Source organism: Pongo pygmaeus, chromosome 20 (genome assembly GCF_028885625.2).
Source record: "Pongo pygmaeus isolate AG05252 chromosome 20, NHGRI_mPonPyg2-v2.0_pri, whole genome shotgun sequence".
NCBI classification, from domain to species: domain Eukaryota; kingdom Metazoa; phylum Chordata; class Mammalia; order Primates; family Hominidae; genus Pongo; species Pongo pygmaeus.
In genome coordinates, this window is record NC_072393.2 from 1,204,283 (window position 1) to 1,335,570 (window position 131,288).

At 58.9% G+C, this 131,288-nt stretch overlaps 7 protein-coding genes across 35 annotated transcripts; 3 read left to right on the top strand and 4 right to left on the bottom strand.

Moving 5' to 3' along the window:
* The first annotated feature begins 231 nt into the window (after positions 1 to 231).
* Positions 232 to 28,007, top strand: APC2 (APC regulator of WNT signaling pathway 2). 6 transcript variants are annotated; one of them, XM_054465373.2, is made up of 15 exons: positions 232 to 324; positions 6,938 to 7,096; positions 7,200 to 7,290; positions 7,384 to 7,564; positions 9,727 to 9,835; positions 9,964 to 10,077; positions 10,750 to 10,827; positions 10,992 to 11,090; positions 11,571 to 11,961; positions 12,686 to 12,781; positions 14,880 to 15,019; positions 15,490 to 15,567; positions 15,747 to 15,863; positions 16,661 to 16,875; positions 19,890 to 28,007. In XM_054465373.2, exons 1-15 carry the CDS (start codon positions 271 to 273, stop codon positions 24,958 to 24,960), a joined length of 6,993 nt encoding a protein of 2,330 aa, XP_054321348.2. In that variant the 5' UTR covers positions 232 to 270; the 3' UTR covers positions 24,961 to 28,007. The 6 variants fall into 6 exon arrangements, with proteins under 6 accessions (XP_054321348.2, XP_054321346.2, XP_054321345.2 ...); XM_054465371.2 differs by having other exon boundaries at positions 234 to 324; positions 9,961 to 10,077; XM_054465370.2 differs by lacking the exon at positions 232 to 324 and adding an exon at positions 4,002 to 4,287 and having other exon boundaries at positions 9,961 to 10,077.
* C20H19orf25 (chromosome 20 C19orf25 homolog) lies at positions 27,962 to 34,080 on the bottom strand. 3 transcript variants are annotated; one of them, XM_054465377.2, is made up of 3 exons: positions 33,903 to 34,080; positions 33,514 to 33,645; positions 27,962 to 30,001 (listed from the first exon to the last, which is right to left on the bottom strand). In XM_054465377.2, exons 1-3 carry the CDS (start codon positions 34,027 to 34,029, stop codon positions 29,775 to 29,777), a joined length of 486 nt encoding a protein of 161 aa, XP_054321352.2. In that variant the 5' UTR covers positions 34,030 to 34,080; the 3' UTR covers positions 27,962 to 29,774. The 3 variants fall into 3 exon arrangements, with proteins under 3 accessions (XP_054321352.2, XP_054321349.1, XP_054321350.1); XM_054465374.2 differs by having other exon boundaries at positions 33,880 to 34,032; XM_054465375.2 differs by having other exon boundaries at positions 33,854 to 33,949.
* Positions 34,081 to 36,252: 2,172 nt separating this feature from the next.
* PCSK4 (proprotein convertase subtilisin/kexin type 4) lies at positions 36,253 to 46,699 on the bottom strand. Of its 15 annotated transcripts, none has more exons than XM_054465384.2 (15): positions 46,126 to 46,522; positions 45,761 to 45,865; positions 44,213 to 44,305; positions 43,989 to 44,117; positions 43,802 to 43,878; positions 43,620 to 43,708; positions 43,144 to 43,316; positions 42,856 to 43,068; positions 39,224 to 39,324; positions 39,041 to 39,144; positions 38,853 to 38,970; positions 38,487 to 38,666; positions 38,099 to 38,223; positions 37,229 to 37,302; positions 36,253 to 37,030 (listed from the first exon to the last, which is right to left on the bottom strand). In XM_054465384.2, the coding sequence occupies exons 1-15, from the start codon at positions 46,312 to 46,314 to the stop codon at positions 36,947 to 36,949; spliced, it is 1,854 nt and encodes a 617-aa protein (XP_054321359.2). In that variant the 5' UTR covers positions 46,315 to 46,522; the 3' UTR covers positions 36,253 to 36,946. The 15 variants fall into 15 exon arrangements, with proteins under 15 accessions (XP_054321359.2, XP_054321357.2, XP_054321355.2 ...); XM_054465382.2 differs by having other exon boundaries at positions 37,180 to 37,302; positions 38,487 to 38,639; positions 43,989 to 44,081; positions 46,126 to 46,521; XM_054465380.2 differs by having other exon boundaries at positions 37,180 to 37,302; positions 43,989 to 44,081; positions 46,126 to 46,520.
* Positions 46,700 to 46,987: 288 nt separating this feature from the next.
* REEP6 (receptor accessory protein 6) lies at positions 46,988 to 54,260 on the top strand. Of its 2 annotated transcripts, none has more exons than XM_054465388.2 (5): positions 46,988 to 47,371; positions 51,601 to 51,694; positions 51,784 to 51,922; positions 52,593 to 52,761; positions 53,507 to 54,260. In XM_054465388.2, exons 1-5 carry the CDS (start codon positions 47,257 to 47,259, stop codon positions 53,542 to 53,544), a joined length of 555 nt encoding a protein of 184 aa, XP_054321363.1. In that variant the 5' UTR covers positions 46,988 to 47,256; the 3' UTR covers positions 53,545 to 54,260. The 2 variants fall into 2 exon arrangements, with proteins under 2 accessions (XP_054321363.1, XP_054321364.1); XM_054465389.2 differs by lacking the exon at positions 53,507 to 54,260 and adding an exon at positions 52,922 to 53,494 and having other exon boundaries at positions 47,013 to 47,371.
* A 5,869-nt stretch (positions 54,261 to 60,129) lies between these two features.
* Positions 60,130 to 69,185, bottom strand: ADAMTSL5 (ADAMTS like 5). 7 transcript variants are annotated; one of them, XM_063658292.1, is made up of 14 exons: positions 68,302 to 69,185; positions 67,199 to 67,405; positions 66,953 to 67,045; positions 66,170 to 66,242; positions 65,964 to 66,055; positions 65,688 to 65,748; positions 65,471 to 65,579; positions 63,799 to 63,871; positions 63,353 to 63,464; positions 62,911 to 62,997; positions 62,596 to 62,759; positions 61,879 to 62,095; positions 61,730 to 61,801; positions 60,130 to 61,458 (listed from the first exon to the last, which is right to left on the bottom strand). In XM_063658292.1, exons 2-14 carry the CDS (start codon positions 67,379 to 67,381, stop codon positions 61,157 to 61,159), a joined length of 1,638 nt encoding a protein of 545 aa, XP_063514362.1. In that variant the 5' UTR covers positions 67,382 to 67,405; positions 68,302 to 69,185; the 3' UTR covers positions 60,130 to 61,156. The 7 variants fall into 7 exon arrangements, with proteins under 7 accessions (XP_063514362.1, XP_063514361.1, XP_063514363.1 ...); XM_063658291.1 differs by having other exon boundaries at positions 65,964 to 66,058; XM_063658293.1 differs by having other exon boundaries at positions 61,879 to 62,068; positions 65,964 to 66,058; positions 68,302 to 68,819.
* An 11,626-nt stretch (positions 69,186 to 80,811) lies between these two features.
* On the top strand, positions 80,812 to 92,540 carry PLK5 (polo like kinase 5 (inactive)). Its single transcript, XM_054465394.2, is given in 15 exon segments — positions 80,812 to 80,975; positions 82,033 to 82,146; positions 82,316 to 82,432; positions 83,264 to 83,393; positions 83,495 to 83,582; positions 83,691 to 83,786; positions 84,642 to 84,840; positions 84,992 to 85,118; positions 85,643 to 85,719; positions 86,145 to 86,229; positions 86,483 to 86,560; positions 88,767 to 88,870; positions 88,873 to 88,923; positions 91,014 to 91,124; positions 92,156 to 92,540. Coding segments are annotated over 15 exon segments (1,671 nt in total). The 5' UTR covers positions 80,812 to 80,867; the 3' UTR covers positions 92,342 to 92,540.
* A 21,693-nt stretch (positions 92,541 to 114,233) lies between these two features.
* Positions 114,234 to 126,966, bottom strand: MEX3D (mex-3 RNA binding family member D). Its single transcript, XM_054465397.2, has 2 exons — positions 126,108 to 126,966; positions 114,234 to 115,868 (listed from the first exon to the last, which is right to left on the bottom strand). Exons 1-2 carry the CDS (start codon positions 126,706 to 126,708, stop codon positions 114,514 to 114,516), a joined length of 1,956 nt encoding a protein of 651 aa, XP_054321372.1. The 5' UTR covers positions 126,709 to 126,966; the 3' UTR covers positions 114,234 to 114,513.
* Positions 126,967 to 131,288: the final 4,322 nt, after the last annotated feature.

Below are 131,288 nucleotides of genomic sequence, written 5' to 3' on the forward strand. Positions count from 1 at the left end.
CCCACGCGAGTCCCCTCCCCTCTCTCCCATCCCCGGATCTCCCGCCGCCCCTCCGCAGTCTCGGTCCCGCGAGACTCCCCAGCCCCCGCGAGCACCTCCAGACCCCACGGGACGCCCTCGCCCCTTTCGGGAGGAGCCCCGCCCCAGGCCCGCGGACTGACCCCTCCCGCCCCTCTCCGCGCAGGCGCAGGGCGGCTCCGTTCGCGTCCCGCACCCCCACCCTGGCGGCCGAGGGGCGGGGCGCGGCGGGTCCGGGGCGGCCGCGGCTCCATGGGGCTCCTGGGGCTCCTGAGCCTGCTGCACTCGGCCTTCTTCGGGGACCAGGTAGGGCGCGGGGGTCGGGCCGCTGGGGAGGGCTCCGGGCCGCGCAGGAACGGGGCGGGGTCCACACCGCGGGAACAGCGGGCGCGGCGGCGGGGGGCGCACGGGGCGAGCGCGCGGAGGCTGCAGAGTCGGGGGTCTAGTGCCGTCGCCGTAGAGACCGTTGCTGGGGAAACCGCCTCGGGAGGCTGGCGGGGATGGAAGCCCCTCTCGTGCGCCGCTGCGACCCCCATCCCCGGGTCTGCGCAAGCGCAGGGCTAGCCCAGCCCAGCCCTCGGCCTCTGCAGGAGACCCTCGGACCCCTCCTCACTGCGCCGACGCCGAGGCTGCGCCAGCTGGGGCAGCGGGGGCGGCTGCGGGGGCGGCTGCGGGGGCATCCTGCGGAGGCTCGGCCCTGCGCAGGGTGGGGGCCTGGGCCACGCCCTGCGCTTCTTTGAGCCTCAGTTTCCCCTTTTGGGCGCGAGCGTATGGCCTGCTTTGACGTTCGCCCCCGCTGCTGTTCGTATCCGTCCGCTCCCGACCCCAGCGCTTCTCCAGCCTCCGGAATCGTCTGAATTTCGCGGCTGTGACATCCCTCATTGGAGGGGAAACTGAGGCTGGGGGGTGCAGCGGGGAGCCCAAGGTCACGCTTCGAGGCCGGAGCCTCGTTGCGGAGCGAAGGCGCCCGCAAGAGAACGCGGGGCGGGGGCCGGGGAGCTGTCCGCGGTGCTGACGGAGGCGCAAGTCTGCCGACTCGCCGCCGGGGAAACTGAGGCCCATAGCGGCGGTCAGTCTTCAGGGCGCGGCCTGGACCGGCTTACCCCACCCTACTCCACCTCCAGTGGCCTCCTCACCGGTCAGGGCCCTGCCCGGCCACCCAAACGGCGGCGGGCCCGTCTCTATCCTCCCGCGATGACCTGGTGCCTTCTCTGTCCCCACCCAGCTCCCGATGGGGGCCGCCCCTGTTTCTGCCTCTAGCCCCTGGCACAGAGGAGGCATCAAGGGGGCGGGGACAGCTCGAGGTCAGATTCAGAAGGCTCAAAGACGCTCCAAGAGTGAGCCCTGTGCCAGGCTGCGGACTTGCGGGGAGGTGTCACAGGACAGGGGTGAGGGAGTGAGCATTTCATGGAACTTCCCCTTTAGTCCAGCAGCAATAGGAGGCGTGGAGGACCCCAGGGAGGAGCCTGGGTCGGGGTCTTGGGCTAGGCCCTGCGTTCTGCAATGGGAGAAGGGGGAGACCTCTCTCAGCCTCCTGAAGTCCTAGGGCGCTGTGGGGGGTTCTTGTGGCTCTAAAATGTCTAGTGATGTCTGAGTGTGGCTGTGGTTCAAGGATTTACAGGGTCAAGGATTTTAGTGTGTGTGTGGGGATTGTTCAGGGACATATGTTTTGGAGATTTGGGGCCAAGGGCATCTTGTCTTGGGGTCTCAGCCCCCATGTACCCTCAGCCCTCCAGGCCCTGGCCACCCCCAGAGGGATAAGGAGGGAGGCTCAGTGTCACTCCGGAGGCCTGGCTGGCACAGGTGAAATCAGGCAACGTGTTCCCTGGCCTAGGCCTCAGTTTCCCCATGTATACAAGGACAGGACTGACCTTGGATCCCCCAAACCCCTGCCTGATGGGCCTGGGGAGCTGAGACATCTGAAACTAAACAGGGAGGTGGGACCTAGTTATTCTTTGAGGAGAGGCAGGGATTATCCAACCCACCCTTCAGTAAACAAAACTGGAAACAGACCAGAGAGAGACATGCCCAGGGGGACACAGGGACAGCAAGGCTGAGCTGAAGCCAGGGCCCTGGGCTCTGCATCCCCCACCCCATTTCAGCCTCGCCCAGCTCTGCCCCGGCTTGACCTGTCAAACCCCACCACGCACCCTACCCCATGGCTCCACCAGATACCCCCTGTGTCCCAAGCATGCATTGATCTTCCCTCAGCCTGGAACACCTCTCCTCCTGATCACTGCTGTTGACTTCTCAGGGCAGCCTTCCAGCCTCCAGAAAAAAATGCCCTTCGAGGCGGGCGGATCATGAGGTCAGGAGTTTGAGACCAGCCCGACCAACACGGTGAAACTGCATCTCTATTAAAAATACAAAAATTAGCTGGCATGGTGGCACGTGCCTGTAATCCCAGTTACTGAGGAGGCTGAGGCAGGAGAATCACTTGAACCCAGGAGGCGGAGGTTGCAGTGAGCCGAGATCACACCACTGCACTCCAGCCTGGGGGACAGAGCAAGACTCCATCTAAAAAAAAAAAAAAAAGGCCAGGCGCGGTGGCTCACACCTGTAATCCCAGCACTTTGGGAGGCCGAGGCGGGCGGATCATGAAGTCAGCAGATCGAGACCATCCTGGCTAACACGGTGAAACCCCGTCTCTACTAAAAATCCAAAAAATTAGCCGGGCGAGGTGGCGGGCGCCTGTAGTCCCAGCTGCTGGGGAGGCTGAGGCAGGAGAATGGCGTGAACCCGGGAGGCGGAGCTTGCAGTGAGCCGAGATGGCGCCGCTGCACTCCGGCCTGGGCAACAGAGCAAGACTCCGTCTCAAAAAAAAAAAAAAGAAAAGAAAAGATCCCCTGTGTCTACCCGCTGCATTGCCTCCCCAGACCCAACCAGTGGGGACAGCTGCGTCCAGCTCTGGGGACTCCCAGACAGCCAGGCCTAAGTGCTCTCAGGCCCTGGCAGTGCTGGCCCAGGACAAGGCCTTCGGGTCTTCAGCTCAAGACCCAACAGGAAACAGCACGGGTCCTCCCTTGCCTTTGTCTGCGGGGCCTTGAATACTCGGACCTTCCCACCCTCTCCTGTCATTCCCTGCACCAGCCCTTGCAGAATCTTCCGCCTCCTCCCCATTTTACAGAGGAGGAAACTGAGGGTTGAGCGGCGAATGATTTGCCCTGCCTGCCCAGCACGGAAAAAAATCACTCTTCTGGCCCCAGTCGCCTCCCTTTCTGTGCTGTGAGTCTGTGTCCAGAGCAGGAAGGGCTGCTCCGAGCTGCAGGTACGGGCTCTGTGTGTTAAACCTTCAAATGGCTTCCAGGGACCCACGGAGGATCCAGGACACCTGGAGATGGCGACTCCTGGGGCCCCTGGCCCTTCCCTTCTCTGGCCTTCGGTCCATGAGGGTGAATTAAATGTGCGACCGACCGGGGCAGAGACCCATGGAGACAGAGACTGAGAGACAGAGAACAGAGGGGGAGTCAGAAAGAGAGAGGGACATGAAGAGCAACGGAGTTACAGGAGGACCTGATGCTCCGTTGGGGAGACAGGGAGAACTGTGGGGAGATGCAGCGTCCCAGGTGCTCCCCAGTGGCCCTGCCCCTCTCCCCTCTCCCCTCCCCACCAGGCAGGACCCTCAGGGAGCTCCAGCCTGGATCCGAACCCTGTCCCACCCTGATGCCAGGCTGGACCTGTGGGGTGGGGCAAGCCTGGCCCCATCCCGGCCACTGCCCTGGAAACCCCTCCCCCGCCAAGATGCTGATGTAACATCCAGGATTTGATGTTTTACTCTCCAATCTGCAAATCCAGACGCAGGAGGTTTTAAGAGGCTGTTGCACCCTGCAATAAAGTGGGGGGACAGAGGAATCTTGGTCCTCGGGGCACCCCCTTCCCTCGGGGGGTTTCGCCCCCCGCACTCACAGCCCCTGAGCTCGCGCGGAGGCCCGACGCCCCGCGGCCGCCGCCGGTCCCCGCCCCGGGCCGCCATTGGCTGTTGCCATGGCACCAGCCCGTCTTCCCGCACTTTCATTGGCTGTCTCACCCGCATCCCTCATCCCGCATCCTCCCCCGCTCTTGGTCGTCTCGCCCAGCGCTAGGAGCGGCGGCGCCGCCTGCCCAGGCCCGGACCGGGCTTTGTCCGCCCCGGAGCCCCTGCCCGTGCCGTGGAGACCCCGCAGCCCGCGCGCTCCGAGGCCATCCCGGGCCGGGATTTCCAGGGGGGCCCGCGGAGCTGCGCAGAGGGAGGAGGCCCCAGACCCGGGCGCCCCACCAGCCCAGCTGCAAGTAAGCGGGTGTGTGTCCTCGGGGAGGAGGGCAGGGGGCGCGACCTCCGCCTCGCGTCGAGGTTTCCATCCCCGTCTCTCAGCATTGTCCGTCAGCACAGACTCTGGACCCTCCATTTCCCTAGGGTGGGAGCTGGAGGGAAAACTGAGTCCCGGTGAGCTGGGCGTCAGCGTCTCTGCAGCCGGTCCTGCGCACACACCCACTCACGGGCTTCATCATCCGGACCTCCTTGAGGTGATCGGAGGGAGGGATGGGCAGGCCTGCGGTGTGTCTTCGGGGGTGTTGCTGCACCTCTCTGGGCATCAGTTTCCCTCTCTGGAAAGAGGGGGTTTGGATTAAAGGAAGGAGAAAGGCCCCTTTGGGCCTGGCTTCCCACACCTGTGCCTCCCTCCCCTGAAGTGCAGCCCACTCAATAAGACCAGACCCCAGTCATGGTGCCTTCAGGGAGTGATCTCTCAGGAAGGCCCCCAGGAGGCTACACGATGCAACCTGGGGGTGAAATGTAGGCAGAAGAGCTTTGTGGAAGAAGCTGCACTGTGTGGGATGGCAGGACTTAGAAAAGGTGCTCTAGGCAGGGCAACTGCACGTGCAAAGGCCTGAGAGAAGAGAGCCTCCAGCTTCTAAGTGAGTCTCGGTGTACATGGAGGAATCAGAGCTTATCCTGAGGGCACTGGGGAGCCGTGGAAGGTGTTTGAGCATGGGAGAAACGGGATCTGACTTGCGACATTTAAAGCTCCCTGTGGCTGTGCACGGGGGACTGTGGGGGGCCAGGAAGAGGCTGATCAGAATGTCCTGACAGAGGGGGGTCAGGAGCTGGGGGAGGCACGATCCCGCTGGGCAGAGCTTGGAGGGACTAGCTCAGTCTGATGAGGATGCAGAAGTGACCACCGAGTGTGGGGAGAGGGAAGGTGTCTGAGGCTTGGCTTGGGTCAGCTGAGAAGAGCCATGTGGGGGAGGCCTGGGTTTGGGGAGCAGGAGGCAGATGTGTGTTGCTTTGCACGTCATCTGGTTCTTCCACCTGGCTGGGCATGGGATGGTAACCTCAGCTGGAACATGGGGCTCGAGCCAGACCCCAGGGTCTCTCTGCATGTAGCCCCCAACCCCGAGACCTGAACGGCCTTGGACATCATCGGATCAGGGTGGGAGGTGATGGCTGCCAGCCTCTGCCACCTGACTTCCAGTCCCTGTGCCCCTCCCACCCTGCCCTTGGGCACTCCTGCCCTGCAGGTTCCTCAGAGGGGCAACCCGAGGCCAGAGAGGGGCGGGTCTTGTCGGGCTGCCAGCCTGGACTTCCCAGCCCCTCTGGGGCAGCATCTGGGTGCCAGACCTCGGTTCCTAGGGTCTCGTTTCTCCCGCTGGGAACAGCCAAATGGTGGTCCCTGAGACTCAGGACAGACCAAGAAGGAGCCAGATGACATGGCAAGCCACACACTGGGTCCCCTGAGCAGGACGGGACAGCCTGACCCCATCCTCCCATCTGGGACTGAGCCCCCACCCCTACTCCTGTCCCAGCTGTGCCCCTGGTGACAATTGGGTGGGAGGGGAGGGGATGAGGGGGCACCTGGGGGTCAGAGAACGAATGACGGGTGAATACATGTGTGTGGCCAGGTGGAGGAGGGAGGGGAGGAGCAGGTGGGCTGGACAGGGCCAGTGTGAGGAGGGGCTCAGGCTGGCAGGGGGAGGTGGCAGAGGGATGGGCTGCCATTGGTGCGTCTGAGACAAAGGCGGAGGGAGGAGGCGAGCACTGATGGGAAAGGAACAAAGAGGGAAGGGGGGCATGAGGGGGGGCTCCGGCGGGAGGGCCGAGCCGAGGGAGGAGGCACCAGCCAGCTGGACAGAGGGAGGAGGCCAGGCCAGAGCCAGAAGATGACCAGAGGCACAAAGAAGCTAGCGGCGCTGGCAGAGCCAAGGGATGGGGCAGGGGCTGCCGGGGCCAGCAGGGACCAGCTGAAGGCTGCGCAGGGGGTGCGGGCCACACAGGTAGCCACCCTGAGCCCAGCCACCGATGGAGGGGCGTGGGGCTGCTGCGGTGATGGCGGTGGGCTTGGGTCCATCTGTCCTGCCGTTTCTGCACATCTTAGGTGTCACCCACTGGCCTTCGTGGTGTTTTCATTGTCCATCGGCAGGGACAGCTGGTGGTCTGTCCGCCCCGCGTGTCTGGCTGTCAGCCTCTGGGCAGGCTTGCTTTTGTGGGGGAGGGTCCTGTCTGTCTGTCTGTCTGTCTCCCTCCCTCTCTGGCTGTGAGCCTGGGGGTGCTGGGCTGGCCAGTCAGCTTGCTGGGTTAGGCTGTCCCAGCTGTCTGTGTGTTTGTCCGGCTGTCAGGATGTGTCCTGGGGGCTGGGAAGGAGAGGCCGACCCATCGTCTGTGGGTCCACTGGTCAGTTGGACGTTCAGCTGTCTGTACGTCTGTCTGCTGGCCCCTCTGTCTCCCGTTGGGGCCACCTCTCACTCCACCTGCCCCTCTGCACCCTGGATTCCCTGGCCAGCACCACGTGGGCCTGTACTTGTCCACACCAGTGACTCCTGCCTGAGACCCCCAACCCAGGATCAGACAGGAGGGCTGGGACTTAGGTCGGGGGCCGTCCGTCCGGAAGGCATCACCGCACCATCCCCAGACCATCAGCTGAACCCTCTGACCCTGTGATCCCAGACGCTGCAGGAGCTGAAGATGGCGAGCTCCGTGGCGCCCTACGAGCAGCTGGTGCGGCAGGTGGAGGCCTTGAAGGCTGAGAACAGCCACCTGAGGCAGGAGCTAAGGGACAACTCCAGCCACCTGTCCAAGCTGGAGACAGAGACGTCGGGCATGAAGGTGGGGGCCTACATGGAGGAGGTGGGCTAGGGTCCCAGGGGATGGCACCCAGCAGCCCGGTGCAGTGGCCGATGCCTTCCCGCCCTCTTTCCCGCCCCTGCAGGAGGTCCTGAAGCACCTACAGGGAAAACTGGAGCAGGAGGCCCGAGTGCTGGTGTCCTCGGGGCAGACGGAGGTGCTGGAGCAGCTGAAGGGTGAGCGATGGGGCCACCCGCAGAGGGAGCGGGGGAGGCCGGGGGGAAAGGCAGGCAGGGCCGCTGACCTCCGCCCTCTCCCCGCCCATCCAGCCCTACAGATGGAAATTACCAGCCTGTACAACCTCAAGTTCCAGCCGCCCACCCTGGGCCCGGAGCCTGCCGCCCGGACCCCGGAGGGCAGCCCAGTACATGGCTCCGGGCCCTCCAAGGACAGCTTTGGGGAGCTGAGCCGGGCCACCATCCGGCTGCTGGAAGAACTGGACCGGGAACGGTGAGTGGGCGTGGGAACCCAGCCTCGGGCAGCTGGCGCATGACTCCGTCCCCAGCGGGCTCTGCCCTCTAATTCGCCCACCCGCATATGTCTCCGCCCACACCTCACACGCCCCACCCACTTGCCTATGGCACCGCCCACCGAACAACCCCGCCCACCTCGGAGCTTCTTCCCCACGTGGCCTCCCTCCCCCTCTCCAGCCCGGCTGACTTCTGCTGGAGTGCAGAGAGGATGGGGGACGTTCCTGGCTGAGGGAAAGGCTCCTTGGAGACATCCCCAGGGGTCCGCGACACGCAGGCGTCGCCAGGGACTGGGCTGTGTCCGGTGCCAGGGCTCAGCCAGGCCTGGAGCCAGAGGGGCTCAAAGCAGTCTTTGTAGAGGGAGAGCTGTGGTCCAAGAAACGTGGGCTCAGGGCCAGCAGAGGGAGGCAGGGTCTGGGCACCCTGTGCAGCTGGGAGGAGTCATGTGGGGTCAGATGGGACCATTGAAGAGCAGCATGGAGTTGTCTGTGCTCTGCTGTGGGACCTCACTCGGCTCCCCTAAACCCTCCCAGCCTAAGACTCCTGCCTTGTAAAATGGGAATGGCCGTGTCTCCCATGGTGGTTAAGGGAAACCTCTGTTGCACCTGGAGCACTTTGAGCCTGAAGCTACCTTGTAAGCTGGAGGGAGGTTAGCAAGTATGGGAGAAGTGTTAGAGGCAGAACAGCCTCCCTCAGTCTTCAAGGAGGAGAATTTCCAAAAGAATTGCTTTCTCTCTCTCTCTCTCTTTTTTTTTTTTTTTTTTTGTTTAATACGTACAGTTTGAGACAGGGTCTCACTCTGTCACCCCGGCTGGAGTGCAGTGGTATGATCATGGCTCACTGCAGCCTCGAACTCCTGGGTTCAGGTGATTCTCCCACCTCAGCCTCCCATGTCAGGGAGTAGCTGGGACCACAGGTGTGCACCATCATGCCTGGCTAATTTTTTGTACTTTTTTTTTTTTGAGACGGAGTCTCGCTCTGTCGCCTGGGCTGGAGTGCAGTGGCGCGATCTCGGCTCACTGCAAGCTCTGCCTCCCGGGTTCACGCCATTCTCCAGCCTCAGCCTCCAGAGTAGCTGGGACTACAGGTGCCCGCCACCACACCCGGCTAATTTTGTTTTTGTATTGTTAATAGAGACGGGGTTTCACCATGTTAGCCAGGATGGTCTCGATCTCCTGACCTCGTGATCCGCCCGCCTCGGCCTCCCAAAGTGCTGGGATTACAGGTGTGAGCCACCGCGCCCGGCCAATTTTTTGTACTTTTTGTAGAGATGGGAGTTTTACTATATTGCCCAGGCTGGTCTCGAGCTCCTAGGCTTAAGCAAGCAATTTGCCCGCATCCACCTCCCAAAGTGTTGGGATTACAGGCATGACCCCTGAGCCACCACTCCTGGCCTTTATTTATTTATTTGTTTGTGTGTTCATTGAGATACGGTCTCGCTGTCACCCAGGCTGACGTGTGGTGGTGCAATCACGGCTCACTACAGTCTCAAGTGATCCTCCCACCTCAGCCTCCTGAGTAGCTGGGACTAAAGGCACCCGTCACCACGACCGGCTATTTTTTTTTTTTTTTTTTTTTGAGACAAAGTTTCCCTCTTGTTGCCCAGGGTGGAGTACAATGGTGTGATCTCAGCTCACCGAAACCTCTGCCTCCCCGGTTAAAGCGATTCTCCTGCCTCATACTCCCAAGTAGCTGAGATTACAGGCATGTGCCACCATGCCCGGCTAATTTTGTATTTTTAGTAGAGACGGGGTTTCTCCATGTTGGTCAGGCTGGTCTCGAACTCCCGACCTCAGGTGATCCTCCCGCCTCAGCCTCTCAAAGTGCTGGGATTACAGGCGTGAGCCTCCGCGCCCGGCCGACCGGCTATTTTTATATTTTATATTTGTATTTCTTCCTTTTCAGAGAGGGGGTCTCGCTATGTTGCCCAGACTGTTTCCTCGCCTTTAATTTTTTTGCATCCCCCAATTAATTTCAGTACCCACCCCCCCTTACCCTAGCGCGCGGAGCGCCACGGGAGAGACGTTGCCATGTTGCCTGTTAAACTTGGCATACAGTAAGCGCCAACAAGTGATTACAAATATCAAAATAAACACACACGGCGCCGCCCTCTGAGCCCCCCCCGCTGACTTGCTCCCCTAGGTGTTTCCTGCTGAATGAGATTGAGAAGGAGGAGAAGGAGAAGCTCTGGTACTACTCTCAGCTGCAGGGCCTGTCCAAGCGCCTTGACGAGCTGCCGCACGTGGAGACGGTGAGCGGGCCGGGGAGCCAGGGGGCAGCGCGCCCGCCCCACCCAGGGTGCGGGAAGCGGCGTGGGGAGGAACGGGGCCTGGCCCGGGCGCCCCTCACCGTGGCCCGCCCGCCTGCCTTTCCCAGCAGTTCTCGATGCAGATGGACCTGATCCGGCAGCAGCTTGAGTTCGAGGCCCAGCACATCCGCTCTCTGATGGAGGAGCGCTTCGGCACCTCGGACGAGATGGTGCAGCGGGCCCAGGTGCGGCGGTTGGCGGGGCCCTGCGCCTCTGGGGAAATCAGAGTGCAGAGATTATGGGCGGGGTCTGGGGTAATGGGAGGAGTCTTATGCCTCCTGGGTTGGGGGGGGGTTCTGGTTCAGGAGGCGGGGCCAGAAGCTGGAGGTGTTGGTGGGTGGAGTCAGAGGAGGCTGAGAGCCTGAGCACAAGCGTGGTGGGGTGGGACAGTGGAAGGTGGCATGGCCTGTGGGCAGGGCCAGATCAGCAGGTGGGTGGGGCCTAGAAGGACGAGGTCTAGGTTCTGGGTGGAGCCCAAAGGGGAAGTGGGAGGAGTCAGAGCCTGGGGTGGGCTAGGTAAGGGCGGGGTTTAGACAGTGGGTGGGGTCGTATCTTACGAGGCAGGGCTTAGGGAGCAGGCAGGGCTGGATCAGGGAGAAGGCAGAGTCAGAGCCCAGGGCGAAGTCATCCCAGGAAGAGGCAGGGTCAGGGCCTGGGGCGGGGTCATCTCAGGAAGAGGCAGGGTCAGGGCCTGGGGCGGGGTCATCTCAGGAAGAAGCAGGGTCAGAGCCCAGGGCGGGGTCACCGCAGGTAGAAGGCGGGGTCGGAGCCGGGAGTGGGGTCATCCCAGGGAGAGGCGGGGTCAGAGCCGGGGACGGGGTCAGCCCCAGCACTTGTCCTCGTGTTGTCCTGAGCAGATCCGCGCTTCGCGCCTGGAGCAGATTGACAAGGAGCTGCTGGAGGCGCAGGACCGAGTGCAGCAGACGGAGCCCCAGGTACTGGGTGGGGCAGAGCCAGGGCCCAGGGGTGGTGTCGGCCCAGGCAGAACGGGGCTCCTCCAGTCCTGCCCGCCCCCGCCCACATCATCACGGGCGAGCAGGCTGGGTGCTCTTTGGGGTGCTCTGGGACTGTACCCCCGACCCTGGTGCTCTCCCTGCAGGCCTTGCTGGCGGTGAAGTCGGTGCCGGTGGACGAGGACCCCGAGACAGAGGTCCCCACACACCCTGAGGATGGCACCCCTCAGCCGGGCAACAGCAAGGTGAGAGGGAGGGTGGAACAGGGGCAGGCGCAGCTGTCTGGGCTGGAAGGGGGATCAGGTCTGCATCTGTCTGGGCTGGAAGGGGGATCAGGTCTGCATCCTCGCCAGTTGTGGTACCCTCCCATGCCTCCATCCAGCACCCCCTCGGGTGTAGGAAGGCCCCCCTGGCGTGCGGCTCATGGAGAAGCTGGGGGCCTGGCGAGGTGGATGGGGAAATACGTCCCGTAGCGGGGGCTGAGCGGGGCACCATAGACGTCCCCGTGGAGCCCCTTGGCTGTGCGCTGCCACCCTAGGAATGCCAGGTGAGGGGGGCCAGCCTCCCCGAAGCACGTGTACAGCCTCTTGGCATCCCCCCATCCGTCCCCAGGTGGGCGTGGGGCTGCCCTCGGGGACGGGGCAGGGGTCACAGGGCTCCAACCGGGTTTCCAGGTGTGCTGGGGGCAGGTGAGGGACCCCACCCTGACCCTGCCCTCCCCCCAGGTGGAGGTGGTCTTCTGGCTGTTGTCGATGTTGGCTACGCGTGACCAGGAGGATACAGCGCGCACGCTGCTGGCCATGTCCAGCTCGCCCGAGAGCTGCGTGGCCATGCGCCGCTCGGGCTGTCTGCCTCTGCTGCTGCAAATCCTCCACGGCACCGAGGCTGTGGCCGGGGGTCGCGCCGGGGCCCCAGGAGCACCGGGCGCCAAGGACGCACGCATGCGCGCCAACGCGGCGCTGCACAACATCGTCTTCTCGCAGCCGGACCAGGGCCTGGCGCGCAAGGAGATGCGCGTCCTGCACGTGCTGGAGCAGATCCGGGCCTACTGCGAGACCTGCTGGGACTGGTTGCAGGCCCGAGACGGCGGGCCCGAGGGAGGCGGCGCCGGCGGCGGTGAGTGCCTGGCCTGGTGGGCCCCCTCCGCTCAATTAACGTGCAGCTAGGGCTCCCCGGGGGATGGGCGACTAGGACCTCCAGCCTTTGCTGCCTGCCTTCTGGAGTTGGAGGCTGCAGTACCAGGCTCTGGCCGAGGCCTGTGGGGGCCTCTGACATTGGGAAAAGACCTGCCCGTGATTGTACCTGGCGCAGAGTAAACGCTCGGGAAGTCGCTGAATGCATGGATGGATCGTGGGTAACTCCGGAAAGTTGGGTGCAGACTTTGAGATTCTTTTTTTGCAGTTGATCACAAAGTTAATATGGGGGCCGGGCGCTGTGACTCACACCTGTGATCCCAGCACTTTGGGAGGTGGAAGCGGGAGAATTGCTTGAGCCCAGGAATTTGGGGCTGCAGTGAGCTGAGATCATGCTACTGCACTCCAGTCTGAGCAACAGAGCGAGACCATGTCTCGTCAGTTTTATTTTTAAAAACGACAGAAGCACAGCTAAAAGGTGTGGTGCTCCAGGAACTACCTCACCTCCCTTCCCAAGGCTGAGTGAGGGAGGCCACCCCATCATCCCATCTTAGAGAGGCTGGGAAAGGAAGTCCCAGCTTTGCAGCCATTTGCAAAGCTCCCGGGGTCCTTCAGGCCTGGGGCGGGCGGGTTGGGGGGGGACCTTCGGGAGTCACCTGGGACATTTCCTGGGAATGGGGGCTCTGATCTGGTCCCTGTGCCCACAGCCCCGATCCCCATCGAGCCGCAGATCTGCCAGGCCACCTGTGCTGTTATGAAGCTGTCCTTTGACGAGGAGTACCGCCGTGCCATGAACGAGCTAGGTAAGTGTCCCAGCTCCTCTGGGGAGCCATCCTCCAGCCCCCGAACAGGTGGTGGCTCCTCAGCCGCTAAAGGGACAGAGGCTGGGTCATCTGAGCTTGTGTGGTCAGGGCTGGGGATTGGAGCCCAGAGAGGGACAGACTCCCTGGAGTCACATAGCACCTCTCATGAGTGGACCATCACCCTGGGCCCTCTGTCCCCATGAGCTGCTTGTGGCCTCCCGATCTGGTCTGAGGCCTCGGGGGTGACTTTCCCTGGGGCTCAGAACAGGGAGCGGACCAGAAGGGCAAAGATAGAAGACAGGCCCAGAATTGGAACTGTAGGGGGTGTTTTACGTTTGAGGTTATCGCAACATCTTCTCTTTGTCAATATAAAAGTAATTGAGGCTGGGTGAAGATGCTCATACCTGTAATCCCAGCAGTTTGGGGAGGCCAAGGCAGGAGGATCACTTTAGCTCAGGAGTTCGAGACCAGGCTGGGCAAAAATAGTGAGGCCCCATTGCTACAAAAAAAAAAATTAGTCCCAGCTACTGGGGAGGCTGAGGTGGGAGGATCTCTTGAGCCCAGGAGGTTAAAGGTGCAATGAGCTATGATCATGCCACCACACTCCAGCCTGGGCAACAGAGCCAGACCCTGCGTCAAAAAGAAAAATCTTGCTATAACTTTTTCTGAGACAGAGTCTCACTCTGTTGCCCAGGCTGGAGTGCAGTGGTACAATCTCAGCTCACTGCAACCTCCACCTCCCGAGTAGCTGGGATTACAGGTGCCCGCCACCATACCTGACTAATTTTTGTATTTTTAGTAGAGACGGGGTTTCACCGTGTTGGTAAGGCTGGTCTCAAACTCCTGGCCCCTCAGGAGATCTGCCCACCTTGGCCTCCCAAAGTGCTGGGATTACAGGCGCGAGCCACCACACCCGGCCACTTTATATCTTCACAAATTTAAACTCTGTCCCGGTGAAACATTTCCGGCCCATCCCGTCCCCACCCCATCCTACTTTCTGTCTCTGTGAATCTGATGGCGCCAGGGACCTCCTAGGAGTGGAATCACACAGGATTTGTCATTTTATGCCTGGCTTCTCCTACTGAGCGTGACATCCTCAAGGTGCACCCACACCATAGTCTGTTCCTTTTGAGACGGAGTCTTGCTCTGTTGCCCATGCTGGAGTGCAATGGCGCGATCTCGGCTCACTGCAACCTCTGCCTCTTGGGTTTAAGCGATTCTCCTGCCTCAGTGTCCCAAAGTGCTAGAATTGCAGGTGGAAGGAGCCACCGCACCCGGCCAAAGCCTGGCTCCCTTCTGAGGCTGCGTGACATCCCATCGTGTGCACGGGCCACGCTGGGCTGACCCACTTGTCCTCCTGTGGATGCCCTGGCTGCTCCCCACTCCTGGCTGTGTATCGTGCTGTGGTGAACCTGGATGTATGCGTTTCAGTCTGGAAGTTTTCTGAGATATGTCCCTAACTCACTTCCCCAAAGGGCGTCTCCACTGACCCACCCCTGCCCTGAGAACGGTCACATTTGCCTGTTGTCTTTGAAGAGGGAGCAAAGTGTTTTGGTGACAAGTCAAGTCCTCTCCCTCTGTCTCACAGGCGCCATCTCCCTGTCGATTCCCCCTTTTGTAACGGGGAAGCCGGGCGAGTGAAGAGGGTGGGTGTGACCGTCCCGCATCCCCACAGCCCTGTCTGCGCTGGGGACGCTGCTCTCCATCTGATGGTCTTGGGGTGGATTATTAGAGGACTCGGGGCCTTCCCTGAGGCAGCTATCAAACAGGGCAGGGAAGACCATTCCAGGCTGAAGGCACAGCAGGTGCAGAGGCCCAGCGGCTGGAGGAAGCGTGAACCAGGGCCGAGGGCTGACAGGAGGCGGGGGTGGCAGTCACAGGGCACTGGGGGTACCCCTGTGGGTCTGGCAGCAGGGTGAGGCCATACCGGCTCCCGGAGGAGGTCTCAGACTTGGGCCTGGAAGGGGGACTTGAAGGGGGACTTGAGGAGGGCAGGTCTGGTGGGTAGGGAGGGTGTCTGGGCAAGGGAGTGAGGTGGGGTGCTGAGCAGCAGGCAGGGCCGTCCCCGCCATCCACCAACCTTGTCGGGTCCTCACAGGTGGGCTGCAGGCCGTGGCAGAGCTGCTGCAGGTTGACTACGAGATGCACAAGATGACCCGGGACCCGCTGAACCTGGCGCTGCGCCGCTATGCGGGCATGACCCTCACCAACCTCACCTTTGGGGACGTTGCCAACAAGGTGCCCGGGGGCAGTGGGTGGGCGGGGCTGGCAACTTTCCTCATCCAGTCTTCCAGGGACTGAGCCTCCTTCCAACTCATCCCAGCCTCAAAACAGCCCTGAGAGCTGGGGCCACTTGTCGCTAACTTACAGACGGGTAGACTGAGGCCCAGAGAGTGCGGTGTGGGGGGACGGGAGCCCGTGCTGAACTTCCCCACCTGGCGGTGTCCTCACGCCCACCCTGCTGCTGCCTCTGCAGAAAATGGCCCTCATTGTAGAGGGGGCCTCAGGGCCCCGAGGCTGGGTGTCTGCCCCTGTCTGGGCCTCAATTTCCCGACCTGAGCATGGGGTAACCGTCCCCTGTAGTCGTCAGGATCAGCAGGGGTCTGAGTTTGCAGCTGCAGCACACAGACGGGGCTGGGAGGTGAGGAGCACAGTCTCCGTCCTGCCCCTGCCCCGCCCCGTGACCCTGGCTTCATCACCCCCAACAGGCCACCTTGTGTGCGCGCCGCGGCTGCATGGAGGCCATCGTGGCCCAGCTGGCCTCCGACAGTGAGGAGCTCCACCAGGTACGGGGCGGGGTGCTGGGAAAGCCTTCCGGGGTGTCCCTGACAGGCAGAGGCCCCTCCCCAGGGGTGTGGTGGGCTGGAGGGGGTGTCCCGTCCGACTCTCTGCAGCCTCACATTTGCGGGGGGTTTTGGGGGGCCTGGACCCTAGTCCCACCACACTTGCCCCTCACCCCGCCCAGGTGGTGTCCAGCATCCTTCGGAACTTGTCCTGGAGGGCCGACATCAACAGCAAGAAGGTGCTGAGGGAGGCGGGCAGCGTGACTGCCCTGGTGCAGTGTGTCCTGCGGGCCACCAAGGTGGGCACCCGGTGGGCGGCAGGGATGGTTCTTCAGTCACTGGAAGGAGATTGCTGGCGGCAGCGGGCGAGCTCTCCGACTTGGGAGGAAATCAAGTTGAACAGCTCACTGCTTAGCAGGTGGTCCAGCCTCAGACCGGCTGGGGCTCACTCCTCATGTCACTGCTCTTTGAAAGCAAATGTGGGCTGGGTGCGGTGGCTCGCTTGAGGTCAGGAGTTTGAGACCAGTCTGGCCAACATGGTCAAATCCCATCTCTACTAAAAAAAATAGCCGGGTGTGGTGGCGTGCGCCTGTTAATCCAGCTACTCAGGAGGCTGACGCAGGAGAATTGCTTGAACCCAGGAGGTGGAGGTTGTGCCACTGCACTCCAGCCTGGGCCACAGAGCAAGATTGCGTCTCAAAAAAACAACCTCACTGGGCTGGGCGCGGTGGCTCACGCCTGTAATCCCAGCACTTTGGGAGGCCGAGGCAGGCAGATCACGAGGTCAGGAGATCGAGACCATCCTGGCTAACACGGTGAAACCCCATCTCTACTAAAAATACAAAAAATTAGCCAGGTGTGGTGGCGGGCGCCTGTAGTCCCAGCTACTCAGGAGACTGGGGCAGGAGAATCACTTGAACCGGGGAGTCGGAGCTTGCAGTGAGCAGAGATCGCGCCACTGCACTCCAGCCTAGGAGACAGAGTGAGACTCCATCTCAAAAAACAACAAAAAAACTACTTCACGGAATGTGAGTGTGGGAGCCTTTCCTCCAGGCCACTCAGGCCCTGACCCGCCACTCTCCCACCCCTCATCCAGGAGTCCACCCTGAAGAGCGTGCTGAGCGCCCTGTGGAATCTGTCTGCACACAGCACAGAGAACAAGGCGGCCATCTGCCAGGTGGATGGCGCCCTGGGCTTCCTGGTGAGCACCCTGACCTACAAGTGCCAGAGCAACTCGCTGGCCATCATCGAGAGTGGCGGCGGCATCCTCCGCAACGTGTCCAGCCTCATCGCCACCCGTGAGGACTACAGGTCGGCCCCCACCCGCACACAGGCAGCTGCGCTTGGGATGGGCACAGGGCTGGGCTGGGCACTGTCCTCCCGTGAATGGATGCTCCCCAAGGCTTCCCCAGGGGCTGCTATTTGCAGCATAAATACATCCCCAATACTGCGTGAGATATACTAAAATGCAGACCTATTTATTACATTAAAATTACTTCAGGCCGGGCACGGTGGCTCATGCCTGTAATCCCAGCACTTTGAGAGGCCGAGGCAGGTAGATCACCTGAGGTTGGGAATTCAAGACCAGCCTGACCAACATGGAGAAAGCCCGTCCCTACTACAAATATAAAATTAGCCGGGTGTGGTGGCGGGCGCCTGTAATCCCAGCTACTCGGGAGGCTGAGGCAGGAGAATCGTTTGAACCCAGGAGGCGGAGGTTGCGGTGAGCTGAGATTGTGCCACTGCACTCCAGTCTGGGCAACAAGAGAAATACTCCATCTCAAAAAAAAAAAAAAAAAAAATTCAGGCAGCCAGACACAGTGGCTCATGCCTGTAATCCCAGCACTTTGGGAGGCCGAGGCAGGTGGATCACGAGGTCAGGAGATCGAGACCATCCTGGCTAACACAGTGAAACCCCGTCTCTACTAAAAATGCAAAAAATTAGCTGGGAGTGGTGGCGGGTGCCTGTAGTCCCAGCTACTCGGGAGGCTGAGGCAGGAGAATGGCGTGAACCCGGGAGATGGAGCTTGCAGTGAGCTGAGATTGTGCCACTGTACTCCAGCCTGGGCGACAGAGAAAGATTCCGTCTAAAAAAAAAAAAAAAAAAAAAAATTACTTCAGGCTGGGCTTGGTCCCTCGTACCTGGAATACCAGCACTTTGGGAGGCCGAGGTGGGCGGATCACCTGAGGTTGGGAGTTCAAGACCAGCCTGACCAACATGGAGAAACCCTGTCTCTACTAAAAAATATAAAATTAGCCAGGTGTTGGCCGGGTGCGGTGGCTCACACCTGTAATCCCACTTTGGGAGGCCGAGATGGGCAGATCACAAAGTCAGGAGATCCAGACCATCCTGGCTAACACGGTGAACCCCGTCTCTACTACAAATACAAAAAAATTAGCCAGGCATGGTGGCGGGCACCTGTGGTCCCAGCTACTAGGGAGGCTAAGGCAGGAAAATGGCGTGAACCCGGGAGGCGGAGGCTGCAGTGTGGCGAGATCACACCACTGCATTCCAGCCTGGGCAACAGAGGGGACTCCGTCTCAAAAAAAAAAAAAAAAAAAAAATTAACCAGGTATGGTGGCTCATGCCTGTAATTCCAGCTACTTGGGAGGCTGAGGCAGGAGAATTGCTTGAGTCTGGGAGGCGGAGGTTGCAGTGTGCCAGGATCATGCCATTGCACACCAGCCTGGCAACGAGCAAAACTGTCTCAAAAAAAAAAAAAAAAAGAAAAGAAAAGAAAAATTAGCCTGGCTTGGCGTCCACACGTAGTTCCAGCTACTTAGGAGGCTGAGGTGGAAGGATCACTTGAGCATAGGAGGTTGAGGCTGCAGTGAGCTGTGATCGCGCTACTGACTCCAGCCTGGGTGATGGGAGTGAGACCCTGTCTCAATTTTATTTTAAATCATATTAATATAACTGTCTTCATTAAAATATTTAGTAAACAATAGAGAATACTTATTTATAAAAATAAATATTTTTAATTGAAGTACATCTCAAATACCCATGGGATATACTAAAAATTAACTTATTGGCTGGGCGCAGTGGCTCATGCCTGTAATCCCAGCACTTTGGGAGGCAGAGGTGGGCAGATCACCTGAGGTCAGGAGTTTGAGACCAGCCTGGCCAACATGGTGAAACTCCGTCTCTACTGAAAATACAAAAATTAGCCAGGCGGGGTGGTGGACGCCTGTAATCCCAGCACTTTGGGAGGCCGAGGCAGGTGGATCACCTGAGGTCAGGAGTTTGAGACCAGCCTAGCCAACATGGTGAAACTCCGTCTCTACTAAAAATATAAAAATTAGCCAGGCAGGGTGGTGGGTGCCTGTAATCCCACCTACTTGGGAGGCTGAGGCAGGAGAATTGCTTGAACCCCGGAGATGGAGGTTTCAGTGAGCCGAGATCACGCCACTGCACTCCAGCTTGGGCAACAAGAGTGAAACTCCATCTCAGAAAAAAAAAAAATTATTAAAATAAAAATGTTGTTAAATAAGAAATATTTATTAAAATAAAAATATTTACATGTTATTTATGAAAACACAAAATATTATTTTTACCTGGTCATCGTGGCTCACACCTGTAATCCCAGCACTTTGGGAGGCTGAGGCGGGAAGATTGCTTGAGCCCAGGAGTTGGAGGCTGCAGTGAGCCATGATTGTACCACTACAGTCCAGGCTGTATGACAGAGTGAGACTCTCTCTCAAAAAATATAGATAGATAGATAGATAGATAGATAGATAGATTTTATGTATATCTATCTAAGTGTATCCCAGATACCACATAGGATATATGCATGCTGTTTTTTACTTTTTTTTTTTTTTTTTGAGACAGATTATTGGTCTCTTGCCAGGCTGGAGTGCAGTGGCGTGATCTCGGCTCACTGCAACCTCTACCTCTCGTCTTCAAGCAGTGCTCGTGCCTCAGCCTCCCGGGTGGCTAGGATTACAGGTGCTCGCCACCACACCCAGCTAATTTTTGTATTTTTAAGAGAGAGAGGGTTTTACCATGTTGGCCAGGATGGTCTCGATCTCCTGACCTCAGGTGATCCGCCCCACTTGGCCTCCCAAAGTACTGGGATTACAGGTGTGATCCACTTTGCCTGGACTACTTTTTTTTTTTTTTCACTCCATCTCAAAAAAATAAAAATAATTTATTTTTAGTCTCTCTCATGCAATCTTTGGGATATACTTATACCAAAAATTAGTCTTTCCAAGATCCAAACCTAACCAGATGCGTTTACTTTTACCTGCCACATCTGGCTTCCCCATCCTTGTGTGGGCAGGGGAGGGTGGGGGGTGGCCCAGGCTAACCCGCCCTGTGCCTGCAGGCAGGTGCTCCGGGATCACAACTGTCTGCAGACGCTGCTGCAGCATCTGACTTCGCACAGCCTGACCATAGTGAGCAACGCGTGCGGCACGCTCTGGAACCTGTCGGCCCGCAGTGCCCGTGACCAGGAGCTGCTGTGGGACCTGGGCGCCGTGGGCATGCTGCGTAATCTGGTGCACTCCAAGCACAAGATGATCGCCATGGGCAGCGCCGCCGCCCTGCGCAACCTGCTGGCCCATCGGCCCGCCAAGCACCAGGCGGCCGCCACCGCCGTGTCCCCAGGCAGCTGCGTGCCCAGCCTGTACGTGCGCAAGCAGCGGGCTCTGGAGGCCGAGCTGGACGCACGGCACCTCGCGCAGGCGCTGGAGCACCTGGAGAAGCAGGGCCCGCCGGCAGCCGAGGCCGCCACTAAGAAGCCGCTGCCGCCCCTGCGACACCTGGACGGCCTGGCCCAAGACTATGCTTCCGATTCGGGCTGCTTTGACGACGACGATGCACCGTCATCCCTGGCTGCGGCCGCGGCCACCGGGGAGCCAGCCAGCCCTGCCGCGCTGTCCCTCTTCCTGGGCAGCCCCTTCCTGCAGGGGCAAGCTCTGGCTCGCACCCTGCCCACCCGCCGAGGCGGCAAGGAGGCGGAGAAGGACACCAGTGGGGAGGCAGCCGTGGCGGCCAAGGCCAAGGCCAAGCTGGCGCTTGCAGTGGCGCGCATCGACCAGCTGGTGGAGGACATCTCCGCCCTGCACACCTCGTCCGACGATAGCTTCAGCCTCAGCTCTGGAGACCCGGGGCAGGAGGCGCCACGGGAGGGCCGCGCCCAGTCTTGCTCGCCATGCCGCGGCCCAGAGGGCGGGCGGCGAGAGGCAGGAAGCCGGGCGCACCCGCTGCTGCGGCTCAAGGCGGCCAACGCCAGCCTCTCCAACGACAGCCTCAACAGCGGCAGTGCCAGCGACGGGTACTGCCCACGCGAACATATGCTGCCCTGCCCGCTGGCCGCACTGGCTTCGCGCCGCGAGGACCCCAGGTGTGGGCAGCCTCGGCCCAGCCGGCTTGACCTTGACCTGCCGGGCGGCCAGGCCGAGCCCCCGGCCCGCGAGGCCACATCCGCCGACGCCCGCGTGCGCACCATCAAGCTGTCGCCTACCTATCAGCACGTGCCACTGCTCGAGGGTGCCTCAAGGGCGGGTGCAGAGCTCCTCGCGGGGCCTGGAACCTCTCCAGGGGCCCGGAAGCAGGCCTGGCTGCCGGCCGACCACCTGAGCAAGGTTCCCGAGAAGCTGGCGGCCGCCCCGCTGTCCGTGGCCAGCAAGGCACTGCAGAAACTGGTGGCGCAAGAGGGGCCGCTCTCGCTGTCCCGATGCAGCTCCCTTTCCTCGCTGTCCTCGGCCGGCCGCCCAGGCCCCAGCGAGGGCGGTGACCTGGATGACAGTGACTCCTCCCTGGAGGGGCTGGAGGAGGCCGGCCCAGGCGAGGCTGAGCTGGACAGCGCGTGGCGGGCGCCCGGGGCCACCTCGCTGCCCGTAGCCATTCCGGCTCCCCGGCGTAACCGAGGCCGGGGCCTCGGGGTGGAAGACGCCACGCCGTCCAGCTCGTCGGAGAACTACGTGCAGGAGACACCGCTTGTGCTGAGCCGCTGCAGCTCTGTGAGCTCGCTGGGCAGCTTCGAGAGCCCGTCCATCGCCAGCTCCATCCCCAGTGACCCTTGCAGCGGGCAGGGCAGCGGCACCATCAGCCCTAGTGAACTGCCTGACAGCCCCGGGCAGACCATGCCTCCCAGCCGGAGCAAGACGCCGCCGCTGGCCCCCGCGCCACAGGGTCCCCCCGAGGCCAGCCAGTTCAGCCTGCAGTGGGAGAGCTACGTGAAGCGCTTCCTGGACATCGCCGACTGCCGGGAGCGCTGCCGGCTGCCATCTGAGTTGGACGCAGGCAGCGTGCGCTTTACGGTGGAGAAGCCAGACGAGAACTTCTCGTGCGCCTCCAGCCTCAGCGCGCTGGCCTTACACGAGCACTACGTGCAGCAGGACGTGGAGCTGCGGCTGCTGCCCTCGGCCTGCCCGGAGCGCGGCGGGGGCGCTGGGGGCGCCGGCCTCCACTTTGCAGGGCACCGGCGGCGGGAGGAGGGGCCGGCGCCCACGGGTTCTCGCCCCCGCGGCGCCGCGGACCAGGAGCTGGAACTGCTGCGGGAGTGCCTGGGAGCCGCCGTGCCTGCCCGGCTGCGCAAGGTGGCCTCCGCGCTGGTGCCAGGTCGCCGCGCACTCCCCGTGCCCGTCTACATGTTGGTGCCGGCCCCGGCCCCGGCCCCGGCCCAGGAGGACGACTCCTGCACTGACTCCGCGGAGGGCACGCCGGTCAACTTCTCCAGCGCCGCCTCGCTCAGCGACGAGACGCTGCAGGGACCCCCCAGGGACCAGCCCGGGGGACCAGCGGGTAGGCAAAGATCCACCGGCCGCCCCACCTCTGCCAGGCAGGCCATGGGGCACCGGCACAAGGCGGGAGGCGCCGGCCGCAGCACAGAGCAGTCTCGGGGCGCGGGCAAGAACCCAGCAGGGCTGGAGCTGCCCCTGGGCCGGTCTCCGAGCGCCCCCGCAGACAAGGACGGCTCAAAGCCCGGCCGGACTCGCGGGGACGGGGCGCTCCAGTCGCTGTGCCTCACGACGCCCACCGAGGAGGCCGTGTACTGCTTCTACGGCAACGACTCGGACGAGGAGCCCCCGGCGGCCGCGCCCACGCCCACCCACCGGCGCACATCGGCCATCCCCCGCGCTTTTACGCGGGAGCGCCCGCAGGGCCGGAAGGAGGCCCCTGCCCCATCCAAGGCCGCACCAGCCGCCCCGCCGCCCGCCTGGACCCAGCCCAGCCTCATTGCTGACGAGACCCCGCCCTGCTACTCCCTGAGCTCCTCCGCCAGCTCCCTCAGCGAGCCCGAGCCCTCAGAGCCGCCGGCCGTCCATCCACGAGGCCGGGAGCCCGCGGTCACCAAGGACCCAGGCCCAGGAGGCGGACGCGACAGCTCACCCAGTCCGCGGGCCGCGGAGGAGCTTCTGCAGCGGTGCATCAGCTCGGCCCTGCCCAGGCGCCGGCCCCCCGTGTCTGGCCTGCGGCGCCGCAAGCCCCGAGCCACCCGGCTGGATGAGCGGCCCGCGGAGGGGTCCCGGGAACGCGGCGAGGAGGCAGCGGGCTCGGACCGGGCCTCCGACCTGGATAGCGTGGAGTGGCGCGCCATCCAGGAGGGCGCCAATTCAATCGTCACGTGGCTGCACCAGGCAGCAGCTGCCACGCGGGAGGCCTCCTCCGAGTCCGACTCCATCCTGTCCTTCGTATCCGGGCTGTCGGTGGGGTCCACCCTACAGCCCCCCAAGCACAGGAAGGGACGACAGGCGGAGGGAGAAATGGGCAGTGCTCGGCGGCCAGAGAAAAGGGGCGCAACCTCAGCCAAGACCAGCGGGAGCCCCCGTTCCCCTGCAGGCCCCCAGAAGCCACGTGGCACACAGAAGACCACGCCCGGGGTGCCAGCTGTGCTTCGGGGACGAACAGTGATCTACGTGCCCAGCCCGGCACCCCGTGCCCAGCCCAAAGGGACCCCCGGCCCCCGCGCCACACCGCGGAAGGTGGCGCCCCCTTGCCTGGCACAGCCCGCGGCTCCAGCCAAAGTCCCCAGCCCCGGACAGCAGCGGTCGCGGAGCCTACACCGGCCTGGCAAGACCTCGGAGCTGGCGACGCTGAGCCAGCCCCCCAGAAGCGCCACACCGCCCGCCCGCCTCGCCAAGACCCCCTCCTCCAGCTCCTCCCAGACCTCGCCCGCCTCCCAGCCCCTGCCCAGAAAGCGCCCCCCGGTCACCCAGGCTGCAGGGCCCCTGCCCGGCCCCGGGGCCTCCCCGGTGCCCAAGACGCCGGCGCGCACCCTTCTGGCGAAGCAGCACAAGACGCAGAGATCGCCCGTGCGGATCCCGTTCATGCAGAGGCCGGCCCGGCGTGGGCCGCCACCGCTGGCTCGGGCAGTCCCGGAGTCGGGCCCCAGGGGCCGGGCGGGGACCGAGGCGGGCCCGGGGGCGCGCGGGGGCCGCCTGGGCCTGGTGCGTGTGGCCTCAGCCCTCTCCAGCGGCAGCGAGTCCTCCGACCGCTCGGGCTTCCGGCGACAGCTGACCTTCATCAAGGAGTCGCCGGGCTTGCGGCGCCGCCGCTCCGAGCTGTCCTCGGCCGAGTCCGCGGCCTCTGCGCCCCAGGGCGCCCCGCCCCGCCGCGGCCGGCCCGCGCTGCCCGCCGTCTTCCTCTGCTCCTCACGCTGCGAAGAGCTCCGAGCGGCACCCCGGCAGGCCCCGGCCCCGGCCCCGGCCCGGCAGCGGCCCCCCGCGGCCCGACCCGGCCCTGGCGAGCGCCCTGCCCGGCGCACCAGCTCCGAGAGCCCGTCCCGCCTGCCCGTGCGCGCGCCCGCCGCCCGGCCGGAGACTGTCAAGCGCTACGCGTCGCTGCCGCACATCAGCGTGGCCCGCAGGCCCGACGGCGCCGTCCCCGCGGCCCCTGCCCCAGCCGACGCCGCGCGCCGCAGCAGCGACGGGGAGCCCCGGCCGCTCCCCAGGGTGGCCGCGCCGGGCACGACGTGGCGGCGCATCCGAGATGAGGACGTGCCCCATATCCTGCGCAGCACGCTGCCCGCCACGGCCCTGCCACTGCGGGGCTCCATGCCCGAGGACGCCCTGGCCGGGCCCGCGCCGCGCAAGACCAGCGACGCCGTGGTCCAGACCGAGGAGGTCGCCGCCCCCAAGACCAACTCCAGCACGTCCCCGAGCCTGGAGATCAGGGAGCCCCCCGGGGCCCCCGTCGGCGGCCAGCTCTCCCTTCTCGGCAGCGACGTGGACGGTCCCAGCCTCGCCAAGGCTCCCATCTCCGCACCCTTCGTGCACGAGGGCCTGGGGGTCGCCGTGGGGGGCTTCCCCGCCAGCCGGCACGGCTCCCCCAGCCGCTCGGCCCGAGTACCCCCCTTCAACTATGTGCCCAGCCCCATGGTGGTCGCAGCCACCACCGACTCGGCCGCGGAGAAAGCCCCGGCCACTGCCTCCGCCACCCTCCTGGAATAGTGGCCTAGGCCGGCCTTCTGGAACGTTCTCTCCCGGCCTTGCGGCCCGGTCTGGCTGCCCCATGGGCCTGCGCTGTAGATGTCCCCCGTAGGTCGCCCCAGGGCCTCTGCCCACCCGAGCCCCACCCCAGGGCCTCTGCCCACCCGAGCCCCTCAGAACCCCCACCCAGCGCACGGCGACCTCGCGCCTCACCGGAAGACCTTGCCTCTGTGCCGCGGGGGTCCAGGAGGAAACGGGGTGGCCGCTGGGCCTCAAGTCCCGACCTTGGAGCCCTGGCAAGGGCGCCCTGGCCCAGCCCTGAGCCGTTGTCGGAAGCCGTTGCTTGACCCCGGGCGAGGGAGGCGGTAGCCTTCGGGTCCGGGTCTGGGTCCGCTGCTTCGCAGGGGCAGCGCTGGGGAGGTGACGGCGCCCGCTGCAGGTGGGGCGAGGCTGGGGGAGGGCGGCGCCGCGGCGGGCCTGCCAGCTGGGGGCCTCCGCGGCGCGCAGGGGCGAAGCCTGTAATCACTGCAGCCGCTGGTAATTCGCTAATGAGGGCTTTGCAGGGTTTGTTTTCATTCTCAGCCCCAGCTGTGGGAGTGCGGGTGGGGGTGTGACCGAGCCCCGGCAGGAAGCCCCGCCCAGACGGTGTTCGGGGAACCCGGAGCCCAGGCGCTCCGGCGGAGCCCAAAAGGGTGGGCGTGGGAGGGGCAGAGGCCAACGGATCCCCCTGCCTGCTGCACCCCTTGGCGGAAGACTGGAAGGCAGAGGGCTGCGTACGATGGGACCCTGGTGCAGACGCCGGGCCGGCTGACATTTGGACCCTATCCCAGAGGAGACGCTGTGTACCAGCTGGGGCGACCCCAAGGGTCGCAGGAGTCAGTATCGGCCCGGCCCAGCGGCGGCGGGCGAGGCCAATGGAAAGGAGACTGAGGGGAGTCCCGGCAGTGAGCCCGAGGCCCTGGGACCTGGAGCCCGCGCTGGCCTCTCCCCAGCGGAGCCTGCACCTTACGGAGACCATCACATGTGGGCGTGGTCAGTGCCCAGGACTGCACCGCTGCTCATCTTGTCCCATTTCAATTCCCTTCTGGTTTATGATGCATAAAGCGCTAGGCCCTAGAACTCCAGAAACAGCACAGCTGGGGCGGGGACCCAGACTTGCCCTCCACCCGAGGCTCTGGGACAAGGCGGGAGGTCCGGGGTCCTTCCGGCAGGTGAACGCAGGGCTGCAGAGTATTTGGTGCCAGATGAGGTGAAAGCTGATAGAAGGGCCTGAGGGGCTCGGCTGCCTCATCCCCTGGCAGGGGAGGCTGGGAGCTGGGCCTCCTGCGTGGGGTGGGACTCGCAGGGGCCGGGTCTCTGTGACTGGGGCAACGCCTCATCCTGCAGAGGGAGCTGACGACCTCTTTTCTGCAGAATCCTAGCTCGAGCAGGCGCTGCCTTCACCCACGGATCTGCCCAGGCCGAAGGCACACGCTCAATGCCCCACGTGCCTTCTCCAGGAGGAACAAAGCAGGGTTTGAGGGTTGGGTGGATGGAGCTCAGAAGGAAACCCCAGCCCCACCACGGATGACACCATCCCTCCCGTGCCGTCCCCAGCATGGGCAAGGCAAGCCGTTCTGGCAGAAGGAGCTGTCCTCAACTCAGGGCCGTTGTGAGCAAAGCTGACTCCAGCCCCCACCCCAGTTAACACTGCTGCTTCTCTGAATGCATGTCACGCTGCACCCCATGCTCTGGGCCCACACCCTGCAGGATGAGGAGCTCCAGGCAGGACGTCCGTAAGTCACCGAGGTGCACCACCCGACAGGTGCTGGAGGCGCCCAACGCTCCCTCCTAGGACCTCGTAGCCAGGCAAGGCTGTCAGGTTATTTTGGGGGAAGAGGGGGTCATGGATGGCTGAGCAGAGAGCGGGGAGAATGCAGGCTGAGTGGGGCGACCTCCTGCCTGCCAGGAGCCCCCTTTCAGGACACAGCGGGGGTCTCACACTTGCTGTCCCCATCCACGGCCCGAGGGGGAACCTGGTGGTCTCTTCTGAGCTTTTGGACTTGGGGATGCCAAACACGTGCTCACCCTCACACTCACCCCGGCCCACTGCGCCCCTAATCGCCAAAGGGTAGGGAAACGGCGAAGCCAGCCACCAGGTTGCTGGTGACAGGGCCAGGGTTGTGCAGGTAGGAGGTGCGGCACTGCCTTCCACGCATGTAAGTCTCTGGGCGGCGCCCTCCCAGCTCCCTGCCTCTGTTTCCCCATGTGGGCCGTGGGGAACTCCCAGAGCTACCTCTTGGAGGAGCGTGGTGGCAGCGATGATGGGGAGACGCCTGGTGCTGCTCACAGAACTTGGGTCTGGCCGGCTCCTGCCTGTGCCACCTTGCCCAGCAGCAGGGAGTGCAACATGGCTGCCAGCCCCGCCTCCCACCCCCACCCCCACCCTGAGTCCTGAGCTCACTTTCGCCTTCTCCATCCCCTGCCTCGGGGGCCACAGCCACACCTCACCGCCCAGTCCAGCTGTCTCCAGAAGGGGACAGGCAGTCCGCGGTCTCTGGACAATCAACTCAAGGTACGCCCGCTGCAAGGCCTCCCTCCCACTGCAGCCCCTGCCTGGCCACCTGGCCTCTCTGCACCAGGGCGACAAGGGGTCCTCGTCTGCCCCCCGATGCTCCAGGGCCAGTCCTAAAGAACTGAGGGTCTGAAGACGCAGGGAGGGTGGAGGTGTCTTGAGGCTGATGGACAGTGACCGCCACTGGCCCCCAACATGACCACACGTGGGTGCTGAACTCGGGGTGCCATGCCCACCGGCGTGGTCCTCCCGAGCTCTGACAGCATTACCTCACCCCGCCCCATCTGTTGCCCCGGTCCAGCCCCGACGGCACGCGCCTGGTCTGTCTGATTACCCTAGCCGCCACCCCACGTTTCTGTACCGGGTCTCTGCAGTGTTAAACGGACGTGTAAATAGTGGTAAATAGTGACAGCCTGTCCTTCCCTAAATGTAAAGCCATCTGTCCGGCATAAGGACGACACCGTCAGCTGTCCGACTCTCGCGCACATTTAATAAACCGAGCTGTTGAATTGCCTGCCGCCATCACCCGTTCCTCAAATGGGCTGTGGGCGGGCAGGTTCATCGGTCTACGTGCTGCCGCAGAATTTGAGACCCCCCAGGTTAGGTCCCTGGAAGCAGAGCCAGAAAGCAGAAACTGGGGGCACAGGGTTTACTTGCAGGCACCCCACCCAGATGGGGAGGGGAGGCGCTGGGTGAGGCCAGGAGTCTCCCCCTGGTCCCAAGGGAGGGCAGGCTCCAGTGGGTGCACAGCACCCCAGACAAGGGGTCCAACCTGGGCGTCGGTACCTGGGCCAGTTATTATGGCAGGCCCCAGTGTGGGGCAGGGGGCACCCATGAGCCACTAGGAGCTGCGGCCGGTGCAACAGCAGGGATGGGGCAGCCACAGCACCCACTACCGGGGAGAGTCAATGGCGGACAGGGGCTGTGGGAGCTGGGACGGCCCCACGTCAAAGCCACTTCAGGGAGCACAGCCCTGGCCCAGCGGGGGGACAAGGAAAGCTTCGACTGCAAGCAGCACAGAAGTGCAGGGCGGGAAGGGATGGCAGGAGCTGGCCCCTCCCCATCTTCCACCCTGGGGCCCTCCCGGGACCTCCCTCGGCCAGGTAAGCAGCTTCAGAAGTGTGACCAGTGAGAAGTCCCTAGGGCCCAGGCGGGGCTAGCCAAGTCCCAGTTTCTGGATGAGGCGCCTCCCAGGCTGTGTGTGGCAGCCCCCCTTTCTTCAGGGAATAAGAAACATCTTCCACATTCAAGAAACAAAGCTGGCTGTGGGTGTGGAGAGAGGGCGAGGCAGCCCCAGGTCTCTAGGTCAGACGGACGGCCCCTGCGTGCGGTGCCCAGCAGGACTGAGCAGGGTTCCCGGGGTCACCGGTACCCATCCCTTCCCAGCTTCCCAGGCCCCGGGACGGAGCCGCTCACAGAGGCACCATTCAGACGGCCAGACACACACAAAAGCGCACACACAAAAGTGTTTATGTGCAGGGCCCGGCCTCTGGGCCGCCTTGCCCAGGTTTCCACTCAAGTTGCTACTTAGGATGAAAAGCCTTTGGCAAGACCCTCCGCTGCACTAACGCCCCTTCCCCCAGGGCCAGAACCCGCAGGGAAGCAGGCCCAGGACCTGCTCCAGCCGGCAGGGTGGTTATGAGACCCAGGACACCCTGGACTCCTGGCCAGTGACTCACAGCAGTCCTCCAGCAAGGGCAGTGGCTGGGAGACACCCGTGCCGTGGAGCTGGGCCCAGCCTGGCCGCGTCTCAGGGCTGCTTCTCTTGGGTGACCCCAGCGGCCCCGGGTCGTTGTGAAGATCAACATGGCTCGTGGGAGGAGCCCGGAGCCCAGAAGGAAGTGGGGTCACGGGCTCATGCTGGCCCTCGGGCTGCTCTGACATTGGGTGGGTACCCGCTGGATGGAATCACAGTTAACACCTCGATCCCCACACTCCGGGGGAGGAAGGAGGTGGCGCCTGCTCCCAGGGGCCCCACTGCAGAGCACGGCCACTGTGTGCCGAGGACAGAATCACAGTACAGCAGTTATGTCCCTATCCTCTTCCAGAACCCCAGTGGGCCCTCAGGTCACGCAGGACGGAGCCAGCTGGGTGGGTCCCGCCAACTTGGCATGAATGGGACGATGGATGAACCGCAGCCCCAGCATCAGGAGGGGCGCCTGTGTCAGACACCCACGTGGTCTGGGATCCCGTGAATGCCAGACTGGGGCTGACGGACCCCCAGGGAAAGCTCGGGCGCAGGCCACCTTGTGCGCTGCCCAGGCCTGCGGGCCCCGAGAGGTCAGCCTGAGGAGGCAGCCTCGGCCGCTGGTAGCGCTGCTTGCTTCATCTGGGCCACCTCCTGCTCCAGGTCCTCTCCGGCTCGCCGCAGGAGCTCACACCTCTGCCTCAGCGTGTCGCCCGCCTGCCGCAGCCGCTGGTTGGCAGCCACGTAGGCCCGGCTTTGCTGGTAGAGCTGCTCTCCCGGGGCCTCCGCATCCTCCATCATCCTGAAGGGAACTGGGGGGTCTGAGATAGGACACAGCAGCATCACTGCCTGCTGACCACCCCATCCTCCTGGGCACCTTTCACTACTGCCCCCAAAGGGCAGGGTTCCCTGCAGTCCCCGAGTGAGCTGCTGGCCGGGGTCTTCTTAACATGACGAAAGCGGGCTGGTGTGGTGGCTCACACCTGTAATCCTGCACTTTGGGAGGCCGAGGCGGGAGGAACACTTGAGCCCAAGAGTTAGAGACCAGCCTGGACAACATAGTGACACCCCCATCTCTACCAAAAAATACAAATACAAAAATTACCTGGGTGTGGTAGCACGTACCTGTGGTCCCTACTTCTCTGGAGGCAGAGGTGGGAGGATTGCTTGAGCCTGGGAGGCCGAGGCCGCAATAAGCTATGATCGTGCCACGGCACTCCAGCCTGGGTGACAGAATGAGACCCTGTCTCAAAAATAAATAAATAAATAAATAAACAAATATCAAATAATGGAGGCATCCTCGTCCATCAGCTGGGAGAGGCACAGCGGCTGGGTGGCAGGAGGGGCTTCCAGCTCTAGGCTACCCGCCTTAGCAAAGCGTGTGACCAGGGGGATCGGGTCACAGAAAGATCTCGAGCCTGGCCAGCAGTGGCCCTCCTAGGGGCGGGGCTTCCATTCCTGCAAAAGCCGTGCACCCACCCGGATGGGCTCCACGGAGCCGGCCTGGCTCTCATTCCTGCTGTCTCTGGAAGCCAGAGACGCAACAAGCCCACCACCGAAAACCTCTCCAGGGGCCGCGAAACCTCCTGGAGCCCACACTGAGGGAGGCAGGGGTGGCGAAGGTGAGAGGTGGGCACTGATGTCCTGGTGACTCCTACATACAGCAGAAACTACATATGGCTCCCTGCTCCCCCAGGTGTGCAAGCCCAGTGCAGCAGGGCTGAAGCAGCACCGACTTCAGGGTCACTCAGAGAAGCCTCAGAGGCCCATCGGTTCTGGCCTGCCCCTCGGCAGTGTGGTCTCCCACGGACGAAGGCTCCACGTGCCGCACAAGCCTGGGCTGATCAAATCACCTCTGTCACCACCTGCTTTAGTAACAGGGTAGGAAAGGCCAGGCAGTGCCTGGATGAAGGCACAGGAGGCCCCCTACCTTCTGTGAGCACCCCCCCTCCCTCGCACAGCGTGCCTCAGTTTCGCCACACTCAACGGCCATGGACCTGAGCCCGTGATGCTCAAACCACGGCCCCAGCACCCTCAGATGACCGAACTGCATGCTGGGAATAAACCCAACTCATGCACCGTGACCGGTACCGGCCCACAGAGCCTTCCAGATGATGCGCACACCTCCCACCGATGCTGGTCCACACCAGCCACCACCCATGTGCGGCTCCTGGGCACTTAAAATATGTCTAAATGGAAAAAGCAACTCAATTTTTCTTTCCCTTCTTCTTTTTCAGAGACAGGGTCTCACTCTGTCACTCAGGCTGGAACCTCCAAATCCTGGGCGCAAGCAACCCTCCTGCCTCAGCCTCCTGAGTAGCTAAGACCACAGGTGCATGCCACCACACCCAGCTAGTTTGTGTATTTTTGGTAGAGATGGGTTTCACTATGTTGCCCAGGCTGGTCTTGAACTCCTGGCCTCAAGTCATCCTCCTGCCTCAGCCTCCCAAAGTGCTGGGATTACAGGCATGAGCCACTGCACCTGGACCCAGAATTTTCTAATATTACTTTTTAAAAATGTTCCCATAGAAATTCGCAGTTTCTATCATTCCACGACTCATTTTCTTTTTTCTTTTTTTTTGGTTTGAGATGGAGTCTCGCTCTGTCGCCCAGGCTGGAGTGCAGTAGTGTGATCTCAGCTCACTGCAACCTCCGCCTCCTGGGTTCAAGCAATTCTCCTGCCTCAGCCTCCCAAGTAGCAGGGATTACAGGCATGTGCCACCGTGCCCGGCTAATTTTTTTGTATTTTCAGTAGAGACGGGGTTTCACCATGTTGGCCAGGGTGGCCTTGAACTCCTGACCTCAAATGATCCGCCCACCTCAGCCACCCAAAGTGCTGGGATTATAGGTGAGGCACCTCGCCTGGCCTATTCATCTTCATTTAATGTTTCCCACCACTCCCAGAACAGCCTGGGGCGGGCATTCTTGTTTCTTTTGTTCACTTGTCCATTAACAGTGCTCTAACCGCAGAGCCCAGTACAAATGAAGTGCTCAAGAAAAGGCTTGTTGATTGAACGAATGAGCCTCATCCAGAACACAAAATTCACCCAACTGCACTGCCGAACGCTTTGGTCTCTGACTAGCTTCCACCTCGTAAATCAGGAGTGGACAAGCTTTCCTGCCAAAGGCTGGAGTCTCTACTCCCACTATTCACCTCTGCCCTTCTGGCGTGAGAGCAGCCACGAACCATATGTGAAATCACTTGGCTGTGTGTCGTAAACCTGTACTTACCAACACTGAAATCTGAATTTCATACCTCTTTCAGGTGTCAGAAATGTTCTTTTTCACCCACCCCCATTTAAAAATGTGAAGCCCATTCACAGCTCCCAGACCTTACAAAAACAGCCAGGGGCAGGGTTTGGCAGGCCCTAGCTTACCACCTCTGTTTTACTTTATTTATTTATATTAATTAATTATTATTATATTATTGAGACAGAGTCTCACTGTGGTCCAGGCTGGAGTGCAGTGGCGTGATCTCAGCTCACTGCAACCTCCGCCTCCCAGGTTCAAGTGATTCTCCTGCTTCAGTCTCCTGAGTGGCTGGGATTACAGGCCCACGCCACCACACCCGGCTAATTTTTGTATTTTTAGTAGAGACAAGGTTCCACCATGTTGGCTGATGTCGAACCTCTGACCTCAAGTGATCCACCCACCTCGGCCTCCCAAAGTGCTGGGATTATAGGCGTGAGCCACTGCGCCGGCCACTTATTTATTTTTGAGACAGAGTCTGGCTGTGTTGCCCAGGCTGGATCCTCCCACTTTAGCCTCCAAGAAGCTGGGGCTACAAGTGTCCACCACCACACCCGGTAATTTTTTTTTTTTTTTTTTTTTGAGACAGAGTCTTGCACTGTCACCTGGGCTGGAGTGCAGTCGTGCAATCTCAGCTCACTGCAAACGCTGCATCCTGGGTTCAAGCGATTCTCCTGCCTCAGCCTCTCGAGTAGCTGAGATTACAGGCGCCTTTCACTATCCCCTGCTAACTCTGTTTTTGTTTTTTGTTTTTTTTTTGCATTTTTAGCAGAGACGGGGTTTCACCATGTTGGCCAGGCTGGTCTCAAACTCCTGGGCTCAAGCGATCCTCCCGCCTCGTCCTCCGAAAGTGCTGGGCTTACAGGCCTGAACCACAGCGCCCGGCCTCCTCCCCTGTCAGAAGAACCCTCTGAAAATCGGTCCCACTCTACAGAGTAGAGGGAGGCTCGGAGAGGATACGGACTGTGCCCATGTTACTGGGGTTTCCAGGGCGTGGGGTCAGGAGTTAGGGGTGTGTTTCTCTCCCGTCCCCTTGCTGCCGGGGTCTCGGGTCCGCTTTTCCCCGGGACCGGGCTCCCCCTACCTTCCGAGGCCAGGATGGTGAACACTGGATCCTCTGCTGGCGCACCCCGCACATCCTCCAGGATCTGCTCCACCGTGGGGGGCGCTGGGCGGGTGGGCAGCAGCACGCGCTTCTTGGCCTTGGAACCCATCTCTGAAGGCGGGGAAGGGAGCGCTGACCCGGGCGTCCACCTCTCCGCCCTTGCCCGGGCTGCTCCTCCCGCCCAGCGAACTCGTACGCACCCGTCGCGGCCCCGCTCCCGGGGAAGCCCGCCCTGTCCCGTCCCTCTGGGCTCGCCCCGGGCCCTGACCCTCCCTCCGCCCAACAACACGGTGGCCAAGGCTTCAGGGTCTGGCTCAACCTCTGCCTCAGTTTCCCCGCGGTCACCTCAGTCGCCGCTCTCTTCCCACCTGGGCTCGGGACCCGAAACCCTAGCGTCGGCGATGCAGCCACTTCCGCTTCCGGTCGGAGCACCGCCCCGTCCCCGAACACGTAACACACACTTCCGGCCTCCTCTCGCGCCGGCCCGCCGCTCATCGCGGGGCTCCGCCCCGTCTTAAAGGGATAGTGCCCTTCAGACTCGGATCTCAGCCTCTCAAGCGAACCCGAGGCTGGACGCGCTGAGAGCGAGTTCGAGTCCGGGCTCCACTAGCTGGGTAGAAAAGCATCCGAGGCTCGTCTTTCTGAAAAGGGGGACACGCCACCAGGTGACACGCCACCTACGTGGCTGACGGGAGCACAAAGTTGCTGTCCACCTAAAGGAGGCTGGTGGTGCATGAGCACTCGGCGGCCGGGAAACAGAGGGGGCGGAGCGGTCCCGGTGCCTCCACTTCCGGCCAAGGCGGGTCCTCCCACCTCGGGGGCGGTGCTGGAGGTCACCTTTTCCCCTCCGCTGATGCCTGGGAAGGCAGAAAGAGCAGAGGGCCCTTTTCCTCTCAAGCGCTTTATTGAGATGCAGTTTACATACCATAAAGTTCTCCTGTTTATTTCGTTTTGTTTTGTTTTTTTAGAGACAGAGTCTCACTGTGTCGCTCAGGCGGGAGTACAGTGGCCCGATCTCAGCTCACTGCAGCCTCCGCCTCCCGAGTTCAAGCAACTCTCCTGCCTCAGCCTCCCGAGTAGCTGGGACTACAGGCGCCCGCCACCACGTCCGTCAAAATTTTTTTTGTATTTTAGTGGAGATGGGGCTTCACTGTGTTATCCGGGCTGGTGTCAAACTCCTGAGCTCAGGCAATCCGCCCACCTCAGCCTCCCAAAGCACTGCGATTACAGGCGTGAGCCACCGCGCCCGGCCAAATTCCCTTGTTTAAACTGTAAATTCAGCCTGGGGGCGGTGGCTCGTGCCTGTAATCCCAGCACTTTGGGAGGCCAAGGCAGGCAGATCGCTTGAAGCCAGTTTGAGACCAGCCTGGCCAACATGGTGAAACCCCGTCTCTACTAAAAATACAAAAATTAGGCTGGGCACGTTGGCTCACGCCTGTAATCCCAGCACTTTGGGAGGCCGAGGTGGGTGGATCACGAGGTCAGAAGATGGAGACCATCCTGGCTAACACGGTGAAACCCTGTCTCTACTAAAAACACACACACACACACACACACAAAATTAGCCGGGCGTGGTGGCGGTTGCCTGTAGTCCCAGCTACTTGGGAGGCTGAGGCGGGAGAATGGCGTGAACCCAAGAGGCAGAGCTTGCAGTGAGCCGAGATCGCGCCACTGCACTCCAGCCTGGGCGACAGAGCAAGACTCTGTCTCAAAAAAAAAGAAAAATTGTTGAGAGAGAAGGAAGGAAGGGACAGAGGGAGGGAAAAGGAAAGAAAGAGAAAGGAAAGAAGGAAGGAGAAGAAAAGGGAAGGAAGGAGAAAGAAAAAAATAAACGAAAAAGGAAATAGAAGGGAAGGAACGAAAGAGAAGAAAGGAAGGAAGAAAAGGGAGAGAAGAAAGGAAAGGAAGGAAAGAGAAGGAAGAACGGAAGGAAGGCGAGAGAGAAAGAAAAAAGAAAAAAGAAAGAGGAAGAAAGAAAAAGAAAGGAAAGAAAGAGAAAGAAAAGAAAGAAAGAAAAAAAGAAAGAGAGAGAAAGAAAGAGAGAGGAAAGGAAGGAAGGAAGGGGCCAGGTACGGTGGCTCAAGCCTGTAATCCCAGCACTTTGGGAGGCCAAGGTGGGCGGATCACGAGGTCAGGAGATCAAGACCATCCCGGCCAACATGGTGAAACCCATCTCTACTAAAAAAGGAAGGAAAGAAAAGGAAGGAAGGAAGGAAAGAGAAGGAAGAAAGGAAGGAAGGAAAGAAGGAAGGAAAGAGAAGGAAGGAAGTAAAGAAAAGGAAGGAAGGGAGGGAGGGAGGGAGGAAAGGGCCAGGCACAGTGGCTAATGCCTGTAATCCCAGCACTTTGGGAGGCCAAGGAGGGAAGATTGCTTGAGGCCAGGGTTCAAGGCTGCAGTGAGCTACAATTGCACCACTGTACTCTAGCCTGGTCAACGTAGGGAGACCCTGTCTCAAAACAAACAAGAAAAAAAAAAAAAGGAACCACGGCAGGAGAGGATTCTGGGCCATGGTGAGTCATGTTCTGGGGTTGGACATTACTGCTGACCCCCGGCCACTCCCTGCTGTCCCCACTGCCTGGGGTCCCTGGGCCTGGGCGAACTCCTTCTCCGTGGCCGGCTGCATTCTCCATGGACTGATGTCCGGGGACCCCAAGCAGAAACCACCTGAGCCCTGGGGCCTCGGGCCCACCCTACTCCAGAGGAGGCCACAGACTGAGCACCTTCTATGCAACCTTTATTTGCAAACTCTGAGGTTGGACGCGGTGCCCGAGACGGACAGTGTCATGTTTCTCTCCCTCCACTTTCCCCTGGCTTTTGGGGTGCTCCAGCCTCTCCCCACAGCCCACTCCCACCCAAACCCAAAATGCAGAGGAGACTTCTCTCTCTCTCTCCCGCCAGGCTGCGGGATTCCATGGGGCCCACCCCTGGCAGGCCAGGTGTCGGGGGCTGGTGCTCCCTCCTCTGGGGCCAGCCTGGGGAGGCAGCATGGCAGCAGTGCCTGTCAGGGACCCAGGCGGGGGCAAGGTCGCTTTCTGAGCTGACAACTTCGGGTTCCAGCTGGCAGCCGGACCTGGGGTTTGGCGGGGGTGGCCCTGGCACGGAAGAGCCAGGCGTATAGTGGGAGGTCCATGGACATGCCGCAGAGGACGGGGCCTCCGAGGGTCATGGCCAGGAGGCCCAGCACCATGGCCAGGGCTGGGCAGCGGTGGTGGGGACAGGAGGCAGCTCTAAGCCAGGGGCGGCTGTCGGGGGTGGTGGGTCCCACGCAGGAGCCCTGCTGCTGGTCCAGCGTGGAGGACGGGGGACAGGAGGTGCAGTCCCTCGGGGAGCCGCCGCGGCAGGTGTAGCAGGAGGCGTGGCAGCTGGAGCAGACCCTCAGCGCGGGCGCCGCCATGTGCCCAGGCCTGGCGGTCACAAGCCTTGTGTGGTTGAAGAACCGCGGCGGGCAGTAGGCCAGGCAGAACTGTCCCAGGATGTAGGCGGGGCCATCACACGCTGCTCAGGGACACGCACACAAAGGCCCGTCAGCTTGCCACCCGCAGCCTGTTACCCGCCACCCACCCGCCCGCCTGGGGCCACATGCACGCTGCCCATGGTGGCTGCCACCGCCTCCCAGCAGTGGGCCCTGCCCCGCCGGCACTCACCCTGGCACAGCCCCTCTGTGTCCCGCTGCACACACGCGCTGCTGGTCACCTGGGGGCCTGTAGGCCGTGCTGTCATGTCCTCGGCCGTCCCATAGAGCAGCAGCGTGTAGCGGTACAACGTCCCTGGACAGGGGTCGCAGGTGGGCACAGGAGGAGGAGGAGGCTCTTGGCAGCCTGGTCCTGGTAGTCCCTGGGCTCCCTCCCCTTCAGCTCCCCTTCAGTCCCGCGGGACCCTGGACTGGTCCACATCTCTCAGGGAATTGCACACCTACTATGCGCCTGTCACTGGACACCGACATCTCCCAGGTCACTACACACCACTGTGTGCCTGTCACTGGGCACCTACATCTCCCGGGTGACTGCACACCTACTGTGCGCCTGTCACTGGGCACCTACATCTCCCGTGTTACCGCACACCTACTGTGCATCTGTCACTGCATGCCTACTGTGTGCCTGTCATTGTACACCATCTTCCCGGTGACTGCACACCTACTGTGCGCCTGTCAGTGGGCACCTACATCTCCCGTTTTACCGCACACCTACTGTGCGCCTGTCACTGGGCACCTACATCTCCTGTGTTACTGCACACCTACTGTGTATCTGTCACTGCACGCCTACTGTGTGCCTGTCATTGTACACCATCTCCCCAGTGACTGCACACCTACTGAGCGCCTGTCACTGGGCACCTACATCTCCCGTGTTACCGCACACCTACTGTGCATCTGTCACTGCACGCCTACTGTGTGCCTGTCATTGCACACCATCTCCCGGGTGACTGCACACCTACTGTATGCATGTTCTCCTGGAGAAGGCCACTGGGAACCCCTTTTGCAGTGGGGTCACCAAGGCTAGCTCCAGAGCCCCTGGGGGGAGGTTGGAGAGCCAAGCCCCGCCTACCACAGCCCCGCCCTGCCCTCACCCGTGTTGAAATAGTAGCCCTTGTTCTCCAGGCCCAGCGTCCACACGCCCTGTGGGTTCTCATCCCAGAAGTGGGTGGACATGAACACCCAGTTGTTGTAGCCTTCAGTGCTGACGTCCAAGGGTCTGGGACAGAAGGGTGGGTGGGGATGGGGGTGTCAAGAGGGATGGCTTTGTGAAGCCGGCAGAGCCCCATGAAGTGTCTGACCGCACGTGCTGGTGGCCGGGTGTCCTCTGGGTGAGGGTGAGGGCGTGACTCGGGGTCCCACCCACTGGGCTGCCGTGTGACTCCTATGGGCCTGGCCCCTCCCCGTGAGGACACTCCTGGTAGATGGCAGCGTTTACCGACAGGGCATGAGGCTGCCCCCTCCCCTCTGCGGGCTACTCACCGTATGGCCACTAGTGTGGAGCGCGTGCCCATGGGGCTGGTGAGCGAGATCTCCAGGTCTCCGCGCCGGCTGTAGGACAGCGTCAGCTGCGCCTGCACGTGCTCCAGCGAGCGGATGGAGTTGTGGAGGCCGGCGCAGGCCGATACATTTTTCCTGATGTAGATCAGCGGCAGGATGGGGCTGGGGGGGTCGAGGGGTGAGGACCCTCCTGCGGCCTGCTGGGGGGTGGGTGGGTGGCCAGCAGGCGAGGTCGGGGCTCAGAGGTCACGGGGTCCAGCCCTCGTTTTACAGATGGGTAAACTGAGGCCTCAGGCCTGTCCCCCACACCCCCAGCGGTGATAGCGGAGGGGCACGCAGGGGTCTCACGTGGGGCGGTTCTGGACCCGGACGGCACACTTCCTCTGCGGTTGGGTGGGCAGCCAGGTGCGGGCGGTGTCCACCAGCAGCCCGGCGTCCAGCAGCCCGTAGCCGTAGTGATGGCTCACTGCGCGGAAGGGCAGCAGTCACTCGCCCCGTGGGCCCGGGGTCCCCGCCCCCGCCCGGCCCCGCCGCACCTTGGCGCCCCACGCCGTTGGTCCTCCAGTCTTCTGCCTGCAGGTGCGCCGGCTTGGACGCGCGGACCACCAGGTGCTGCATGTCTCTCCACGACAGGAACGGGCTGCGGGGGGCGGGGGCGGGTGAGCCGCTGGGCCGCGCCTGGGGGCGAGGGCGGTGGGCGGGACCCCACAGTCACCTACTTGGCCTCCAGCGCTAGGGCGATCATGCCGGCTGCCAGTGGGGCTGAGGCCGAGGTGCCCGTGTGCTGGTCCGTGCACCGGTGATGCAGGTCCGTGGTGACCTGAGAGCAGAGGGGGATGGGACTCTGGGGGCCGTGCACAGTGAGAATACAGCCCTTCTTCAAAAAGTACCAAGGACTGGGCGGGCGCAGTGGCTCAGGCCTGTCATCCCAGCACTTTGGGAGGCTGAGGTGGGCGTGTGGCCTGAGGTCAGGAGTTCAAGACCAGCCTGGTCAACATAGTGAAACCCCAACTCTACAAAAATACAAAAATTAGCCAGGCATGGTGGCGGCACCTGTAGTTCCAGCTACTCGGGAGGCTGACACAGGAGAATCACTTGAACCCGAGAGGCAGAGGTTGCAGTGAGTGGAGATCACGCCACTGCACTCCAGCCTGGGCAACAGAGCAAGACTCTGGATTAAAAAAAAAAAAGTACTAAGGAGTGAATTCAAAAAGTACCAAGGGCTGGGCGCCGTGGCTCACGCCTGTAATCCCAGCACTTTGGGAGGCCGAGGTGGGTGGATCACCGGAGGTCAGGAGTTCGAGACCAGCCTGGTCAATACCTTGTCTCTACTAAAAATACAAAAAAATTACCCGGGCACGGTGGCGGGCGCCTGTAATCCCAGCTACTTGGGAGGCTGAGGCAAGACAATCACTTGAACCTAGGAGGCGGAAGTTGCAGTGAGCCAAGATCACACCATTGCACTCCAGCCTGGGCAACATGGCAAGACTCCATCTCAGAAAAATAAAAAAATAAAAAAATAGTACCAAGAACTGAGGTCAAAAAGTACCAAGGACTGGCCACACAGTGGCTCACGCCTGTAGTCCCAACACTTTGGGAGGCTGAGGCGGGCAGATTGTTTGGGCTCAGGAGTTTGAGACCAGCTTGCGGCAACATGGTGAAACCCCGTCTCTACAGGAAAAATACAAGAATTAGCTGGGTATGGTAGTGTGCACCTGTAATACCAGCTACTCAGGAGGCTGAGGCAGGAGGACTGCTTGAGCCTGGGAGGTGAAGGTTGCAGTGAGCTAAGATTGCACCACTGCACTCCAACCTGGGTGACAGAGTGAGGCTCTGTCTCAAAAAAATTAAAAAAAAAAAAAGGTACCAAGGACTCCAAGGACTGAGCTCAAGAAGTAACAAGGACTATGCTCAAAAAGTACTAAGAGCCTGGCCAACATGGTGAAACCCGGTCTCTACTGAAAATACAAAAAATTAGCCGGGCATGGTGGCGTGGCCTGCTATTCCCGGCACTTTGGGAGGCCAAGGCTGGTGGATCACTTGAGCTGAGGAGTTGGAGACCAGCCTGGCCCACATGGTGAAATGCCATCTCTACAAAATATACAAAAAAATTAGCGGGACATGGTGGCATGCTTGTGGTCTCAGCTGCTCAAGAGGCTAAGGCACAAGAATTGCTTGAGCCCGGCAGGCGGAGGTTGCAGTGAGCCGAGATCATGCCACTTCACTCTGTTGCAACAAGCCTGGGTGACACAGCGACACTCCATCTCAAAAGAAAAAAGAAAGCTGGGCACTGTGGCTCACGCCTGTAATCTCAGCACTTTGGGAGGCCGAGGCGGGCGGATCATGAGGTCAGGAGATCGAGACCATCCTGGCTAACACGGTGAAACCCTGTCTCTACTAAAAATACAAAAAATTTGCTGGGCGTGGTGGCGGGCACCTGTAGTCCTAGTTACTCAGGACGCTGAGGCAGGAGAATGGCGTGAACCCGAGAGGTGGAGCTTGCAGTGAGCTGAGATCGCGCCACTGCACTCCAGCCTGGGCGACAGAGCAAGACTCCATCTCAAAAAAAAAAAAAAAAAAAAAAAGAAAGAAAGAAAAATACTAAAGATTGAGCTCAAAAGGTACCTGCTGCATCATATGCCTGGAAGTTGGCCCTGCCTGAGAGATGTGCAGGTTAGCGATGGGGCGGCAGCAGTAGGATCACGGGGCAGGCCTGGCAGAAACTCGCCTGGGTTTGGAGGTGTTCAGGGAAGCACCTGCTATGTGCCTGGCCCCAGAGCCTGAGAGGTGACCCAGACCCTCCTGGTTATGGCCTGAGGAGCTCTGCGGGGGAGCTGGTCACTACCTCAGGGACTCTCAAACACTGGGAGGCGAGTGTATGGGGTGGGGAAAGGCCTACGGGACTTCCTGGAGGCAGTGGCCCCAGGTGGGGGTCGAAGGAAGAGTCAGCAGGGGCAGAAGAGGGGCAGTGATCGGGCACAGAGGCCTCCCCAAGGAGAACTTGAGGCAGAAGGGGCCTGGAGAAATGAGGGGGAACCTTCCTGAAAGGGGCTGAGACAGGGCACAGAGGTTGCTGGGGTCCCGGAGCTGGTTTCATCTAAGAACCCTGGGGGGCCAGAGGAGGGCTGTGATTGGGCTGGTGGGGTCGGATTTGGGTTTCATCTATGTATTTATTTTCTTGAGACAAGGTCTTGCTGTGCTGTTCAGGTGGAGTGCAGTGGTGTGATCAGAGCTCACTGCAGCCTTGACCTCCTGGGGTCGAGCAATCCTCCCACCACAGCCTCCCGAGTAGCTAGGACCACAGATGTGCGCCATCACGCCCAGCCTAACTATTTTATTTTTTTGTAGAGATAGGGTCTCACTATGGCGCCCAGGCTGGTCTCAAACCCCTGGGCTTGCTGGGCACAGTGGTTCACGTCTGTAATCCCAGCACTTTGGGAGGCTGAGGCGGGCAGATCGCTTGAGGTCAGGAGTTTGAGACCAGCCTGGCCAACATGGTGAAACCCCATCTCTACTAATTATACAAAAAAAAAATTAGCGGGGCATGGTGGCGCACATCTGTAGTCCCAGCTACTCAGGAGGCTGAGGCATGAGAATCGCTTGAGCCCGGGAGGCGGAGGTTGCAGGGAGCCGAGATCACGCCATTGCACTCCAGCCTGGGCAACAGAGCGAGACTCCATCTTCAAAAACAAACAAACGAAAAGAAACCCTGGGCTGAAGTGATTCTCCCACTTTGGCCTCCCAAAGTGAGCTGTCGCGCCCGGCTGGATTTGTTTTTGTTTTGTTTTGTTTTGTTTTGAGACAGGGTCTTGCTCTGTGGCCTAAACTGGAGTGCAGTGGTGCAATCTTGGCTCACTGCAACCTCCGTCTCCCGGGTTCAAGCGATTCTCCTGCCTCAGCCTCCTGAGTAGCTGGGATTACAGGCGCCCACCACCATGCCCCGCTAATTTTTTTTTTGTATAATTAGTAGAGACGGGGTTTCACCATGTTGGCCAGGCTGGTCTCAAACTCCTGACCTCAAGCGATCTGCCCACCTCGGCCTACCAAAGTGCTGGGATTACAGGCCTGAGCCACCGTGCCTGGCCTTTTTTTTTTGTAGTTTTAGTAGAGACAGTGTTTTACCATATTAGCCAGGATGGTCTTGATCTCCTGACCTTGTGATCCGCCTGCCTCAGCCTCCCAAAGTGCTGGGATTACAGGTGTGAGCCACCATGCTCGGCCTGGATTTGCATTTTCAAAGCAGCTTTGGGAGGGTGCTAAGTCACAGTGCTGGGGACAGGAGGGAGGTGAGGAGGCCGGGCTGGGATGGCAGGGCCTGGAGAGGGGACCCTGTTGGGGCGGCTGCACTCACGATCTGGGGGTCGGTGGCCACGCCGCTGCTGTAGGTGGTGGTGAGGGTGGAGGCACAGGCTTCGCTGTACCAGGGCACGCGGCCCTGCTGGGTGGTGCTGCCCACGGAGAGCGTATGGATGCTGTTGGTGTAGCCGTCGCAGTTGCAGTTGTCGTAGTGCAGGCCGCCGTTGCCCGAGGCCCAGATGAAGAGCGTGCCCAGCCCGCCGCGGCCCTGGGAAACCAGGAGGGGCGGGGAGAGGGTGTCGGCCTGGCCTGCCACCCCTGCCCTCCTCAGGCTGCCACTCACCTTGGTCACGCCACGCCGGAAGGCCTCACGGGTGAGGATGCCGGGGCCGTCCACCGTGCGGCCGTCGTCCTCGGGACCCCAGCTGGCGCTGTAAATGTGGATGTGCTGCGGCTGCAGACTCAGCGACTGGGCCTCGATGACATCGGTGATGGTACCGTCCAGCATCCGCACACCTGCAGAGCCAGGGCAGGAGGGCTGCTGCCACCAGCCCTGCCCTTCCCCACACCCCAGCCTGCCCCGCGCCACTCCACACCACTCCCCAGCCCCACCTGGGCCCTCTCTCTGCTCCCTGGAGTGGGACCATTCGTATTGGCTCAGCACCCCCCAAGCCCTGGAGCCTGGGGCCCTAGCACCACCCAGCAGTGAGAGGCTGGGCTCCCGAGTCCTCCTCCCCTGGTCTGTGGGCTCAGCTCCCCACCAGAGTCAGCCCCTTCCCTCTCTGTCCCGGAATGGTGCTGCTGGGGGACCCCGGGTACCTCCGATGCGGGCGTTGAAAGCGACCCCCACACCACAGAAGCCATTGTTGGCCATCGCGGCCACCTCCCCAGCACAGCGGGTCCCGTGCCTGGTGCCAGGGCCAAGAGGGGCTCCCGTCACGGCCTCCATCCCCCTGCTGGGTACTGGGGCTTTCCCCGTGTGCTGTGGGAGCCCTGCTCACCGGTTCTCTTTGCTGGGGGTGTAGCGGGGCTGGGGGTCCGGGTCGTAGTCATTAAAGTCGTAGCTGGCCAGGGGGTCCTGGGGGCAGGTGGGGATATGAGGGGGCTGGGAGGCATCCCTAGGGTGGAGCCATGGAGCCAGCCTCGGCACCTGGGGCAGCCCTCGCCCCCAGTCACCCGCGGTCTCACGTAGTTGGCCCAGAGGTCCGGGTGGTCCTTCTCGATGCCGTCATCCAGCACAGAGACCACGATGCCCTGGCCTGACAGCCCGTGACTCCAGGCCTGCAGGACACTCAGGTCTGGTTGGGCCTCGCTGTTCTGCAGCGGGAGGCGGGGTTGTGACCCTGTGAGGGCCTGGAGTTGAGGGCGCCAGTGGCTCTGTCCCCGCCTACCCACCGTGGCTGCCTGCTCACCATGTACCACTGCTTGGAGAACCAGGGGTCTGTGGGCACCACCACAGAGCGCTTCACCCGCCGCTGCAGCGTCTGCTGCTGGAACCACTGCACCTGCAGAGCAGAGAGTGCATCAGGCCTGTCCCCTGCTCGCCCTTGGGGCCCCTCGTGGTTCAGGGAGTGAGGCAGCTCCGTGCCCTGGGACCCTGTGTTTGTGGGGGTTGCTCTTCAGGGTCCCATGTGCCTGGGGCTCTGTCTGCAGTCAGAAGGGGCCGAGGCTTTTGGACCACCTGTCCTTGGGCCCACAGACGCGTCGCTGCTGCCCCGGGTGACTGCAGGTCCCCAAGTCCCCACCCCACTCCCTCCCCTATCCCTGTTCTAGATCCTTCTCTGTCCTGCATCACTTCCCTTTTTTTTTTTTTTTTTGAGACAGAGTCTTGTTCTGTCGTCCAGGCTGGAGTGCAGTGGTGCAATCTTGGCTCACTGCAACGTCTGCCTCCTGGGTTCAAGCGATTCTCCTACCTCAGCCTCCAAAGTAGCTGGGACTACAGGTGCCCACCACCATGTCCGGCTAATTTTTGTATTTTTAGTAGAGATGGGGTTTCGCCATGTCAGTCAGGTGAAGTGCCGGGATTACAGGCATGAACCATCAAGCCAGGCCTGGCTTCTCTCTTGCAAACCACGTCAGGAACCGGCCACTGCTCTCCCTCCCAGTACTATAAGCAGGCAGCTGTCCAGTCCTGTTCAAGGCACTTCCTGGCCTCCGAGGGCTTCCCAGACTCCATCCCAACCCCTCAGCTTGACATCCCAGGCATTTTCTAGACAGGGCCCAGCCTGATGGGACCCAGGCCCCTTTGTGAGCGCCTGGACACTGCGTCCTGAGGATCACTGGGTGACTTTAAGCCTCCTACTTTTTTTTTTTTTTTTTGAGATGGAGTGTTGCTCTGTCGCCCAGGCTGGAGTGCAATGGCGCGATCTCGGCTCACTGCAAGCTCCGCCTCCCGGGTTCACACCATTCTCCTGCCTCAGCCTCCCGAATAGCTGGGACTACAGGCACCTGCCACCACGCCCAGCTAATTTTTTTGTATTTTTAGTAGAGACGGGGTTTCACCGTGTTAGCCAGGATGGTCTCGATCTCCTGACCTCATGATCCGCCCGCCTCGGCCTTCCAAAGTGCTGGGATTACAGGCCTGAGCCACCGCGCCCGGCCAAGCCTCCTACTCTTTGGAACCCATTACGGTGTCGTAAAATCCCCTTCCCTCCATCCCATGACCTAGACGGTGGGGAAGGCACGCCGTCTGTCCCTCCTTACCAGAGCCCCTGGGGCCCAGAGGAGGGAGGGGGAGGGCAAGAGGTGCCCACTGTGTACCAGGCCCTGGCAGGCGCCATGATTTCCGCATCTGGGTCTCCCTGCCTCCTCTTGCTGTATAGACTTGGGGTCCGGGTGGGTCTGAGCCACAGAAAGCATACAGCTGTTCGTAACAACCACGAGAACCACAGAAGATGGCTAGTGGTCCCAGGAGGCAGCTGAGACCCCGGGCGGGGGGGTGGCCTCCGAGCCAGTCTCACCTTGGGGTTTTTCTTCAGGTGCAGGCGGTGGCCCCAGTGCGGGGTCAGGGACTGCTGGACCACGCCCCGGTGCCGCAGGTGAAAGTACTGCCCGTCAGGGAAGATCTGGGGATGTGGGGAAGCGGCCGCACCGATGGGACCCGGCTCCCCTGCTGGAGCCCCCGAGGGCCGGTAACAGCCCCCTTCTTTGTCCTTCCCCAGCAGGTGCTCTCTGGGAGTCCCAGAGGCTGAGCTTGGCTGAGGCAGGGGTGGGCTGGGGTTCTTGATATTTAGGAGACCTTGTGGGCTCCCTCCCACTTGTTGGGGTCTAGGGTCGTCCAGTCCCCTCCAAGCCCCAACTTCCCGTCCATCCCGGTCCCACCCACCGGCCCCAGGTTGACGAAGCCGAATTTGCGTGCCAGGTGCTCGACCTCCCGGTTACCCTGGGACACCCGGACGGCCCAGCTGCTGACATAGATGGGGGCTCGGACAGGGGCCCACCCCACAGCCCGGGGGCGGACGAGGGCCAGGGCCAAGACCAGGCGCAGCCACAGCGCAATCGGGGCGGGCCGCATGGAGGCGGGGCGGGAGCGGGGCCTGCGCAAAGCCCCTCCCTCCCGCCAAACGGCCGAGTGGGCCCAGGCGTCCGCCCCGCCCCCGGCGCCATAGCAACGCGGAAAGCTTCGACTCCCAGGGGACCTTGCGGCTACTCAGCCAGGAGGGGCGCGAAGATCTAGCAGAAGCGGGGGAGGGACGCACGCCTGCCCGTCTTCCGCAGACCCACACCCTCGGGAGCCTCAGTTTTCCCATTTGTACAACGACAAGACTAACCCAGAGAAGCGGGTTCACTGTTGCGGTAACGCGTCCTACCCTTTGTTTGACCTCGCCCGCTTTCCAACACACCCCTCCTTCGAGAATCAGCCCGGCCTCCTATCCGGCCTAATCAGAATCATTCTTTTGCGTAATCCCGCCTCCTCCGATAAGCCTCGCCCCGTTTCCCCCCTGCCTCCTTTGTGATCAGCCCCGCCCTCCACTGGTCTCGCCAATGAATCGCGTCTCGTTTCTCCAATCGGCTCGGATTTTTCTTTATCCCCTCCCACCAGCTCCGCCCCCTCCCACCGGCTCCGCCCCCCCACCTCGCGCCTCTCCTCGTCCTGGCTCCACCCCTTCAGCGTCGCAGCCAATAATCCCGTCCCCTGACACCGCCCTTCCAATCAGCTACGTCTCGCTCCGGCCCGGCCAATCGGTGTCCTGGGCCGCCGCGCCCCGCCCTCTGCCGGCGGGGTCTGGGCAGCGGCGGCCGCGGCCGAGGGCTATGCGGCGGAGGAGACGGGGCAGGCCCCACCTCCTTTGTCCGCCCTGCCCTCCTATTGGTCCGAGCGGGGGACCGGGGGCGGACACCGGCGCGGGGCCGGAGCAGCGCGGCTCAGGCTGCGGGAAAGCGGCGCGCGTGCAGCGGGGTGGGTTCGCTGGTCCGCGGGCGAGCTCGAGCAGCCAACCCCGGGAGCGTCGGGGCCATGGACGGCCTGAGGCAGCGCGTGGAGCGCTTCCTGGAGCAAAGGAACCTGGTCACCGACGTGCTGGGGGCGCTGGAGGCCAAGACCGGGGTGGAGAAGCGGTATCTGGCTGCAGGTGAGCCGTCGGCGCTAGCCCGTTTCGCCGACGGGCACACCAAGGCCATGGGCCTGGGGGTCGCAGACCGGACTCCCTCCCCGGCTACGGGGTCCTGTCCGGCCGGTGGAGCGCGCGGGGTGACCGGGACCTCGAAGTCCGCCCGCAGCCCCTCCCTTGCCCGCGCCCTGCGACCCTGCTCCCGGGCCACCCCTCTATAGCTTCCGCCCCTGGCCGCCCCCCGCCGCCTCCTTCCGGGAGCTGGGTGCCTGCCATGCCGAAGTCCGGTTCTTGCAGTTGCCCAGTGGCCCCGGAGGGGTCGGGATGCCCGTGTCTTGCGCGTTTCGCCGTCCCCCTCCCCCCGTGGACCCCGGCCTGGCTGCAACAGTAGAGATCTTCCCGTTTTTCTGAGAGGAGGAGGCTCCTGGCGGGAAGGGGAACGGACCGTCCTGGGGGGCTGCCCAGGACCCTCCTCCTTTCCTCCTCCTCTCCTGCCCTAGCTCACCTCCCCCCAGCTCAATAGCTTAGTACCACGGCGCGTAAATATTTGTTAAGACGGAGTTGGGTTGTCTGACGGCTGTGATGTGGGGAGGTTGGACTGGGGCCCACAGAGCTGGAGATCCAGGCACCCCGATTGTGACTCCATTACACTTCTTCCGTGACTTTCACCCTTGGTGACGCTGCGCGCCCCTTCCCCTTTCCAAATCTCTAGCAAGAGCATGTAGTAAGCACTCCTTAAATGCCTCCCTCCCCACCTTTAAAACTTTTTTTTGAGACCGAGTCTTGCTCTGCTGCCCGGGCTGGAGTGCAGTGGTGTGATCTTGGCTCACTGCAACCTCCGCCTCCTGGGTTCAAGCGATTCTCCTGCCTCACCCTCCCAAGTAGCTGGGATTACAGTTACCCGCCACCATGCCCGGCTAACTTTTGTATTTTTAGTAGAGACGGGGTTTCACCATGTTGGCCACGCTGGTCTCGAACTCCTGGCCTGAGGTGATCCGCCCACCTCAGCCTCCCAAACTGCTGGGATTACAGGCATGAACCACCTTGCCTGGCCTAAAACTTTTTAAAATTAACTTTTTTAAGAGACAGGGTCTCACTGTTACCCAGACTAGTCTCAAACTCCTGGGCTCAAGCGATCCTCCTGCCTCAGCCTCCCAAAGCTCTGGGATTACAGGTGGGAGCCATTGCACCCAGACTTTCTTCTGTTTGTGTGGTGCTCCCAGCCCCACTGGCTCTGCCTTCTCTTCCAGGAAGCTCCGCAGAATGACTCACAAGGACTTGCTCTGGGCCTGGGGTGTTCTGGGTAGAGGACAGTGCCACTTTTTTGAGCACCTTCTGCAGGTGGATCCCAGAAGTCCAGTTCCCCCCCAATTTTCCCACCATCTGGGGGTTCCCATGCCAGGCAGCCCCAGAACAGTCTGAAATCTGTGCCCAGACCCTGGAGGTCCCCAGGTGCCTGGTCCCATGTGCAGCGCAGCAGGTGGCATTGGCATGGCCCAGCTGTGCCTGCCCCCGGGAGCAGGTCCCTGACCTCTGACCTCCCTTTCCACATCCCTGGGGCCAGTAGGCAGGAATTTAGGTCATAGAGCGCCCAGGAGGCAGGCAGCAGGGAGGGGCTGGCTGGGGCACCGTGTCACCAGAGAGGAAACTGAGGCACAGGGAGGCAGGGGCTGCCTCTGTGCCTGTTGTGTCTGAAGCATACAGTCCTCCACCCTGCCCAACCCCAGTCCCATCTGTTGCTAATCTTGGGGACTGGGCCTCCCTCCACAGTTCTGATATCCAAGGTCATCCTCCCATCGCTGAAGCAGCAGGAAAAGGGATTTAGGGGAGGGACACCCTGGGAGAGTCATTCCCCCCCACGAGCCAGGCCCAGGGAGAGATGGCAGTCCCTCATCCCCCTCTCCCACCTCCTTTAAATTGACAAATCCCACACCCCTGGGTAACATACGAAGAAACTCAGAGGAGGCAGTGGGAGGCCATACAGCCTCCTGGGACCAGCTGGGGGACTCCTCCTACCCCTGACCTTGGGTGCTTTTGGATAAAGACTAAAGCAGGTGGGAGGGGCTGGGGGGACTTGGGCCTCTGCCCTTTGGTCCAGAAGTGGCCTCTATCTCACTCTGCAGATAGCAGCCCCGGGAGAGGAGGAAGAAGGCTGCTGTCCAAGCTCTCTGGAGCACAGAGGTTCCCTGTGTGACCTTGGGCAACACCCACCCACCCCCCCCCCCAGTTCTGGCTGTTGAATAATTCAGGGAAAGCACAAAACCTGGCACACAATAGGTGCTTAATAAATGCAGCTGTCGTAGTCATTCTTTTCAGAGCCAGGTTCAGGATTGGGGCTGAGCTGGACACACAAACACACACGTTTTTCTCTGAACACCATCCTTGCTGGGACTGTGTTATAGTTGCCTGAAGGCACTTAATAAATGTGCAGAAAGGCTGATGGCGGTGGCTCACGCCTGTAATCCCAGCAGTTTGGGAAGCCAAGGCGGGCGATCACCAGCAGTTTGAGACCAGCCTGGCCAACATGGTGAAAGCCCATCTCTACTAAAAATACAAAAATCAGCTGGGCATGGTGGTATGCTCAGCTACTCAGGAGGTTGAGGCAGGAGAATCACTTGAGCCTGGGAGGCGAGCTTGTAGTGACCTGAGATTGCGCCACTGCACTCCAGCCTGGGTGACAGAGCAAGACTCCCTCTCGAAAATAAATACAAATAAACGTGCAGAAAGGCGTTCTCTCTGTTAACTTGTAACCATAGGAGGCAGGGGCCATTACTACTTTCACTTACCAAGGGGGAAACTGAGGCTCCATGCAGCCATAGCCTCCCTCAGTGCCAGCTGGTGAGTGCACACCCGACCAAAGGGCTCTCCTCCACTCGGGGGATTGAGATGCTGGGGTTTGCTGCCTCCAAGACGGGGTTCTCAAAGGGTGTAGCCCTGCCCCCCACCCCGCCCCAGGGGACACTGGGTGATGTCTGGAGATACCTGTGGTCGTTATGACTAGGGAGCTGATGGCATGGAGTGGGCAGAGGCCAGGGACGCTGCTCAGCACCGTGCAGTGTCCAGGACAGCCACCTCCCCCTCTCTGCTGAAAATAACCAAGAATGACCCAGCCCCGAACATCAGCAGTGCCAAGGCAGAGAAACCCTGCGCTAAGATAACAGATGAAACAGTTGCCTTTCTCAGCTCTGGCATCAAGTCTTCATGACAACCTGGCCTCCTTGCAGGTTTCTGCCTTCCCTTATATTGAAACACTGGCCTCTTTTCCCAGCGCCTCCCACAGGGCCTGGAATGAGATGGCTATCATTGCAGATTACACTTTTTTTTTTTTTTTTGAGACAGAGTCTCACCCAGGCTGGAGTGCAGTGGTGCGATCTCGGCTCACTGCAACCGCCGCTTCCTGGTTTCAAGTGATTCTCCTGCCTCAGCCTCCTCAGTAGCTGGGATTACAGGCGCCCGCCACCAAGTCTGGCTAATTTTTGTATTTTTAGTAGAGACGGGGTTTCACCATGTGGGCCAGGCTGGTCTCGAACCACTGACCTCAGGTGATCCACCCACTCAGCCTCCCAAGGTGCTGGGATTATAAGCGTGAGCCACCGCGTCCGGCCAGATTACACTTATTTGCTTAGCAAACGTTTTTTTTTTTTTTTTTTTTTTTTTTTGAGACGGAGTCTCACTCTGTCGCCCAGGCTGGAGTGCAGTAGCACGATCTCAGCTCACTGCAAGCTCTGCCTCCCGGGTTCACGCCATTCTCCTGCCTCAGCCTCCCCAGCAGCTGGGACTATAGGCGCACACCGCCATGCCCGGCTAATCTTTTGTATTTTTAGTAGAGACGGGGTTTCACTGTGTTAGCCAGGATGGTCTCCATCTCCTGACCTTGTGATCCACCCACCTCGGCCTCCCAAAGTGCTGGGATTACAGGCGTGAGCCACCGCGCCCAGCTGCAAACGCTTTATTGGGCAGCTATTCTGCACCCACCCCCACTGCCCAGCGTCGAGCTCCTGCCTGCCCTTGGGGAGCTCTCAACCCCGGTGGGGGACATGGACACGTTGACCAGTTACAGGCGGAAGGCTCAGGGCCTAGGGGCACGATGGGGGATGCACAGGCACTTCGGGGGCAGTGGACACATCCTAGAGGCGGCTCCTGGGAGGAGGTGACGGTTGCAGTCTCTGTCAACTGAAAGGAGGCCTGGGTACCGTCGTGGGGGCTCAGCAGGTCTCCGGCCCCAGCACACCACCGCCTCTCTCCGGCAGGAGCCGTCACTCTGCTAAGCCTGTATCTGCTGTTCGGCTACGGAGCGTCTCTGCTGTGCAATCTCATCGGATTTGTATACCCCGCATATGCCTCGTGAGTGCACGGCTGGCTGCCCACATCGGGGGTTCTGGGGGCTCCCGGGCAGCCCCTGACCCTGCTGCACTGCCCCACCCCTCCCGCAGAATCAAAGCTATCGAGAGCCCGAGCAAGGACGACGACACTGTGTGGCTCACCTACTGGGTGGTGTACGCCCTGTTCGGGCTGGCCGAGTTCTTCAGCGATCTACTCCTGTCCTGGTTCCCTTTCTACTACGTGGGCAAGGTGGGCCCTGCCAGGGCGGGCGCAGCCGCGGAGCACATGGGGCTCGGGAATTCCTGGGAGGCGTTGGGGCCAGACGGTCCGGAGGATACCAGGAGATGGGGGATGTGAGGGGAAGACTCAGTCCCTTCCCTAGGGAAATGGGCCCTGTCCGGGGGCTGATGGTGGAGGGCCCACCCTGAAGGGTGTCTGATGGTGGAGGGCCCACCCTGAAAGGTGTCTGATGGTGGACACCCAAGCCTGCTCCAATAGGATGTCTGATGGTGGAGGGCCCACCCTGAAGGGTGTCTGATGGGGGAGACCCAAGCCTGCTCCAATAGGATGTCTGATGGTGGAGGACTGACCGTAAAGGATGTCTGATGGTGGAGACCCAGGCTTATTCCAATAGGATGTCTGATGGCACAGGGCCCACCCCTAGAGGGTGTCTGACGGTGGAGACCCAGGCTTGTCCCAATAGGATGTCTGATGGTGGAGGGCTCACCCTAAAGGGTATCTGATGGCGAAAACCCAGGCCCATCCCAATAGGACATCTGATGGTGGAGGGCCCACCCTAAAGGGTGTCTGATGGTGGAGACCCAGTTCCTGTCCAGGGTGGAGTGGTACAGCCCCTCTCCCCGCCGCCAGGGGCACAGAGCTGGGTGGGGCCGCGTGTAACTCCTGCCCTGCCCTGCAGTGCGCCTTCCTGTTGTTCTGCATGGCTCCCAGGCCCTGGAACGGGGCTCTCATGCTGTATCAGCGCGTCGTGCGTCCGCTGTTCCTAAGGCACCACGGGGCCGTGGACAGAATCGTGAACAACCTCAGCGGGCGAGCCCTGGACACGGCGGCCGGAATAACCAGGAACGGTGGGTGCTTGAAGGCACCCGGCTGCCTCAGGCCATCTCCCGGGTCTCAACCTGTCTCTGTCCACCTTGCCTCCCTTTCTGACTTTGACTGCCCACTGTCTGGCATCTTGGCCGCCCCCTCTCACTGTCGGCCTCTCTCTCTCACGCTTCCGGGAACCAGTCTTGCAGGCCCTGGCCCGTAGCCGGGCAGGCGTCACCCCAGCGGCTGTGGCCGGGCCCTCCACTCCGCTGGAAGCTGACCGTACGTAACCCCTGTGGGGAGATAGGAGCTGTGTGTGTGTGTGTGTGTGTGTGTGTGTTTGAGCGTATGTTTGCTGTGTGCACATGTGTTACTGTCTGTGCATGTTTTGTCATGTGCAAGAGGGTGTGTGTGCATGGGCTCAAGCGTATGTTTGGTGTGTGTATGAGTGAGCAGGAGAATGAGCATGTTTTCTCACGTGTGCATGTGTGTGTGCCCATGTGTGCACGTGAATGTATGTGTGTGTGACCACGTGTGCATGTATGTGTGTGAGTGCGTGCATGTGTGTGTGTGCATGACTGCACATGTGCGTGCTGTGTGTGCACCCATCTGTGCATGGGTGACCATGAAAGCGTGCGTGTGGTCGACACCATCTCTGCTGAGGGTGGCTGCCTGGCCCCTTGACTTTCCATGCTCGTGGCCAGTAGCCTCAGTCCCACCTGCGAGCAGCTCCGTGGAGCCCAGGCCTGCCTCACCGCTCTCCCCCGCCCGTCCTTCCCTCTGCAGTCAAGCCAAGTCAGACCCCGCAGCCGAAGGACAAGTGAAGCAGCCCCCCGGGCCTCGCAAGGACCTCCTGGCTGGTGAGGAGGGGGCTGTGCCAGGCTCCCAGGCCTCCACAGAGTCTTCAGCGCATCCCCCGCCAGCAGCCCCCGCCAGTCCCTCGGGTCCAGGCAAGGCCCTGGGGGTCTCCTTAAATGCCACCTCGGGCAAGTCCCAGTCCCAGTCCTCGGCCACCCCCAGCTCTGGATCCCAGGGCCAGCTGCCCTCTGGCTCTGGCCGTGGCTCCCGCCTGTCCGGCAAGGCCCAGGGCCAGCGTCGGGCACGGGGCAGCTCCCACCGGTCTCGGCAACGCACCCAGCCGCCTGGTCCTTCCTCCGGCCCCTCCAAGTCAGCCCTCCCGTCCTCGGGGCCCCTGCAGCCACCGAACATCACCTCCAGCCCGATCTCACCCATGGTCCAGTCTCCCAGCAGCAGCAACATCCCCACGCAGCCCCCCAGCAAGCCCTCTGACGAGCCAGAGGACGCAGCCCCCAAGACCAGCGGACAGCACGAGAAGCAATCCTTGACACAACCTGCCAGCAGCGCCTCAGTGCCCAAGCTGGTCCCCTGCCACTCCGGGACCTCTCTGGAGTACACTTCGGAGTCCACCACTGAGATCACCTGCAGCTGGCCACACCACAGGCCCCCGTGCCTGCAGCACTACTGGTGCCTGAAACACCTGGCCTGCTAGGAGGCTCCAATAAAGCTAACCCGGACCAGACCTGCGCGCCACGTGTGCCGGGGGCCCAGGGGAGGGGCTGCAAGGGCACCATCCCATTTAATCAGGCATGAATCCCAGCTGTGCCGACCAGCCCCTTAATATAGATGAGGAGACTGAGGCGCCCAGAGGCTAATTCACCCACTCAAGGTCCACCCACATGGCCAGGATGGGTGCAAGCCCCTCAAAAGCTTGTCCTTAACCACAGTGCTTTCTCTCCTCCCTCCCGAACTAGTTGTCTGGCCTATTTGCATTAGCCTGCTTCTCTTAAAACTCCCCCAGGCGGGTGTGGTGCCTCACACCTGTAATCCCAGCACTTCGGGAGGCCGAGGCAGGTGGATCACCTGAGGTCAGGGGTTTAAAACCAGCCTGGGCAAAATGGTAAAACCCCATCTCTACTAAAAATACAAAAATTAGCCAGGCATGGTGGTACATACCTGTAATCCCAGCTACCCGGGAGGCTGAGGCATGAGAATTACTTGAACCCAGGAGGCAGAAGTTGCAGTCAGCTGAGATTGCGCCACTGCACTCCAGCCTGGGCAACAAGCGAAACTCCATCTCCAAAGAAAAAAAAAAAAAGTTAGCAGGATAAACCACAAACCCTGATATTATATTTGCCCAAGGGGCCATAACTCAGTTATTCTCAACCCAGAACAGTTTTGTCCCCGGGGCCTTTGGGTCTTGTCTGGAGACACTTTTTTTTTTCTTTTCTTTTCTTTTTTTTTTTTTTTTGTGAGACAGGTTCTGGCTTTGTTGCCCAGGCTGGAGTGCAGTGATGCAATCATGGCTCACTGCATCCTTCACCTCCTGGGCTCAAGAGATCCTCCTCCCTTAGCCTCTTGTGTAGCTGGGACTACAGGCACGCACCACCATGCCTGGCCATGATCATTGCACTCCAGCCTAGGCAACAGAGCGAGACCTTGTCTCCAAAAGAAAAAAAGAGTGGTCAGCTGGGCGTGGTGGCTCACACCTGTAATCCCCAGCACCTTGGTAGGCCAAAGCAGGTGAATGACCTGAGGTCAGGAGTTCAAGACCAGCCTGGCCAACATGGTGAAACACTGTCTCTACTTAAAAATACAGTAATTAGCCAGGCGTGGTGGGACATGCCTGCAGTCCTAGCTACTTGGAAGGCTGAGGCAAGAGAATCACTTGAGTCTGGGAGGCAGAGGTTGCCGTGAGTGGAGATTGTGCCACTGCACTCCAGCCTGGGCGACAGAGTGAGACTCCATCTCAAGGAAAAAAAAAAAAGGCTGGGTGCGGTGGCTCACGCCTGTAATCCTAGCACTTTGGGAGGCCGAGGTGGGTGGATCATGAGGTCAGGAGATCAAGACCATCTTGACCAACATGGTGAAACCCCGTCTCTACTAAAATACAAAAAATTAGCCGGGCATGGTGGCGTGTGCCTGTAATCCCAGTTACTTGGGAGGCTGACGCAGGGGAATCACTTGAACCCGGGAGGCGGAGGTTGCAGTGAGTCAAGATAGCACCATTGTACTCCAGCCTGAGTGACAGAGCAGGACTCTTTCTCAAAACAAACAAAAAGAAGAGTGTTCTAGGCAGAGGGCACAGCCTGTGCAAAGACCTTGAGGCAGGACCATGCTGGTGAGTGGGAGGTACACAGAGGAGGCTTCTGTGGCTGGAGCAGAGAAGGGGAGGGCGGGGAGGAGGGCGGAGGGGAGGAGGGAGGAGGGAGGAGGGAGGGAGGGGAGTTTTCGGGGCTGCACCACCCAGGCACTGGGGGCGGGCGGCGCACTTTGTCTTTTTTTGAGACAGAGTTTCGCTCTTGTTGCCCAGGCTGGAGTGCAATGGTGGGATCTCGGCTCACCGCAACCTCTGCCTCCTGGGTTCAAGCAACTCTCCTACCTCGGCCTCCCAAGTAGCTGGGATTACAGGCATGTGCCACCACGCCCGGCTAATTTTGTATTTTTGGTAGAGACAGGGTTTCTCCATGTCGGTCAGGCTGTTCTCAAACTCCCAAACTCAGGTGATCCACCTGCCTTGGCCTCCCAAAGTGCTGGGATGACAGGTGTGAGCCACTGTGCCCGGCCCGGGACTTTGTCTTTTACTCGGGGTGCAGGATTTATCAGAGCAAAGGGCAAGGGTAATCATTAATCACCCCCCACCCTGTGTCGGTGATCACACGGGGATGGCAGACGGGGCTCTCAGAATCTGCCGATCACTGGCCCAGCTGGTTTGAAGAATGTGGTCTGGTCATGGCCCTGAGGGAGGCGAGAGGATGCCAGGCTCGCTCTGCACCTGGCATGGTCCCTCACTTTCACTGGCGGGGAGCAGCAAAACTGGCTCTGGCCCGCCCAGGTCAGCACACCCAGGGAGCACAGGTGGGAAGGAGGACACACTTATCTTACCAGGTGGAAATAGTGACCTTTAGCCCCTCAGGCATTTTATTTTATTTTTATTTTGTATTTTTTAAATTTTATTTTATGTTTGAGACGGAGCCTCGCTCTGTCACCCAGGCTGGAGTGCAATAGTGCTATCTTGGCTCACTGCAACCTCTGCCTCCCGAGTTCAAGTGATTCTTCCACCTCAGCCTCCCCAGTAGCTGGGATTACAGGCGTGCACCACCACGCCCAGCTAATTTTTGTATTTTTAGTAAAGACGGGGTTTCGCCATGTTGGCCAGGCTGGTCTTGAACTCCTGACCTCAGGTGATCCTCCTGCCTCGGCCTCCCGAAGTGCTAGCATTGCAGGTGTGAGCCACTGTGCTCAGCTCTTTTTATTTTTATTTATTTACTTTTATTTTTATTTTCTGAGATAGAGTCTCTCTCTGTTCCCCAGGCTGGAGTGCAGTGGCGCGATCTCAGCTCACTGCAAGCTCCGCCTCGTGGGTTCACGCCATTCTCCTGCCTCGGCCTCCTGAGTAGCTGGGATTACAGGCGTCTGCCACCACACCCAGCTAATTTTTTGTATTTTTAGTAGAGATGGGGTTTCACCATGTTAGCCAGGATGGTCTCGATCTCCTGACCTCGTGATCCGCCCACCTCAGCCTCCCAAAGTGCTGGGATTACAGGCGTGAGCCACCGCACCCAGTCTTTATTTTTTCAAATAGATAGGGGGTTTCACTGTTACCCAGGCTGGAGTGCAACAATGCAATCATAGCTCACAGCAGCCTCGACCTCCTGGGCTCAAGCAATTCTCCTGCCTTAGCTTTGTAAAGTGTTGGGATTATAGGCATAAGCCACCACAGTTGGCCTAAAGGAGTCTTTAAACAAATGGAGGCCGGGCTCGGTGGCTCATGCCTGTAATCCCAGCACTTTGGGAGGCCGAGGCAAGCGGATCCCCTGAGGTCAGGAGTGAGAGATCAGCCTGGCCAAATGGTGAAACCCTGTCTCTACTAAAAATATACAATTAGCCAGGCATGGTGGCTGTTGCCTGTAATCCTGGCTATTCGGGAGGCTGAGGCAGGAGAATTGCTTGAACCCGGGAGGGGGAGGTTGCAGTGAGCCAAGATTGTGCCACTGCACTGCAGCCTGGGTGACAAGAGCAAAACTCCATCTCAAACAATAAATAAAAATAAAAATAAATAAAAGGAGGAAAGAGTGGCAGCCGGGTGCAATGGCTGACACCTGTAATTCAGCACTTTAGGAGGCTGAGACAGGAGATTCGCTTAAGGCCAGGTATTCAAGCCCAGCCTTGGCAACATAGAGAGACACCATCTCTACAAAAAAGAAAAGAAAAGAAAAATTAGCCACAGGTGGTGGCATGCACCTGTAGTCCTAGTTACACCAGAGGCTGAGGCAGGAGGATCACTGGAGCCCAGGAGGTTGAGGCTGCAGTGAGCTATGATGGCGCCATTGCAATCCAGCCTGGGAGACACAGTCAGACCCCCGCTCTAAAAAAAAAAATAACAAAGATAACAAAACGTTCACTTGTTGGCTTTAAAGCTAAAGCGCAACAAGTTTATTGTTGCATATAACGTCGCAACCGTTTATTGCCGACGGTTACATGGTTCTCACTGGAAACAATGTTGTCATTTTCAAATCACGCTGGGGTCCTCTCGCCCACGCAGGAATGGCGTGCTCCTGGCGGTGGGGGCTGTGGCACACCTCGTGCGTGTTTCTCCCAGCAACTCCGTGTTTCTCCCTGGCCTCAGGCACAGCCTGGGGTCCCTGTTGAGGAAACTCTTCGAGTGTCAGCTCCCCTGGCGGGTTGGGCAGCCCCTAGGGTAACTGTCTGAGATCCAGGCACCAGGGCAGCCCAGGGGGTCCGTGGGCGAGAGGAACCTTGAAACCTCCATTCCCTGGCACACCCCAAACCACAGCCGGGGAGAAGGGACAGCCTTGCAGCCTAACAGGGGAGGGAGGGCAGTGGGGTGCCGGCAGGCACCGACAGTAGCCTCACGAGCCAGTGCTGTCACGAGGAGGCCTGCGACAGGGGCCCGCGTCCATGGGGAAGCGAGTGCCCACGCGGAGGTGGGTTCAGGGCACCTGGGGCCGCAAGCCACGAGGCGCGCACGGAGTCCCTTCATTCCCCGTCGTGCCGCCAGGGGGCACTGCGGCCCCACGCATCCCTGCAGCACCCGCGGCCCTTGGCTGGGGAGCTCCTGGGACCCCTCCGGCAGCGCTTGCTGCAGACGTCAATCACAGAAGGCACCACGTCACTGAAGCGCCAGGCCTGGGCCGTCCCAGGCTCCGCTGGGTCCCTGGTATGCCGTCGGTGCTTAATAAGCACTTGCTGCAGAAATGTGTGAAGGAAAAAGGGGGCTAGGGAAGGGCTCCAGGAAAGTGTAACTCCCATGTCAGAGCTGGGAGGGGCTTCGAGGGCGTCACTCACTGAGCGGGAAACTGAGGCCGGAGAGGGGCTGCACCTGGCTTGGGGTCATCTGCAAGATCAGGGGCGGAGTCCACCGATGTCCTGCACCCCTTAGCAACTCCCTCTGCCTCAGCAGCCTCCTTGCCCTTCACCCTCTGTGGCTGCTCCCTGCCTGGTGGGGGCAGCTTGTCCGTGCCCAGTGGACAGCGGGGACCCATGGACCCCAGGCACCTCAGGCCCCGGAGAGAAATGCAACCACTCGTCCCACACAGAGCGGGTTATCCCAGGTAGCAGCGTGAGCCATGCATCAGGCGTGAGAGGCAGAGGGTTGGCACCCCACGAGGGAGGGTTTGCTGAGCGACCTCGTGACACCCCCTAGGACACACACAGCCCATGTCGGCCCTACTGGTTGCAGAAGAACATAGCGGGCTGGCAGCTGGCAGACAGTAGCGGCTCTCACCTGCCTCCTCAGCTGGGGAGGGGTTCCCGGGGTGGGCCTGAGAAAGTATGTGGCAGTTGGGGGAGGCTCAGGACCTACCAAAGCCCCATTCATTCCCCACCTGCTCCTATCCTCCTCTATTCCCTGCCCTCACCTCACACAGTGTCCGACGTGCAGGGAGGAGGTGATGCTGGACTGGGAGAAGGGGTGGGGTGCATGTGAACATGTGTGCCTCCCCATGAGCAAAGTTGAGACAGGGTTCTACCAGCGTGTCCCTGAGTCTCTGTGACTGAGTGCATGTGACTGGGGTGCTTTAAAAAAAAAGTGCTCTGCAGCCATAAAAAAGAATGAGTTCATGTCGTTTGCAGGGACATGGATGAAGCTGGAAGCCATCATTCTCAGCAAACTAACACAGGAACAGAAAACCAAACACCGCTTGTTCTCACTCACAAGTGGGAGTTGAACAATGAGAACACATGGACATAGGGAGGGGAACATCACACACCGGGTCCTTTGTGGGGTGGGGGCCAAGGGGAGGGAGAGCATTAGGACAAATACCTAAGGCATGTGGGGCTTAAAACCTAGATGATGGGTTGATGGGTGCCACAAACCACCATGGCACATGTATACTAATGTAATCAACCTGCACATTCGCACACACCCAGAACTTAAAATAAATTTTTTTTAAAAAAAGTGCTTGTAAAAATTAAAGAGGAGTAAAAGGGGGGTGAACAGCCAGTAAGATAGCGCATGCCTGAAATTCCAGTGCTTTGGGAGGCCAAGGCAGGAGGATCGTTTGAGGCCAGTAGTTGGAGAACAGTGTGGGCAACACAGCAAGACCCCATCTCTACAAAACATTTAAAAGTTAGCCGGGCATGGTGATTCACACCTGTAGTTCCAGCTGCTGTGGAGGCTGAGGTGGGAGAATCGCTTGAGCCCAGGAATTTGAGGCTGCAGTGAGCCATGATTGCACCACCACACTCCAGCCTAGGTGACAGAGCAAGGCTCTGCCTCAAAAAAAAAAAAAAAAAAAAAAAAAAAAAAAAAAAAAAAAAAAAGGAGGAGTGAGCAGGTGTTGATGGGCGGAAATCCAGCCAGAAATGCTGAGGCTGAAAAGATTGTCTCTGAGTTTCCTGGTAGCCAGGGGAAGAGGGGAAATTGGTACCAACGTTGGTACGTTACAGTGCCTGGTTAGGCATGTCTTCTAAGGGGCATGCCTGTTTGTGACAGTGTCTCTGCCCTTCACACATGAGGGTGTGTGTGAGTAGCAGAGAGCAGAGACAGCAGTGTCTGTCAAGTAAACAGATGATCTTCTGGGTACCCAGGGCAGCAGGGTGTCATGCTCGTTCATGACAGTGTCTCCAAGCAAGTGTGATGCACGCAAAGAGAATGAAAGCAGCGTTAAACTTTCTGAGTATAAATAGCTATGAGCTTCCTGGCAGCCAAGGAGAGAGGCGAAATAAAAGTCAGAGTCTCCTTAGTGCCTCCTCATCAGTGCCTGCCGGCTTGTGACAGTGACTTTGACTGCATGCAGAGGTGTCTAAGCGTGTGCGGGAGGGAGTCATGTAGCTGCACAGGTGGGACATATTTCAGAGCTGCCTGGAAGCCAGGGTGAGAGGAGAAATACGTTGACGTTGAGACTGGTCAGATGTATCTTTCTTGCTGTGTGTGGCCAGGGCTCCTGCGGGGGCTCAGCTAGGACAGCGCCGGGCAGTCAGGCGTATGCGGCTGTCCTCCGCAGGGCTCCAGGGCCGGGCGTAGCCGGCGTGGGGCAGCAGCAGCTGGTCCTGTGTGCCGTCGGGGCTGACAAGACGCTGGACAGCCATCAGGTAGTCCCGGTAGGGTGCCAGCATCGGGCAGGGGCAGTGGCCTGGCGCCCACACGTACTCGCGTGCCCGCAGTGGCGAGCGGTTCTTGTAGACGAGCTGGATGCGCACCTCATAGCGGGTCTCCTGGGCCTGGCGGTGGCGGCCCAGCACTCGGGCCTGGAACACTGTTGAGGGGACGTGCTAAGCTGGCTGGCTGCTCAACTTTGCGCAAATCTCTACGCTCCCCCCTTGCCAGAAGAGGGGCTGAGGGTCAGGTGGGACCTCGGGATCTATAGGGACTAGAGTCAGGATCACGTCAGGGATCAATGCGGGATTAGGGTCAAGAGGCAAATTAGGATCAGAAGAAGGGGTCAAGGGTAAAGTCAGATTAGGGTCAGAGGTCAGGAGGAGGCCAGGTTAGTAGGAGCTAAGTGAGGGTAGGGGTTGGGGTCTCACCAAAGTCACTGCCGCAATAGTGGAGCAGTCGGTGGGCGCGGCCTCGGGTGTCAGGGCAGGGTGGGCAGGGGTCTGTGGGACGGGCGGTGCTGTGAGGGGCACAGGCCTCAGTCCCCACTCATCCCCCACCCTGGCTGTCCCTACCTCACCTGGGGCCAGGGTTGGGGTCCGTGCAGGGGTGACAGCAGGGGCTGCGGGGGGCTGAGGCTCCACCCCCCGGGGCTGCGGCTGCCTCAGGGGCCAGCCCAGGGCCTGCACACGAGCCTGGAAGGGGCTGTAGCGCTCCCGAGGGAGCCAGAACTCAAACTCGATGCCAGGGTTGGGCTCCTGCAAGAGGACCTGGAGCAGGGGAGGGCACACAGGGAGCTTCCCAGGAGGCTGGGGTTGCCTCCTCCCTCTGACCCTATGACCCCAGCTTCCCCACTTTGATCCTGTCTGCCCCCAGCCTCCCTCCTCTGATGCTCTGTCCCAGCTGATCCCCTCTGACTCTGTCCCCAGCCTCCCCACTCTGATGCTTTGTCCCCAGCCTCTCCCCTCTGACCCCAGACTCCCCCTTCTGGCCCCAGTCACCTCCATTCCTACCCTCTGTCCCTAGCCTCTCCCCTCTGTCCCCAGCCGACCCCCTCTGACCCTCTGTCACCAGACTTCCCCCTCTGACCCTGTCCCCAGCCTCCCGTCTGATCCTCTGTTCCCATCCGACCCCCTCTGACACCCTGTCACCAAACTCCCTCCTATGACCCTGTCCCCAGCCTCTCACCACTGATGATCTGTCCCCAGCCGACACCCTCTGACTCTGTCACCAGCCTCCCGTCTCTGACCTTGTCCCCGGCTGCCCCCCTCTGACCCTCTTGGAGGCCCGGCGGCACCTGTAGGAGCAGGTCGTGGGAGGTAGGCCCGGCTGCTTGCAATGTCTCCTGGGGCCCTGTGTCGCGGGTGTAGACCACATGCGTGCCGGCCGCCTCGTAGGTCCCCGGTGGGCTGACCGTCCAGTCCCCATTAAGCACGTAGCGGCCATCGCCCCCCATCAGCGCTGCAAGGGAACAGTCAGCCCTCAGGAACCTGTTGTCTCGTCTCCCAGACCCTGGGGTCCCCTCCTCAGGCGTCAGTCTTCCCATCTGTAAACAGGGACAACCGCCCCCGGGTGGCCGGCCGGGTGCCTCCCGCCTCACACCCTAGGATACCCAGGTGGTTGCGGCTCCGGTGCGCCACGCGGACGTGTCTGGCGCCCTCGGGGATCAGGGTCACGTTCCAGTACCCAGCGAAGGCACCTGGGCGGGAGGGTAGGAGGGTGTTGGGGTGCTAGTGGGGGTGTATTTGAGCGATGACTTGAGGATTAAATGAGCTACTGCGGGTAAGACAGCTAGCCAGGGTCCTGGGAACCGGAAAACCCTCCGTAAACGTTTGGAGTTACAATTACTATTGCTTCAGTGTGGCAGGGAAAGTGTTAAAAGCCCATCTGTTCTGGGGGAGGGTGGGACAATCTGTCAGTAGCCAATCAGGATGAGGAGAAAGGGGGGGCTGGGCCGCACACTGGCCAATCAGCACGGAAATTTGCTTCCGGGCCACGGCTTGTTAAAGGGCCCGCTCTGACATGTGTGCAGGGAGGACGGAGCATGTAGTCACCGGCGTCACGAAACACGCGCTGCACAAAAAGGCACGAGTCGTTGGCGCCTCCGCAGCGGCCGCAGCGGTCCTCGAGGGCACCCGAGCCCAGCAACCCATCACAGCCGGCGCTCTAAAGGGTGAAGGACAGGCGCGGCGTCACTGACGCTGGGAGGGGCAGGACCTGGGGAAAGGGCAGTGCCTGGGAGCAAGAGGACAAGCCCTGGAGGGAAGATGGGGGTGGAGCCTAGGGAGGAGCAGGACCTGGAGGGAGGAGGATGGGCTTAGTGCCCAGGGGGTGGGTGCCTAAGGGGGGCTGGGGGCAGGGCCTGGAAGGGGAGGGGGAAGGGGGTGGAGCCTAGGGAGGGGGTGGAGGCTAATGGGAGGAGGGTGGAGGTGGAGCCTAGGATGGGTGGAGCCTGAGTGGGAGGTGGGCGGGGCTCGGGCGGGACCTGACGAGTACTTACAAGGCAGCGGCCAGCCACGCAGACCCCCTGGGCACCCGGGCTGCAGGCGGTGCCGTCCAGGACGCGGCCGAAGCTGTGGTAGAAGGCGTGCCCCTCAGCCAGGCAGTTGAGGTCACACTGGTTGGGCGCTGAGGGCAGGAGGAGTCGGTGGGCCGGGGACCCCTATTCGAGTTCCAGTCCCCCTCTACCACGGGCAGATGAAGCCCAGAGATTTGGCCAAAGCCACACATCGAGGCTGAGGCAGAGCCAGGACTGGACCGTAGGTGCTCTGCCTCCAGCAACCTAGGACTCCCAGGCAAGTATCCTGGGGCTGCATTCATTCATTCATTAATTCATTCATAGTCTTTATATTAGGAGTCCTTACATATTATTCATTTTTAACCCCATTACTCATTCTTCATTCCACTGAACACCTACTGTTTTCCAGACACTGTTCCAAGCTCTAGGATACAGAAGCAAGAATTCAGTGTGCAGATGGATGGCCTTAAAAAAGGCCAGGTGCAGTGGCTCACGCCTGTAATCCCAGCACATTGGGAGGCTGAAGTGGGCAGATCTCCTGAGGCCAGGAGTTCAAGACCAGCCTGGACAATATGGCGAGACCCCCCCCCCCCACCCGTCTCTACCAAAAATACAACAATAAAAATTTAGCCGGGCTTGGTGGTGGGAGCCTGTAATCCCAGCTACTCCGGAGTCTGAGGCAGGAGAATCGCTTGAACCAGGGAGGTGGAGGCTGCAGTGAGCCAAGATCGCGCCATTGCACTCCAGCCTGGGTGACAGAGCGAGACTCCATCTCAACAAAAAAAAAAAAAAGAAGAAGAAGATCTGAGCATCCGGCCCAAGCACCAGCAAGTGCCCAACGAAGTGTTTGTCCAGTACTGACTGGACTGAGTCCCGCACAACTGAGCTGTGTCGCCAGTCCTCCCTGGGCCTCAGTTTCCCCGTCTGCCTGGAAGTGGGACAAAATGGGCTGTCTGATCATACACACAGGCCGACAGCCCTGATCTCCACTCCTCGTTCTCCAGCTCCTTCTGGCTCCCATTTCCCTGAGCCTGGCTGGTGGACCCTGCCTGGAATGGATCCTGGGCTGGCCCTAGTGGGCCTCTGCTGGGGTGGGATCACAGCAGGTTTCCTCCAATTCTCGGATTGATGGAAGGAAGGAAGGAAGGAAGGGAGGGAGGGAGGGAAGGAAGGAAGGGAAGGAAGGGAAGGAAGAAAGGGAAGGAAGGAAGGAAATGAGGTTGATGGAAGGCACTTTGTCCATTCTAGGCTTTTCTTATATCTGTGTCTGCCTTCCCCATGGCGTGTGAAGCTGCCTGTCTCCCTGAAATCTGGAGGCGCACTGACCCGGGCACATAGTTATATAACTCGCTATTTTCAGCTCAATGCAGCAACATTTCCTGCTACTGGGATAAGTTTGAGAAGCGTTGGCCTCTGGATACAGCTCTAAGTCAATCCTCAGTTGGGTGTTCAGCCCTGTGCAGAATGAACTCTGCTTCCCTCTGCCCCTGTTTCATGCCTAACATGCTGTTTCTGTTTCACTAACTCCTACATATCCTTCAAAGCCCTAGCACTAATACCCTCTTCTCTTTGCAACCCTCCAAGAACCTCTCCCTGAGACTAATGAGTTGTTCACTCTGGACCAATTCTGACCACAGGAGACCAGACTACTCACCCCCATGGAAGGGCACCCACTGGTAGGTCTTCTGGGTGCCCAGGACAGGGCGGCCATTGTACAGGGCACACTGTAGGTCTCGGAAGGGCACAGCCCCTGGGGGGCAGTTCTAGGGACAGAGATAGGTGAGCCAGAGGCTGGGACAACCCAAGGGGCAGGTGGTGGGCTTCAGGCAGCCTGGGGTGGGAGGGTGGTCTGGGAGGTGGGCAGGGCTTACTGGCAACTGGCAGAGGCGGTACTCGTGGGAGTCTCCCCAGCACGGTTCTTCCCCAGGAAGCCTGCAGGGAGCCAGAGTGTGGCGAGAACCCCCAGGGACCCCCTCCCAGGGCCGGCCTTCCACCCTCCGCCCCCGCCAACCCCACCCGCATTCCAGCGGGATCAGCGGGATTAAAGGGCACACACAGCGTGTGTGGGCAGGCCGAGGGTGCGGCCAGGGGCCGGGCTGGGCCGGCGGGGGGAGGAGGGGCAGGGACCCCCCTCCCGGCCCGCTCACCGGAGGCAGCGCCGGCTGCGCACGGAGACGCCACGCCCGCAGGAGCTGGAGCAGCGGGTCCAGGACACCCACGGGGTCCACTCGCCCGGACCCTACTTGGGGAGACAGAGGCACAGTCAGCCTGGTGGGGGGACGCTGGTGACCGCACACTGCTGACTGGGTCCCCATTCCCACTCGCCACCCCCTGGGCTCATGTCCCCCCTTACCTGAGCACTGACCCCCAAACTGCAGTTCAGCAGGGCCCACAGGAAGAGCAGGAGGTTCTGGAAGAGGCGGGGCCTGGGGAACAGAGGGGCCGAGTCCATGGAGCCACCGCCAGAGACACAGGGTTGTGTCCCGGCTCTGCCCTGACTGGCTGTGTGATCTTGGACAGTAACTAAACCTCTCTGAGCCCTTCCTCTCCTCTCTGAAAAACGGGGTAATAGAGCCTCCCTTACAGGAAAGTTGAGGGGTCCCGTGGATCAGGTAAAGAAGACAGGAGGCGTGGAGCCCAGTATGGAGAGGAAGAACTCAAAATGTCATCTGCAATTATTATTGTTGTTATTGTTTGTTTGTTTGTTTTTGAGACGGAGTCTCGCTCTGTCGCCCAGGCTGGAGTGCAGGGGTGCGATCTCGGCTCACTGCGACCCTCCCTGGTTCAAGTAATTCTCCTGCCTCAGCATCCCGAGAAGCTAGGATTACAGGTGCCCACCACCATGCCCGACTAATTTTTGTAGTTTTAATCGAGACAGGGTTTCACCATCTTGGCCAGGTTGGTCTCAACCTTCTGACCTGAAATGATCCACCTGCTTTGGCCTCCCAAAGTGCTAGGATTATAGGCATGAGCCACTGCACCCAGCCTATATTATTGATATGTATATTGTGCTATAATGCACACAGTAGGTGATTAATCGATGCTTGATGATTGGAGGAATCCTTCAAAAATAGTACACAGGTGCCTCCTAGGGCTGGGGCCCCCTCCCCACCCTCCCCACCATCACTGCTTCTACCTTTCCGTGTGGCCTGAGGCCAGCCACTCCGCTCTCCCAGGCCTCGGTTTCCCCATCTGTGCAGTGGGGGCCAAGTGGACTCAGTCCATGATTCTGTGACACCCTGCAGAAGGTGCGGCCGGCAGGGGCTGGATCAGGAGTTGGGTCCCTAGAAGAGGCCCCCAGCTGCACCCCGGCCCCAGGGCTCCCTCAGCTCCCAGAAAGCAGGGAGTCCCCTGGATTGGGGATGGGACAGGGAGGGGTGACCTGGCCCGGGTCCGGTCGGTGCCTCATGGCCTCATCGGCGGAGGGGGTGGGACTGAGCTCCGGGGCGGCCCGTGGAGGGAAGGGGCCACTGCCGAGGCTGGAGCAGGGAAGGGGAGGAGGCTGACTGGCTCTCTGGGCCTTAGTTTCTCCATCTGTCAGGGCAGGGATGAAGTCACTTGCCATCCACACCCTCCTCGTGACCTCGGCCTGCAGGGAGAAAGGGGAGGGAAGGGAAGCAGCCGCCAAGTGAGCCAGGGCGTCCCGCTGCCAGCAGAGCCTGAACGCAGGCGGGTGAGCCCCGGCCCGGGCACCAGCTGGGGAGGCTGGGTCCCACCTGGCCCCTGTTTCCCTGGCTCTCAGGCCCCACTGGCTCCAGCATTTGGACTTCTGGGGCACCAAGGGTCTAGGGTTCTGGATATCTCTAGGTGCTGAGACAGCTGTGTGGTCTGCTGCATCCGTGCCCCTCTCTGAGCCCAGAGCCTGGGCTGGCCCAGGAAGCAGGAAGAAGTCTGCACCAGAAACTTAAAACAAGGGGAGGGGGGTCAGGTGTGGTGGCTCACGCCTGTAATCCCAGCACTCTGGGAGCCAAGACAGGCGGATCACCTGAGGTCAGAAGTTTGGGACCAGCCTGACCAACATGGTAAAACCCTATCTGTACTAAAACACAAAAATTAGCCAGGTGTGGTGGTGCACGCCTGTAATCCCAGCTACTTGGGAGGCTAAGGCAGGAGAATCGCTTGAACCCAGGAGGCGGAGGTTGCAGTGAGCCGAGATGGGGCCACTGCACTCCAGCCTGAGCGACATAGTGAGACTCAGTCTCAAAAACAACCAACCAACCAAAAAAAAACAGGGGGAGGGGGCTTGACCTTCTGACCACCCCCACCGGACTCTGAGCCTGGCTTGAGGAGTGGGGGTCTAGGTGGTGCAAAGTGGGAGGCTACAAGGGCCATCTACCCCCTCCTCAATGAGCCCTGCCCAGAATCAAGGCTCTCCTCTACCCGTGTGGGCTGCAGCCCGGACTGGCGGTGGGATCTGAAGGCAAGCCGCACCTCTGGGTCTCAGTTTCCCCCGGAGAAAGTGGGAGGATAGGAAGAAGGACTTACCGGCTGCGCGGAGCCCAGGCAGCGCGTCCCGGCTCCCTGAGCGGCCCCAGGGCGAGCGGAAGCGGCGGGGCCCAAGGTGCTGGGCGGGGGGGATGCGGGGGGAGCCTGGGACGGCCCCTCCCACCGCGGCCTCCGCAGGCGCACCCAGGCCGGGGTCAGGAGGGGCGGCGGCCCCGGGCGCCCTCGCGCGGCGGGCGCGGATCTGCGGCAGGGGACTGCCCGGCGGACGCGAGCGCAGGGGTCCCGGAGCCGCAGGCTGGTGTCGGGCGCCGGGTCCTGGTGACCTTGGCAGGCTCGGGCGGTGGCGCGGCGCGGGGACTGACCGCCCCCCTCTGCCCCGGGGCTGCTATTCCGGGCGCCGCGCTCAGGGCCCGGGAATGTGCGCGAACCGAGGTCACCCCGCCCTGGGTCTGGGAGTCCCGGGCGCTGCCCCTACCCCGCCGACTCCCGGATTGCGTCCCGCCGGCGTCCCCATCCCCGGTCACAGCCCCGTCCCCTGGTCCTGCCCCTCACCCCTCCCGCGGGGGGTCGCCCTGCTCGTGGATGGGGACCCCGGCACGCCTGGGCTGCCATCCGGGGGTTCCCCGACCCAGGTCCCGGTCACCCCCAGCGCAGGGCCCCAGCGCACTGGGGAGAAGCTCGGCCCCGGGGGCCGCGCGCGGGGGGCGGAGAGACCCTCCCAGCTGGCGCATTCCCGGGCGCTGCTGTCACCAGGGGACGGGCCCCACCCCGCCTTCCGCCCTCCCTGCCTGGCCCCGGGGCTGCCAGCGGTGCTTCGGAGCCAGACCCGGGTCCAGGCGGTCCCTCTCCCTCACAGCCGCGGCCACACCCTCTCCGGCCTCAGTTTCCCCATCCCAGCAGTGGGCCCGGCAAGGATCTCCACGGCGAACCTTCCATCTGGAATCCGGCTCTGCGCGGACCGGCAACGCGAGGGGGCACCCCGGGACTCCCCCCACCCCACCCTTTCCCGCCGGGCGTCTGTGCGCCGCCCGTGCCCACCCACGCAGGAATGAGACCAGGCCCTGGGTTCTGGGCTCCACCAGCTTCTGGTGTCGCCCCACGGCGCACCTTGGCGGGCGGGCTGAGGGGCTGGGGCACTAAAGGAGGGGGTGGGGGGACTGTCCTTCTGCTCCCTGGGCTCCACCCAGGCTCGGTCTGAGCACCCCCTCCTCCAGGAAGCCCACCCTGCTGTCCCACAGCGCTGACCACAGGGAGAGAGGTTTGCTTGGAACATACAGGGTGTTGCTGGTCCAACTCAGTCTGCCCTCCAGCCTGTAGCATGTCAGCAGAGCCACCCATATGCCATTTATTGAGCACCTACTGTGTGCACGCTGTGAACAACCCAGCCAGTCCCAGGCCAGCGGGTAAGGCAGCCCCCCCGGAATGTACAACCCCCCACCTTCTGACCTGGACTATTGGAGAAAATAGCCCAGGCCCACCACAGATGGCGCCGGGTTGGGGGGGTGTGGTGGGGATGTCAGGAACGCCCTCACTGAAGGGGTCAAGAGAGAAAGGCAGGCCGGGCGCGGCGGCTCAGGCCTGGAATCCCAGCACTGTGGGAGGCCGAGGCAGGCGGATCACCTGAGGTCAGGAGTTTGAAGCCAGCTTGGCCAACATGGTGAAACCCTGTCTCTACTAAAAATACAAAACTTAGCCAGGCATGGCGGTAAGTGCCTGTAATCCCAGCTACTCGGGAGACTGAGGCACGAGAATCGCTCAAACCCAGGAGGCGGAGGTGGCAGTGAGCCGAGATCACGTCACTGCACTCCAGCCTGGGCGAGAGGCGAGACTCCATCTTAAAAAAAAAAAAAAAGAAAAAAGAAAGAAGTCAGCTCAGGACGTGTGTCAATGTGTCATTAGGACAATTGTATCCTCCTCAGATGTGCCCCATTCCCAGATGTCCAGTCCACAGAGCTCCACGGGGAGTGCAGACAGCAGGCCCTGTGCCCTGCAGGGAAGGTATACAGAAAGCACAGCGCCCGCAGGGAGCACACACAGTAGGCATTATGCTCTGCAGGAAGGGTACAGCAGGAGCTGCATCTTGTAGAAATGTATAGAGTAGACTCTGCCCTGCAAAGGAGTGTATACAGTAGATATGGCACCTTCAGAGGAGCATACAGCAGTCACTGCATTCTGTAGACAGTATGTACAGCAGGTACTGCGTCCTACAAGGAAGGTATACAAAAGGCGCTGTCTCCTGCAGGGAGTGCATACAGTAGGCACTGAGTTCTATGGAAAGTGTACCCCGCAGCCCCTGTTGCCTCCTGGGATCGCATACTGCAGCCACTGCACCCTGCGTGGGGGCTCTAGAGCTTGCAAGATTGGCAGAGGTGGTGGTGAAGATGTGGAGGGCTGCCCCCCACCCCCAGTTCTTGTCCCCTACCGTCTCCCACCTCTGACCTCTGGATGTCCCTAGGAGGAGGCTGGGAGCTCAGCCTAAGACACCCGGTGTAGGTGGAGGGGGTGGCTGCTGAGGCTCAGAGGCTCCTGGGGTCCCAGTCGGGCGGGGTCCCAGCTTACTACATTCCCCTGCCCTTGCCTGGACCCTGACCCAGGAGTCAGCCGAGTCCCCCCACTCTGAGTTTCAGCCTGGACCCCTCCTTGAGGCAGTGTCAGGACTAGAGGGGGAACTGAGACGCGGGTCCCGGCGGATGTGGGTCAGTTAGTTTCCGTTTCCTCCATGGTTGTATGGGCTTGAGGCTTAAGGAATGCGGCGATCTGCTGTGTGACTGGGCTACAGTGAACAGTATGGTACCGTGCACTTCAGACTGTGTTCACAGGGTAGATTCATGGTAAGCGTTCTTACCATAAAAGAACAAAAACAGTGGGACACAAGGGACCTCGGGAAGTGACAGGTAGGCCTGTCATCTTGAGTGTAGTAACTGCATATGTGCAAACTCATCAAATTGCAGACATTGGGCTGGGCACGGTGGCTCACGCTTGTAATCCCAGCACTTTGGGAGTCCAACGCCAGTGGATCACCTGAGGTCAGGAGTTCGAGACCAGTCTGACCAACAAGGTGAAACCCCCTCTCTACTAAAAATGCAAAACTTAGCCAGGCGTGGTGGCTTACGGCAGTAATCCCAGCACTTTGGGAGGTCGAGGTGGATGGACTGCTTGAGGTCAGGAGTTTAACACCAGCCCGGCCAACATGGTGAAATCCATCTATACTTAAAAAAAAAAAAAATTAGCTAGGCATGGTAGCCACGCCCGTAGTCCTAGCTCCTCAGGAGGTTGAGGCAGGAGAATCGCTTGAACTTGGGAGGCGAAGGTTGCAGTGAGCCGAGATCACGTCATTGCACTCCAGCCTGGCCGACAGAGCTCCACCTCAAAAAAAAAAAAAAAAAAAAAAAAAAAAAAAAACGGGCCGGCATGTTGGCTCATGCCTGTAATCCCAGCACTTTGGGAGGCCTAGGTAGGAGGATCAACTGAGGTCAGGAGTTCGAGACCAGCCTGGCCAACATGGTGAAACTCTGTCTCTACTAAAAATACAAAAATTAGCCGGGTGTGGTAGTGCGCATCTGTAATCCCAGCTGCTCAGGTGGCTGAGGCAGGAGAATCGCTTGAACCCAGAAGACGGAGGTTGCAGTGGGCCGAGGTCGCACCATTGCACTCCAGCCTGGGCGACAAGAGTGAAACTCCGTCTTAAAAAAAAAAAGGCAGGCCGGGCCCGGTGGCTCACGCCTGTAATCCCAGCACTTTGGGAGGCTGAGGCGGGCGGATCACGACGTCAGGAGATCGAGACCATCCTGGCTAACACGGTGAAACCCCGTCTCTACTAAAAAATACAAAAAATTATCCGGGCTTGGTGGTGGGTGCCTGTAGTCCCAGCTACTTGAGAGGCTGAGGCAGGAGAATGGCGTGAACCCAGGAGGCGGAGCTTGCAGTGAGCCAAGATCGCACCATTGCACTCCAGCCTGGGCGACAGAGCGAGACTCCGTCTCAAAAAAGAAAAAAAAAAAAAAAAGCAAACATTGCATATGTACATTTCTTCAATTATACCTCAGTAAAGCTGCTTTGCCAATTCAACTTAAAAAGGAAATGCCCCAAAGCAGATCTTGTGTCCTCTCAGTGGGCTTCTGTGCCCCTACAACTCCCGGTGGCCTCCCCCGATCCCTCAGGCCTGGACACGTGGTCCCAGGATACCTCAACCTCCTGCGTGGACTGGGTGGGGCCTCCCCATCCCTGCCCCACAGACCCCTGGACCCCTCGGTCCCTGGGGCTGTCCGTCTGTCCCTGGGCACCAGCAGGGGCCACGCGGAGTTGGGACCCTCCCCGGCTGGAGTCGCCCCATGGGACTCAGGGCCCTGGACCCTCCTTGGCCGCTGCTTGCCCGGTCCTCATTCTGCGCCGGTTTCTTGTGAACGCTCGGAATCTGTTCCCTGCAGGCACCCAGTGCCCCGGGCACCGTCCAGAATTCCTGGAAGAGACCTCTTGCTTTCTTACCCCACTGCCCAGGCTCCAGGCCTTTGACATGGCTGTGCCTCCCCAGGGTGCCCCTTCCCCTCCACCTTCACGTGCGGAAAACCACCTGTTCTGTCACTTTCAGGCGACGTGGATCAGGTGGACTGGCCCGCCTCCTCCATTGTGTATGACGTGACCCATGCTTGGCCAATCAGATAATTCCATCTCCCAGAGACGGGGATTGGCTGGGGGATGACCATGTGACCCTAGTGGGCCAATGAGAGCCTGCCCTGGGACTTGAACTGGGCCATTAGAGGAAAAGGTGGTTTCCTGTGGCTGGGGTGGGCTCCAGGGATGGGGTGAGTTGAGGTAGGCTGGATTTTCTTGACTACTCGAAGAGCTGCACTGTCTCAAGCAGATGCTGACAGAGAGGGCAGCAAATGAAAGGGGCCACATTTCTTTTTTTTTCTTTTTATCTTTCTGTTCTTTTTTAAATTTTTTTTGAGACAGGGTCTTGCTCTGTCGCCCAGGCTGGGATGCAGTGGTGCAATCACAGCTCACTGCAGCCTTGACCTCCTGGGCTCAAGCGATCCTCCCACCTCAGCCTCCCATGTAGCTGGGACTACAGATGCATGCCATCACATCTGGCTAATTTTTTTGATCTTTAGTAGTGACAGGATCTTGCTATGTTGTCCAGGCCCAGGCCGGTCTCAAACTCCTGGGCTTAAGAGATGCTCCTACCTCAGCCTTCCAAGTAGCTGGGACTACAGACATGCATCACCATGCCTGGCTGATTTTTATATCTTTTGTAGAGTTGGGGTCTCCCTATGTTGCCTAGGCTGGTCTCCAACTCCTGAACTCAAGTGATTCTCTTGCCTCAGCCTCCCACACTGCTGGGATTGCAGGCGTGTGCCACCCACAGTGCCCAGCCCAAAAGTCCAGATTTCTGAGAAGGTTGTTTGAGTTCCTGGATTGAGCCTCATCTGAAGGCATTCACCCATTTTTTTTCACTTTAGCAATTTTTAGTTTCTTACTTTTTTTTTTTTTTTTTTTTGACAGGATCTCACTCTGTCATCCAGGCTGTACTGCAGTGGTGCGATCTTGGCTCACTGCAACCTCTGCTTCCCAGGCTCAGGCAATCCTCTGGGATCAGCCTCCCAAGTAGCTCGGACTACAGGTGAGTGCCATTATACCCAGCAAATTTTTGTATTTTTAGTAGAGACGGAGTTTCGCCATGTTGCCCAGGCTGGTCTCAAACCCCTGGGTTCAAGCGATCCTCCTGCCTTGGCCTCCCAAAATGCTGGGATTACAGGCATGAGCCACTGTTCCCAATCTTATTTTAGAATTTTTAAAAAATTTTTATTATTATAGAGACAAGGTTTCAGGAACGAAACTCCGTCTCAAAAAAAAAGTGATAACAATGACTATTTCATGATTATTGACTAAATTCCAAATGTTATTTTATTTGGATTTGGATTTCACCAGGCTTTTTTTTTTTTTCTTTTTTTTTTTTTCAGATGGAGTCTTGCTCGAGTGCAGTGGCACGATCTCGGCTCACTGCAAGCTCCGCCTCCCGGGTTCACGCCATTCTCCTGCCTCAGCCTCCGGAGTAGCTGGGACTACAGGCGCCCGCCACCACGCCTGGCTAAATTTTTGTATTTTCAGTAGAGACAGGGTTTCACCGTCTTAGCCAGGATGGTCTCGATCTCCTGACATCATGATCCACCTGCCTTGGCCTCCCAAAATGCTGGGATTACAAGCGTGAGCCACCACACCCGGCCTTTTTTTTTTTTTTTTTTTTAAACAAGTGTCCTTTTTCTGTTCCTGGATTCCATATGACATTGAGCTATTTGTCTCATAATTAGTAAAAAGACCCACACAGATTAAAAATGGATTATTTCTGTGGTAATTGGGTGGGTTCCAATGCCCACTCAGCACCTTGAACACGGCTGGAGTTGATGAGTGTCCCTGATGGGAAGTCGATGCTGTGTCCATTGAGAGAAGGGGCACGGGGATGGGTGTCCACCCAGCACCTAATGGAGATACAGACCCTCTCCCTGCCACTGGCGCTCCCCCTCAAGTGGGACAGACACCAGCAAGCCAGCAAGGAAGCAATCATTCTGGGTTGTGGTGGAACTGGGGAGAAGCAAGCATGGATCATGTCTAGGGCATCTTGGGGCAAGGGCAGCCTCCTGGGCACAGGTGGCCCTTTCCTGCCTGGGCCTAAAAGCTAAGAAGAGGATGCCAGGCAAAGTCTGGGAGGGCGGCAGAGGGAACAGCACAGGCAAAGGCCCTGTGGCAGGGTGAGCTTGGTGTGGATCTGCGGACCAATGGGAAAGGCCAGAAGGTTGATGTCTTGGCCTTGTGTCCTCACTTTGGGTGGTCAACTCTGGGGAATGTTGTACTCAGTTCCTCAGAGGCTCCCTGATGAGTGTGGGACTCAGGGTGCCCTGGGGGGTACCCAGCTCCCACCCTGCTCCCCGAACCAACTCTCTGCACTAAACCCTTGCTTCAGGCTCTGCCTGTGGGGGAACCCACACAGATGGGCCAGGAGGGTTGAGCAACCTGCCCCAGCTGCCAGTGCTAAAGCCACCAACCTGGACAATGTCAGCGGAGGAGGTGAAGAGAGTGGGTGAGAGGCACCAGCACTGAACCCCAGGCTCCCAGGAGAAGGAGGAGGTGGCTTAAAGGAGAACTGGAAAAATGCATCCAGAAAGATGGGAAGGGGCCAGGCGCGGTGGCTCACGCCTGTAATCCCAGCACTTTGGGAGGCTGAGGCGGGTGGATCACCTGAGGTTGGGAGTTCAAGATCAGCCTGACCAACATGGAGAAACCCCGTCTCTACTAAAAATACAAAATTAGCTGGATGTGTTGGTGCATGACTGTAATCCCAGCTACTCAGAAGGCTGAGGCAGGAGAATCGTTTGAATCCGCGAAGCAGAGGTTGCTCTGAGCCAAGATCGTGCCATTGCACTCCAGCCTGGGTAACAAGAGCAAAACTCCGTCTGAAAAAAAAAAAAAAAAAAAAAAAAGATGGGAAAAAATCAGGAGAAGGGGGTCCCAGAGGAAAAGAAAGGACAGTGCTTTTATTATTAATTATTATTATTTATTATTGTTTTTGAGACAGGGTCCTGCTGTCACCCAGGCTGGAGTGCAGTGGTGCGATCACAGCTCACTGCAGCCTCAACCTCCTGGGCTCAAGCAATCTTCCCACCTCAGCCTCCCAGGTAGCTGAGACCACAGGCGTGCACCACTCCACCCAGCTAACTCTGTTTTATTTTTTGTAGAGAAGGGGATCTCGCTGTGTTGCCCAGGCTAGTCTCAAACTCCTGGGCTCAAGGGATCCTCCTGCCTCAGCCTTTAGAGTAGAGTAGCTGGGATTACAGGCATGGGCCCTGCATCTGGACAACAGTGCTTTTAGGAGGAAACAGCTGAGAGAGGGAAGAACAGGGCTTGGTTTCGGGGTACCAAGTCTGGACGCCCCCTCCTGCGCTCACACTGGGCCATGTCGTGCAGCATAAACCACAATCGGGTTCTCTGGAGCCCTGTGGTGGTGGGACTTCTCCTGCCTGCTCTGCTCCCAGGGCCATGGGTCCCTGCGGACCTGCGTGGTCAGGCGTCCAGGCACGTGAGACCCACGGGTGGGACCAGGGAGCTGGGCTGAGTCACATTGGTTGGTGGCCTCCACCCTGGCGCCTTCCAGAAGGAGGGTGCTGGGGAGGCCTGGGCCGCCGCTGACCTTGGAGGCGGCCCCATGAGCCTCCTGGGCCTCCAGGGAGTCCGGTGCTTGCTGTCTCAGCTGCCACGCCTCCACCTGCAGTAGGTATTTTGAGCAAAGCTTCCCGGCACTTCTCCGCAAAATCCGCTGAGTCTGTGGTTTTCTCAGGTCAGCAAAAGAACAAAGACTGGAGAGGAAATAGAGCCCGTGGCCTGGGATGTGAGGGGTGCTGGGGGTACAGGGGCTGCAGCGCTAGACCACCCAGGCCTCAAGAACCCAGGGCAGGGGGCAGGATGGCAGGGCCAGGTGGCCCCATTGAACCCTGCCCTGCCCCTTTGCAAAACGGCATCCTGTGCTCATCACACAAGCCGTGCCCCAGTTTCCCCATCTGTAAACTGGGGCATTAGTAGGACTGTGTGTTTTAGGGAGTAGGGAATCTAATATATTTTTCCCTTTTTTTTTTTTTTGACAGTCTCCCTCTGTTGCCCAGGCTGGAGTGCAGTGGCGAGATCGCGGCTCACTGCAACCTCCGCCTCCCGGGTTCAAACGATTCTCCGGCCTCAGCCTCCTGAGTAGCTGGGATTACAGGCATGCGTCACCACACCCAGCTAATTTTTTGTATTTTTAGTAGAGACGGGGTTTCACCATGTTGCTCAGGCTGGTCTCAAACTCCTGACCTCAGGTGATCCGCCCACCTCAGCTTCCCAAAGTGCTGTGATTACAGGCGTGAGCCACCACACCCAGCCTTTTTTTTTGAGATAGGGTCTCACTTTGTTGTCCAGGCTGGAGTGCAGTTTTGTGATCGTGGCTCACGGTAGCCCCAGATTCCTGGGCTCAAGCGATCCTCCCACCTCAGCCTTCTGAGTAGCTGGGACTACAGGCATGCACCACTATGCCCGGCTAATTTAGAAAATTTTTTGTAGAGACAGGGTCCTGCTTTGTTTTCCAGTCTGGTTTCCAACTGCTGGGCTCAAGCAAACCTCCTACCTCCGCCTCTCAAAGTGTTGGCATTACAGGCGTGAGCCACTACACCTGGTCCTCTTTATTTACTTTTTTTTTTTTTTTTTCTGAGAGGGAGTCTCACTCTGTTGTCCAGGTTGGAGTGTAGTTGGCTCACTGCAGTCTCTGCATCCTGGGTTCAAGCGATTCTTGTGCCTCAGCCTCTTGAGTAGCTAGGATTACAGTCTCACACCACCATGCCTGACTACTCTTTTTTTTTGAGATGGAGTCTTGCTCTGTCACCCAGGCTGGAGTGCAGTGGCGTGATCTCGGCTCACTGCAAGCTCTGCTTCCCGGGTTCACGCCATTCTCCTGCCTCAGCCTCCCGAGTAGCTGGGACTACAGGTGCCTGCCACCACACCCACCTAATTTTTTGTATTTTTAGTAGAGATGAGGTTTCACCGTATTAGCCAGGATGGTCTCCATCTCTTGACCTCGTGATCCGCCCACCTCGGCCTCCCAAAGTGCTGAGATTACAGGCGTGAGCCACCACGCCTGACTAATTTTTGTATTTTTAGTAGAGACAGGGTTTCGCCATGTTGGCCAGGCTGGTTTTGAACTTCTGACCTCAAGTGATCCTCTTGCCTCGGCCTCCCAAAGTGCTGGGACTACAGGTGTGAGCCACAGGGCCCAGCCAATTCTTTTTTTTTAACCTTTGAGGTGAAATTCACATAACATAAAATTTACCCTTTTTAAAAGTGCACAATTCAGCAGCATTTACTGCCCTCACAGTGTTGAATAAGCACCCCCTCTATCTAATTCTAAAAAATTTCATCCTCAGAAGGAGACTTGTACCCAACAGCAGTCCCTCCCCATCCCCTAATCTGTGTAAGAGGCCTTCAGGGAGAGCCAAGGGGTGTCTTTGGGGGCATTCATCCTTAGCCCCCCAAAACTCCCCTGGGGCAAGGCTGTGGTGAGCAGGGAGCCTGGGGCAGGGTGGGGGATGGGGACAGCTGGTTAGGGGGGCTCACATAGGCTGGGGGACAGAGTCCCTGCTCAGAGGGGCACAGGCTGGGGCTAGGAGGCCTTTCCCAGCTCCGCAGTGGAGTCTTAGCCAGGAAAAGCCGTGGGAGGCCAGGGGAGAGGGAGGGCGAGCCGGTCTCTGTGCAAGGAGCATCAGCTGACAGGCAGGCTGTGAGGCTCTGGGCCAGGAACTCTGATTTCTTTCCCCCTAGGAAGCTCAGATGCCCGCCTCAGCACGAGGGCCTTGCCTGGCACTGCTCCCTGGGACTGCTGGGGCTGGCAGCCTGAAAGAGGGACAGACCTATTGTGGGAGGACCAGGAGCTCTGGATCCACTCACACCTAGACTCCAGGCTCAGCCACATGCAGTCCGCGGTGATCCTGGGCTGGCATCAGACGTTTGGAGCCTCAGTTTCCTAATCTGTAACACAGGGCTAAGAACAGCACCTGCCTCAGGGACAAGTTACTGCCCAGAACGGGCCTGGCTCGCTCGCTTCCACCTCCAAAGCTTTCCTTGACCCCTGACTTGGTGACGTCTTGGACGTTCTTGCAGTCCCTTAAGCAGTGGTCCTTTTACGAGGACAGGGCTGGGTCTGCCTTGGGCTCGCACAGCCTGACACAGGCCCATACGCAGTTAGTGCTTAACAAATGCCTGAACTGATGCCAGGATGGACGGTGCTATCAGGAAGGAACTGAAAGCCAAGCCTGGTGGCTCACGCCTGTCATCCCAGCATTTTGGGAGGCCGAGACAGGCGGGTCATTTGAGGTCAGGAGTTTGAGACCAGCCTGACCAAGATGGTGAAACCCGTCTCTACTAAAAATATTTTTAAAAAATCAGCTGGGTGTGGTGTCGCATACCTGTAGTCCCAGCTACTTGGGAGGCTGAGGCAGGAGAATTGCTTGAACCCGGGAGATGGAGGTTGCAGTGAGCCAAGATCACGCCACTGCACTCCAGCCTGGGCGACAGAGCAAGACTGTTTCAAAAAAAAAAAGCAAGAAATTGGCTTTCTGCCCCTGGAGGATTCCAGGGTGACAGTCGTGTGACAGCTCAGACACTCGGGCCCTGAGCAGCCCACCTTGCAGCTGCCTCACCTGGTTCTCATCAGCAGGGGACTTGGGCTCCCCAGCTGTAACCCGGTGGCCCCAGGCTGGCCAGGAATCTTCCACCCTGGCGCTGGGACCAGAACCCCCTGCAAAGGTGCCCGAGCTCAGCCCCGTCCAATGTATGGGGGCCCCATTTGCGACACCAGGTGGACATGTGACGGCTCAGAAGGTGTTTCCTGTCCCTAGTGGTGTGGCCGGCCCAGATTCTGAAATCTGGTCCCTGGAAAATTCCAGCCCCACGGAGCCTGGTAACCCCTCCCCATTCCTGGTGTTATGTAACATTTGGGGATTAATACCGCGGAGTCCAGGGGCAGCTGCCGGGATTCAAACCCAGCGTTGCCCTTTCCTGGGCTGACTGAGCGACTTCGCGTCCCTGGGTCTCAATGTCTCTCCTGTACAATGGGGACAAGGCCCGTTTTTGTGTCCCAGGCCGGGTGGAAGGGTGAGGGGAGACCTCACCAGGAAAGGGGTGCACCTGAGTCTGGGACAGGGCTTGGAGCAACCACCCCCACAATCCCGGGGGAGTCCCAAGCACCCCACTGTCTTCCCACCCAGCTGTTCTCTGAGTTCTCTGAGGTTTCTGATGCTCTCTGAGGTCGCCATTTCAAGGACGTCCCCACCGGGCTGTCCGTGCAAACCCCAGCCAGGGTCCACCTGTTGCTCCACACAGCGCATCCCTAATCTGGGCTGAAGCTCCCTCATATGGGACATCCACTACCCTGTAGGACCCCAGCCCATGGGTCCCCAAGCCCCGGTCCTGCCTCCTGGGTCCCTATCCCAGGCCTCACCGCCCTCCCCACCAGCCCCAGCATCACGAACGCTGGGCTTCTCTGCCGCTCCGAATTCTGCTGGGGCTCCCCAGTGCCCAGGGCCATCAAGCCCCACGTTTTCATGTGGGCCCCAGGGACCCGCCAGCAGGGAGGACCCGAAATGGCACACATTCAGAACGACGAGGCTCATACCTCAAGCGCAGTTTGGGGGAGAGGCCCCCGGAAGCCCCCATCCCCCCACGCGCGAGAGAGCCTCAGTTTCCCGCTCCGTAAAGCGGGCGTATCAGCGGTTCCCAGCCAGCCCGGGGGTGCAGGGTCGGAGGAGCTCGCGGGCTGAGCGCGGCCCCCGGCGCCCGGTTGGCGCTTGGGACTCGGGCTCGCTCTGGTCCGTGGAACTTCCCCAGACGCGGCGTCCCCGACGCTCACGCGCCCCCGACTCCCCGGCCGGGCACCTCCCGCCCCTCCCCGGGCTGGCCAAGCGCCCGGGCTCCGCCCCCCTCCCCGCCCCCGCGGCGAATAAGACGCGCCCCGGCGGCTCCTGCGCCCTCAGAGCGGCCCCGGGGCGGCCCCAGCGCGGTGGTCCGGGCCCAGCTGCGCCAGAGCCCGCGCGATGGAGCCCCGGCCGCGGCGGCGGCGCAGGAGTCGCCCCCTGGTCGCCGCCTTCCTGCGAGACCCGGGCTCGGGCCGCGTGTACAGGCGCGGGAAGCTGATCGGCAAGGTGGGAGCCCCGCGCCCGGAGTCCGCGAGGGGGCCGGGCCGGGCCGGGCTGGGCTGGGCTGGGGTCCCGGGGCGCGGGCGATCCGGCGCGTTCTGCACGGCGCGTCCCTGCGAGCGCGGGGTCTGGCGCGGGCGCGCGTCCGGAGCCGCGGGGCCTCCCGTGCGGGGTTTCGCATGGCGGGAACCGTGTTGGGCGCGCTGCGCGGCGTGTCCGTGGGTTGCGTGTCCGGGGTGTGGGCTTGCGGCTCGGCCTCGGGATGCGACGCTGTGTTGCCTCTGGGTGTGTGTGCGAGCCTGGCGAGGGTCTGAGTGTGCCGCGTCTGTGCCCGCTGCTTCCAAGTGTGTGGGTGCTGTGCGGTGTTCGTGTGTGTGTGTGTCTATCTGGGTGTTGTGTTGCTTGTTCACCTGTTGTTTGTGCGTCATGCCTTTGTGTGTCCAGTCATTGTGTTGTGTGTCTGGGTGTTGTGTGTTCATGTGGTGTGCTTGTGTGTTTGCGTGTTCGTATGTGGTGTGTCTAGGAGTTGTGTGTTCTTGTGTTGTGTTTGTGTCTGTGTCTTTGTCCATGTGTTGTACTGTGTGTCCGGGTGTTGTGTGTTCATGTGTTTGTGTGTTCCTGCGCTCTGTCTGGGTATTGTGTTGTGTGTCCACACATGGTGACTGTGTGTCCAGACATTGTATATTCACGTGTTTGTGTGTTGCTGAGTTGTGTATCTGGGTGTTGTTGTGAGTCCATGCATGGTGACTCTGTGTCTGGGCGTTGTGTGTTCGTGTGTCGTATTCAGGCGTGGTGTTGTGCATTCAGTGCTGTCTTCTGGTCCGTGGCCTGTATGCACCAGACGTGGACGTGTCTGTGTGTCTGTGTCTCTGTGCCTTCTTGTGTGCATCATGTCTTGTGTGTCCAGGCGGGAGAGTGGGAGCTGTGTGTTGTTTTTTCCCCGGTGTGTGTGTGAAGAGACCTGGACGCGCCTGCGTCCCTGGCTGCCCTGTGCCTCTGTACACGCTGCCAGCTCGCACAACCGTGCACACCTGCCCGCTGATCTGCTGACCCCTCCCCACAGGGCGCCTTCAGCCGCTGCTACAAGCTGACAGACCTGTCCACCAGCGCTGTGTTCACCCTCAAGGTGGTGCCATGTGGCGGGGCTGGGGCCGGGTGGCTTCGCCCACGGGGAAAGGTGCGTGTCCCCATCGGTCCCCAGGGCCCGCAGCCCGCAGAGTGTCCCAAAGAAGGCCCTGCCCTTTCGTCCCAGCCCTGGGTGGGCATGAGATCGTACACGAGGCAGGCAAGCATCCTGCAGCCTGTGCCCCGCTGCGGGTGGGTACATGCCGGGGCCCTGCCTGCAGGTGGAGCGTGAGATTGCCCTGCATAGCCGCCTGCGACACCGCAACATCGTGGCCTTCCACGGACACTTTGCTGACCGCGACCACGTGTACATGGTGCTGGAGTACTGCAGCCGCCAGGTGCCCAGGGGGCGGGGAAACGGCAGGATTCATGTCAGCTGTGCCCGTCTCTGTCCACCCCGTGTCCATCTGCACCTCACCGCTGCCCCCGTACCATCCTGTGTGCCCTCTGCTGTCCATTCGCCAGTGCTTCTTATGCCTACATGGGGCCAATTGTGTCCATCCTTTACTCACCTGGGCACACCTAGGCTCTCTTGATCCACCTGGGCCCAGCTTATGCTGTGCTCATCAGGCCCATCTCGGACTCACCTGTGACTGCCTGGGCCCATCAGAATGTATTTGCTTCTTCCTGGCCCCCTTGGAATCACCCATGCCCACCTGTGCCCACCAGCATGCTCCTGTGCCTACCTGTGGTCACCTGCACCCCTCCTGCACCCCTCCTGCACCCCTCCTGCACCCCGCTGTGCTCACCGTGGCCTAGTTGAGCTTAGTCATCATGACTTCATACACCCCCTTGAACTCACTGTGCCCATTAAGTAGACCTGAGCTCACCTGGGTCCACCTGTGCCAGAATATGCCCCGTCTGCGTTCACTCCTAATCACCTGGCCCTTCTCAAGCTGACGGGCATGTCCACCAACGCCGTGTTCACCCTCAAGGTGGTGCCAGGTGCAGGACCGGGGCCGGGCGGCTGTGCCCGTGGGGAAAGGTTCATGCCCCCCTCAGTGGCCACCTGGGCCCATCTGAATCCGCATGCTCCTATTGGGGTTGGTCACCTTTGCTCACCTGTGTGCACCTGCGCTCACCTGTGCTCGTCCCATAATCAGCCATACCACCTTGGCCAGGTTGAGCTTACCTTTGCCTTCTAATCCGGGGCCACTGGTCACCTACAGTCTTTGGCCCACGTGCTGCGGGCACGGCAGACCCTGACAGAGCCAGAGGTGCGCTACTACCTGCGGGGCCTGGTCAGCGGCCTGCGCTACCTGCACCAGCGGCGCATCGTGCACCGTGACCTGAAGCTCAGTGAGTGCCAGGAAGGGGAACTGTGGGTGGGGGCTGTGGGCGGGGGTGTCGGGAGGTGGGCACGGATCCGCCCCCATGCGCAATGCTCCTCCCACTGCCAGGTAACTTCTTCCTTAACAAGAACATGGAGGTGAAGATTGGAGACCTGGGACTGGCGGCCAAGGTGGGGCCAGGGGGCCGCTGCCACGGGTGAGAGCCGGGGGGGCTCTGAGCAGTCTGTCCGGGTGGGCACGGCTGGCCCTGAAGTCTGGCACGGGGATCCCAGCCTTCCTGAGCCTCCCATGACGCCCTTCCTAGAGTACTCTGTGGGACCCCTAACTTCCTGGCCCCTGAGGTTATCTCCAGAAATGGTCACTCCTGCCAGTCGGACATCTGGGCTCTGGGCTGCCTCATGTGAGTGGGGTCCTGGAGAAGGTGGGCAGGGCCTCCGGAGGGGCAGGTGTGGCGGGAGGGAGCCTGCACGGAACAGATGGGGACCGTTGTGCAGGGTGGGGCGCGTGGAACAGGCACCTGTCACCACCAAGTGTGCAGTATGAACAGGACGTGTGTGGGGATGCGTGTGTGAGGGAGGACGGGGGAGGGTGTGCACAGAGACGTGGACAGGTGTGGGCAGGTGGCAGTGGCACAGGCAGGTCAGGGCGTATGTGTACAGGGATGCAGCGTGTGGGCGCAGGGCAGGTGTGAGTGGGCATGGGATAACATTGGAAGGTGGAGGCCAGGCGCAGTGACTCACGCCTGTAATCCTAGAGCTTTGGGAGGCCGAGGCAGGAGGATCGCTTGAGCCCAGGAGTTCAAGACCAGCCTGGCCAAGTTGGCGAAACCCTATCTCTACAAAAATTACAAAAATTAGCCAGGAGTGGTGGTGTGCACCTGTAGTCCCAGCTATTCAGGAGGCTGAGTTGGGAGGATTGCTTGAGCTCAGGAGGTGGAGACTGCAGTGAGCTGTGATCGCACAACGGCACTCCAGCCTGGGTGACAGAACGAGACCCTGTCTTAAAAAAAAATAGAAGCATTGAAAAGGTGTATGCAGGTGAGTTCGGGGTGAGCCAGGTGCAGGCGGGGGATGGACAGACGCTGGTGTCCACCAAGCAGGGAATGCACAGGGTGCCAGGTGCAGGCGGATGTTGGGAGATGAGGAAGCCGATATGGGTTGCACAGCCAAGCCGTGTAGGCAGGTCTGGCCAAGTGGGCAGGGGTAGCTCTGAGCGATGCCTGGACACCCGAATTCTTGCCCTCCAACTGGCCCAGGTACACGGTGCTGACCGGCACCCCGCCCTTCATGGCCTCACCCCTGTCGGAGATGTACCAAAACATCCGTGAGGGCCACTACCCCGAACCCGCTCATCTGTCTGCCAATGCGCGCCGCCTCATTGCGCACCTCCTAGCACCCAACCCGGCTGAGCGGCCCAGCCTGGACCACCTGCTGCAGGATGACTTCTTCACACAGGTGGGCGGCAGTCCTCGGCGTGGGGTCCCCGGCAGGCGATGAGCCAGAGCCTGCCCTGCTCAGCCGAGGGAGGCCCCCCCCGTCCCAGGTAACCCAGGTGCTCAGGGGCTGGGCGACCTAAGCCGGGATAACCCCAAATCCCCATCCAAAGGGTTTCACTCCAGACCGGCTGCCGGCCCACTCCTGCCACAGTCCCCCCATCTTTGCCATACCCCCGCCTCTGGGCAGGATCTTCCGGAAGGTGGGCCAGCGGCTGCTCACCCAGTGCCGAACACCCTGTAAGTACCACTCCTGCCCATACCTGCCCGACACCTGCCCACGCCTGCTACCTGCCCAATACCTGCCCAAAACCTGCCCATACCTGCCACCTGCTCATACCTCCCACCCGCCCACACCTGCCCCCACCTGCCCACACCTGCCCCCACCTGCCCACACCTTCCCCACCTTCCCACACCTCCCCACCTTCCCACACCTGCCCCCACCTTCCCACACCTCCCCACACCTGCCCCCACCTTCCCACACCTGCCCCCACCTTCCCACACCTCCCCCACCTTCCCACACCTCCCCCACCTGCCCACACCTCCCCCACCTGCCCACACCTCCCCCACCTTCCCACACCTGCCCCCACCTTCCCACACCTGCTACCTGCCCCCTCCTGCCCAAAACCTGCCCACACCTGCCCACACCTGCCACCTGCTCCGCTCTGTCTCCACATCAGGGGTGGGTGTGGATGGCAGGTGCCCCCCTACCCCTGGCTTGGGGCCCAGGCTGTGCCCCCTCCAAGGCCTTGTAACTCCCTCAGGCCCCTTCACACCTAAAGAGGCCTCGGGTCCAGGAGAAGGTGGGCCAGACCCTGACTCCATGGAGTGGCACAGCGAGGTGAGACATCAGGGTGGGGGACACGGGGAGACACAGGTGGAGGGCATGCTGGCCCCTGCTAAAACCCCCTCCCCCATGCCGGCTTCTCTGAACCCCTTCTGGGGTCTCCAAGCCCTGCCCCCTCTCCCTCGTCTCGTCCTGACGCGTCAAAGCTGGGATCCATTTGTGTCCAAATGTGCCCACCTGGGGTTTCCCAAGGGCCGGGCTCCAGGCCATGGGAAGGGTCCCATCCATGGCTTCAGTCCATCACATTTATTGAGCACCTACTGTATGCCTCCGAGACACTCCGAGGCTGCCTCCCAAGGGGAAAGCAGTGCCTCTGTGTGCAGAGCACGGAGGGCACAGGCAGGGGCCAGAGCCCGCCACCCACCTCACACCTGTCCCTGGGGCTGGGGCCACCCCCACCCCTGCTGCTCCCACCTCAGAGCTCCCTGTCTGCGAAAGAGGTTCCCTGCCTGGAAGGCCCCATCCACCTGGTCGCACAAGGGACCCTGCAGAGTGACCTGGCTGGTGAGCAGATCCGCGTCCCAGCCTGAGGCTGCAGGTGGGGAGGGAGGAATTACAAGTGAGGGGGGGACCAAGGCCGTGGCTTACCAGGGTCACAGCCGCCGTCCCGGCCTCACCTTTCCTGCCTGTCAAATGGGAATGCCGCCTCTGGGTTGAGGATATGTTCCTGGATGGAGCCGCGGGAAGTGGGGCTGGTTGGAGGAGCCTGGTGGTGGGAACCCAGGCCTGTCTGCGGCACATACACCTGTCCTCCCAGGGCCCGAGGGGAGCCGGTGGCCAGAGGTGGAGGCGGCCCTCAGACACCTGCAGCTGTGCCTGGACGTAGGCCCCCTGGGTAGGAGCCAGCCCAGCCCCCAGGATCACCTTTACTCTTAGTAGCCAAGTAATATCGCCTTCATTCCCATCCTGGGCCCTCCTGGGTATTTCTGGGGGTGAGGAGTAGGGGTGAGGGAGGCACCAGGATACCGTGACATCAGGGGAGTGGGTTAGCCCTCCTGTGTGCAGAGCCTGGCACAGAGGGCTCTGGGGCAGCCTCACGTTTCTGGGTCTCTTAAATTCATGACCCGGTCTTCTCAGAGACCCAGTGAGTGAGGAAATGTGACCTGGGACATTGTCCACAGAGCCCTGTGCCCACAGGCCACACTCCAAAGGGGGACCCCTCTTATCCCCAGTGTCCCAGAACCCAAGCCCTCTTCCTCTCCCCTCCTCTCCCTGAGCCTCCACTGACCCACATGTACTGCCACCCTTAGAGAGGGAGCCCCAAACCGCATGCCAGGTCTCCAGCCCAGAAGCCTTTTCTTTTCCTTTTCTTTCTTTTTTTTTTAAGAGACGGAGTGTCACTCTGTTGCCTAGGCTGGAGTGCAATGGTGCCACCTTGGCTCATCGCAACCTCCACCTCCTGGGTTCAAAGTGATTCTCCTGCCTCAGCCTCCCAAGTACCTGGGATTACAGGCGCCCGCCACCACACCTGCTAATTTTTGTATTTTTTTTAGTAGAGACAGGGTTTCACCATGTTGGCCAGGCTGGTCTCGAACTCCTGACCTCAGGTGATCTGGCTGCCTCGGCCTCCCAAAGTGCTAGGATTACGGCCGTCATCAGCCACCACGCCCGGGCGCTTTTTTTTTTTTTTTTTTTTTTTTTTTTGAGACGGAGTCTTGCTCTGTCGCCCAGGCTGGAGTGCTGTGGCGCGATCTCGGCTCACTGCAACCTCCGCCTCCCGGGTTCACGCCATTCTCCTGCCTCAGCCTCCCCAGCAGCTGGGACTATAGGCACCCGCCACAACGCCCGGCTAATTTTTGTATTTTTAGTAGAGACGAGGTTTCACCTTGTTAGCCAGGATGGTCTTGATCTGACCTCGTGATCCACCCGCCTCGGCCTCCCGAAGTGCTGGGATTACAGGCGTGAGCCACCGTGTCCGGCCTTTTTTTTTTTTTTTTTTTCCAGAGTCTCGCTCTGTCGCCCAGGCTGGAGTGCTGTGGCGCAATCTCGGCTCACTGCAAGCTACACCTCCCGGGTTCACGCCATTCTCCTGCCTCACCCTCTCGAATAGCTGGGACTACAGGCACCTGCCACTGTGCCTGGCTCTTTTTTTTTTTTTTTTTTTTTTGTATTTTTAGTGGAGATGGGGTTTCACTGTTTTAGCCAGGATGGTCTCGATCTCCTGACCTTGTGATCCGCCCGTCTCGGCCTCCCAAAGTGCTGGGATTACAAGTGTGAGCCACCGCGTCCAGCCTCGAGACCCCATCTCTACAAAAAAATGAGCCGGGCATGGTGGTGTATGCATGTTGTCCCAGATACTCAAGAGGCTGAGGAAGGAGGATCACTTGAGCTCTGAGGTGGAGGCTGCAGTGAGCTGAGATCGTGCCACTGCACTTCAGCCTGGGCAACAGAGTGAGACCATGTCTGAAAAGCCAACAGACAAACAAGCAAAAACCCAGAAACGGGGCAGAGCGCGGTGGCTCACGCCTGTCATCCCAGCACTTTGGGAAGCCGAAGCGGGTGGATCACAAGGTCAGGAGATCTAACCATCCTGGCCAACATGGTGAAACCCCATCTCTACTAATAATACAAAAATTAGCTGGGCATGGTGGCACATGCCTGTAATCCCAGCTACTCAGGAGGCTGAGGCAGGAGAATCACTTGAACCTGTGAGGTGGAGGTTGCAGTGAGCCCAGATTGCAACTGCACTCCAGCCTAGCGACAGAGCAAGACTCCTTCTCAAAAAAACAAAACAAAACAAAAACACACACACACAGAAATATGTAGTATTTTCAGAGCATTGCAAGCATTTGAGAATTGCTCATTCCCAGGGGTGCGCCAGTATCCCACAGTGTCCCTCTGCAAGCCAGAAATTAGTTACAGTTCCATGGCTTCTGTTGATGTCTGGTCTCCTGGAATCCACCACCAAAGCCCCCAAGCCTCTGTCCGGTCCCCGCCGTGGGAAGGGTCTCACCCATGGTTTCAGTCCATCGCATTTATTGAGCGCCTGCTATATGCCTGACCCCTGATCCCTGGCTCAGCATACCTTTGTTTGTGCCCAGCCACACAGGACCCCCTGGGAGAGCAGCAGCCCATCCTCTGGGCCCCCAAATGGGTGGATTATTCCAGCAAATACGGCTTTGGCTACCAGCTCTCGGACGGGGGCAGTGGTGTTCTGCTTCGGGACGGCACCCACATGGCCCTGCGACCCCCCGGAGGGTAAGTTGTGGCCTCCTGTGCCCTGGGGGACCAGGCACTCCCCCTGCCTTTTTTCATTCATCTCTCAAGTATTTATTAAGCACCTACTGTGTATACCTACAGGTGCTCCCTGCCTGATTGGGGAGAACAACGCTAAACAAATAAGCAAGTGCATTTCTGTAGGAAATGAACCCAGTGAAGAGACAGATTAGGAGGGGAAGTGAATCTCAGTAGTGTGGGTAGGGGGAAGGGGAAGGGGTCTCTGAGAAAGTGACGTGAATGACAAGCAGCAGCCCTGTGCTTTGGGAGGCCAAGGCAGGAGGATGGCTTGAGCCCAGGAGATTGAGATCAGCCTGGACAACGTAGCAAGACCCCATCCCTACAAGAATTTTAAAAATTAGCTTGGCGTGGTGGCGCACGCCTATAATCCTGGCACGTTGGAGGCTGAGGTGCGAGACTCGCTTGAACCCAGCAGTTTGAGATCAGCCTGGGCCTCATAGCAAGACCCCATCTCCACAAAAAAATTAAAAATTAGCTGGGTGCGGTGGTGCACACTGGTAATCCTGGCACTGTGGGAGGCTGAGGTGGGAGAAGCGCTTGAGCCCAGCAGTTTGAGATCAGCCTGGGCCACATGGCAAGACCTTTCTCTACAAAATTTTTCTTTTTTCTCTTTTTTCTTTTTTTAATTTTTTTTTGAGACGGAGTCTCACTCTGTTGCCCAGGCTGGAGTGCAATGGCGCGATCTCGGCTCACTGCAAGCTCCACCTCCCGGGTTCACGCCATTCTCCTGCCTCAACCTCCTGAGTAGCTGGGATTACAGGCATGCACCACCACACCCGGCTAATTTTGTATTTTTAGTAGAGACGGGGTTTCTCCATGTTGGTCAGGCTGGTCTCGAACTCCTGACCTCAGGTGATCCACCCACCTCGGCCTCCCAAAGTGCTGGGGTTACAGGCATGAGCCACCGCGCCCGGCCACTCCCGGCTAATTTTTTGTATTTTTAGTAGAGAAGGGGTTTCACCGTGTTAGCCAGGATGGTCTCGATCTCCTGACCTCGTGATCCGCCCGCCTCGGCCTCCCAAAGTGCTGGGATGACAGGTGTGAGCCACCGCACCCGGCCAATTTTTTTTTTTTTTTTTAATTCGCCAACTGCAAGGGTATGCATCAGTAGGTCTCAGCTACTTGGATGGCTGAGGTGCGAGGATCACTTGGTCCCAGGAGGTCAAGGCTCCAGTGCGCTATGATTGCACCACTACACTCCAGCCTGGGTGACAGAACAAGACCCTGTCTCTTTTTTTTGAGACGGAGTTTTGCTCTTGTTGCCCAGGCTGGAGTGCAATCTCGGCTCACCGCAACCTCCGCCTCCCAGATCGCGGTAGCTGGGATTACAGGCACCCGCCACCACGCCCAGCTAATTTTGTATTTTTAGTAGAGACGGGGTTTCTCCATGTTGGCCAGGCTAGTCGCGAACTCCCGACCTCAGGTGATCCTCCCACCTGGACCTCCCAAAGTGTTGGGATTACAGGTGTGAGCCACCGCGCCCGGCCTTAACACAATCTTTCTAGCGGGAGTGACACGGGGGCCAGTGGGGAGTGGCGGAGGCCTGGGTTGATCAGGCGGGCAGTGGCGGAGGCCTGGGCTGAGCTGGTGACCGGGGAGGGATGAGAGGGGCTGGAGTGTGGACAGAGTTGGAAGGCAGGAAGGGTGGACCAGCTGTCAGCCGAGGTGGAGAGAGGACAGAGAGCCGCACTGGGGCCTTATTAGCATGCACTGGGCATATGGATAAGGTGTAACCAGGGCAGAGCTGCTCCTTAAAGCCACCATTCCAGGGGGTGTAGATGGATGGAAAGGTGTCCACTGGCCTGGGCTGCCCGGGACAGAGGCCCTGTGTCCTGGCCCCAGCCAAGTGTGCTACATGCCCGACCGTGGGAGGCTGGAAACCTTCGCCCTGAGGAATGTGCCCAGCCCGCTGGGTGCCAAGCTGGCCGTGCTGCAGCTCTTTACCGGCTGCCTGCAGCGGCGGCTGCGGGAGGTGAGAGCTGGGGTGCTGGGGGGGGCGAGGGGTCGGGAAGTCCCCTGCGTCACATGACCTCAGCCGAGTCTGTCCACAGGAGGGGACCCTCCCCACACCTGTGCCACCTGCTGGACCCGGCCTCTGCCTCCTGCGCTTCCTGGCCTCTGAGCAAGCCCTGCTGCTGCTGTTCAGTGATGGGATGGTGCAGGTGAGCCCGGGGCTCAAACTCGGGCCACCGGGGCTCGGCAGGGTGGGGTCTGGCCCGCCTGGGCTGTTACGGAGCAAGCTTTGGGGGAGCCTTAGGAAGCATTTGCCTCCAGGAAAAAAAAAAAAAGTATTGGCTCCTATGTACAAAAACCATAGCATGGAAAATGCACGATGTTTTTGGACCAGGCGCTGTGGTCCACACCTGTAATCCCAGTGCTTTGGGAGGCCAAGGCGGGCAGATCATAAGATGAAGAGTTTGAGACCAGCCTGACCAACATGGTGAAACCCCATCTCTACTAAAAATACAAAAATTAGCTGGGCATGGTGGAGCCTTCCTGTAATCCCAGCTACTCAGGAGGCTGAGGCAGGAGAATCGCTTGAACCTGGCAGGCGGAGGTTGCAGTGAGCCGAGATCGAGCCATTGCACTCCAGCCTGGGCGACAAAGCAAGACTTCGTCTCAAAAAAAAAAAAAAAAGTCCGGGCACGGAGGCTCACGCCTGTAATCCCAGCACTTTGGAAGGCTGAGGTGGGCGGATCACGAGGTCAGGAGATCGAGACCATCCTGGCTAACACAGTGAAACCCTGTCTCTACTAAAAATACAAAAAAAAAAAAAAAAAAAAAAAAAAAAAATTAGCCGGGTGTGGTGGCGGGCGCCTGTAGTCCCAGCTACTCAGGAGGCTGAGGCAGGAGAATGGCGTGAACCTGGGAGGCGGAGCTTGCAGTGAGCCGAGATTGCGCCACTGCACTCCAGCCTGGGCGACAGAGCAGGACTCCATCTCAAAAAAAAAAAAAAAAGTCAGGGTCTTGCTGGAAGACTGTGGGCAGGGGAGCCCCCATCTGAGCCTCAGTTTCCCCAGGTGTACAGTGGAGCACTTGGCCTCCCGACCCCAAGTTCCTGTGGCTGGGGCAGGCTCTAGGGGCCAGGCTGGGGGCTCTGGGTCCAGTGTCCACTTGTCCTCCTGGAGCGCCAGGGCTGGAGGCAGGTGCAGGGGGACCCTTCTCCCCTTGACTGGTATCTTACCCTTTGCAGATGAGCTTCAGTGGAGTCCCGGCCCAACTGGTGCTGAGTGGCGAGGGTGAGGGTTTGCAGCTCACCCTCTGGGAGCAGGGCTCCCCTGGCACCTCCTACTCCCTGGACGTCCTGCGGAGCCATGGCTGCGCCCCCACCACCCGACAGCGCCTTCACCACGCCCTCCACATGCTGCAGAGTATCTAGTGCCCCTGAGGGTCAGAGTGGACCCCTGCAAGGTAGTGCCAGGGACCCAGGCTCCATTTCCATTCGTGTGGCTCCCCTAGAGGGGCTGTCCTGGGGGAGAGCTGGGGGGCATGCGGCAGGTGGGTTCTTGCCTTGTGGCACGACTGTTCAACCCAGACTTTGCTGGGATCTCTTCCTTTTTCATTAAAGACAATTTGAAATGCTGTAGGCCATGGTCTGCCTCTCTTTGGGGGAAAGCGTTTGAGGAGCTTTGGCAAAGGAACGTTGACCCCACGTGACGTTGCATCCTCCCTGTTTCTCTTAGTGGCAGAGGTGGGTTACATTTTCACCAATGCAGACATTAGCACCAGAGGGCCAGTGTAGTGGCTTATGCCTGGAAACCCAGCACTTTGGGAGGCCAAGGCAGGAGGATCGCTTGGGCCCAGGAGTTTGAGACCAGCCTGGGCAACATGGCAAGACCCCATCTCTACAAAAAATTAGCTGGGCATGGTGCTGCGTGCCTGTAGTCCCAGCTACTTGGGAGGCTGAGATGGGAGGATTGCTTGAGCATGGGAGGTTGAGGCTGCAGTGAGCTGTGATTGCACCACTGCACTCCAGCCTGGGCAACAGAACAAAGACTCTGTCTCAACAACAACAAAATTAGTACCAGAAGTGGGGTTCTGCCATAACTCCAAATCTAAAACACGGGACACTTGCTTAATGCGTGGACAGGAAAGAAGCCGACACTGAGGCTGGAAAGATGGCTGGCCATGCTCCGGGGCAGAGTTGGCACAACCGTCACCTGTGCTGCCCTAGGGTGGACGGGTGCACTCATGGACCTGACCTCTCTGGGCTGATGGAGCATTGGTTGTTAGGTCAAAATGTCATACGAGGCCAGGCGTGGTGGCTCACACCTGTAATCCCAGCACTTTGGGAGGCCAAGGCAGGCAGATCACTTGAGCTCAGGAGTTCAAGACCATCCTGGCCAATATGGTGAAACTCCGTCTCTACTAAAACTACAAAAAATTAGCTGGGTGTGGTGGTAGGGGCCTGTAGTCCCAGCTACTCAGGAGGCTGAGGCAGGAGAATCACTTGAACCCAGGAGGCAGAGGTTGCAGTGAGCCGAGATCGCACCATTGCACTCCAGCCTGGGCAACAGAGCGAAAATCTGTCTCAAAAAAAAAAAAAAAAAAAAATTGAACTCAACCTAAGTGTCCAGCGGTGGGAGACTCAAACATCTGGCCATCCCCTGGGATGAGTGAGGCTGGGGAAGTGTGAAGGCTCACAGGGGGCATTAAGGCAGGCCGAGGGGTGCGGAGCTGATGACAGAAAAGCCCTTGCCGATCGCGGAAGGACTCCAGGCCCCTCAGTAGCTCTTTTGTTTTTTGAGACGGAGTCTTGCTCTGTCACCCAGGCTGGAGTGCAGTGGTGCGATCTCAGCTCACTGCAACCTCCACCTCACGGGTTCAATAGATTCCTGGGCCTCAGCCTCCTGAGTAGCTGGGATTACAGGCATGTGCCACCACGTCCAGCTAATTTTTGTATTTTTAATAGAGACAGGGTTTTGTTTGTTTGTTTGTTTTTTTGAGACGGAGTCTCACTCTGTCGCCCAGGCTGGAGTGCTGGATTGCAGTGGCATGATCTCGGCTCACTGCAACCTCCACCTCCTGGGTTCACACCATTCTCCTGCCTCAGCCTCCCGAGTAGCTGGGACTACAGGCACCTGCCACCATGCCCAGCTAATTTTTGTTTGTATTTTTTAATAGAGACGGGGTTTCACCATGTTAGCCAGGATGATCTCAATCTCCTGACCTCGTGATCCGCCCGCCTCGGCCTCCCAAAGTGCTGGGATTACAGGCGTGAGCCACCGTGCCTGGCCTAGAGACAGGGTTTCACCATGTTGTTCAGGCTGGTCTTGAACTCCTGACCTCAGGTGATCCTCCCACCTCGGCCTCCCAAAGGGCTGGGATTACAGGCATGAGCCATGTGCCTGGCCCCCTCATTAGCACTTGAAGCCACAATTCTCAGTGCGAGGCTCCTGGGCTGTGCTTGGGGCGTCTGCTAAGGTGCCCAGAGGTGTATCCTATGCTGGAGAAAATTCCACCTCGACCGATGTGGGATCAGGAGACTGGGGCTCCAGTCCCAGCTGGCCACTTCCAGGCACATCCAGGCCTCAGTTTCCCTGCCTGTTTAAGCGGGGCATGTATTCTCTGGAATCCCTGCCAGCAGCGTGATTCTGCGTGAAGTTCCACTTCCAAGTTCCCGTTATCAAGCCCAGAAACTCATCATAAAAGAGGGAGAAGTGAGGCCAGTTGCGGTGGCTCACGCCTGTAATCCCAGCAGGCTGGGAAACTGAGGCAGGCGGATCACTTGAGGACAGGAGTCTGAGACCTGCTTGGGCAACATAGGAAGACTCTGTCTCTACTAAAAAAATTTAAAAGCCAGGCCTGGTGGCACATTCCCGTGGTCCCAGCTACTCAGGAGGCCCAGGTGGGAGGATTGCTTGAGCCCGGGAGTTCAGAGGTACAGTGAGCTATGATGGCACCACGGTACTCCACCACTACTCTGGGTGATAGAGCAAGACTCTTTCTCAAAAAATGAAAATAAAAAATAGCCTGGGCGCGGTGGCTCACGCCTGTAATGCCACCACTTTGGAAAGTCAAGGTAGACAGATCACCTGAGGTCAGGAGTTCGGGACCAGCCTGGCCAACATGGTGAAACCCTGTCTCTACTAAAAATACAAAAATTAGCTGGGCGTGGTGGTGAGTGGCTGTAATCCCAGCTACTTGGGAGGCTGAGGCAAGAGAATCGCTTGAACCCAGGAGAGGGAGTTTGCAGAAGGTGCCACTGCACTCCAGCCTGGGCGACAAGAGTGAGACTTCATCTAAAAAAGAAGAAAAAAGAGAGACATTCCAGGAGGTGTGCACAAAAGGGCATCATTGACATCTGGAGTGCAGTGGCGCGATCTCGGCTCACTGCAAGCTCTGCCTCCCGGGTTCACGCCATTCTTCTGCCTCAGCCTCCCGAATAGCTGGGACTACAGGTGCACGCCACTGTGCCTGGCTAATTTTTTGTATTCTTAGCAGAGACGGGGTTTCACCATGTTAGCCAGGATGGTCTCGATCTCCTGACATGATCCGTCCGCCTCGGCCTCCCAAAGTGCTGGGATTACAGGCATGAGCCACCACGCCTGGCCACCTTCGCCTTTAGAATAGTAGTTGTTCTCAGCCGGGCGCTGTGGCTCATGCCTGTAATCCCACCACTTTGGGAGGCCGAGGCGGGCAGATCACAAGGTCAGGAGTTCAAGACCATCCTGGCCAACATGGTGAAACCCCGGCTCTACTAAAAATAAAAAAATTAGTCAGGCGTGGTGGTATATGCCTGTAATCCCAGCTACTCGGGAGGCTGAGGCAGGAGAATCACTTGAATCAGGGAGTCAGAGATTGCAGTGAGCCGAGATTACACCACTGCACTCTAGCCTGGGCGACAGAGCGACACTCCGTCTCAAAAAAAAAAAAAAAAAAAGAATAGTAGTTGTTCTCAATGGTGGGGGGGGTGATTCTGTCCCCAGGGGACACTAGGCTATGTCTGGGGACATCTGTGGTCACAATGATTGGGGGTGCTCCTGGCATGGAGTGGGTGAAGGCCAGGGACGCTGCTCAGCACTCTGCAATGCCCAGGACGGCCCCACCCCAGAGAATGGCTTGGCCCCAACATCCATAGTGCCCAAGAGGAGAGACCCTAGCTTGGAGATAGGAACTGAAGTATTTACAGGCCTAGTGTTTAATTCCTAAAGCGGATTTCTTCTGTAATCAGCGAAAAAAAAAAAAGCAATGAAGTGGAGAAACGGCACTTCCGGGAGACGCCTCACATTCCCAAGCCCACGCTGCACCTCACACGCAGCAGGGAGCAATGTCCCCATAGTGGCCCCTCGCCAAGGTCAGTGATGCACGGGGTGAGAGTGGGGTTGAGGTGGGGATGGCCTCCTGCCAAGCACAGCATGTCCTGGGGCCACCGATCTGCAGGCAGGGCGCTCCGCCACTCACATGGGGGCGTGATGAGTCTGAGGCCACCCAGCAGGTCTGAAGCTTCCCAGGGGCCCTCCTCACAGCCCTTTCCCTTTGGAACCATATTCTGTCAATTTTGAAAGTAAAATGCAGATTTTTTTTCTTTCTTTTTTTTTTTTTTTTTTTGAGACAGGGTCTCACTCTGTAGCCCAGGCTGGAGTGCAGTGGTGCTGTCTCGACTCACTGCCCCCTCCGCCTCCCGGGTTCAAGCGAGTCTCCTGACTCAGCCTCCTGAATAGCTGGGACGACAGGCATGTGCCACCACGCCTGGCTAATTTTTGTATTTTTAGTAGAGATGAGGTTTCACCATATTGGTGAGGCTGGTCTCGAACTCCTAACCTGTGAGCCGCCCGCCTTGGCCTCCCAAAGTGCTGGGATTACAGGCATGAGCCACTGCACCAGGCCTCCTTTTTCTTTTCTTTTTTTTTTTTTTTTTTTTGAGACAGAGTCTCACTCTGTCGCCCAGGCTGGAGTGCAGTGGTGTGATCTCAGTTCACTGAAACTTCTGCCTCCTGGGTTCCAGCAACTCTCCTGCCTCAGCCTCCTGAATAGCTTGGACTACAGGTGTGTGCCACCACGCCCAGATAATTTTTGCATTTTCAGTAGAGATGGGATTTCACCATGTTGGCCAGGCTGGCCTCAAACTCCTGACCTCAGGCAATCTGCCCACCTCAGCCTCCCAAAGTGCTGGGATAACAGGCATGAGCCACCGTGCCTGGCCCATTTCTTTTATTTTTATTTATTTATTTATTTTTGAGATGGAGTCTTACTCTGTTGCCCAGGCTGGAGTGCAGTGGCCAGACCTCAGCTCACTGCAGCCTCCGCCTCCCGGGTTCAAGCAATTCTCCTGCCTCGGCCTCCTGAGTAGCCGGGACTACAGGTGTGTGCCACCACACTTGGCTAATTTTTCTATTTTTAGTAGAGATGGAGTTTTACCATGTTGCCCAGGCTGGTCTTGAACTCCTGACCTGAGGCAATCCACCGGCTTCGGCCTCCCAAAATGCTGGGATTACAGGTGTGAGCCACTGCGCTCGGTCTGGATGCCATTTCTTAGTCACAAAATTGCAACCTTAACAAATCAAACTCAAGTCCCAGGGTCCGCCACCACCTGTCCCTGGGCCCCCTCTGTTTCTGGGAAGTGACAGGGTCTCTTAGTTTTTTCCCATATGTTTCCTACGCTCACTTTCCTGGAGAGAATAACTGACACATGGCAGTGTCCCCAAGTCCCCTCTCGGCCATGTGCCTGTGTGTGTTGCTGCATCTGTGGAGATAGAGCCAACTCTTTGCTTTTTGTGGAACGGGGGATGAAGCAAAGCCAGCGTTTGTGGATGGGAGAAAAAATACGACCAAAACAGACACTGGGGCCCGTGTTGGGAGTAGAGAAAGTTCCAGGCACGCTGGGCTGGGGCAGGGGGAGGAAGCAGGGGGATGGGTCAGGGGAGGTCGTGTGCCTTGGTGTGGCCAGACCTAGGAGGAGGGATCAGTGGGGAGAATTTGGAGATGCCCCCAGGGACCCCACAGGAATGGAGTGTGGGTGAGAGAGGAACAAAAGCAAGCAGAGAAAACACAGAGCAAGTGCATCACTGCCTTTAAAAACAAAATGAGCCGGCCGGGCGCGGTGGCTCACGCCTGCATTCCCAGCACTTTGGGAGGCTGAAATGGGCTGCTCACCTGAAGTCAGGAGTTTGAGACCAGCCTGGCCAACATGGTGAAACCCCGTCTCCACTAAAAATATAAAAATTAGCCAGGTGTGGTGATGCACACCTGTAGTCCCAGCTACTCGGGAGGCTGAGGCAGGAGAATCACTTGAACCCGGGTGGTGGAGGTTGCAGTGAACCGGGATCATGACACTGCACTCCAGCCTGGGCAACAAGAGCAAAACTCCACCAAAAAAAAAAAAAAAAAAGAAAGAAAGCCCTAAAGAAGAAAAACTTTTGTTAGAAGTTAAGACATTTATTGACTTTCCCATATCAACAATCATGGGTTATTATGTCATGGTTTATTTATTTATTTATTTATTTTTGAGATGAAGTCTTGCTCTTTTCCCCCAGGCTGGAGTGCAGTGGTGCGATCTCGGCTCACTGCAACATCTGCCTCCCGAGTTCAAGTGATCCTCCTGCCTCAGCCTCCCGAGTAGCTGGGATTACAGGTGCCCGCCACCACACCCGGCTAATTTTTTGTGTTTTAAGTAGAGATGGGGTTTCACCATGTTGGCCAGGCTGGTCTCGAATTCCTGACCTCAGGTGATCTGCCTGCCTCGGCCTCCCAAAATGCTGGGATTACAGGCGTGAGCCACCACGCCCGGCCATGTCATGGTTTAAACGGGTATCTTTATCTCCTCAGTGCTGTGGCATCCTGTAGAGAACTTCAATTTTTTTTTTTTTTTTTTTTTTTTTTTTTTTTTTTGAGATGGAGTCTTGCTCTGTCACCCAGGCTGGAATGCAGTGGCGCGATCTCGGCTCACTGCAAGCTCCGCCTCCTGGGTTCACACCATTCTCCTGCCTCAGCCTCCCGAGTAGCTGGGACTACAGGCGTCCGCCACCATGCCTGGCTAATTTTTTTGTATTTTTAGTAGAGACGGGGTTTCACCGTGTTAGCCAAGATGGTCTCGATCTCCTGACCTCGTGATCCGCCCTCCTCGGCCTCCCAAAGTGCTGGGATTACAGGCGTGAGCCACCGCGCCTGGCCAATTTTTTTTTTTTTAAACGACAGGGTCTTGTTCTGTCCCCCAGGCTGGAGTGCAGTGGTAAAATCACAGCTCACTACAGCCTCAACTTCCTGGGCTCAAGTGATCCTCCCACCTCAGCCTCCTGCATAGCTAGGAGCTAGGACTACAAGCATGCGCCACCATGCCCAGCTAATTTTTAATTTTTTTTTTTTTTGAGACAGTGTTTGCAACATTGCCCAGGCTGGTCTCAAACTCCTGGGCTCAAGTGATCCTCCCGCTCCCGCCTCAGCCTCCTAAAGTGCTGGGATTACAGGCGTGAACCACTGCACCCAGCCCCTGGCCGACATTTTCACTGCAACCTTATGAACACCCTTGAGCCAGACCCACCCAGACAAATCACTTCTGACTTCCTGATCTGCAGAAACTATAAGAAATAAGTGTTTCTTGGCCGGGCGCGGTGGCTCACGCCTGTAATCCCAGCACTTTGGGAGGCCGAGGCGGGCGGATCACGAGGTCAGGAGATCGAGACAATCCTGACTAACACAGTGAAACCCCGTCTCTACTAAAAATACAAAAAATTAGCCGGGCGTGGTGGCGGGCGCCTGTAGTCCCAGCTACTCGGGAGGCTGAGGCAGGAGAATGGTGTGAACCCGGGAGGCGGAGCTTGCAGTGAGCCGAGATTGCGCCACTGCACTCCAGCCTGGGCGACAGAGTGAGACTCCATCTAAAATAAAATAAAAAAAAAAAAAAAAAGTGTTTGTTGTTATTTCAAGACACCAAGTGCTTTTTTTTTTTTTTTTTTTGAGATGGAGTTTCCCTCTGTCACTCAGGCTGGAGTACAGTGGTGCAATCTCGGCTCACTGCAACCTCTGCCTCCCGGGTGCAAGTGATTCTCCTGCCGCCCAAGTAGCTGGGATTACAGGCACGCGCCACCATGCCTGGCTAATTTTTGTATTTTTAGTAGAGACGGAGTTTCACCATGTTGGCCAGGCTGGTCTTGAACTCCTCACCTCAGGTGATCTGCCCGACTCTGCCCCTCAAAGCGCTGGGATTACAGGCGTGAGCTGCCACGCTTGGCCTCTTCTCTTTTTTTTATAGAGAGACAGAGTCTCGCTCTGTCACCTAGGCTGGACTCAAACTCCTGGTCTCAAGCAATTCCCCCGTCTCAGCCTCCCAAAGCACTGGGATTACTGTGAGCCACCGTACCTGGCCCAGACACCAAATTTGAAGGTAATTTGTGACCCATCAATAGCTAACTAATACACAACCCAAAACATGCAAGAAACAGCTTCATTTCTGCCCAGAACATTTGTTTCTAGGGAGAAAAAGACAAAACATCTTCAGAGTGTTTAACTGGGTGTCTTACAAAATGACCTACCTAGAGTATTTATTTCCATCTGCTTGTGGGCGTCAAGAACAGCAACAATCTGTGCCGTCTCCCACGGCCCGAGCCCACAATGGTGGTTTATTAAAAATAAACCAACCACAGAATATATTAATTTTCTAACCTCCTGGGCCAATTCTTATTTCTAGGTATAAGAACTTCCAGAGATGGCAAAGCACCCACACCGCCCTCGTGCTAAAGTTTCTGGAATCTTCCTTAGACGGGTGAACTGTGTGCTGCCAGAAATCAAATTAATAGCCTCACTTTTTTGGGTGCTTACAAGGGTTGGAACTTCAAGAAATATTTGGTCATGAATTCACTTCAGCCCTGGCTCAAAGATTTTTTTTTCTTTCTTTCCTTCTTCTTCCTTCTTCCCCCCTACTCCCTTCTCTTCTTCTTTCTCCTCCTCCTTCCTTCTCCTTTTTCTTTTTAGAAACCACTGATTTAACCCTGAGAGAGGGAAAACTTGTCCTGGCAAGAATTTCCAAAGCTCAGTTTTATTTTTTAAGACAGAGTCTTGCTCTTGTCACTCAGGCTGGAGTGCAGTTGCGTGCTCTCGGCTCACTGCAGCTTCCGACTCCCTGGTTCAGGAGATTTTCTCGTGCCTCAGGATCCCAAGTAGCTGGTACTACAGGCGTCATCATGCCCGGATAATTTTCTATTTTTAGTAGAGACGGGGTTTCACCATATTGGCCAGGCTGGTCTCGAACTCCCGACCTCAGGCGATCCACCTGCCTCAGCCTCCCAAAGTGCTGGTATTACAGGCGTGAGCCCCAGCGCCCGGCCCCAAAATTCCATTTTACCCTTTTTCCCACGCTGAGGCTACGGCTGAACCCAGCCTCCGGACCACCTCCTCATTGGTCTATGGGAGCACGTGACATCATGCCTCCTCCAATCACCAGCAAGCAAGCAAGGCTGTGGGGGGAGGGGGCCAAGGGCGGCTACCTCTGAGGCCAGCAGGATTGGCTGCTGCCCGTGGCAACTGTGTGTGACGTCATAAAGCTTCCTTGCACCTTGGCAAGGCCCCGGGAGCAGGGACCTTTTCTGTCCCCCTTTACAGATGGTGACACTGAGGCGCTGGTTCTCAATCTATGAAAAAATCGGGTGCTGGTAGGTAGGTCAACCTGGGTCCCACGGGGAGTTTTCAAACTCCTGATGACTCCAGAGAATTACGCTGAGTGAAAAAATCCTGTCCCGGCGGGGCGCGGTGGCCCACGCCTGTAATCCCCGCACTTAGGGAGGTCGAGGCAGCCGGATCACAAGGTCAAGAGATCGAGACCATCCTGGCCAACATGGTGAAACCCCGTCTCTACTAAAAATACAAAAATTAGCCGGGCGTGGTGGCAGGCGCCTGTAGTCCCAGCTACTTGGGAAGCTGAGGCAGGAGAATGGCTTGAACTAGGGAGGTGGAGGTTGCAGTGAGCCGAGATCATACCACTGCACTCCAGCCGGGGTGACAGAGTGAGACTCCATCTCAGAAAAAAAAAAAAAAAAAAAAAAAAAAATTAGCCGGCCATGGTGGGGTGTGCCTGTGGTCCCAGCTACTCTGTTGGCTGAGGTGGGAGGATCACTTGAGCCCAGGAGTTCCAGACCAGCCTGGGGAACATAGTGAGACCCCATCTCTACTAACATAGTGAGACCCCATCTCTATAAAAAATTAAAAAATTAAGGCCGGGCGCGGTGGCTCACGCCTGTAATCCCAGCACTTTGGGAGGCCGAGGCGGGTGGATCACGAGGTCAGGAGATCGAGACCATCCTGGCTAACACGCTGAAACCCTGTCTCTACTAAAAATACAAAACATTAGCCAGGCGCGGTGGCGGGCGCCTGTAGTCCCAGCTACGGGGGAGGCTGAGGCAGGAGAATGGCGTGAACCCGGGAGGCGGAGCTTGCAGTGAGCCGAGATCGGGCCACTGCACTCCAGCCTGGGCGACAGAGCGAGACTCTGTCTCAAAAAAAAAAAAAAAAAATTAAAAAATTAGCCAAGGATGATGATGCACACCTGTAGTCCTAGCTGCTTGGGAGACTGAGGCAGGAGGATGCCTTGAACCCAGGAGTTCATCTAGGTTGCACTGAGCTGTGGTTGCACCACTGGAGTCCAACCTGGGCAACAGAGCAAGACCCTGTCTAAAGAAAAGAAAAAGTTTACATAACATTTTAGAAATGGAATTAGGGTTAGGGATGAGGGTGCGGGGAGGGTGCACAAACAGCAAGGGATCCTGATGGTGATGGAAATGTTCCATGTCATGATGGTGGATACACAAATCTACCCAGGCCAGCAAATTATAGGAGACTAAAGACATCACACACACACACACGATCACAAGTTAAACTGAGGAATCCTGAGTAAGATTGATGGATTGTATCCACGTGAAATCCTACTTACATGTTTTTTTGAGAGGGAGTGTTGTTATTGCACTCCAGGCTGGAGTGCAATTTTGCGATCTCAGCTCACTGCAGCCTCTGGGGTTCAAGCGATTCTCCTGCCTCAGCCTCTGGAGTAGCTGGGATTACAGGCGCCCACCACCATGCCCGACTAATTTTTGTATTTTTAGTAGAGATGGGATTTCACTATGTTGGCCAGGCTGCTGTCGAACTCCTGACCTCGTGATTCGCCTGCCTTGGACTCTCAAAGTGCTGTGATTACAGGCGTGAGCCACCACACCTGTTTTGTTTTGTTTTGTTTTTGTTTTGAGATGGAGTCTCACTCTATTGCCCAGGCTAGAGTGCAGTGGTATGTTCTAGGCTCACTGCAACCACCGCCTCCCAGGTTCAAACGATTCTCCTGCCTCAGCCTCCCAAGTAGCTGGGACTACAGATGCCCGCCACCACGCCTGGCTAATTTTTTGTTGTTGTTGTATTTTTGGTAGAGAGGAGGTTCACCATGTTGGCCAGCCTGGTCTCGCACTCCTGACCTCAGGTGATCCACTTGCCTTGGCCTCCCAAAATGCTGGGATTACAGGCATGAGCCACAGCACCCGGCCCTTCCTTCCTTTCTTTCTGAGACAGGGTCTTGTTCAGTCACCCAGACTGGAGTGCAGTAGCAGGATCACAGTTCAATGCGACCTAGAAGAATTCCTGTCATCCTGTGCTCATGGGATCCTCCTTCCTCTTGCAACTGCATGTGAATTTACAATTATTTCAATAAAAATTTCAATTAAAAAATTATGGGGGCCGGGCGCGGTGGCTCACTCCTGTAATCCCAGCACTTTGGGAGGCTGAGGCGGGTGGATTGCGAGGTCAGGAGGTCGAGACCATCCTGGCTAACACAGTGAAACCCTGTCTCTACTAAAAATACAAAAAACTAGCCGGGCGTGGTGGCGGGCACCTGTAGTCCCAGCTACTCGGGAGGCTGAGGCAGGAGAATGGTGTGAACCTGGGAGGCGGAGCTTGCAGTGAGCTGAGATCGCGCCACTGCACTCCAGCCTGGGCGACGGAGCGAGACTCCATCTCAAAAAAAAAAAAAAAAAAAAAAAAAATTATGGGCCAGGAGCGGTGGCTCACGCCTATAATCCCAGCACTTTGGGAGGTCAAGACGGGTGGATCACCTGAGGTCAGGAGTTCGAGACCAACCTGGCCAACATGGTGAAACCCCGTCTCTACTAAAAATACATAAATTAGCCGGCCGTGGTGGCAGGTGCCTGTAATCCCAGCTACTTTGGAGGCTGAGGCAGGAGAATCACTTGAACCCGGGAGGCAGAGGTTGCATTGAGCTGAGATCGCACCACTGCACTCTAGCCTAGGTCACAGAGCAAGCCTCCGTCTCAAAAAATAAAAAGAGAAAAAAAGAAAACAGCCAAGAAAGTGGAATCTTTTCTGCCCTTGAAAGGATACTGGTAAGACTCTCTTTGTGGTGTGGGGTGTCCAGGTCTCTCTCTGTCGCCCCTAACACTGGGCGAGACTGGATCTGCTTTGCGTAAAGGAACAGTACATTTCTGTGTCCCCTGCCAGTCATCCATTCAATCAGCAATTTTGTTGTTGTTGTTGTTGTTTGTTTTGAGACGGAGCTTCCCTCTTGTCGCCCAGGCTGGAGTGTGGTAGCGTGATCTCAGTCCACTGCAACCTCCACCTCCCGGGTTCAAGCGAGTCTCCTGCCTCAGCCTCCCGAGTAGCTGGGATTACAGGTGTGTACCACCACGCCCGGCTAATTTTTGTATTTTTAGTAGAGACGGGTTTTCACCATGTTGGCCAGGCTGGTCTTGAACTCCCGACCTCAGGTGATCCGCCCGCCTCGGCCTTCCAAAGTGCTGGGATTACAGGTGTGAGCCACTGCGCCCGGCCAATCAGCAAATATTTAATGAGCCCCCACTGCGTGCTAGCGCTGAACTGCTGGGCGAGGGTCGGCCAGCGGCAGGAAAACAGGGGAACAGGCGCGCCCTTTTGTGCGCGGTGGAAGCTCGCAGCCCCGAGCGAAGGGACCTGCGTCTCCACTTTGGACAAATCTCCCGGGAATTTCCCGGGGGTTCAGGGCTCCGATGTAGGGGCGGGGCAGGGTGTCATGTGCGGCGCTGGCCACACGGTGGCGACAGAGAACGTGCCGTTCTGGTCCAGCCTGGCGGCTGTGGGGTCGAAATGGGGAAGGAGATGGGGTCGCGATGGAGTCGGGGAGGCAGTGGGGTAGGAGAGAGCGCCCCCTTTTTTTTGGAGACAGAGTTTCTTGTTGCCCAGGCTGGAGTGCAATGGTGTGATCTCAGCTCACCTCAACCTCCTGGGTTCAAGCGATTCTCCTGCCTCAGCCTCCAGAGTAGCTAGGATTACAGACATGCACCACCGCATCCGGCTAATTTTTGTATTTTTAGTAGAGACGGCTTTGCCATGTTAGGCTGGTCTCGAACTTATGACTTCATGTGATCCATCTACCTCGGCCTCCGAAAGCGCTGGGATGACAGGGGTGAGCCACCACGCCCAGCCGAGACAGCCTACCCACTGTGGGCTTTGGTAATAAAGCGCTCCATCAATTATAATAAACACTTATGGAATTAATTCCCGTCTGTGCTCCCCAAACCGTCCCCCCCAACCCCCACCGCCGCACAGTAATTCAGGGACCACAAGAATGGAGGTCTCTGGCTTATAAGTCTCAGTGCGAAGCGTGGTGCAGGAGTAATCCCGGCACTTTAGTAGGCCAAGGCAGGAGGATACTACTGAGCCTCGGTAATGTATTGTTTTTTATTTTATTTTTTATTTTATTTTATATATATATTTATTATACTTAAAGTTTTAGGGTACATGTGCATTCTCAGCAAACTATTTTTTAATTTTTTAATTTTTTAATTTATTTATTTTTGAGACGGAGTCTCACTTTGTCACCCAGGCTGGAGGGCAGTGGCGCGATCTCGACTCACTGCAAGCTCCGCCTCCCAGGTTCGCGCCATTCTCCTGCCTCAGCCTCCCGAGTAGCTGGGACTACAGGCGCCCGCCACCACGCCCGGCTAATTTTTTGTATTTTCAGTAGAGATGGGGTTTCACCTTGTTAGCCAGGATGGTCTCAATCTCCCGACCTCGTGATCCGCCCGCCTCGGCCTCCCAAAGTGCTGGGATTACAGGCTTGAGCCACCGCACCCGGCCAATTTATTGTTTTATTATTTATTTTTATTTATTTTTTTGAGATGGAGTCTTGCCTTGTTGCCCGGGCTAGAGTGCAGTGGTGTGATCTCGGCTCACTGCAACCTCTGCCTCCCGGGTTCAAACAATTCTCCTGTATCATCTTCCCGTGTAGTTAGGATTACAGTCACCCGCCACCACATCCGGCTAATTGTTGTATTTTTAGTAGAGACAGGGGTTTCGCCATATTGGCCAGGCTGGTCTCGAACTCCTGGCCTCATTGATCCTCCCACCTCGGCCTCCGAAAGTGCTGGGATTCTAGACGGGAGCCACCGCGCCCCACCAAGGCTGGGTAATTTATAAACAAAGGAGGTTCATGGACTCACAGTTCTGCATGGCTGGGGAGGCCTCAGCAAACTTACAATTACGGTGGAGGGGGAAGCAGGCGTGCCTCACCTGACTCAGGCGAAAAGAGAGGGAGAAAGAGCAGGGAAAACTGCCTTATAAAACCATCAGATCTCGTGAGATCTCACTCACTATCGGAGAGCAGCACGGAAGAACCGCCCCCAGGATCCAATCACCTCCCACCTGCTCCCTCTCTCCACACGTGGGGACCATGGGGATTACAACGGAGATGAGATTTGGGTGGGGACCCAGAGCCAAACCTCCTCAGGACCTCTGTCCCCCCTACTCTCCTCCCACTGCCTCTGGGCACGCTGGCACCCCTGCCTCCTCTTTTCTGGTTGGTCCTTGGTGAGATGTGTGTTCAGCGGTCCCAGAACCTGGCGTTGCTCAGGCTGGAGTGCGGTGGCGCGATCTCGGCTCACTGCAAGCTCCGCCTTGCCGGTTCACGCCATTCTCCTGCCTCAGCCTCCCGAGTAGCTGGGACTACAGTCGCCCTCCACCACGCCCGGCTAATTTTTTGTATTTTTTAGTAGATACGGGGTTTCACAGTGTTAGCCAGGATGGTCTCGATCTCCTGACCTCGTGATCTGCCCGCCTCGGCCTCCCAAAGTGCTGGGATTACAAGCGTGAGCCACCGCACCCGGCCCAAGACCCTGACTCTTAAAAAATAAGGCCAGGCCAGGTGGCTCACACCTATAATCACAGCATTTTGGGAGGCCAAGGCAAGTGGATCGTTTGAGCTCAGGAGTTGGAGACCAGTCTGGGAAACATGGTGAGACCTCGTCTGTATTAAAACCACAAAAAATTAGCCAGGCACAGTGGCACATGCCTGTAATTCCAGCTACTCAGGAGGCTGAGGCAGGAGAATCGCTGGAACCCAAGAGGTGGAGGTTGCAGTGAGCCGAGACTGTGCCACTGCACTCCAGCCTGGGTGACAGCGCAAGACTCTGTCTCAAAAAAAAAAAAAAAAAAAAAAAATTAAAAAAAGGCCAGTCTCAGTGGCTGACGCCTGTGATCCCAGCACTTTGGGAGGCTGAGGTGGGTGGATCACCTGAGGTCAGGAGTTCGAGACTAGCCTGGCCAATATGGTAAAACCCCATCTCTACTAAAAATACAAAAATTAGCCGGGCATGGTGGTGTGTGCCTGTAATTCCAGCTACTCGGGAGGCTGAAGCAGGAGAATCGCTTTAGCCCTGGGAGGCGGAGGTTGCAGTGAGCCGTGATCATGTCAGTACACTCCAACCTGGGTGACAGAGCAATAACCTGTCATAAATAAATAAATAAATAAATAAATAAATAAATAAATAAATAAAATTCAAGCTCAGTAGAATAAAAAATTCAGCTTTCCAGTTGTCCTCGCCTCATTTCAGGTGACAAATCATGCAGAGCTGGTGGCTCTGTATCACACAGTGCAGATTTAGACCATTCCCATAATCGTTTTCATCACTGTAGAAAGTTCTATGGACAACACTGGGCTAGAACATTCTAGAAGATTCTAGAAAGATCCAATACAGGAGCCACCAGCTACCTGAGGGTAATTACATTTAAATTTAGACTTAAATTCTGTTGGCTGGTGAAGTCCAGCACATGCTGGTGTGGGTTTTTTTTTTTAGGGGTGAAGTTAGACTGCAGCAAAAACAGGGGCTCCCATCACAGTTCTGTGCAGGGGGTGAGTGAGACTGAAGAAGCCAAAGACCATATCCCAATTCCCTTTCTGAAATCATCTCCCATTATTTTCACCTGTTCTCTGATTACTCTTTGTTCCCTGAGTGTGCCCTGTCATCCCACCTCCACACCTTTGCCATACTGTCTCCCTTTGGCCCCCACATCCAACCAGCCCGTCTAGCCTTCTCCAACATCCCCAAGCAGAATTCATTGGGCAGAATTCATCTCTCCCTCCTCTGAGCTCCTGATTCACCCATCCATCCACCCATCCACCCAGCTGTCCACCCATCCACCCATCCATCCATCCAACCATCCACCCACTCATCCATCCACCCACTCACCCACCTGTTCACCCATCCACCCATCCATTCATCCATCCAACGATCCATCCATCCATCCACCCACCCATCCATCCATCCAACCATCCACCCACTCATCCATCCACCCACTCATCCACCCACTCATCCATCCACCCACTCATCCACCTGTTCACCCATCCACCCATCCATTCATCCATCCAACGATCCACCCACCCATCCATCCACCCATCCATCCATCCATCCATTCACCCACCCATCCATCCATCTCCAACCATCCACCCACTCATCCCTTCATCCATCCATCCATCCATCCATCCATTTACCCACCCATCCATCCATCCATTCGTCCACCCACTCCCCCATCCCCACATCCAACCACCCATTCCTCCATCCATCAATTCACCCACCCACGCACTCACCCACTCATCCATCCATCCATTCATCCACTCATCCACTCATCCATTTACCCACCCTCCCATCCATCTACCCACCCATCCACCTGTTCATCCATCCATCCATCCATCCATCCATCCATCCACCCTCCCATCCATCCACCCATCCATCCACCTGTCCACCCACCCACCCATCCATCCACCCACCCATCCATGCACTCACCTGCCCATCCACCCATCCATCCATCCATCCATCCAATCATCCACCCACCCATCCATCCATCCAACCATCCACCCACTCATCTATCCGTTCATCCATCCATCCATCCATCCATCCATCCATCCATCCATCCATCCATCCATTTACCCACCCTCTCATCCATCCACCCACCCATCCACTTGTCCACCCATTCACCTGTTCACCCATCCACCCATCCATCCATCCATCCATCCATCCATCCATCCATCCATCCATCCAACCATCCACCCACCCATCCATCCATCCATCCTTCTGTCCGTCCATTGATTCATCCAACCATCCATCCATCCATCCATCCACCCATCCATCCATCCATCCATTTACCCACTCTCCCATCCATCCACCCACCCATCCACTTGTCCATCCGTCCACCTGTTCACCCATCCACCCATCCATCCATCCATCCAACTATCCACCTACCCATCCATCCATCCATCCATCCATCCATCCATCCATCCATCCATCCATTTACCCACCCTCCCATCCATCCACCCACCCATCTACTTGTCCACTCATCCACCCACCCATCCATTTACCCACCCACCCATCCATCCATTTATCCACCCACCCACCCACCCAGCAACACATCCATCCACCTACCCATCTAATCATCCATCCATCCATCCACCCACCCACCTATCCATCCATCCATTCATCCACCCACCCCCATCCCCCCATCCAACCACCCATTCATCCATCCAATTCATTCACCCATCAACTCACCCATCCACCCACCCATCTACTCACCCATCCGTCCATCCATCCATCCATCTACTCATCCACCATCCACCACCCACCCACCCACCCATTCACCATCCATCCATCCATCCATTCATTCACCTGCCCATCCACCCACCCATCCATCCCCTCCAGAATGTAAGCATCTGAGGTCAGTGATTGTGAGGGTGCCTATAGTGGGCCAGCTCTTACTGAGCACCTGCTCTGTGCCAGGCTCTGTTGCTCACTACTAGCTGGTGGCTTACCCTTGGTTAAGACCCCAATTCCCCATCCTACAGATGCAGAAACCGAGGTTGAGAAGGCAAAGTGACACACCCAGGGACAGCCCAGGAAGGTGGTGCAGCAGACAGGGGCTCAGGCATCTGACTCTAGAGCCCACCATTTTCCTCGTGCATGGCAGACATGGGGCACGGTCTCTACCCTGGGGACATCCCAAGGGACACACAATGTGTGGGTGGTGTATCCTTCCCACGTGGAGCCTACAGATGGGAGAACCACAGCCCTGCCACTCAATGTCCCCCGTGTCTGATGAGACCTAGAACAGGGGATTTTCAGCAGACATTGGACTAGGGTCACCCCACCATGCCAAGTCCATGAGTCAAAGGAGGTGAGTGACAATAGCAATGAGACTTTGTGCCCAGGACACAGGCCAGGCCTCAGCCCTGGGCTTCCCTGAGCTGTGCCAAGACATGGAGAGGCCAATGCATGGGATCCTTGCTTTGCCATTGCTGCCCCAGCCCCTCTAGAAAATTCTTCCAGGTCCTTAGTCAGAAATGTGGTCCCTGTAGGTGGTTAGAGTTCGAGTTATTCCAACTCCTATTAGCTCTGATGATGGAAATGTTGGCATGGAAAAGTTGGCTTTCAGGCACAGCTGGATCCAGGGTCTCGAGCAGCAACTTTAAGAATCCAGACTGGGCCAGATGCAGTGTCTCATGCCTGTAACCCCAGCACTGTGGGACGCTGGGGCAGGCAGATCACTTGAGGCCAGGAATTCGAGAGCAACATGGAGAATCCCCGTCTCTACAAAATATACGAAAAATTTAAAAATATACAAAAAATTAGCTGGGCATGATGGTATGTGCCTGTGGTCCCAACTACTAGGGAGGCTGAGGTGGGAGGATCATTGGAGCCCAGGAGGTCAAGGTTGCTGTGAGTTATGATTGCACCACCGCACTCCAGACAGGGAAACAGAGCAAGACCTTGTATCTTAAAAAAACAAAAACAGAATGCATCTCTGGCCATCTCTTGGGCTGTCCCCAAAGGCTACAGACACTTCAGACTCTCACGTGTCAGCTGAGCAACTCTGCAGTGGGAGTGAGCTCATCCCTCGGATGTCTCTGGAAGTCCTGGGACCAGCATGGTGACACCCCTGGCCCCTGGCTGGGGCGCCTCAGCTCCTCTATCACTACATCTCTCAGAAACCCCTAGAGCGGGTCCTGGCCAGTCTAGACTTGGGCCCTGCCCTGGCGGGTCACCCAGCAGCCTCCCCACGCTTTGCCATTCCCTTCCACCGGGCAATTCCCCACCCCACCTCCCAGGGTCTTTGCGCTTAGCCCTGTCATGTCCTCTCTTCTCCCAATTTTTTTTTTTTTTTTTTTTGTCCTTGTTGTTGACAGAGTCTTGCTCTGTCACACAGGCTGGAGTGCAGTGGTGCAATCTCGGCTCACTGCAGCCTCAACCTCACTTTGCTCAAGTGATCCTCCCGCCTCAGCCTCCCAAGCAGACGAGACTACAGGTATGTGCAGCTTCCTCCCAGTTTGGAGGTGCCTCTCCTCTCCCCAGCCTCCCCAGCAGTTAGGTGACAAACTGACCCCACTTGGGGCTACCCAGAAGCAGAGCTGCTCCATGACACCCCCTGACTCCTTGCAGCACCAGACAAAATCGTCCTCTTCTGCCCACTCTATCGGAACTCAGGGACTGCAGGAACCCCCATATCCTTCCAAAAGACTCTCCTCCACCCCCTTGACATTTGTCCCATCTTTGAGCCCTCGACCCCTTGGGGGCTGCTCCCATTCTCTCTCTGACCCAATTGCGGAGAGGGGAGGGGGCATCCGCACACCCGCCCCTCCCTGCAGCCTTCTGCAGTCTGGCTGAGGCACAAAGTCAGCCCAGGTCACAGGGTGTGTGGCCTGCAGCCGAACCCAGCAGCTCTGCACAGCTGTGGCCAGACCCAGGTTAACAGTCCCTCCCGGCCGGGCGCGATGGCTCACCCCTGTAATCCCAGCACTTTGGGAGGCCGAGGCGGGCGGATCACGAGGTCAGGAGATGGAGACCATCCTGGCTAACACGGTGAAACCGTGTCTCTACCAAAAATACAAAAAATTAGCCGGGCGTGGCGGTGGGCGCCTGTAGTCCCAGCTACTGGGGAGGCTGAGGCAGGAGAAAGGCGTGAACCCGGGAGGCGGAGCTTGCAATGAGCTGAGATGGCACCACTGCACTCCAGCCTGGGTGACAGAATGAGACTCTGCCTCAAAAACAAAACAAAACAAAACAGAAACAAAAACAAAAACAAAAACAAAAAACACTCATGATTGGATTTAAGGCTTTCTCTAATTCAGGATGATTTCATCTTGAGATCCTTAATTATATCTGCAAAGACCCTTTTTCCAAATAAAATCACATTTTCACTTTCTGGGGGACTCCTTATTTTGGTGAGGGGACTCCATTCAACCAGTGACACGCCCCTCAGTCTCACCGAGAGGGAGTTTGGGCCTCGAAACACCCCGTGTTCTGCAGAGGAGGGAGTTCAGGCCAGGTGCCTGGGCAGGGCTGGGCTTGAACTCAGGCCCTCTGAGTTCTCTGGTGGTTCCTCTCCATCTGAGCCTCCTCGCCTCCTTCTGGAAGCTCTCCAGGCCTCTCTTCCACACGTGCTTCTCTTTCCCTAGTGGGTTCTAAGTTCCAGGCCCCTCCCCAAGGTCCACTCCCCAAGCCTGCAGCCTGTGTGCCCGGCCCCCTCCTTGTCCCCGGAGCGGCCCATCCTGACACCCAGGGGCTTCCTGGCCGTTTTGGGATGGCCGGCTGGGACGGCTCACCATGGGTCCAGCCTGTGGTCTGTTTTTTTTTTTTGAGACGGAGTCTCACTCTGTCGCCCAGGCTGGAATGCAGTGTCACCATCTCCGCTCACTACAAGCTCCGCCTCCCGGGTTCACGCCATTCTCCTGCCTCAGCCTCTCAAGTAGCTGGCACTACAGGCATCCACCACCACACCCGGCTAATTTTTTTTTTGTACTTTTAGTAGAGATGGGGTTTCACCATGTTAGCCAGGATGGTCTCGATCTCCTGACCTCGTGATCCACCTACCTCGGCCTCCCAAAGTGCTGGGATTACAGGCGAGAGCCACCGCACCCCGCAAGCCTGTGGTCTCAACCCCAGCCCTGAAGAGCTACATCTGGTGGCCCCATGTGTCATGGCTCCCAGAGCAGTGGGGGGATGACCACGGCTCAAACGTCCTTCACAGACCAGGAGGCATTGGGGTCAAACCTGGGATGGGCATTTCCAGGCCTCAGTTTCCCCATCTGCAAGACTGCTGGACGGTCTGTTGGGATGGATCCCACACACCCAGAGAGCTGGGCAGATGTCCCCGAGGAAGGACAGCCTGGGTCTCCTGTCTCCGTGGAATCCATGGTTGAACACCCACAAGGATGGGGGGGACCTGAGGTTTGTTCATGGGGAGCCCAGCTAGACCCTCCCCCACAGACCCAATTCCTTCGTCTGGAACAAGACAGTGCCTGGTCGGGGTGAGAGCCTGGACCACGGAACTGGGGGGTGAGGGGCTGGATCCGGGTGTCCCCTGCCCCAGGGTCTCCCCTCCTGGTACCCACCCCCCACACCACGCTGAAGCCGTGTGCTCACATGTAGAAAAGAGGCTTTATTAAGAAGGCTTTGAAGTCAAAAAATAAAACTCTTGATACAATTTTTTTAACCCTTAAATCAGCTCAGCAAATATATAATCAGTAATTTAGCTGTGTAAGATTAAAGGTCCATTACTTTATTTAAAATAAAATATATTTTAGTTCTTAAAATTTATTCCATAAAGTACATATTTCCCTATAAATTCCCTACATATACACAAGAGGTAAAAAGTAAAAGTAAAAAAAAAAAAAAAATTAAAAAAATTTAAAAAATGACAACAGAAACCGCAGTAGAAAGAGGATTAATAATTAACAGAAAGTTAGAAATTTGATTGGAACGCCCCTCGCCCCCGCCCCGCTGTCCCCCTCCGGCCGCGCATGCTTGATGTACAAAAGCATAAATGCTTAGCCCCAAAAAGGGAGTAAAAATGTCACCCTCCTCCTATGGAACGTCTGTGCGGCCTGAGACCGGCCGGCGAGAAAAGTCAAATCAGAAAACGGCTTCGGACAAAAGGAAAAACACTGAGCGCTGGAAAAATCGTGTTTTTTGTTTTGTTTTTTAAAGATCACCCTGGAGGGGAGGGGTGTCTAAAAATAAAAAAATAAAAAAAAGTGCAAGCGGACCTTTTCTCTCCGGTTTATTGTAACCTGACCACTCAATACTGTCGTTGAAGGGCTGAGGCGCCGCCGGGCTGCGGGGTCTCCGTCTCCACGCCTGGGGCGGCAGTTAAAGCTCATCTGTAAACACTGGCCGCCGCCCACCCCCTGCCCCCTCGGCCTCCGCCCCTCGCCCCCTCCCCGTCCCTCTCCCACCCCGGGTCCCGCCCCGTCTCCCGCGCCCACCCCCGGCCCCCGCGGATGGCCCCGGTGGCGGCGGAGGCCTCGGCCACGTGGCGGTCCGCGCTCTAGGAAAAGATATGAATGGCCTGGGTGGCCGGCGTGCGGCAGGCGGGACACTCGGGCTCGCTCTTGCCGCAGATGCGGACGGCGCAGTCCATGCAGAAGAGGTTGTGGCCGCAGGGGACCAGCGCAGCCATCACCTCGCCCTCGGCGCACACCACGCACTCCCGCGCCAGGGCCGGGGCCGAGGACGCCGAAGGGGGCTTGCGGCTGTTCTCGGGGGCGCCGGAGTCCAGGGGGGCGCAGGCGGCGGCCGCGGGGCTGCTGGGCAGCGAGGTGGCCGTGGAGAAGGCGGCGCCGCCTGGGAAGGATACGGGGCCCTGCGGGGGTCGCCAGGACAGCGCGCCCACCGGGTCCGGGGCGCCGCGGCGGGACAGCGGGAGCTCCAGGCGGAGGCCGCCGGGCTCGGGCAGCGTGGGCGAGTGGCGGGGGGTCCCGGCCCCACTGCTGCGCCGGGCGCCGGCGGCGGGTGGTCCCGGGGCTCCGTTGACCGTGGAGCAGCCGCTGAAGGCGGGCAAGGGGGCGGCGCGCTCGAAAGGCGCCCAGATGGTGGCCGCGGCGGGCACGGTCAGGTCCAGCGCCAGGAAGTCGAAGCCGAAGTCGCAGTCGTCGGGGGCGGCCGTCCCCACCGGGGCACCGGGACCCTCCGCGCCGAAGGCGAAGCCCCCGTTGCCGGAGCCGCTGTAGGGGCTGGCGGGGCCTGGGTCCGGCACGGAGGGGCCGCCGCGGCTGCCCGCGTAGAAGGCCTCGGGGGCGCTGGGGGCGCCCAGGGCCGTGTCCCCGCGGAGGCCGGCCGTGGCCGTGGGAGGCCGTCGTCCCGGGTTGGGGGTCTTGGCCCAGAGGCTGGCGGCCGCCCCGAGCAGGTCCAGGCAGACGTCGGTGCCGTTGGCGTGGAAGTCGCTGTCGGGGCCCGCGTCGGTGAAGGCGCCAGTGCGCAGCGTGATGTGCGCCTCGATCTCCTCGCGCGCGCGGTCCACGTTCTCGGGCATCCCAGTGACCGCGAACACCGGCTCCTTGTCGCGCCCGGGCGTCACGATGTAGGTGTGCGTCCGCTGCTGGATGCGCTTGATGGTGGCGCCCTTGGGCCCCACCACCAGCCCCACCACCCGGTAGGGCACGCGCACCTGGATGGTGGTCTGTCCGGGGAGGTTGGGCGGACCCTGGGCGGCACCGGGCAGACCCCCGGCCTTGCTGCGTGTGGCGCGGATGATGGAGAAGTGTTCGGCCGCCGACAGGATCTCACGCTTGGCCATCTCCACGTCCTCCTTCCGGCCCGTCACGATGAAGACCGGCTCCTCGCCCCGCACCGGGGTCTTGATGTAGGTGTTTGTCTTGGCCCGCAGGGCCTTGATCTTGCAGCCTGTCGGGGAGGGAAGGGAAGGGAAGGACAAGGTAACCCAGAGCCCCCTGCGCAGCTCAGCCCCGCTGGTTATGCGGGTTTCAGGGCCACTGAGGGAGCCCCTACCTCCCAGCCTGTGCCCAACACCACTTTATCCTCAGACACTCCACGTCCCTTCTTCCCTCAGCCTCAGTTTCCCCTCTGGGCTCCAGAGTTTGGCCTAAAAGCAAGATGGCAAGGGGACCCTGTTTTAGATTGAAAGGTGTGCGCCATAATTTATGCTCACCTGGAACCGCAGAGTGTGACGGCTGGGGTGTGAATGTTTCCCCCAGGTTCGTAAACTGGACCCTAATATGTGGCATTGATAGTATTAATAGGTAGGTTCGGCTGGGCCCGGTGGCTCACCCATGTAATCCCAGCACTTTGGGAGGCCGAGGCAGGCGGATCACTTGAGGTCAGGAGTTCCAGACCAGCCTGGCCAACATGATGAAACCCTCTCTCTACTAAAAAGACAAAAAATCATCAAGGTGTAGCGGCAGGGACCTGTAGTCCCAGGTACTTGGGAGGCTGAGGCAGGAGAATCACTTGAACCCAGGAGACGAAGGTTGCAGTGAGCTGAGATTGCACCACTGTACCCCAGCCTGGATGACAAAGCAAGACTCCAACTAAAAAAAAAAAAGCTGGGTGCAGTGGCTCACCCCTGTAATCCCAGCACTTTGGGAGGCCAAGGCGGGCGGATCACGAGGTCATGGGCTCAAGACCAGCCTGGCCAACATGGTGAAACCCTGTCTCTACTAAAAATACAAAAAATTAGCCAGGTGTGGTGGCAGGCACCTGTAGTCCCAGGTACTCGGGAGGCTGAGGTGGAAGAATCGCTTTAACCCGGGAGGCAGAGACTGCAATGAGCCAAGATCGCACACCACTGCACTCCAGCCTGGGTGACAGAACGAGATTGTCTCAAAAAAAAAAAAAAAAAGCCGCAATTAGCCAGGTGTGGTGGCGCACGCCTGTAATCCCAGCCACTGGGGAGGGCTGAGGCAGGAGAACCGCCTCAACTCAGGAGGTGGAGGTTGCAGTGAGCCAACATCATGACACTGCACTCCAGCCTAGCCACAGACCAAGACTCTGTTTCAAAAAAAAGCCACAGTGGCAGGGTGCAGTGGCTCACACCTGTAATCCTAGTACTTCGGGAATCTGAGGCAGGAGGATCACTGGAGCCCAGGAGTTTGAGACCAGCCTGGGCAACATAGCAGGACCCCATCTCTACTACAAACAACAACAAAAAATTAGCCAGGTGTGGTGGTGCACACCTGTAGTCTTAGCTACTCGGGAGGCTGAAGTGGGAGGATCACCTGAGCCCGGGAGGTGGAGGCTGCAGTGAGCTATGATCACACCACTGCACTCCAGCCTGGGTGACAGAGCAAAACCCTGTCTCAAAAAAAGAAGAAAAAAAAAGACACACACACACAGAGGAGCTGGCCATGTGGGGACACAGACAGAGACTGCAGTGATATCTCTACAAGCCAAGGACTGGCCATAGCCCCCGGAAACTGAAGGCGCCCCCCGCCCTGCCCCATGGAGCCCTCCCTGCACACACCTTGACTTGGAACTTTTATCTTACAGAAATGAGGAGACGTTTCCATAGTTTCAAGCCCCCACTGTGTCAGCCCAGAGAGCAATTGCAGACCCTCTGACACCACCTCCCCGCCCAACAGGAGGGGAAGCCGAGATTCAGATTGTGGAGACTGCCTACAATTTCCTTCCGGCCAAATGACCCTCCCCAGGCTACAAAGACCCTGGCCTAAGGGGAGCCGAGGTCTTGGCCAGACTGCCGACGCCCGCACCCTGACTCCAGATGCCTCGGAAGGGTCCAGGTGGGCCCTAAGGGGCCTGCTGTGGCTTCATTCTTGTTGGCTGGGCTGGGGGTCTGACCTGGTGAGGGACATGAGTGTCAGTGAGGGAGGCAGGGGTCTCCTCGCCGATTGTCTAGGCAACCGCTGACCAGGTGTGGCCTTCTTGGGGTCCCAGACATTCTTACCCCACCCCTGGGGCCTTAATGGTTTTTTTTTTTTTCTTTTCCTTTTTTGAGATTGTCTCACTCTTGTTACCCAGGCTGGAGTGCAGTGGTGTGATCATAGCTCACTGCAGCCTTCAACTCCTGGGCTCAAGTGATCCTCCCATCTCAGCTTCCAGAGCTGGCACCACCATGCCCAGCTTAATTAGTTATTGAGACGGAGTTTTGCTCTTGTTGCCCAGACTGGAGTGCAGTGGTATGATCTCGGCTCACTGCAACCTCCGCCTCCCAGGTTCAAACAATTCTCCTGCCTCGGCCTCCTGAGTAGCTGGGATTACAGGCGCCTGCCACCACACCCAGCTAATTTTTTTTATTTTTAGTACAGACGGGGTTTCACCATGTTGGCCAGGCTGGTCTTGAACTCCTGACCTCAGGTCATCCATCCACCTTGGCCTCCCAAAGTGCTGGGATTACAGGCGTGAGCCACCACGCCCAGCCTATTTTTATTTTTTGTAGAGATGGGGTCTCACTATGTTGCCCAGGCTGGTTTCAAATTCCTGGGCTCAAGCAGTCCTCCTGCCTCGGCCTCCCAAAGTGCTGGGATGACAGGCGTGAGCCACCGCGCCCGGTGTTTTGAGCCACTGCCTGCAACCCCCTCAGGCTCTGAGGAAGCAGAGGGAGCCGCAGGGATGTTTCAATACAGTCAGAAGGTGGCTCTGAGAGGAAAACAGTGTTGCTAACTCTTCCACAGTGCAAGAGAGAAACTGAGCAGGATCAGCACTTTTGATGGGGAAGAAGTCAGAAACTGCCTGGGCCAGGAAGATGGAAGGTGTGGGGCCTGGAGGCTGGTGGTCCCAGGGGCTCGGTAGGGAGGACCCTGGGAGGGGTGGTGGGGGTGCACCCACTCGGAGGGGGACAGCAGTTTTCCCACCCCAGCTGCGCTGCCACCACACCTGTCCCTCCCAGTCGCAGCATTCCATTTGCCTCCATCGCACCCAGTCCCCTCCATTCCTCTGTGCAGTCCGGTGTCCTCCAGGGTGTCCTCCAGGAAGCCCACCCTGACTGCACCGGGTTTGGCCTGCTCTTCTGAGTCTCTCCTAACAAGCCTGACTTTCTGAGCTGCCTCCCTGAGGCCGGGGGATGGGGCTGGGGAGTCCCCTGGGCACTCGGGGGACCTTGCTATGCCTGTTTCTTCACTGTGAAAGGGGAAGGTAAGAGGTCTGGCTTCACAGGCCCTCAGAGGGCCATGACCAGGCCGTTGGCTCCTGGCAGCCACCCTGGCAGGTCTCATTGCAGCCCACAGTGTTTGCTTTAGACAGATCCTCCTTGAGAGGAAACTGAGGCACAGGGAGCGGAGACCCAGCAAGGCTGGGGCAGGAGATGCCACCCACAGATGGAGGCTCCACTGGCCCTGCCCACAGGCAGGAAGTGAGCCTGTTCCCCATCACGCCGACCCGGCAGAGGGCAGAGCCTGCCAGCGTTGCCAGGGTGCAGCACGGGGTCCTCCCTTGCTGATCTGGGAGCTGCCCCAGGTCCCCAGAGGGTCACACGTGGGAGAGGCTGCCCCGACGTGGCCACCGCTGAGCTCACAGGCTGTGGTCACAGAGTCTGGTCTGGGTGAGATGACAAATTTGGGAGATGGGGGTGGAAAGGAAGGGGGCGTGTGACTGTGTGAGCAGAAACCAGGATGGTGCTGGGAGCCACGCACGCGTCGGGGCAGGGGAGGGAACTGGCGCCTCCCTCTCTCCTTACTCCATCCTGCCCTAACCCAGACGGTGGTGCTGGGTGGAGACCTCACAGCTAGAAGGCCTCTAGGATCTCCAAGATGGAGCTGGAGCTCAATTCATTGGTGCTCCCTCCACTTTGACACGTGCCGGCCCCCAAAACTCCACCCACATCAAGACCCCAAGAGGCCAAGGAATCAGGGCTCCAGGAGTGATCCCAGCCCACCCCTGCCCCACTGGAAATGACACAGCGAGGCCAGAGGGACAGGAAGCCTGAGGGGCGGGCTCTGGGGGACACCGAAGGTTGGCAGGCACTGAGATGCAGATTCGTGGGCCATGTCCCCAGGATTCCACCTCGGAGGGCTTGAGATGCCTGGGAATTGGGGTGACCACCCCAGAGTCTGGCCCTGACCTGTCCCACATCCTCAACCCACAGCAGCCAAGTCTCCCCATGCCAGGGCAGGGCCTCGGGGCCCCACGCAGCGCACACACCAGTGGGCATCACTCATCTGGCCCATCCAGGGTCCTGGCTGCAATGACCGTGCACTACGGACTCACCAATGAAACCACAAGTCCTGGCATGGGAGCCAAGGCCGCCAGCCCAGGCTGGATGGGTTTGCCATGGCAGGAAGTGGAACGTGAACCCCAGGGAGCCGCTGAGGCAACAGCAAGGGCAGGATTCCGGAAGCAGGACGGGGCGAGAACAAGGTCCCATAGCCAACACTCAGTCCAACACGCGGCCGCCCCCTGCCAGGCAGCCGGGTGAGGCGGGACAGCAGCATCTCAGACCTGGGACACCATGGAAGCCAGCGGGAGCTGAGGGGTCTGGTGGGGAGGAAGGAAGCTGGTTCAGCTGTCAAACTGGGATGTCAAAACCCCCTCCCAGGTCAGGAACAGTGGCTCACACCCGTATGTAGTTCCAGCACTTTGGGAGGCCAAGGCAGGAGGATCACTTGAGGCCAGGAGTTCAAGATCAACCTGGGCAACATAGCAAGATCCTGTCTCTATAAAGGGTCTCACTCTGTTGCCCAGGCTAGAGTGCAGTGACACCATCACAGCTCACTGCAGCCTTGACCTCCTGGGCTCATGCGATCCTCTCACCTCAGCCTCCCGAGTAGCTGGGACTACAGTTATGCACCATCACGCCCGGCTAATTGTTTAAAGCTTTTCTGCAGAGACAGGGTCTTATTACGTTGCGCAGGCTAGTCTGGAACTCTAGGGCTCAGGTGATCCTCCCATCTCAGCCTCCCAAAGTGCTAGAATTACAGGTGTGAGCCGCCACATCCGGCCTCTACAAAAAATTTTTAAAAATTAGCCAGGTGTGGCCGGGCGCGGTGGCTCACGCCTGTAATCCCAGCACTTTGGGAGGCCAAAATGGGTGGATCACGAGGTCAGGAGATCGAGACCATCCTGGCTAACACGGTGAAACCCCGTCTCTACTAAAAATACAAAAAATTAGCCGGGCGTGGTGGCAGGCGCCTGTAGTCCCAGCTACTCGGGAGTCTGAGGGAGGAGAATCGCTTGAACCCGGGAGGCGGAGCTTGCAGTGAGCCGAGATCACACCACTGCACTCCAGCCTGGGCGACAGAGCGAGACACCACCTCAAAAAAAAAAAAAAAGAAAAGAAAAGAAAATTAGCTGGGTGTGTTGGTGCGCACCTGTGGTCCCAGCTACTCGGGAGGCAGAGGTGGGAGGATCGTCTGAGCCCAGGAGGTTGAGGCTGCAGTGAGCTACGATCACACCACTGCACTCGGGACAGAGCAACAGAACCAGACCCTGTCTCAAAAACAAAACAAAACAAAACAACAACCACCACCAAAAAAAACACCGCTCGGCGTGGTGACTCACACCTGTAATCCCAGCACTTTGGGAGGTAGAGGCAGGCGGATGACCTGAGGTCAGGAGTTCGAGACCAGCCTGGCCAACATGGCGAAATCCCGTCTCTACTAAAAATACAAAAATGAGCCTGGCGTGGTGGTGACAGATACCTGTAATCCCAGCTACTCGGGAGGCTGAGGTGAAAGAGTCGCTTGAACCTGGGAGGTGGAGGCTGCAGTGAGCCGAGATTGAGCCACTGTACTCCAGCCTGGGCAACAAGAGCAAGACCCTGTCTCAAAATGAAAAGAAAACACCTCCCGGGGAATGAAGGGAACATGTACCCTGCACTAATACCAGCACTCTCAGCTGGGTCTGCCGTGTGGAGGTTACCTAGCAGACCCTTTCTTTCTAGGGCTCTGCAGTGTATGGATAGGAAAACCATGGCATGGTCCCCACCAACGCCCCAGCACTGTCCCCAGTCACCGGGAAAACCTGAGGCCTGCGGGGATGGGAGAAGAGGAGCCTCTAGGGCTTCAGCAAGGAACAAGGGACAGGAGGGGAAACAGTGAGCCAGGGGTCTCCCCCAGCTGAGGGGGACAATCTAAAATCACTATCCTCAGCCTGTGCCAACAGCGGAGAGAGGGAGCCCTGAGCAGCTTCCAGTCCTAGCCCTGCCTTCAACATCACTCACTCGCTCATTCATTCATTAGCCACAGAACACCTTCTGTGTACAGGCCCCGGCAAGATACTGAAGACCCAAACATGACCAAGCACCTGCCCCGGTTCCTGTCCCTGGGAACGTGCAGGGGGAGAGGCCGCCACGGAGCACAGATTCACCCAGGGTGCCCGGCAAGTGGGGTGAGAAAGGAGGGTACATGTTGGGGTCTCAGCAGGAGCAGGGCCAGAGGTCCCTAGAGCACCTTTGCTGGCCGGCTGGAGGGAGACGCCTGTGCTTTTGGGTCTCCACTTTGCCTGTCTCTCAGACAGGGCTGCCTCCCCTCACCCCCAGCCCTCGAGCTTTGGAATCTGAAATTTTCTTTGCTGACCCACCAGAGAAACTAGGGTTTGAATCCCAGCCCATGATTTTGTTTTTGTTTTGGAGACAGGGTCTTGCTCTGTTGCCTAGACTGGAGAGCGGTGGCAAGATCATAGCTCACTGCAGCCTCGACCGCCCAGGCTCAAGTAATCCTCCTGCCTCAGCCTCCGGAGTAGCTGGGGCCACAGGAGCATGCCACCATGCCTGATTTTTGTATCTTTTTTTTGTAGAGACAGGGTTTCGCCATGTTGGCCGGGCTGGTGTCGATTCCTAGGCTCGAAGGATCCTTCTGCCTCAGCCTCTCGAAGTGCTGCTATTCCCTCAGTTTTTACTTATCCTTTACCTCTTGCAGCCTCTGCCTCCCCATCTGTGACCTGGGAGCTGCAGGACCTTCCCTGGGGCACATTATGGGCCTCAGCGAGATGGGGCAGGTCAAGTCTGGCATAGGCTTAGCACACAATAGACAGTCAATAAAGATCTAGCCATGGCCTGGCGCGGTGGCTCACGCCTGTAGTCCCAGCACTCTGGGAGGCCGAGGCGGGTGGATCACCTGAGGTCAGGAGTGTGAGACCAGCCTGGCCAACATGGTGAAACCCCGTCTCTACTGAAAATACAAAAACCAGCCGGGCATAGTGGCACGTGCCTGTGGCCCCAGCTACTCCGGAGGCTGAGGCAGGAGGATCGCTTGAACCTGGGAGGTAGAGATTACAGTGAGCCGGGATCGCGCCATTGCACTCCAGCCTGGGCAACAGAGCGAGACTCCATCTCAAAAAAAAAAAAAAAAGATATAGCAAATGAATGAATTGGAGCCTCCAGCGGATGGGTGGGAACTCAGAGGGTGTGAATGACCACAGTCTGCCCAGAAAGCACTCGGACCCCCTCTAGGATCGAGAGAACTGAAGCTCAGAGAACAGCACGTGGCTACCGGGCAGAGGGCTGGTGCCAGGCCTGTGTGACTGTGTGTGTGACACCTGTGTGGAGGCCGGACAGGTGCACCCTTCGTGGCTTCCAGGGAAGGGGTAGCCTTGGAGCTTGGGTTTGACAGAGAAGCATGAGAAATTCAGAGAGCCCCAGGGTGGAGAGGAAGGTGAGTAAAGGGGCAGGGCCGGGGCACAAAGGACATTGAAAGGTATGCTTGAGAACAGGGTGGGTGGGAGAAGCTGGGAGCCACAGACGGTTCTACAGTGTGGAAGATGTATGGACTACTGAAGCTGCCAACCTGTCCTGACATTCACAGTTGCATCCCTGGCAACCCGCACTCCACTTATGGGGTGGCTGCTGTGTGTGACCTGGAGCTGGGATTAAAACCAGCAACTTGGGTCCAGGCATAGTGGCTCACACCTGTAGGAGCCCCAGCACTTTGGGTGGCTGAGATGGGAGGATCGCTTGAGGCCAGGAGTTCAAGACCAGCCTGGGCAACAGAGCAAGACCCTGTCTCTACAAGAAATTTTTTTAAATAAACAAATAAATAAAACTGGCCGTGCACAGTGGCTCACGCCTGTAATGCCAGCACTTTGGGAGGCGGAGGTGGGCGGATCACTTGAGGTCAGGAGTTTGAGACCAGGCTGGCCAGCATGGTGAAACCCTGTCTCTAATAAAAATACAAAAATCAGCTGGACGTGGTGGCACGCACTTGTAATCCCAGCTACTCAGGAGGCTGAGGCAGGAGAACTGCTTGAAACCAGAAGGCGGAGTTTGCAGTGAGCCCAGATCGCGTCACTGCACTCCAGCCTGGGCGACAGAGCGAAACTCCGTCTCATAAATAAATAAATAAAACCAGCATCTTGCCCCAGAATCCTCTACCCTAATGGAGGTGAGACACCTGCACATCACAGAGAAGGGCCTTCATGTGCACAGGGCCACAGGGCCACGGCGGCCTGCAGGACAAGCAATCAGGGCCCACTCTACCCCCGACCCCCACTGTACCCCAGGGCCTGCCTTGCTGACCGCCACCAGCAAGAGCCCAGTAAGTGGGTGCAGAACGCACAGGCCAGAGGTGGGGGCTGAGCCTGGTGCCCACAGACTCCATTTCCCATGGACCTGCCCCTAGAGAATTCCCACCCTGAGGCCACAGGTCTAGAAGCTCTCAGCCTGACCCTGACTCCTGCCAGCTCCCCATGTGGCCATAGCCTCGCTCAAAGGCCCTTGGGTGCCAGGACAGGCGCGTTCACAAAGAACACAGCCACACCCTCCACCACCTGGAGGTCACTTGGTCCCCAGGCCTCGGCTTGGACGTCCGTCTCCACAGGCTCCCAGACACTCCGCACAGGGCAGCTGTCCCGTTCTAGGCCCTGGGTATGGGACATGGAAGCCGGGCGGAAGGCCTCAATGGGGAGGCAGTAACAGGATGGTAGGGCGCCTTCCTGCCAGGGGGTCCCACTGAGGGCAGTCATCAGGGCTGGGACAGCACCCAGTCCCTCCCCACCCACCACACCAGAGCATGGTTCCCGGGCCCAGCACCATGCCTGACCCTCCATGGGTCCCCATATGAGCTGGACAAATGAACGACCAAAAGACAGGAGGCCGTGCTGCCCCACCCACCTGGACCGAGGGAAGGGGCGGAGGGGAGGGCGCCCTGGTGGTCCCCCGCCTGGGGCCAGGGCCATAGATGACCTTGTAATCCCAGCCCCCCACACCTTTCTCTGGCCTGGGTTCCCGAGGGCCCGGGGGAGGTAGGGACCCCTAGCCCAAGTGTCCTGCGGCCCCACCTCCAGCCCCGCCAAGGCCCCACCCCAAGTTCTAGAACCTGGCTGATCACTGGCGGTCAGCGGGGACCCAGGAGCGGGGAGGGGTGGCGGGAAGGCAGGAGAAAGTTGAGGGAGGCAGGCGGGCGGGTGGCTAACGGGGTGGTGGGTGTGAGCTGGGCCAGGCACTGCCCACCACCCGCCCGCCCGCCCCGCAGCTCGGGGGCCAATGAGCAGCGGCCGGCCTGATGTCACCCTGCAAATCTCAGCCTCGCTCTCTAACAAAGAGAACAATGGGGCGGCCAGAGGGAAGCTCCGACGATGCCACCGCTGGACCCCACACCCGGGGCCTGCCGCCCGCCGGCCTGCCCAGCAGGCTGCACCCCAGAAGTGGCTTTGACAGCCGGTCCTTCCCCAGGCCCCGAAATCCCTGACTCGGGGCCGGAGAGTGGAGCAGGGACCCTCTCCTGCCCGGTCCCGTCCCCACCCCAGTCAGGGCCCCAGGCTGGAGACTGAGACGTGCGCTCTTTGTACTGTCAGCCTTCTCTCCCGGCCCTGCAGGCGGCCCCCCTAAGCCACCCCTAAACCTGCGCTTGCCCCGCCCCGCCGCCTGTGCTGGGTGTGGGGCGCCCCCCGCCCGGCCGGACCCCGGGCCCTCGAGCCCCTCTCTGGGGTGCCCCTGCGGGCGGCCGAGGGCCTGGGCTGCGGCGAGGCTCCCCGGAGCCTTTCCGGGCTGGAGGCGGCCCAGACAAAGGCGGCGGCGGGGCCGGAGCGCGCAGGGGAGGAGCGCGGGCTGCGCCCAACTTTCTCCCGCGGCCGCTGCAGGACAAAGGCGCAAAGGCAGCGGCCCAGGCCGGAGCCCACGCGGGGCGTGTCCGGTGCGGGGCGTCCGGCGCGGGCTGGGCTGGGCTCGGGCGACCCCCTTCCCCGGGGCGGGAGGTGCGGGGACCCCCAGGACAGCAACCCCCGACGAGGGCCACTCACCCTGGCGACCCACGATCTCGGCGACGTGCTCGGAGCTGGGCACCGGGACGCACTCGGTCATGTTGACGCTTTTCTTGCGGCTGCCGATCACGCTCATCTGGTCGGCCAGCAGCGTCGGGGGGCCCAGGGCCGCGGGGTGGGGCGCGAAGCCCGCGAACACGTCGGGGGGCGACGGCCGGGGCGGTGGCGGCGGCGGGGGACTCGCGTTGGGGTCCAGCAGCGACAGCGACCCGGGGGCCACGGCCACGGCGGGGGCCAGGGTCGGGGGCGCGCCGGCCTCAGGTCCGTCGGGGGACACAGGCTCCGGAGCCGCCCCGCCGTCCGCGCCCCCGGCCGCCGCTGCACCGTCCCCGGCCGCCCCCTCCTCGTCCGTGTCGCCAGCGCCCCCCAGCCCGAGCGCCGACAGCTGGTCCAGCGCCAAGCGGAGCGCGGCGGCCGCGTCGTCGGGTTCGGGCGGCGGCCGGGGCGCGGGCGCGGCCTCCTGGGCGCCCTCGGGCGGGGGCGCAGGTCCGGGTCCGGGGTCCTCCCCCGCCGTCCCCGCGCCGCCGCCGCCGCCGCCCCCGCCCCCTCCGCCGTCGGGCTGGCCGAGCGAGCTGGGCATGGCGGGCGCTAGCGCTGGGGCCCGCGCTCCTGCCGCCCGCGCCGCCGCCGCCGCCCGCGCCGCCCTCCGCCTCTGCGAGCTGGGCCGCCGGCCGCCTGCATCCAGCGGCGGGGGCGGGCACGGGGGGCCGGGCGGGCGGGGCGGCGGCGGCTCGGGGCTGCTCGGGGCCGGGCCGGGCCGGGCGGCGGCAGCGACTCTGGCTGCGGCTCGGCGGCGGCGGCGGCGGCGGCTCCTCGGCGGCCGAGGCGGCGGCGGCGGCGGCGGCGGCGCGGGACGCTCCTTCCCTCCCGCCGCCTCCCGCGGCCCCGCCCCGGCCCCACCCCCGCGACGTCACGCCGCGGCCCAACAATGGGCGGCCCGCAGGGCGCAGGCGCGCGGGGCGGGGCCGGGGGCGGGGAAGGGGCGGGGCAGGCGCCGGGCACGTGGTCCAGGCCCCGCCTCCGCTCGGCGCTCGGGCGGGAAGCCGGGCGCATCCGCACGTGCGGTCGCTGCTGCAGGTGTGTGCGTCCCAGCCCCAGCCTGGACAGCGCTCCCGCCCCGAGTCTGAGAGTCCTTTCCTCGCGCGCCCCAGGGCCCGAGGTCCCGCTCCCCAATTTCCGCTAGAGATCCGGGTCGCCCCCAAGCGAGGTCTCTTGCTCCACGCCCGCTTCCTTGTGCCGGGGACCCCCACCTCCCTGCATAAAGGCGTGGGGTCCTCTCCAAGTCCCCCTCGCGATCCCACTGGACTTCGAAGTCAGGCTCCTGCCCCGCCCACCGCCTCTGTGCCAGGGTCCACCCCCCGCCCCACGGTGCACCCCCCAGGGCCTGGGGTTCCAGTCCCCAAGTACCCCTTGCTATCAGGGTGGGTTTTAGGGTCAGGCCCCTGCCCCACCCCCAGCCTCTGTGCCAAGGACAGCTCCACAATCATGCACACCCCAGGGCCTGAGGTCCCTCTCCCCTAGTCTCCCCTAGCTCCCCTCTGGCTGGCTCCAGGCTTTGGGGTCAGGCCACCTCCTCCACACCACGTCCTCCGCCCCGCCCGAGGCCAGAGACCTCTCTACCACAGTGGTGCTTCCCTGGCGAGGGCAGGTTCACACCAGCCAGAACCCTCCATGTGGAGCCCCACCCTCTTCTGGGGTGCCTTTCCCCGCAACGGGCATTGTCCACCTCTAAAGCCACCCTTGCTGGGCGCGGTGGCTCACGCCTGTCATCCCAGCACTTTGGGAGGCCGAGGCCGGTGGATCACGAGGTCAGGAGTTCGAGACCAGTCTGGCCAACATGGTGAAACCCCCGACTCTACTAAAAATACAAAAAGTAGCCAGGCGTGGTGGCGCGCACCTGTAATCCCAGCTACTCAGGAGGCTGAGGCAGGATAATTGCTTGAACCCTGGAGGTGGTGGTTGCAGTGAGTCGAGATTGCACCACTGCACTCCAGCCTGGTTGACAGAGCAAGACTCTTCTCAAAAAAAAAAAAAAAAAGCCACCCTTTCCCAGCGGCTCTTCCTCCAGCTGTCCTTTGGGGCCTTCCTTGCACCTGTGGGGTTTTTTGTGCTAAACCTGCCTGGCTGGGTCTACCTGCCCCCGTCTTCTACCAGACCTGTCCCTGGCTGGCTGTGCAAACTTGGACCAAAGGCAGGGCTCTCTGGGCAGGAGTGGGGCAGCCTGCCCCTTTGCCTAGCAAGGCTTCTCCTCTGTCCCCTCCCCCAGCCTCACACACCCTGGGTCCTCCTCAGCCATTCATCTAGTCCCTCAGCCACAGCCACCCACTGCTGGGCCCTTCACTTTTGGTGGCTTCTCTGCCCACTTCTTCCAGGCAGGCAGGGTCAGGATCCCCCTGCCTGGAACCCTTCCCCACCCAAAATCTCTCTCCTGACCCCAGGCTGCATCCAGCCCCACTTCCCCTCCTGGGGTCCTGGACTTCTCTTTTGTACACGCCCATGCTTGGAATTGTTTTTCCATCTCTCTTTCTTTCTCTCTCTTTTTGTTTTTCTCTTTCTTCCTTTCTTTTATTTTTCTTTCTTTCTCTTTCCTCTTTTCTCTTTTTCTTTTCTTTTTCTTTCTTTCCTTTCTTTTTTTCTCTTTCTCTTCCTTTTTTCTCTTTTTTCCTTCCTTCCTTGCTTCCTTCCCTTTCTTTCATCCTTTATTTCGTTCTTCATTTCTTCCTTTCTCTCCCTTCCTTCCTTCCTTCTTTTTTTTTTTTTAGACGGAGTCTCGCTCTGTCACCCAGGTTGGAGTGCAGTAGCGCGATCTTGGCTCACTGCAAGCTCCGCCTCTGGGTTCAGGCCATTCTCCTGTCTCAGCCTCCCGAGTGGCTGGGACTATAGGTGCCCGACACCATGCCCAGCTAATTTTTTGTATTTTTTATAGAGACAGGGTTTCACCGTGTCAGCCAGGATTCTCCCTTCCTTCTCTCCTCCCCTCTCCTCTCCTTTCCTTTTCTTTCTTTTTCGGACGGAGTCTTGCTCTGTTGCCCAGACTGGGGTGCAGTGGCTATTCACAGGTGTGACCCCAGGACAGATCAGCATGAAAGCTTTGACCAGCTCCATCTCTGACTTTGGTGGGTTCAGCCCTCCTTAGGCAACCTGGTGGTCCTCCCAGTCCAGGGAGTTCATCGTATTAATGTAGACGCCAGATCAGCATAGCTCACTACAGCCCAGAACTCCCGAGCTCAAGCAATGCTCCTGCCTCAGCTTTCCGAGTAGCTGGGACCACAGGTGTGCACCACCACACCCGGCTACTTTTTATATTTGTAGACAGGGTCTCTTTTTTGTTGCCCGGGCTGGTCTTGAACTCCTAACCTCAAGCAGTCCTCCTGCCTCAGCCTCCCAAACTGCTGGGACTACAGGTGGGTAACACTATGCCCAGCCGCTTGCAATTATTAGTAGCATTGTCGGCTGGGCACGCTGGCTCACACCTGTCATCCCAGCACTTTGGGAGTCCGAGGCAGGTAGATCACCTGAGGTTAGGAGTTCTACATCAGCCTGGCCAACACGGTGAAACACCGTCTCTACTAAAAATATGAAATGAGCCGGGTGTGGTGGCATGAGCCTGTATTGCCAGCTGCTTGGGAGGCTGAGGCAGGAGAATCACTTGAACCCGGGAGGTGGAGGTTGCAGCAAGTCGAGATCACACCACTGCACTCCAGCCTGGACAAAAGAGCAAGACTCCGTCTCAAAAACAAACAAACAAACAAAAAAACCCTGTGTCTAATAAACAAATGAATTTATGAATGAATGAAGCAATGAATATTTAATTCTTTCCCAGTTCTGGAGCCTCAGAGTCAAAACTCAAGGTATGGGCAGGGCCGTGCCCCCTTCAAAGGCTCTGGGGAGGGTCCTTTCTGCCTCTTCCATCTTCTGGGGGCTCTAGGCTTCATCACTCATTGTGGCCGCATCGCTCTGACCTAGGCCTCTGTCTTCACACACCCACGTCTCCCTATATGTGTCCTGGTTTCCCTCTTCTCGTGGGAACAGGAATCACGGGATGAGAGTCCACCCCACTCCCGTACGACTCTGGCTTAACTTGATCACGTCTGCAGACACCCTCTTTCCAAACAAGGTCTCATTCAGAAGTTGTGGGGTCGAGGACACAGACATCTCTGTGGGGGCATGATTCAACCCATAATATACCTCCTTGGTTGTGACAGCCCAGATGCCCACAGACGTGGCCCCTGGGCCCAGAGTCACCTCAGGTGGGAAGAGCTGGTGTAGGTGGTGGTGCTATCGTGGTCACTGTGAAATTCTTTCAGGCCCACTCTGCGTCTGATGTTTTTTACTTTTTCTTCTTTCTTTCTTTTTTTTTTTTTTGAGACGGAGTCTAGCTCTGTTGCCCAGGCTGGAGTTCAGTGGCACAATCTCAGCTCACTGCAAGCTCCACCTCCTGGGTTAAAGTGATTCTCCTGCCTCAGCCTCCTGAGTAGCTGGGACTACAGGCATCCACCAACATGCCCAGCTAATTTTTGTATTTTTAGTAGAGACGGGGTTTCACCATGTCGGTCAGGCTGGTCTTGAACTCGTGACCTCAGGTGATCTGCCCGCCTTGGCCTCCCAAAATGCTGGGATTACATGGGTGAGCCACCATGCCCGGCCGCGTCTGACATTTTTTCATAGGAGAATGTTGGAAGAAAATCACATAGGAAGGGAGGCATTTTGATCGGGCAGGGTGGGGGTTATGGGAGACAAGAGGAGCCGTGATCATCGCTGATGAAGCCTGGGGGTGGGTGGGCCTGGGGGATCCATCGTCTTGCTTAGAGTACAGTTTTTTTTTTGTTTTGTTTTGTGTTTTTGAGAATGGAGTCTTGCTCTGTCACCCAGGCTGGAGTTCAGTGGGGAGATCTCGGCTCACTGTAGCCTCCGCCTCCCAGGTTCAAGTGATTCTTGTGTCTCAGCCTCCCGAGTAGCTGGGACCACATCCAGCTAATTTTGGTATTTTTAGTAGAGACAGGATTTCACCATGTTGGACAGGCTGGGCTCAAACTCCTGGCCTCAGGTGATCCGCCTGCCTTGGCCTCCCAAAGTGCTGGGATTACAAGTGTGAGCCACCGCACCCGGCTGCTTGGTGTGTACATTTGAAAGCTTCCATAAGAAAAAATACATATTTTA

Coding starts and splice junctions, on each gene's coding strand:
- REEP6 (XM_054465389.2), top strand. CDS start 47,257: ATGGACGGCCTGAGGCAGCGCGTGGAGCGCTTCCTGGAGCAAAGGAAC. Junction 51,695..51,783: donor GTATACCCCGCATATGCCTC/GTGAGTGCACGG, acceptor CCCCTCCCGCAG/AATCAAAGCTATCGAGAGCC. Junction 51,923..52,592: donor CTTTCTACTACGTGGGCAAG/GTGGGCCCTGCC, acceptor CCTGCCCTGCAG/TGCGCCTTCCTGTTGTTCTG.
- APC2 (XM_054465370.2), top strand. CDS start 4,003: ATGGCACCAGCCCGTCTTCCCGCACTTTCATTGGCTGTCTCACCCGCA. Junction 11,091..11,570: donor CTCAGCCGGGCAACAGCAAG/GTGAGAGGGAGG, acceptor CCCTCCCCCCAG/GTGGAGGTGGTCTTCTGGCT. Junction 12,782..14,879: donor CCGTGCCATGAACGAGCTAG/GTAAGTGTCCCA, acceptor GGGTCCTCACAG/GTGGGCTGCAGGCCGTGGCA.
- MEX3D (XM_054465397.2), bottom strand. CDS start 126,708: ATGCCCAGCTCGCTCGGCCAGCCCGACGGCGGAGGGGGCGGGGGCGGC. Junction 115,869..126,107: donor CGAGATCGTGGGTCGCCAGG/GTGAGTGGCCCT, acceptor CCTCCCCGACAG/GCTGCAAGATCAAGGCCCTG.
- C20H19orf25 (XM_054465377.2), bottom strand. CDS start 34,029: ATGAGCGGCGGGCCGGCGCGAGAGGAGGCCGGAAGTGTGTGTTACGTG. Junction 33,646..33,902: donor GTTTCGGGTCCCGAGCCCAG/GTGGGAAGAGAG, acceptor CCCCGCCTTCAG/AGATGGGTTCCAAGGCCAAG. Junction 30,002..33,513: donor CACCATCCTGGCCTCGGAAG/GTAGGGGGAGCC, acceptor GTCCTATCTCAG/ACCCCCCAGTTCCCTTCAGG.
- ADAMTSL5 (XM_063658291.1), bottom strand. CDS start 67,381: ATGGCAAGTGACTTCATCCCTGCCCTGACAGATGGAGAAACTAAGGCC. Junction 63,872..65,470: donor GTGGGTGCCCTTCCATGGGG/GTGAGTAGTCTG, acceptor CTTCTACCACAG/CTTCGGCCGCGTCCTGGACG. Junction 62,998..63,352: donor GCGCGTGTTTCGTGACGCCG/GTGACTACATGC, acceptor CCTCCCGCCCAG/GTGCCTTCGCTGGGTACTGG.
- PCSK4 (XM_063658283.1), bottom strand. CDS start 46,314: ATGCGGCCCGCCCCGATTGCGCTGTGGCTGCGCCTGGTCTTGGCCCTG. Junction 44,118..44,212: donor TCTCCAAGCAGTGGTACATG/GTGAGCAGGCAG, acceptor CTCCCGCTGCAG/AACAGCGAGGCCCAACCAGA. Junction 38,667..38,852: donor CGGGTCCAGAACCGCCCCAC/GTGAGACCCCTG, acceptor CGACCCCCCCAG/CCCCATCCTGCCGCTGATCT.